The 144179-nt window shown below is 31.2% G+C and overlaps 16 protein-coding genes and 1 pseudogene across 25 annotated transcripts in view; 11 read left to right on the top strand and 6 right to left on the bottom strand.

Moving 5' to 3' along the window:
• The window catches only part of LOC148550063 (uncharacterized), a 2624-nt gene extending 370 nt beyond the window's left edge, over positions 1 to 2254 (top strand). Inside the window, exons 2-3 of the mRNA XM_088495918.1 lie at positions 884 to 1699; positions 1907 to 2254. Coding sequence (XP_088352044.1) covers positions 884 to 1699; positions 1907 to 2254 — 1164 coding nt within the window. The remainder of the gene's footprint in view (positions 1 to 883; positions 1700 to 1906) is intronic.
• Positions 2255 to 6461: 4207 nt separating this feature from the next.
• LOC107611926 (auxin-induced protein 6B) lies at positions 6462 to 6815 on the top strand. Its single transcript, XM_016313794.3, has one exon. The coding sequence runs from the start codon at positions 6462 to 6464 to the stop codon at positions 6813 to 6815; it is 354 nt and encodes a 117-aa protein (XP_016169280.1).
• Positions 6816 to 19954: 13139 nt separating this feature from the next.
• Positions 19955 to 27950, top strand: LOC107613694 (uncharacterized). 2 transcript variants are annotated; one of them, XR_001614146.3, is made up of 11 exons: positions 19955 to 20227; positions 20343 to 20386; positions 21757 to 21945; positions 22570 to 22743; positions 23151 to 23335; positions 24027 to 24122; positions 24802 to 24847; positions 25116 to 25222; positions 25847 to 25948; positions 26034 to 27441; positions 27711 to 27950. XR_001614146.3 is itself a non-coding variant. In XM_016315802.3 (10 exons), exons 2-10 carry the CDS (start codon positions 20368 to 20370, stop codon positions 26955 to 26957), a joined length of 1842 nt encoding a protein of 613 aa, XP_016171288.1. In that variant the 5' UTR covers positions 19955 to 20227; positions 20343 to 20367; the 3' UTR covers positions 26958 to 27950. The 2 variants fall into 2 exon arrangements, 1 of the variants encoding a protein (XP_016171288.1); XM_016315802.3 differs by having other exon boundaries at positions 26034 to 27950.
• Positions 27951 to 30750: 2800 nt separating this feature from the next.
• On the top strand, positions 30751 to 36702 carry RUG1 (Regulator of chromosome condensation (RCC1) family protein). The gene is made up of 14 exons (XM_016315992.3): positions 30751 to 31252; positions 31749 to 31825; positions 31981 to 32059; positions 32245 to 32304; positions 32510 to 32611; positions 32875 to 32968; positions 33731 to 33773; positions 33865 to 33910; positions 34026 to 34072; positions 34170 to 34272; positions 34358 to 34412; positions 34524 to 34627; positions 35775 to 35854; positions 36182 to 36702. Exons 1-14 carry the CDS (start codon positions 31015 to 31017, stop codon positions 36299 to 36301), a joined length of 1248 nt encoding a protein of 415 aa, XP_016171478.1. The 5' UTR covers positions 30751 to 31014; the 3' UTR covers positions 36302 to 36702.
• A 22631-nt stretch (positions 36703 to 59333) lies between these two features.
• LOC107612457 (uncharacterized) lies at positions 59334 to 63065 on the top strand. The gene is made up of 10 exons (XM_016314156.3): positions 59334 to 59819; positions 59906 to 60026; positions 60323 to 60408; positions 60687 to 61089; positions 61168 to 61268; positions 61371 to 61437; positions 61544 to 61771; positions 61896 to 62354; positions 62487 to 62559; positions 62796 to 63065. Exons 1-10 carry the CDS (start codon positions 59395 to 59397, stop codon positions 63035 to 63037), a joined length of 2205 nt encoding a protein of 734 aa, XP_016169642.1. The 5' UTR covers positions 59334 to 59394; the 3' UTR covers positions 63038 to 63065.
• Positions 63066 to 63914: 849 nt separating this feature from the next.
• Positions 63915 to 67895, bottom strand: LOC107612456 (disease resistance protein Roq1). Of its 2 annotated transcripts, XM_088495988.1 has the most exons (5): positions 67275 to 67895; positions 65878 to 66967; positions 65418 to 65708; positions 64282 to 65323; positions 63915 to 64202 (listed from the first exon to the last, which is right to left on the bottom strand). In XM_088495988.1, the coding sequence occupies exons 1-5, from the start codon at positions 67754 to 67756 to the stop codon at positions 64132 to 64134; spliced, it is 2976 nt and encodes a 991-aa protein (XP_088352114.1). In that variant the 5' UTR covers positions 67757 to 67895; the 3' UTR covers positions 63915 to 64131. The 2 variants fall into 2 exon arrangements, with proteins under 2 accessions (XP_088352114.1, XP_088352113.1); XM_088495987.1 differs by having other exon boundaries at positions 63915 to 65323.
• A 1656-nt stretch (positions 67896 to 69551) lies between these two features.
• LOC148550062 (TMV resistance protein N-like) lies at positions 69552 to 73024 on the bottom strand. The gene is made up of 3 exons (XM_088495989.1): positions 72453 to 73024; positions 71688 to 71772; positions 69552 to 71583 (listed from the first exon to the last, which is right to left on the bottom strand). The coding sequence occupies exon 3, from the start codon at positions 71368 to 71370 to the stop codon at positions 70315 to 70317; it is 1056 nt and encodes a 351-aa protein (XP_088352115.1). The 5' UTR covers positions 71371 to 71583; positions 71688 to 71772; positions 72453 to 73024; the 3' UTR covers positions 69552 to 70314.
• Positions 73025 to 73826: 802 nt separating this feature from the next.
• LOC107612453 (TMV resistance protein N) lies at positions 73827 to 79186 on the bottom strand. Of its 2 annotated transcripts, none has more exons than XM_016314147.3 (4): positions 78348 to 79186; positions 75841 to 76936; positions 75381 to 75665; positions 73827 to 75286 (listed from the first exon to the last, which is right to left on the bottom strand). In XM_016314147.3, the coding sequence occupies exons 1-4, from the start codon at positions 79001 to 79003 to the stop codon at positions 74042 to 74044; spliced, it is 3282 nt and encodes a 1093-aa protein (XP_016169633.1). In that variant the 5' UTR covers positions 79004 to 79186; the 3' UTR covers positions 73827 to 74041. The 2 variants fall into 2 exon arrangements, with proteins under 2 accessions (XP_016169633.1, XP_020965775.1); XM_021110116.2 differs by having other exon boundaries at positions 75841 to 76966; positions 78348 to 79153.
• A 1271-nt stretch (positions 79187 to 80457) lies between these two features.
• LOC107612454 (TMV resistance protein N-like) lies at positions 80458 to 85697 on the bottom strand. Its single transcript, XM_016314150.3, has 4 exons — positions 84406 to 85697; positions 83012 to 84104; positions 82604 to 82891; positions 80458 to 82509 (listed from the first exon to the last, which is right to left on the bottom strand). Exons 1-4 carry the CDS (start codon positions 84882 to 84884, stop codon positions 81136 to 81138), a joined length of 3234 nt encoding a protein of 1077 aa, XP_016169636.2. The 5' UTR covers positions 84885 to 85697; the 3' UTR covers positions 80458 to 81135.
• Positions 85698 to 89004: 3307 nt separating this feature from the next.
• On the top strand, positions 89005 to 89980 carry LOC107611744 (uncharacterized). The gene has a single exon (XM_016313638.2). The coding sequence runs from the start codon at positions 89171 to 89173 to the stop codon at positions 89963 to 89965; it is 795 nt and encodes a 264-aa protein (XP_016169124.1). The 5' UTR covers positions 89005 to 89170; the 3' UTR covers positions 89966 to 89980.
• Positions 89981 to 94054: 4074 nt separating this feature from the next.
• On the top strand, positions 94055 to 96710 carry LOC107614079 (uncharacterized). Of its 7 annotated transcripts, none has more exons than XR_015896934.1 (7): positions 94055 to 94391; positions 94528 to 94618; positions 94932 to 95017; positions 95155 to 95219; positions 95515 to 95597; positions 96091 to 96198; positions 96331 to 96710. XR_015896934.1 is itself a non-coding variant. In XM_021110115.2 (7 exons), exons 2-7 carry the CDS (start codon positions 94538 to 94540, stop codon positions 96449 to 96451), a joined length of 600 nt encoding a protein of 199 aa, XP_020965774.1. In that variant the 5' UTR covers positions 94055 to 94391; positions 94528 to 94537; the 3' UTR covers positions 96452 to 96710. The 7 variants fall into 7 exon arrangements, 6 of the variants coding, with proteins under 6 accessions (XP_020965774.1, XP_088353772.1, XP_088353773.1 ...); XM_021110115.2 differs by having other exon boundaries at positions 95155 to 95216; positions 95512 to 95597; positions 96035 to 96198; XM_088497646.1 differs by having other exon boundaries at positions 96035 to 96198.
• A 6527-nt stretch (positions 96711 to 103237) lies between these two features.
• Positions 103238 to 104020, top strand: LOC107611743 (uncharacterized). The gene has a single exon (XM_016313637.2). The coding sequence runs from the start codon at positions 103238 to 103240 to the stop codon at positions 103967 to 103969; it is 732 nt and encodes a 243-aa protein (XP_016169123.2). The 3' UTR covers positions 103970 to 104020.
• A 5580-nt stretch (positions 104021 to 109600) lies between these two features.
• LOC107613934 (uncharacterized) lies at positions 109601 to 110329 on the top strand. The gene has a single exon (XM_016316134.3). The coding sequence runs from the start codon at positions 109601 to 109603 to the stop codon at positions 110327 to 110329; it is 729 nt and encodes a 242-aa protein (XP_016171620.2).
• Positions 110330 to 114612: 4283 nt separating this feature from the next.
• LOC107613933 (uncharacterized) lies at positions 114613 to 115326 on the top strand. Its single transcript, XM_088497650.1, has one exon. The coding sequence runs from the start codon at positions 114613 to 114615 to the stop codon at positions 115324 to 115326; it is 714 nt and encodes a 237-aa protein (XP_088353776.1).
• A 4336-nt stretch (positions 115327 to 119662) lies between these two features.
• LOC148550061 (uncharacterized) lies at positions 119663 to 120382 on the top strand (annotated as a pseudogene).
• Positions 120383 to 121785: 1403 nt separating this feature from the next.
• LOC107611742 (protein FAR1-RELATED SEQUENCE 5-like) lies at positions 121786 to 123836 on the bottom strand. The gene has a single exon (XM_021110113.2). The coding sequence runs from the start codon at positions 123834 to 123836 to the stop codon at positions 121818 to 121820; it is 2019 nt and encodes a 672-aa protein (XP_020965772.1). The 3' UTR covers positions 121786 to 121817.
• Positions 123837 to 126894: 3058 nt separating this feature from the next.
• Positions 126895 to 133508, bottom strand: LOC107612771 (CBS domain-containing protein CBSCBSPB3). The gene is made up of 14 exons (XM_016314509.2): positions 133083 to 133508; positions 132820 to 132988; positions 132077 to 132209; positions 130694 to 130864; positions 129967 to 130045; positions 129749 to 129862; positions 129474 to 129540; positions 129174 to 129279; positions 129031 to 129089; positions 128321 to 128427; positions 128113 to 128243; positions 127875 to 127954; positions 127700 to 127789; positions 126895 to 127610 (listed from the first exon to the last, which is right to left on the bottom strand). The coding sequence occupies exons 1-14, from the start codon at positions 133202 to 133204 to the stop codon at positions 127413 to 127415; spliced, it is 1626 nt and encodes a 541-aa protein (XP_016169995.2). The 5' UTR covers positions 133205 to 133508; the 3' UTR covers positions 126895 to 127412.
• Positions 133509 to 144179: the final 10671 nt, after the last annotated feature.

The raw sequence follows: 144179 nt of genomic DNA, 5'->3' as shown, positions 1-144179 counted from the left end.
CGATTCGTGCTTTGATTAAGGGCACAATTACCATCGGATTATGTTTTTTGTGTGTCCAAAATATAACGTTTTATTAAACAAGATTACTGTTGTATTTATCTGCCGGTAGTTAGCGCACCAAAATTTCTTTCATAGTTCGTGATCAAGTACCTTGCATCTTCATAATTATTTCTCATAGTTACATCACACCAATAAAATTAAGGGCAAAATGCATATATAAGCCAAGTGGAGGCAAATATTGCACATATCTACCAAAACGAAAAACGTTACAAGGATCTACCAGAAGCACATTTTTATATGAATCGATAGAGCCTGATTTGAATTACACAATCTAAGAGTAATTTGAATTAGTCAAATTCAAATTACAAGTAATCCACATAAATCGAATTGGTCCAATTCGAATTATGAATGCATAGAATCTTAGGATAATTCGAATCATATTGATTCAATTTATGCATGCAAAAATGTCTCTAGTAATTCAAAATAACCTGTTTCGATTTACATATATAATTCGAACTTGGCTGATTCGAATTACCAAGAACATCTAATTCAAACTAGGTAAATTCGAATTACTTAGGCCCCAACGTATGTAAATATGATGTGAACGTGAATTTCTCCCATGAGAGTGAAACACAATGGCTAGTAAGGAGAGTTTTTTAGGATCGATTAAGAAAAAAACACGTTCTAGTATTAAGTTTACTGACAAGGATCCCCTCAGTATTTTTTTGAAACCTACAACGAGCTTCCCTGAGTTGCTGAATTCTATAATCCAAAAATTGGGGTTGGAAGGCATGAAACGAATTGAGAAGTTATTTTATCACATTCCGATTTCAGTTCTGCGAGATGATGTGAAATACGATTCGTTTGTCATAGGGAGTGACAGGATTTGGAGGTTCTGTTCCATTGTCGTCGGCAGTTTCCCGAGGTCAGGACACCTGAGCTGTTGACAAAGCTTGTAGATGTGGTCTCTAGCTCAGGTGGTTCGAACCTGAATACCCAAACTCCAGCAAGGGCAGCCTGTTCTAGTTTGAGGCTTGTTGGTGCATCTTCAACCGTGCCTGTGATTTCACCTCAGGCAATGATGGTTGCCTCCCCATCCTTCGCAGCTGATCTCAACCGCAATGGTGACGGAGAAGTTGGTATTATTGATATGGCGTCGGTTTTATTACAGCGTGGGGCACCTAATGGTATAGATGATGCATTGTCGAATGATGATGACGCTGATGATGTGGAGCCGGACATCATTGTCGATGATAGCGGTGATGACATAGCAGCGAGTAATCCAGCAGGGGCTGGCGCAGCGTCCAGATCAGGGACTCAACAGTATCCCTTGCACTTTTTATCTTTAGACTTGGATGCCATGAGACAGGAGGGGGTTCCTGACGAACCTATTGAGGACAAAGAGGAGGCCGTGTTAAGCGTGAAGACCTATAGCATCCGACGCGGGGTACAGTACAAAGTGATGGAGTCCGATTATCGCAAGTACCTTGGGAAGTGTAATGAATTTGGCAACGGGTGCACATGGTTGATTAGGATCAGTCTCCGCCAGCGTAGAGGTATTTGGGAGGTAAAACGGTACAATGGACTTCATAGTTGTCTGGCCACGTCGATCTCAAACGAACACAAGAGTCTTGATTATCATGTGATCTTGGCCTTCATACTGCCAATGGTTAGAGCTTATGCAGCCGTGTGTATCAAGGTACTACTCAGTGCGACAAAGGCACATTTTGGGTTTAGGCCGACTTATAGGAGGGTTTAGTTGGCTAAGCAGAAGGCCGTGGCACAGGTTTTCGGAGATTGGGATGAGTCATACAATGAGTTTCCGCGATGGGTATTGGGTATGTAGATGACGATGCCTAGTAGTGTTGCAGTATTGAGGACGAGTCCTGTGTGAGTGGGTGGGCAGGTGAACCAGTCGCAAGCCTATTTTTATCGGCTGTTTTGGACATTCTCACCGTGTATTGAGGTATTCTGGCATTGCAAGCCGTTGGTCAGTTCCGACGGGACCCACCTGTACGGCAAATACGAGGGTACGTTGCTAGTTGCGATTGCACAAGACGAGAACTTCAATATCCTGCCTATTGCATTTGCACTCGTGGAAGGTGAGAATGCTGAGTCGTGGTTGTTTTTTCTATCCCACCTCCGTCAGCACGTGACTCTGCAGCCGGGTATTCTGGTGATATCAGCTCGGCACAATAGTATCAAGGTGGCACTTGAGGCTCCCGACGGAGGTTGGCTACCACCTGCTGCATAGAAATAGTGAATAGAAATAGTTATGAAATGTCATCGTTAAGTATACAGTGTTGCTAATCTAAGAGAGATTTTAACTATAAGGATTGGTTGAAATACTCACATCTTTAGCCTGTAACAGATCTATCTTGAGCCTCCAACTCGCAACTTGAGGTCCCTTCTCGCTCGCTGTAGGGTTGTGACCTGACCACCTGCAACCCAAACCCAAGTTATCACTAAATGAAGCTAACACCAAATAATAGAATAGAAAAATTGTGAATAGGATAATAGAATAGAATATAATGAAGCTAACACCTAATAATTGTGACAAATAAAGCATTTGAATAGAATAGTACCTCGAGGCCAAAGGCCAGCCGAACGTATTATATTCAGCAGGTCTGAATCCAGGAAACCGCCAGAAGATCCATGACTGAAGCAGCTGTAACGATCCGGCTAACTTTACCACGTGTCTATTCGCCATGAGGCACATGCACCGGTATAACCATGAAAGAGTAGCTGATCCCCAGCTGTACCCACCCATGTCCTCATGCCTGACTACGTATGGCAGCCACCTAATGTGAATACGAGTACCGAACTTATCACCAAATAGCTGAGTCCCTAACAGCACCATGATATAGGCCCGGGCATACCTCCTAACAGTGGGCTCATCGGAACCATCAGGAAGCTCTCCGAATATCTCCTAGAACCAGCTCCACTTCACTGCGAACTTTTGGATGCAGTTCGCAGGAGGCAATACACCCAACAGTTCCTCGAACCACGTCCAAGCTGGGCGACCACCCTCGATGTACGTCTGAAAATTTGTCAGGCAATCACTAACATAATATCCATCGATTGGTAGCCCTAACTAGTATGCCACGTCTTGTAGTGTAATCGTGCACTCCTCAAACGATATATGAAACGTGTGCATCTCCGGACGCCATCGCTCCACGAATGCACTAACCAGCAGCTCATTCAACCTAAACTAACTCTCGTTCAGCCTTGCAAAATGGTATAAACCGGCCATCTGTAAATACGGAACAATCTTCTCATCTAGGCGCATATCCTGCTGCCGTCGCATGCTCGTGATACATCGGTGTGCCTGCATAAAGACTGTATCAGATTGTCTCTCAAATTGGAACATATTTATACAACATCATCAACTAATGCATATTTTAATCCAAATAATACAACTTGTACGCAACCAATTAATGTTACGCATTCAAATACATCATATAAGCATCAAGCTAGGTTTAATAAAAAATAGTATAACGTTAACAAAAAAAATTACTTTAATGACTAAGTTTAATGTTAACGCAAAAGATTGACTCTAAATAAGTTGCACCCCCACTATCTTTACTGCTCAAACTCTTCTACTTATTTGTAATCACTACCCAAATTAAAATTCCTCCATCGAATCTCTATAAACTAATAAATCACTAATACAACAACTCTATCTAACTTAATAACTCTAAATAATGACTAGCGTTATAATAAAAAAAAATAACACATGAAATATTTTCAAAAAAAATGTGCTTACTAACCTCTTCATTGATGACACCAGTTATATAAGCCACTCCATCTAGACAATAAAGCCAGTCCGGATTATCTCTCATCAGCAGAATATTCGAATGTTGAACACTTCGTTTGCAGTTTCAGAATGGTGTTTTCTTCGGGATTTGGTGGGGCAGGGATTTGAATTTGTAGTTCGAATGAGCTGGACTCAAACTATATTTATAGGGCATTCATTGGTAATTCGAATGAGACCAATTCGAATTATCTTGGGCTGCTCCTTGGTGGTAATTCGAATTAGCCCGCTTCGAATTAGTATACTATGGGCAAATCGAAACACGTTGTTTCGAATTACCATGTGCTCAAAATTGGGTGTAATTTGAGTTGGTGCAATTCCAATTAATGAGGTATTCACGTGCATGCATATTTCGATTCAGCCTCATTCGAATTAGTAGTACATTTCGTCTATGCATAATTCAAATTGCCCCCTTCGATTTATAATTTCTCTAATAATTCAAATTACACTGCTTCAAATTAGTATTGGATTTTATAATTTGAATGGATCTCATTCGAATTACATAAAAAAATTTACTCGGTAAATCCTTGTAACGTTTTTTATTTTTGTAGATATTTTTGTAGATATGTGTAATATTGACCTCTAATTGGTTTATATATGCATTTTGTCCTAAAATTAACTTTGTCATTTAATATTTATTTTATTAAAAAATTTAACTTTTTATTTTTTTACGTTACAATCATGATTCATGTCGTTGGTGTTTGCATCATAAATTTGAGAACCGAATCAAATTCATTCGATTCAATCAGATTGATTATTAAATCGGTTTGATTTAAAATATAAAACTAGTTATAAATTAACCTATAAAAATTAGAAAATTTGATAAATTAATTAAAATAATTAAAATAGTTTGATTTCTTTTAATAATTGACCGATTTTAAATAATAAAATAAAATTTTTTTCAAAAGATATATTTTATACATAAATATATTATTTAATATATTCAATTTAATTTTATTGATTAAATATTTAACTTTATTGATTCGTTTTGATGTTCAAAACCTCAGAATGTGTTTATGTCCCCATCTCCCTCCAAGCGTTGTATTTGTATTTGTATTTGTATTTTTTTTTATTTTTTTATTTTTTATTTTTTATTTATTGACCTTAGAAGGTTGGCTTCTTCATTGGATATTACCCTCCCACTCTAAAAAGGGACACCACAAAATGAAAACACAACCACACGTAATTGTCCACACCCCACTTACCCACCACCATTATCATATCATCAACATTGGTCCATCCCTATATTTGATTCCGTAATTCGTACAAACTACATACAAATTAATATATTATTTTATTCTTATATAATTTCTTAATATTACTTTATGAACCAAAATGTAAATCATGTGTTTTGAAAAAATTGTTCCATACACATTGGGCATGCATATAGGTCAAATAATAATGATGGGCATAGGTGCAATCTAGTTAATAAGCTCTCTAAGTAATTAATTAGGGTTTGAGTGTGATCTTGTGTGCATGAAAGGATCCTAATAAACCACCAAAAAGATAAGATGACGGATTAATTCAACTTAATCATATTGATGAGTTTATTGAGTTCTAGAATCCAAAAGAAAAAAATTTATCCTCCAAAATAATCTTATTATTAATTATTACTCTACTCGAATATCATTATTTTTTAAAAAAGATAAATTTACTTTTAATATATTAATAATATAAAATATTTTATACAATTGTATAATTACATTCCTTTTTTTTTTATGACCATTCAGGCATTCATCATATAGTCAATAATAAAAATAGTTATTTTTAAATTATTTTATATTAAAATTAAATTAAAAAATATCCTAAACCACCAAAAAATAAGATAAAAATACTAGGAGTAAATTTGGATTGACTTTGAAAAAAGTATTTAATTTTTTTATTATTTTAAAAAAGATTTTTTTTAACAGAAAAAAATTATTTTATATTTAAATAGACTTTTTAAAAAAAATTTCAAGTATTAAAAACGTCTTTTGCTTCTACTTTTTTTTTTAAAACAAAGTATTGTTAGCTTTAAAAAAATTTATTTTTTTAACAAAAATACTTTTTTTAAGAGACGTATCCAAATAAATTTTAAATTGAATAAAAATATTTTATTTTTTAAAAAAATACATTTTTAACTCAAAAAAACTAATCCAAACTAGCACTAATTTAACTAACTCAAATTACTTTTGGGTTTGGGTTTTAAAATTCGAAAAGAAAATTTTTTATCCTCCAAATAATCTTATTACTCTACTCGAATAATACAGGAAGATTTTCAATTAAAGCTAAGAAAGATATATTTAATTTTGAACCAAAAATAAAATATCTATTTTATATATTTAAATGTTCACTACTATACAAAAAACTATTGGTCAAATAAATTTGAAAATAGTAAGCTTTTTTCCCCCGTTTACAAGACTTAAAATTACATATCTTTCTTTTTCAACGGCCAACTATTGAATCAACCAAACAATATTATTTTAAATTTAAATATGAAATATAAAAGAATTTGTATCTATATCTTATATTCACCAATATCTGCCAATATATGTGTCCCTAGCTAGCTACTATTGAATCCAAATTATGCTATATATATTAAGGTCCTCTCCTATATGCTTTCTCAACTCTCACTTCATTCACCAAAACACCAAACTCAACCATAATCATGCAAGAGGATCAAAATAAGAAGATGAAAGTGAAGAAGGGTTGGCTTGCGGTTCAAGTTGGATTAGAAGATGAAAGTGAAGAAGGTTCAACACCTCAAAGATTTGTCATACCTATTTCATACCTTTACCATCCATTATTTAAGAGACTCCTAGACAAAGCTTATGAGGTTTATGGCTATCATACCGATGGTCCACTCAAGCTACCGTGTTCCGTCGACGACTTCCTTCATCTACGGTGGCGAATCGAGAAAGAATCTAATCATCATGGTGCTGCTAGTCACCATAACAACCATCATAGCCACCATAATCATCATCGCCTTCCTCATGCTTTGTATAATTTTCACTCTTGTTAATTCTAAACATGCTCTAATTTTACATGGGTCTAGCTTTTTTTTTTTGTTACTTTCTTTTAGGTGCTTAATTATTACCATATATTAGGGATATAATATATGGTACTACTTACTAGGAAATTGAGGCCACTCTGTATTTTATTGTGCAGAGGGATACCTTATGATGAGAAATTAATAATACTATATATGCCAGAAACTTTGTGTCTTGTATGTTCTTAATTGGAAGTGTTCAATTCTACATACATCTGATTTAATTTGTTCCCAGTTAACTTTAATTTATCCAATCATATAGAAGAAAATATATTTTTTTCTTCATATATTTAATAAAAAAATAGCTGTAATTTCAGGAGAAAAAAAAGAAGAAAAGAAATTGAGGTACATACTTTTTGCTGTCATTTATATTTTTAAAAAATTTTCAAATGTTGTTGGAATGATGGTGTTTCAATAATTTTAATAATTGATTTTTATCTGAGGTTAGGATTTAAATTAAAAAAAAAAGTATAAACTGCATAAAAATATTTTAAAATGGCTGAAAGAAAATATTAAATTAAGTGTGGAATTTGGAGGTGAAAATTGATCGATATTGAGAGAGCCCATCTCAAGTTGGTGACAGACAAACAAAAACGTCGAAAAATTTCGTAAAATTTAGCCACAAAAATGCAAAACGTTACAAGTAATTATCACCATTATAGAGATTTGCTACTGTTTCTTGTTCGTGGGTATGTTCTTGTTGGTAACTCTCATTTTTTTCATATATGAAACTTCTTAAGAGATTTATTCAGTTCAGCTTAAAGAAATCAAATTAGACTTTAGTGGCAGAGAATATTGTTAAGCAATGATTATTTTTGTGTTTAATTTTTCAATCATTCTCCGTATCTTCAGCATAAGCTAATCATTATATGGCTTGAAAGTTTGAGAGATAATTAGAAGCGACATGGTTCATTCATTATTCATGTTCTAGTGTACATCAAATTCAAGCTACTGTGTCCTTTTTCTGTTCACTTTTGAAAAATGTCCATAAACAATGCTCATATTAAAATTTACCTTTTAAAGATATGGTACGGTTTACTTAATTATATTTATTATATCACAAAGGTAAAGTATCTAGGTAAAAAGAACCGTATGAAAAGTACAATTATATTAGAAATATGAATGGCAGTTTATGATGCAACTTGAATTCTATAATTTCTTTTTGGCCCAATCTATCATATCTTATTAATTATCGCAGCATATTGCAGTTTTAAATGCAAGTTATTTTTTTTTTTTTTTCTTAAAAGGTTAGAGTTTAGATAACAGAAAACTACGCTGTGAAATGCAGGAAGGACACCCGCTTTTGAATTTAAATATGGAAGTAAAGGAAGTATTTGACTCGCTTACGGGGAGGAGGGGTGCTTCACATCGTTGTGGGATCAGAGGAAGCAGAACTCGAATCCTGCGAGTTGTGTCTCTCAAAATGTAAAAAAAAAAAAATTACCCAAAACAAAAAAAGGAGGGTCCCAATTCCACGTTTCAGATTTCAAATTCCATCCGCTGCAAATCGGACCATGCAATTTGTGAATCAAAATTTCATGACCATAGAACTCGCATGATCCGAGTTGTGTACTCTGAATTTTTTCAATTTTTAACATACTCTGAATTTTTTTCAACTTTTTTAAATACAAATCGGTGTGTATTTCCACAATTTTAAAAAACACCAAAAATTACCATGTTAAAGTATATCACTCATTTTTCTTCCATATCAAAATTTTTTAACCAAAGACACCTCCCATGAATTATTATTAAACTATGAAGTACGGTCACTTTGCTGAATTGCTTGTGTCTTTATCGATACTTGTCCGAACTGCTGTATCCAACCGTGTCTTAATAAAAAATAAAAAATTCTTCTTCGGACACGTTTGGACACACCTAAATACCATCACTCACTTGTTAGCGTGTCCAATCTTATTTTTAGCATACATTATTGAAATGAACTTAGATATAATATATATTATTATTTATTAAAACAAAAAAATATTTTAAATACTTGATATAATTAAAATAAAATATTAAAAATAATTAAAAAATTAATTTATATTTTAATACTAATAAATATCAAAATATCATTAAGATTTATCTAAAAAATAATTTATATTTTATATGTATATGTATCCCGTGTCTTATAAAATTTTAAAATTTGTGTGTGGGCGTGTCCCGTATCGTGTCGTATCCCGTGTCCGTGCATCATAATTATTAAGTAACATAATAATCCATTTACAAACATTAAAATAGACATAGAGTTTGTTTGGACGCCATTTTTAAAAAATATCTTTTACAAAAATAGAAGTGATTTTATATTTTGATATTTTGTGTAAAATATATTTTTATTTATTAATTTTGTTTGGATAAAATAAGATAAAAGTAATTTTTTGTTCATTTGTTATGTAAAAACATATATTTAAAAAAAATATCTTTTAAAAAATATATATAAATTATAACTTCTCAAAAAAAGATATTTTTTATTATTTTTCAAGTGTTTTTATTTTTACTATTAAAAATTTGTTAAACACACTAAAAAATATTTAAAAAATATCCTTTTTTCGATTTAATGGTGTCCAAACAAACACATAAAACCCTAAATCTTGAAAAATGCAAGTTATAAGTTACTAGTGCTTTTTTTTTTGTGACTGAAATAAATTAAACAAAGAAAAACAAAACAAACAAAACAAGGAACTGCCTAAATAGAGGGACAGTCCCATTCAAGACTACTCTTAAACTCCTCCCAAGGTGAAAGAAGCTTCACATGCAAAAGTTGTAACTTCATCGTCATCTTTGCCATAGTATCTGCCACCGTATTTGCATCTCTCATAATCAAACGAAAGTCAACCCGCCAATTCCAATGCATGATATCTCTTATTTTGAGCACCAGTGGATCAATAAACCCAAAACCATCTTGAGTAACAAGATTAAATGCTTCTACACAATCCGTCTCACAAATAACATCTCGTTACTAGTGCTTTAATAGATACTAATATACCTATTAATCTATCTTTTTATAAATTAAATATGAATAATAAAAATAAATTTAAAATTAATTAAGACGCTAAGTATTTTACACTAAAGCTAAAAGGTTAGTCTTTCCACTCCCAATGCCCTAAGCTCAAACCCCTAATTTACCAAGTATTAACTAAATTTAAATTTTAATTACGCTAATATATACATAAATATATAGTTACTGAGTTGACGATTAATTTAATATACATAAAGTACTTTTTGTTTAGATTTAATTAAATTTGATCATTCTTTATCATTTAGTTATTATGTTTTTAATATTTTGTTTGGCTAGTAATACTTTTTGTTTTATTTTTTCTTACTAGGATGGGCTACTCATTTTAGAATATTTGTTGTATAATTTCTTTGGACATTGTTGTATCATTGTTAATAAAAGGTATTTTTTATTTATACAGTATTTTTTAATTTGATAGGCCAAAAAATAATTTATGAGGAGTGCTAGGAGGCCAGTAACTTTTGTGATTTGTAGTAATCAAATAGTCATTAATGATGATTTTAATGGTATGAGATTGGTGTGAGATTTCATCCAATAGCTCATTTTTTTTTGCTGGTTACATACTGGTCAAAATTTAATAAAGTTGCTGGCCCTTGGACTTTTTTATAATTTATTGTGGTAAATTAAGTGAAAGGTAATCTATTGTTTGGATTTTACCCATTTTGGGCTCTTTCTAACCCTAACAAGCTTATTATATTTCAATCATGTGAGATTAAATAATGACCTGTCTACTTATTTATCTATCTGTCAAACACACAAAAACTTTACCCCAACACCACTAAATTTGAAGATCACTTATTTATATTATTACCAATTGACCATATGTCTTAGCAACTCGTACAAAATTAATTAATAGAAATCTTGTAAAAGTAAGATATGATTAAACTAATGCTGAATTCTTTAATTTGTATAGTATATATTCACGTATTTAGGTAGGTATGGTGTGACAGTGGATATGTATATAGTGGAAGTGTTTGTTGTGTGTTGAGGTATGATACAAATAAGTGAGAGCCAGCGCATGCACTTATATTGATAATTGCACTGGCTAAACACTTGGTATTTGTTTGTTAATAATGTTTCTACATAACACAACAAGAAGTAATGTCACTTAGACTGCGCTTGTTCATAAGCACGAAATATTAAAAGGTTTAATTATTTTGTTGTTTTCTATAGTTTTGTGAAATTTTTAATTAGGTTCTTATATTTTTTTTTTAATTGGGTCTTCACACTAATTTTTTTTAATTAAGTTCTTCTTAGCAGTAATTGCCTTAATTTTATAGGGACCCAATTAAAAAAAAATTTAGTGCAGGAACCCAAATAAAAAGAAAGAAAAGTGTAGGGACTCAATTAAAAAAAAATTGGTACAAGAACTCAATTAAAAAGAAAAAAAGTACAGAGACCAAATTAAAAATTTCGCGAAACTATAGGGATCAATAGAGTAATTAAACCATATTAAAATCAAGATATCGAAACATAAAATTATATTTAATAGATAAGATATGGATAAAAATATTATATTTAAAATTATTAAATTAGTATATTTTGTATTTATCTTAATAAAAATGATACAAAGATATTAATAAAAGATATAATTTATTTTTTTATCTTTTTATTATTAATATTAATTTTTCAAAAATATAATTTTTATTACTATATATATTTTTAAAATTTTTTAATAGAAAAAATAAGAATAAATTGAATTTTTATGATTTGTTCTAATTTATTACCAAACAAAGTACAAAAATAATTTTTGTATCTTTATTTTTTGTATCTTATTCTCAGTGTCTTGTCGTATCCTATTCTTAGAACCAAATACAACTTTACAATATACATAATTTGGTGACCGAACCAATCGATTCAATCAATTTAATTTAAAAATTGACTTCTAATTTAGTTTGATTCAAGATAAAATTTTTAACAAATTGGTTAAAAATTGAAGATGTCAAAAACTTGATAAATTAATATAATCAATTTTTTTATTATAATTAATTAATTTAAAATAATAAAATAAAAAATAACTTATTTTAAAAAATATATTTTTTATGAATATAGTATTTTATTATATTTATTTTAACTTCAAATAAATCTAAATTGAACTTCAAAATTTTGAAATTTATGGATTTAATGATGGATTTGATTTCATAGTCTTGTTAGTATCTTCTTTAAGGAACATTCCAACTCCTAACCGCAGCAAAACGAATCCCTCTGTTTATGCGAATTGTGATGATATGATCTTCTTCCACTTTCAATCAACACTCTTTCGATCTGTTTCTAGCTGTACGACACTACTATACTTTGATGATGAGGAGATTCTCCATTATTTCGTTACTGTTTAGGATATACTTTCACTTTTTTTCGTACATATATAGTATTCATAATATTTTGTTGTGCGATAAATCTATTATATATTCTAATTTTACAACCAAAATGTGTTGCATGTCATTTTTCTATGAAATCAAATATTTTCTTTTAAAATTAAGGAATTCTCCTTTCTTCTTTACTAATTTTACAACTAAAATGTGCCACATATCACTTCTTCATTGTAATTGAAATTAAATCTTTCTCTCCACAATTAAAGAACACTTATGCTACACATACAAGTCTTTTTGACTTACAAGTCTTACATGTTGGGCCAAACCCAACAAAAGCTACACTCACTCACAAAAGCGTGTTAACACGCGCATCACGTTTTCAAAGTGCTCATTCACCATTATGAACGACTCTTCTGTTTCTTCCTCAATGAAAATCACAACTATTATTTTTTCTTCGTGTTTCTCATCCTCCTCCTCCTCTTCCGTCTTCTTCTCTTTGTTCTTTATGTTTCTCCTCATTTTTCTTTGCGTGTTTCATCTTCGTCGTCGTGTTTCTCCTCCTTCTTCTTTTGATTTTGCAACATTATGTATTTTTTTTTCTTTGTTTGATTTTTTCCTCCAAAAAAGAATTATGAGAATATGAAAGAAGAAGAAGAAGAAACAACATAAAATGAGGAGGAGGAAGACGAAGAGTTATGAATTATGCAGAACTTATCAGAATAACAATACACCCAAATTTACTGCAAATATAGAAATGAGTTATGTTACGTGTACACTAAAATCAACCACCAAAGTCAGCCACCAGTATAAAATACATACTGGAATACAAATATACATTGAAAATAAATTAAATCACGCATGTATTTATACACAATACATTGGTGGATAATTTTAGTGGCTGATTTTAGTGTACAAATAGCATTTTTGTACAGAAAAATATTTCCTCTAAAGCATTTTTTTCTTCTTCTTTTCCTTATTTATTTCTTTCTTTTTGTTAAATAAATGTAAGTTCATCCTCTTTGAAGTAATTTTGCAACATTATGTGTTTCTTCTTCTTCTTTGCTTGATTTATTTATTTTTATTCTTGTTAAGAGAGTAAAATAAAAAGAAACTTGAGAAAGTAAAACAAAAAGGAAAAGATGAATAAGAAAAAAAAGAAGAAGAAGATGGTGATAATGATGAAAAAAAAAAAGAACCAGTAAAAGATGAGGAGGATGAAGAAGAAGAGTTCTGAATTATGCAGAACTTATCAGAATAAAATTACACCCAAAATTCTTTAAAATACACCAAAATATCTTTGTATTACACCCAAATATCTTCGTTTTACACTCAAATTTGCTGCAAATACAGAAATGAGTTATGCTACGTGTACACTAAAATTAGCCACCAAAGTCAGCCACGAGTATAAAATACATACTGGAATACAAATATACATTGAAAATAAATTAAACCATGCATGTATTCATACACAAATACATTTGTGGCTGATTTTAGTGTACAAATAGCATTTTTGTACAGAAAAATATTTTCTCTAATGCTACATTTTTCCTTCTGAATTGAACCACACCTCATCCACTTGATTGGATTCAAAACAATAAAAAGAGGAGAAGACTTGTAAAGACTTGTATGAGAAAAATGCTTGTATGTGGAGAACAAACTACACATCAATACCATAGAGGGGCTGCAAAATACACCCAAAATACACCATATTAAAATAAGCATAAACTATAGAATGCAAATAGAACTATAAAACCATCATAAAAAATAACAAAAATCATATTCATGAATCATCATTAAACAGAAACTAAAACAATTCAACTAAAAGAATAAGACAATTCACCATCAGTGAGATAAAAAATCCTAAACTATAAATGCACCCAAACTTTCCTAAAATACACCCAAATATTTCTGATTTACACCTGAACGTCTGATATAAAATGCAGAAAATTCATCAGAACTAGTACATTAGATTCAATTCAAACAAGGAATAATGAATAACAAATTTTACAGGCAAAGTCTACGTATTATTCAGCTACACGATCATAAACTACTAACTGGATTCAAATTCAGATTCAATTATTAATTGGAATTAAATTATACACCTCAGAAACTTCATTGGATCCAAATTCAAAATCCACTTTACTCTGGTTTAGTTGACAATTTGAAGTTGAATCATCCAATATCTTCAAAACGATTTCAGAACTTGATTTCAGAAACAATAAAAAACGAGAAAATCAAAGAAAGAGAACAGAGAGAGAAACTTACGTAAACGGTGAAGGAGAAGACAGAGAAACGCGCGAAAGAGATCGAAGAGAGAAGGCAAGAAAACGCAGAAGAAATTCGAAAAAGGAAACAAAATCTTTTTGAAAAATGAAGTTATATATTCGCGCGTTGATTGATTGAAAAATCTGTTACGGAAGCGCGTGAAACATACGTACCATAAGAAGCGCGTTTTAGGGATAAGGGATATTGAGAACTTGTAAGACTTGTATAGTGAAAAGGCCTGTATGTGGAGATTAATTGATTAAAGAATTCTTCTTTTCTCTATACTAATTTTATAACCAAAATGTGCCACATGTCACTCCGTCGTTGCAATTGAAATCAAATCTTTCCCTCCAAAATTAAAGAGTTCTCTCCTCCTCCATCTTCCTTTCTCTATCTCTCTCATTCCTTCAACCACTCTATCTATTTTATATATCATTATTAATATTAATATCAATGACTAATTACTAATTTGACAATCAAAATGTATAACATGACATTCTTTAATTGCATTAAAATTAAAATTAAAATATTAAAATTGAAATTAAAATATACCTATATTATGTATCATATATTACGATCTAATTTAATAATTAAATGTGTCACATGACACTCTCTTATTAAAATTGAGCGAAAATATTTTTTTCCAAAATTAATAAACTCCCTTCCTAAATTCTCTCATCTACCTCTCTCCATTTTTCTATTTTTCTCTACCATTTTTACTCTATGTATAATTTATATTTTATATTAGTAATTTGACAAATCAAAATATGTCATCCGATATTTTTTATTATAATTAAAATAAAATTTTTTCTTCCATATTTAGCAAACTCTCACTCTCATTTTTCATCTTTATCTTTCTCTCTCTTTTCTCTCATTCTCTATTTTTTTTTCTATCTTTCTGTTCTACAGAAAATAAAATAATATAATTCAAATAAAATTATTATTATTATTATTATTATTATTATTATATACATATTTTTTAATTTTTATTTAGTTTTAAATTTTCACCGCTTATCTTTTTAATCTATATTTTCATTTCTCTTATTTTAAATATTTATTACATATAATTTGGAGAGAATACTAATATTATAATTAAAACTTAGAATCAAGATTCAATTATTTTAAAAAAATTAGTTTTGAGTTAATTTTATAACTATCCGTATAATTTTTTATACTAATATCTAATTATATTTATATATATATAGAGAAAAAAATATTATTTTTAAATAAATAACAAGTATAAAAATTAATTATTTTTATTTATACAATAGACTTAATACCTAATTAAATATAAAAGTATACACGTTAAATTGTTTCAAATTTTAGATAACGAATGTTAAAATTAATTATTAATAAAAAATTAGACTTTTTCATATAAAAATAATAATAATAAATTTTATTATTTGATTTTTTATCTATAGATACATTGATCTTTTTAGCCAGAGACTTTTGTCAACTTATGATTTTTTTTTGTAAAAGTAGTTTAATTTTATAAATCTTTTGTGTCATGCATAATCTATACTGTCAAAACAAAGTGAACCATAGTTTTAAAAAATGTATATTCCTGTAACGTTATTACGGATAAAAATACTAGTTGATACTAAAAACTAATTTAAATAATAAAAAATTAATAATATTATTTGGGACAAATACACTAATCTCTCTTGAATATTGGTAAAATTCATTCTGACAATGAAAATTGTATTTGTTTAAATTACACTCACCTCATCACATCGTATGCATCTAATTTTTGTCAAAATATTATTTCTCTTCAAACTTTAAACTTATAAAAAAATATAATATAAATAATTATATCTTTAATTTTTTTTAAAATATTTTTTTGAATTTATTTACATTTTTACATAGACTTTTTTTTCTTTATCTTATGTTATTTTTGTTTTCTCTTTTAATATCATAATAATACTTCTTTTTCTCGCATAAACAAATGACTACTAAAATTTCTTTAAACAAAGATAGCATTATAAATAGTTACATTAAAATATCCAACTAAACAAAAATATTATGTATATAAATAAACAATTATCTATTAAATTAGTTATTGCGTATTTGAGTTATATATATGCATGTGGTATTTTATATTTTAATTTATATTTTATATTTTAATATAGGTGTGTTCAAGTTTAAGCTCAAATTCGAAATATATTTTTTGGCTTTAGATTTATTATTTTTTAATCATATTTTAAGTACATACACTAAGAATAAAGTTAGATATGTAAGTAATCATATTTTAGTGTGTTTAAATATATCAAAAAAATATTTTTTTATTAAAATATAATTAAACACAAAAAGACATAAATATCATATGAGTATTAAATGAACGTATAAAAAATATGTCTAATATATAATTAGATAACAAAATGTCTTTATTATATAACCCTAAGGCAATTAGTAAAAAATTTAAAATACCTTTTTTGGTTTTTGACAATTTGTTGAGAACAAAACGTTTATAATTCAAAAATTTTTAATCAATTTTTAATAATTTAAGTAACTAATCCAAACGAACTCTATAAATAGTGATTTGTTGATATATTAAGACGGTTTAAATAAGTTATTTAAATAGTTAAAAATCGATTAAGAATTTTTAATTTGTGAAAAAAGTGCTTTAACTTTTGACTAAATAGTCAAGGGTCGGAAAAATGTATTTACTCTTTTTATAAGATCAAATTGGTTCTTAGTTAAATAAACAGAGACATTATTAGTGGGAGTTATGGGTAGAATTAGATTTTACAAAATTGTTAGGCTAATGTATGGTCCTTAGTGAACTAGTGATTTATTCTTATTATTTAAAAATATTTTCAAGTGTACCGTCATATCGGTGTATCAGTATTTTTTAATCGTTGATTTTAATTATATATTATATATATTTTTTATAATTAAAATCAACTGTTAAAAATTATTGAAATACTGATATGACGACATACTTAAAAATTTTTCTATTATTTATTTGATCAACAGGTAAATTAATATTTTAGTAATGACTCAAAAGTCAAACCTACTACTAGCTATAAAAAACAGAGAGACTCAAACCTACTTTTTTCTTTCCCTCTTTTTGGTCAAATTTTTGGGTCATGGACTTTTTTTTTCTGAATGACTCAAACCTAAGTTTGGTAGTCTAGGTGGTAGAGCCTTTGTAGCCCATAATTTGAGTGGATTAGGCCTAAAGTATATTATACTAATCATATGTTGAAATTTTATTGATGTTCAATGTTTTTAATGTCATTTTTAATTACATAAATAATTTTAGATCATTCTTGTATTAATAATTAATAATAATATTATTTTTCTAAACTCGTTTAAAAAAATAAGTAAATAATATGGTTAACATGCCAGCACATTTTGTATTTAAATATGTTTGATTTTTTTTATTATGACATAATTAGATAAAAAGACATAACGTATGTCAAATATATCATATTCAGACTATATCCACGTATAAAAATACAATCATTCAATAAAATGTTTATGTACTTTATAGAGTAAATTATTTATTTATTATATTCCTGCATAAACTAATTCACAATCTCATCTAATCAGTAAATACTCTCTAATTTTTAAACACATTGATCGAACTCTCAATTATCAACTTCTTGATAATTTAAGTATCCCAATTTACAAAATTTCACCATGATATTAACAATTTTGGATAATAAATTAAGGAGCGCATCAAATTTATTTAAGTGGTCAAATTGTCAAAATATTTTTACCTGTTCATGGAATAACGAAGGAAATTTGTTTTGGAGTTCACTATACTCGATATTTATTTGGATGCAATTAAATTAATAAAAAAATTAATATAAAATATCTTTTTTTAATTTTTTTAGCATATTTAGTAAATTTTTTAATAATAAAATTTAAAATACTGAAAAAATAAAAAAATCTTTTTTAAAAATTATAATTTATATCTTTTTTAAAATATTTTTTTAAAGATATTTTCACATAATAAATAAACAAAAAAATATTTTTATATTAGAGTAAAATGTCGTTTTTATCTCTAATATTTGGGGTAAGTCATAAAGTTGTCCATAATATTTAAATCGTCCTATTTAAGTCTCTAATATTTTAAAATTGGCTCAATATTATCCTGACGTTAGGGATTCATTAACAGAATTGACGGCGGGACAAAATTGAGACAATTTTGAAACGTTTGGAACAGGACGAAAACGTTGAGGACAAAAATAATACATAGAAATAAATTTTAATTTTATCCTTCAATAATATCAATTTTTTACGATACATAATTATTTAATTATTTTTTAATTTTATTCTTAATCACATTATTTTTTCTAAGTGAATTTATTTTTTATTAAGAACAAAATTAAAAAATAAATTAAGTAATTATTTATCGTAAAAAAATTAAAATTATTGAAGAAAAAATTAAAATTTACTAAAAAGTTAAAAACTTTTTTCAATAATTTTAATTTTAATAAATTTTAATATTTTCTTAAATAACTTTAATTTTTTAGCGACAAATAATTATTTAATTTATTTTTTAATTTTACTCTTAATAAAAAATAAATTCACTTAGAAAATAAATAATGTGATTCAAAATAAAATTAAAAAATAATTGAATAGTTAGCTACCATAAAAATTTGGTATTATTGAAGAATAAGATTAGAAATAATTTTTAACTAAATTAAACGTTAAAGAATTTCAATACATTAGAGACAAAAAATACAATTTATACTTTATTATATATGTATCTTTTTTTTGTAAGTTTATGCATTGGTCATTTTACAAATATTTCAATGATGAGTAAAAATCTTTAAAAGTGAAATTATAAAAAAAATAAATTTATTTAGAATGAAAGTAATGTGATTAAGTGTAATTTACTTATATATGATTAAAAAATAATTGAATAATTATGTACCGTAAAAAATTGATATTATTGAAGGATAAAATTAAAATATATTTCTCTGTATCTTTTTATCTTCAATGTTTTCGTTCTATTTAAGTCCCAAACATTTCAAAGTCGTATAAATTTTGTTTCGTCGTCAATTCTGTTAACAGATCCCTATTGCAGGACAACATTGAGCCAATTTTAAAACGTTAGGAACTTAAATATGACGATTTAAACGTTAGGGATAATTTTAGGACTTACCTCAAACGTTGGGGATAAAAAAGATATTTTACTCTTTATATTATTATACTCAAATATAATTGATATATAAAAATATCTTTTTGTATAAGATATCAAAATATAAAATTATTTATATTTTTTTATAAGATCTTTTAAAAAAATAATTAAAAAAAATTTCTTAAAAATTAACAAATCCTGAGAAGGTCAAATCGAGAGATAGTTTTCATTTTTTTTCTCAGGGCCCAACCCAGCCAAGGTGATATACGTTTTTTTGTTTTTAAACACATAGTGTTCCCATGACCAAAAAAACGAATTTTTCTAACCAAAATCAAAAAAGATTTTGTTAACCCTACCAAAAAGATAGATAGAGATTTTGTTTAGAACCTTTATAAAGATAAAAATTTAATTTCTTGCCCCTTCTTTTATGATAAAGAATTATCGTTATTCGTTACCATAAAAAGAAAAGCTGCAAATATTGTAACTGTTAACTGGGAACACAAAAAGGGCAACCTATTTTCACTATTTATGTTCCGCGCGCTTCAAAGAAGAAGAGAAAGAGGCATTGAATGCACACAAAAACAAAATCCCTCCAAATCCAAACACAAAACTTAATCATTTATAATAATTGAATCTCTCTCTCTCTCTCTCTCTCTCTCTCTCTCTCTACACTCGAGTTCGTTTTCTCTCTGCTCGTATCGTAAGTAATTCCTCTTTCGCTCAATTCATCGCAATTTCACTACCTATTTTCCATTTACATGTGTGTTTTTATATGTCACGCTGAAGCAACATTTTTTTTTGTTTTGGTTGAATAGTTTTTGGTTAGGTTTCCAGGGAAGAATGGAATCCGCCGAGCAGGGTAATCACTTCATTTAATTTTTCAAGCTTTTTTTTCCTTTTCTTTTTTCTTATGTCTGTTGAATAAATCAAAATGACCTATATATATTTCTTATGTCTTTTTTCTCTGGGATTTGAATTTAGTGGAAAATCCGTGAATCATTGTGTGTGCTGATGAAATTGACTAAAATTAAAGTGGATTATTAGGGTGTTGTTAGTAATTGGGTCACCGCCACAAAATTTGTGTCCCCTTTAGCTTCACTTTTTAGAAGGACAAAATGTACAGAGAATTTACTGTTTTGTATACATGTTTCCAGCTCCAATTGCATTTTTTATATGTTTCTGTCTTTATATTTGTGTGATGTATCAAGTACCAAACACATCCTTAAGGTGCCTTTTTAGGGTCCTAGAAGGGTATACATTGAGTTTGCCAATAGGTTATAAGGAAGCACACAATTTGGTTAGCTCTGTTTCTAAAAAATTGAACTGTGTGCTCCTTTATCCCACTCTTAGAGGGATTTGAGAGGTTGACACACATTAGGCCTGGGATGCTATGACTTGGGGTGGTGGAATCCTGATGCTGTTGCAAACTAGAGGTGCTGCAGTCAATCAATTATTGGAAATTATGACTTTGAAACATGTGTTTTATTTTGTTTGTTGTGGCTTTATTTGCCATTACAAAATTTAGTTACCTCGAATCAGTAATATTTAAACCTTGTTCTATGCTGTCCACTGTAGTGATTAACTGTCTGTTTCTGTTGAGATTCTATTGACAGTAAACGTAAGAAAATCACTTTCCAAGGAAAATTAAATATAAGCAACAACTCAGACCTCGTGTCATCGGATGCCTGGAGTTGTTGAGGCCAGATCACTTCTGAAATAAACAGGCCTTAAGTCATTAAGATCGAACAGCTCTGGTAAAACCTAAATACCTAATGAAAATTGTTTGAAATCCAAAGACCATAGGCAAGGCCAGTTTGGTATTATAGGCAATAACCAATCCCTGGTAATATGGTACAACCAGTGACCGCTTCTTAAGCATTTTTGGTGGGAGCAAGATGAGCTAAATTTGATGGTTTGGGCTTGGCCATATTTGGTGGCCATTATAAGATCGAAGGAAATTTGTCGCTTTTTTATTTTATGTGAAAATATTAAATCTTTCATTGTTGGTTTCATATTATTATTGGTGATAATTTTGAAAGTTCATCAAGTATGAAGTAAATATTTTCCATTCTATAGTCTTCCAAACAATGTTTTATGAGAAAAAAGGATAAATCCTTCTTAGGGATTCCTATTGTTGTTGTTGATAACGGTGGCAGTGCTGGTGTTCTAAATGGAAATTTACTGCATTAATTTTTGAAGTAGTAACCTGATTCATTGTTACCTTGCCAGACCTTCTAAAGACGGCAAAGAGGCTCGAGTTAGAGAAATTAGCAGCAATCACGTTCTCTCCTGCATCTCTTGCTGGTCTAGAGGAACTCCTTCATGATACCTACATTAAACAGATCCCAGAACCAATTGATTACCACAATAGAGTAGATCTAGTTCGCATATTCAATGTGATGGCTCGGGAAATTTATGGTAACCATTTGTTCATTGCTTCCTTCTTTGACAATTTTTATGGATATTTTGTAGGAGTTTCACAGCATGACTGTATTGCCACATAAATGGATGTAATGCTACTAATTATTTGATCCTTCTTTAATTTAAGTATTAATTCTTTTCACAATTGTGAAATTGAGTACTATTTTATTCTTTTACTCTTTTTATTAAAGAAGCAAGCTAGGAAAAACAAGTAGTTCTTCATATAGACCATTGAATCTAAACCTTCATGATTCTTTTGCCATTTTGATTCATTTTAACTCATTCATTCTTTCTTTGCTTTCTGCTTTTTTATTCTAAGGATATTATTTTGGGAAAGAAGCATCTTTTGCATTTAAATCTAATAGTTTCAATGTTAAGAGATTTGTGAAAACGCCATTTCTTGTATGTCAAACATTTCACAAATTAAATGCTATTATCCGAGACGGATAATCCCCTAATTCCAAAAACAGAAAAAAAATTACCATAATTCAAATTAATATGTCCTTCTTCTAGTTCTTGGTATGCTTTCCTTATTCTTTCTTCTGTTATTTGTTGATTCAATGTTGGTTAGTTTCTAGTCTTTTTATGCCTTCTTTTTATTGTTTGTTCCCTTTCTTTCAGGAAAAGGTAATAGCTCCCCTGTTGTGGAAGAATATGGATCATTTGTGATGGATATATTCAACAAAAAAAGTGATCTGGACTTGTCTATCAATTTCAACAATTCAACTGAAGTTGATCGTCAGAGGAAGATTTCAACCCTTCGAAAATTCAATAAGAAACTATGCTCAATCCAAAGTATATTTCTAATGTTAGCATAATGTCCTTTTTTATTATTTGCATTTGTTAGGAGGAAAGTTCTGCATTCGACATTTCCACAAAATTAAGCTAATTCTGGAATTCTATTCAAATGTTAAAAATGAATTTATAGCTTTCTATATAATTTAGCTTAAAACTAGGTCTGATTTTTTGCACTTTGGCTTGACTTGAATCTGATTCATTAAAGTCTAAATGTAACGAACATTGCATTCATTTTTGCTTAATGAAAATGGTATAAATTGCATGATCTGATATAGTTGAAAATGATTCTCACATCTTGAACTTGATTAGTTCTTTCTTTTTACTAGTTTAAATATGATGAATTTAACATTTAACATCTTTGATGATATTGTTGGAAATATAACTCTCAAACTTTTGTGTTGTAGGAAGAGGGCATATTACCAGTGTACAGCTTATCATGACTGCCAAGGTGCCAATTATTAAACTTATTGATAGGGGTACAGGTATCGAATGTGATTTATCAGTTGAGAATAGGGATGGCATTGCAAAATCCCGTATTATCCATTCAATTTCTGCCATAGATGAAAGATTTCGGAAGCTATGTTTTCTGGTAATTGAACGTATGCCCCTTTTTTTTTGGTTCTTTGGGGGGGGGGGGGTGGGGTTGATAATATCGAAGTGTACCATTGTGATGCATGTTTTATTTTAATATTTAATTATTATTTAATTACGCTACTGGTGTTTACCAAGTTTGATTTAATGTCATTTAAGACTAATTTGAAATGGAAACAATAAAAAGGACAGCCAAGGCAATGGACAAGCATTATGCAGGGTATGGGGGAAGGGCTACACCCAAAGATGTAATTATTATTGAAATGAAAGCAATATGAAGGGAATTACTATTGAAATAAAGAAAGATAAATCACCTAATACCCCTAATTAAATACAGGACTGGATTTGTTTTGAGCACGGTGAATTGACAGTGACGAGATGTCTATGACCATCTGAAAATGGAATACCAGAATTTTATTTTTTCTGCTTTGGAGTTCCAAAGTGAAATGGAAAGACTTAATTGTATAACCAGGTCTTTCGGAAGTTACCATAACTGTCAGTAAACACTTGAATGGCTTTTCTTTCAGTAAAACATGAATTTCACCAACCTTTCTTTGCTGTTGGGCTAGCTTGCACTTCACTAGATTTGCTTTAATTCTGATTTCTGACTGATGAACTTACTGGCCAGTATACTGCTTTTATAACAGTTTTGAAAATGCTTTCATGCTAATGTGATTTTACTATTGTAGGCGAAATCCTGGGCTCAAGCACAGAATATCAACAGTTCTAAGGACCGGACGCTGAATTCTTTATCTATTGTATCACTTGTTGCTTTTCATTTGCAGGTAGTAAACATTTTTAAATATTTTTTTTAAGTACTTATCCATTTTTGAAGCATTACTTTACTTTCTAGTAATAAAGCTGGGATTTGAGTTTGCTTGGAATGTCAATAGAGTCAATACTTTCTTTAATTGATTCATATTTGGTTATTCATTTCCATCCCTTGTGTAGTGATGGATGTATGTCCATTGAAAGATTTTACTTGTAGCTAAGTGTTTTCTTGATTCCTCTCATATTAGTGGCATTTCACTTGATAATTATACCACTATAGGCTGAAGCTCTAGGAAAACCTAACACCCTATAATTGGTGTATTAATTAAAAGCTGATAAACAAAAAGACGTAAATTTGTACCCCCCCCCCCCCCCCCTTCCCTCTTTTCTTTTGCTACTAAACTTCCAATCTTCTAAAAAGAAAAGAAGGGGAAAAAAAGACATTTATAGAAGATAGTAAAGTTGTTCAAACATCAGAATATTCTCTCAAATGTTTTTTAAAAGCACATGTGCAAGTAATATTACAACATAGCTATTCATTTCTGAAGATGTGCTAGATGAACATGGTAGGAACAAGTATTTTGACATTACTTTGTGGCTTTAAATGTTAACAAATGCATAATTTTCTGAGAGGGCCCTAGTGATACATTTTCTGTGTATTTTTTCACATTGTTTCTCTTTATTGCAATGCAGACGTGCAACCCTCCTATACTACCTCCATTCTCTGCGTTACTTAAAGGTACAATTTGTATCAACAGGTTATTTATTTATTTATTTTTGTGTGTGCGCATTGTGTTGCATTTGTTAAACACTAAACAGTGGAACCTATTTGTATAATCAAGTTCTAACTCTAGCTATATAGTATTACAATTCCACCCTAATAAAACAACTATTACCAAAAGACAATAAGAACCCCAAAGCTCCAAGAGTCTTAACATTCCAACACTTTTAGTTTCCTGGATGGACTCTTCTAAACTTTCTTTGACATTTGTACTTGTATGTTTCAGAGGGAGCTGATCCTGAATCTGTTACTAGAGCTGTTAAAAATTATGCCAACTATGGGAAAAAGAATAGTGATTCATTGGCTAAGCTTTTCATTACTCTATTTGTCAAGGTAATGTCTTTCCTCCTATGTATAGAGAATTATATTCACTAATACTTTTTCCCTTCGAAATAATAGTTACTTTCCATGTACCCAAAATAAATGGGCAGCAATGTTGTTTTGTATAATAGAAGGTTAATCAATTCAATACACACTAGTTTGTGATATTTTGAAGCTACTGTTTTCCTCATTTTCCATCAAGTGTGATCTTTAGTTCTTGAAATGACAGTAGAGATCAAATCTTTTGTGACATAATATTTATTAGGACGGTGACTCTTTTATGTTTGTTGCTAGTGTAAAGCAAGGGATATCTTGTAGAAGTCCTCTCATGTGATCACCAACCCCATGCTTTGTTTTCACCATCTTTTGGTGTTAGAAATTAGGATAGAATCATATCATAGCAAAGAGTATCAAATATGATCTCTTAGAATTAGCATTGGTATTTATTGCTATTTTCTTGTTAATATTAGGGTTTAGGGTTTAGGCTTTGTTTCTGTTTGTTTCTTGTTAGTATTAGGGATTTACTATTGAGAATCAAATTAATTTCAAGTGTTCTTTAAAGTATGAAATGTGAAATAGGAAGTTGTTTCAATCTCATGCAATTGTTATGATTTGTTAGTTTCATTCATATTGCAGCTAGCATCAGTTGAACAACTTTGGCAGAATGGTTTATGCATAAGCTTATATGAAGGATCATGGATTTTAAAATCTTGGGGTCGTAAATCATATTCAATAAGTGTAATCCACTTCACTTCTATTTCCCTTTTTTAATTTGAAAATTAGCTTATGATGTTTTTGCTCATGATGCTATTTTGTTCAACAGATTGAGGATTTCACAGATCCTTCTCAAAATTTTTCAAGAGCAGTTGGAGCTGAAGAAGTAAATACGATATATGGATGTATCCATAGATCTCTTAACTTCATTTTGAGGTTTCTGGATGGCCAGATGCAGGGCAAGGAATTGATGCCTCTTTTGTTTGAGAGACATACTGTTTCTACTTTAGGAGTTGAGGGTATTAGGACTATGAATGAGAATGAGAATAGCCTTACAACTCCAGAAGATGCTTTCCCATCCAAAAGGAGGCGCTTAGAGGGAGGGGTGGCACAAAACCAGGTAGTAACTCAAGGTTCTCAGGGAACAGAACCAGGTAGTGGTGGGATGCAGCCTGGTAAAACTGCGTTTGATAATGCATCTGCATCTTTCACACATAGTACTGAGCATCATGGTTATGATCGAAGGTTAGTTCCTTCTCATGTTGATGATTATGGTTCTGTTGCAATATCTCATCAAAACACAGTTGCTCCTGTTGGAAATGGTGTAATTCATTCACCCCTTCCTTCAACAAGTCATAATCCACCCATACAATCTCAAAGTGTAAAATTCCTATCTTCTAGAACATCTGATAAAAATTCAGTTGCTGTGATTGAAGATGGTATAAATTATTCACCTTCTCCTTCAATAAGTCACGATCTACCCATACGATCTGGACGCATTCCCCCAGTAAATTTCCTAGCTTCTTTTGCAACATCTCATCAAAATGACGTTGCTTCAATAGGAAATGGTTTAATTTATTCACAACCTCCTCCAAGAAGTCGTGATCCACCCATACATTCTCAACGTATTCCCTCAGAAAATTTCATAGCTTCTGTTAGAATGTCTCATGAAAAGGTTCATTTACCCCCTCCTTCGACAAGACATAGTCCATACAGAGCCGAGCATACTTTGCACAATCACAGGAGAATTTAGTTTCAACCTTCTCATGGAGGTTGTTTCTTGTACATGTATACCTTGTCAAAATTCAAATTGCATTAGCAAATCACCCAATATAGACAACCAATTGTCTATTCTCTCTCTTCTCCCCATTGGTTCTGTCGAGCTAAAGCCTCCTTGGGTTTTGTTAATCAGAATGGGATTTAATTCCCATTTTCTTAGTTTGTAGTGGAACTTGTATTGCCAAAATAGAATCTTCACCTTCTACTGACAAAAGTTTGGTGTAGTGTTAAGCAAGCAGTATTTTCAGGATGACAAACAACATCCAAACCTTAGAGAAGGCAATTGTTGGGAGCATTTAGTGATGATAATCGAGTCTGATATCACACTGATGTCACAAGAGAAAGAAATTTCCCCTTCAATTGCATAAGGGCTCTCCCTGGTGATATAGCATCTGTTGTGTTATGGGTGAAAATGTCCTGACTTGGAAAACTAAGGATCAGAACCAACCAATAAACAGGTAAGGCATGTTTGGTTTGTGAAAACACTTTCTATTTTTATTATCAGTGTTTCCTATTTTTAAGATTTTGTGAAGGAAAAATAAAAACCAAGTAAAACAATGAAAATCTTGTTTCTTTTTTTTTTCTTTTAATTTTTTCATTCACGAAATCCTAAAAGTGAAAAACACTGAAAATAGAAAAAAAAGCCCCTAATTTTCCTGTAGTTTAACATGTCAAGAACGTAGAATCCACGGGTCAAATATTAAAGGATAACTCATTTTGTGATTAGCTAGTAGCAATATAGAGCAAGGTTGCATGCTGAAATTTTAACTCTGCGAATGATGGAATACTGCAAGTAGTACTATGGTCTGGTCTCTATTTAAAATTAGGCAATTCATTGTAACATGTATAGCCTGTGTTTTTGGCATAACTCTGAATTGAGGGATCCTCTTCCCCTCCCTTTCCTTAAACTATTGGAACCATTTTAATTTTGAAGTTATAAACTGCTGAATGCTGAATTCTAGTTTTTTATTTATTTGTGTTAAATGTTGGATTGATGAATATTTATATACTCTGAAAAATTTTTATGAATTATTTCTCATGTGCCCAATATATGATTGAATGTTTAACAGCAAATAAACTGGGGGACTAGTTTAGCATCAGGTATAGCCTATATGGATGAGATGCTGCTTGTTTCTTGTCATGAGTCACAAGATCATATACGAGCTGTTATATTCATAATAAAAATATACTAATATTATTCTATTTATTTTTTTAATTTTTTATAATATATGTATAAATATATTTATCTTACCTATTTTAAATAATAAGCCATCTGCCGTAGTGGTTTTATCTTCTATTTCACTCTATAGTGTCAACACCTTTCAAGTATGGTTTGCATCTCATTGACTCAATGGGCAGAACTCCAACTCAGTGAGTTATCAGTTATTGTACTAGGAGTAATGTGTCGTTAGATTCGTATCCGTGCAATAATTTATCTTCATACTAGTCCTAGGAGATTCATGACTTCGTGTCTTCCTTTTTTTTAAGCTCTTGCTTGTCCTTTCATTTTGGTGTCAACTCTCAAATCAAAGTTTTGCGAAAGTATTCGGGTCTCTTGTTGTGTTAAAGCTTTTCTCATATATTTGGTTTGTGATTTTGCATGGGAAAATTTTCAAGTATGCCGTCATACCGGTATTTTAGTGATTTTTAACCGTTAATCTTAATTATAAAAAATATATATAATATATATAATTAAGATTAACGATTAAAAATTACTGATACACCGGTATGACGGTACACTTGAAAATCTTCCTTTTGCATGATGTATGTCAATTTTTTTTTCTTTCGCAAAGACAACCCTTCTTGAAACTTCCATTTTCTTAGCCATTTGCATGACGGATCCTATTACCTAATTCCATAGCTTTCTCCTATCCAACTCTCTGATTTGTCAAACTCAAGAATTTGGAATCTTGATTCCTCGGGTTTACTTCTATAGATCTTATTTTCAATTCTTCTCCTTCACAAAAAGATTGAGATAGGGATTTTGTTGGATAAATTCATTTGGAAGTCTAACTCTCCTTCAAAGATTAAAACACTTGTTTAGACTGTTGTTCTTTACAGGATTAATACAAATCACATGCACTAAAAGTGTAGACCTCTCATCACTCTGTCCATGTTTATTATGTAGTTTGAATTCCAAATTGGGAGCTTATCTTTTTCCATATTGCCTTATGGCAAGTTAAGCTTTAAAGTGTTTGCTTTTATGCTTTCAACACCTAAAAACACTTTGGATAGAGGTTAACTGAGAGGAAAGTCATTAAGCAACACTATAAAGCAATATAATTTTCCCATAAACCTCCATAGAATGGATTTTATGTTTACACCTCAAATGATTTATAAAGATGTAAGAAACTAAGAATTATAATTTTGTACAGGCATATGGTTTGGCCAATCTTTAGATAAAATCCTAATTAGGATTCATTTCTTTCTTCCTTTTTTAATATCTAAGCATTATACAAATTATTGATTTTCACTTTATTATCCTTAGATTTTGATATGGCTTCTGTTCTAATTTTCAATATTCTAGTGTCTTTCTCATTTTGACCTCTCTATTCTTGTTTAGAATGATTCATCATGCATCATGAGTTAATATGATGCACCTTTAGGATGCCTGAATGAATGGTTCATGATCTTATCTCCCTCCTATAGTAGCAAGATAGGGCAAATTGCATCTACCTCTTTTTGAGAATGATGAAGCTAAACAGTAAACACATATTCTTTGATTTGTATAACGTAATACATCTCCTAAATTTTGGTAATATAATATCACACGTTATCTTTATATATTGTAAAATACAGCATTTACTTCGCTTAAGTTTAGTGACACTAGACCTCATAGTTTGATGCTCTTTTCATTTGTGGGGTCAACGTAATGCAAGAATGACAAACAAAGGAGTGTTGTATGTAAATATTATTAACGTCAATGATAAACAATGTGATTTATTTATTTAAAAGAGTGAATTCGTTTTTTTTTTTGTGATTTTTTATTTACAAAATAAATATAAACTTTTGAACAATGGTATAATAATTGCTTTGGTGTGAAAATTTTTGTATAAGAACGGATATTTTTCTGTATTCAAATAATAAAATGTCATCAATCTACGAAATTAATTCTTTTGAATCCGCCGTTGATTGCATGAAATATTTTCAAGCAATTTTGAACTGTAAAAAGTTGTTATATTCTAATACCTAATAATTATCTTAGTTCTTAATTTTTTTTTAAGAAAAACATAATAAGCTAAAGAGGATCTTAAGGACATTGGTTAATAAAAATAAAATACAGAAATTTTATCTATTTTAATGCATTAAAAATTACAAAAAAAAATATTCAAATATTTTATTTATGCTTTTTTATTTATTTATGGTTAAAAGTACTTATTAGCATGACTCATACAAACATAGAAATAAAAAGTCAATTGATGTACATTTGTATTATTTGACTTTTATCCTTTGTGTTGAATATATTAATTACAACGATTTTTGAAGTTCATGCACGTTATTTAATTTACCCTGTTTGTTTCAAGGTTAAATATTTGAAGAAATTATATTTTGAAATATCATTTTTGAGTATTATAAAATAAAATTGTTTGTTTAATACTATAATTATTGAATGTTCTTAATAATATATTATAAATATGTTTGTTATTTTGGGAATGATTGCTGAATTTTCAAAAGTACTTTTAATAATAATAATAATAATAATAATAATAATAATAATAATAATAATACACAAGGGTCAAAAAGGTAAAATCAAGAGCTGCTAGTGTAGTGTGCTACAGTGTTCTCTGTTGGGGATGTAGTAGGTGCCATCTAGTACCGTCTTCCACAATTAACGAACCAACCGCCATTACCAGAAAGAAAGTGCAGACGTTGCTGCATCCCCAGCCATAGACTTTCGAAACAACAACCTCTAACCATTCTTTCTTTCACTTCATGATTCTTCTCTTTCATCATCATCATCATCATCATCACCACCACCACCACCACCAATATCCTCTCCTTCTAGAATCTCCTTTTTCTTTTTCTAACCGATGTGGCGCCGAAGCTACTCCCTCACGAAGCACCGTTTGGGGTTAGGGTTTCTACGAAGGTCCTTCTCATCAGAGCGAAGCGGAAAGAGGTTCGCGGCGCTCTGGGGGAACGGCGATTTCGGAAGATTAGGACTCGGCACTTTGGATTCTCAGTGGACTCCAGCTGTCTGCAACGCCTTCCAACACAAAACTCTCAAATCCATCGCTTGTGGCGGTGCTCACACACTCTTCCTAACAGGTCCATTATTTTCATCTGATTCTGTTTTCCGTTTCATTTCTGGATTGCTTCTTTTCAACAGAGGAAATTGAATCATTTACTGTTTAATTTATGAATTGGTAGATGATTTCGGAAATCGTGTTGAATTCAGAAAATACTGTCAAGTGCAATAATCTTCGTATTTGTTAGTTAGATGGAGTTAGTATTAGATTCCATGGTTTTGTATTGTCATAGTGTCAGCTGATATTTGAGGAATAGTTTGCAATTGCGATAATTTTTATGCAAATTCAACTGGATGTCAGCAATTTTAGAACTGCATTAGATTGTTAGAGTGTCTTTATGTTCACGTTGTAATTTTATCAGGAAAAGTATGTGTTCCGAGTTGCTGGTTTGTCTTAGTAACAGTTCTTTTCATGCTACTGGATTGGCTATAATTTGACAGTCTTTTAAATTGGTGATGAGTCTGATGACTGTTGAAGACTCAAAGTAGAGGCTTACAAATTGTGCTCTTTCACAGACGATGGATTCGTGTATGCCACCGGTCTTAATGATTTCGGACAAGTTGGTATATCAGAGGGTAAACAGTACTTGGTGGTATGATCTTTACGCTGCTGTATCTGTATTATATTATCTTAAATCAACTTATAATAGTAGTGATACATTGTTCTGTTGTCAGATTGTTGATGAGAGTATTTTGTTGAGGTGTTCCAATTTTTGAATAGTTCATTTACCTCTTCATGTTTATCTAGGAGCCAGTTCGGGTTTTGGTAGATGAGAAGAAGATTATGCACATTGCTGCTGGTTATAATCACTCGTGTGCAATAACAGGTCTATGCTTATGCATGCTTAGTTAACCACAATAAACATAACCAGCCTTGACATTGATAACTTGTTTTTAAAACTATCATATATTAATTCATCTTTCCTTGTGAGTTATCAAGATTCTTTACCTTACTACATTTGATTTAAAATGTATCTTTTTTTCCTCTTTTCTGTTTTCCTTTCTTTTTTAGCGGATGGAGAACTATATATGTGGGGAAAGAATACAAGTGGACAGCTTGGACTTGGAAAAAGTAAGGACTAAACTTTTCATTAGCTTCGCATAGATGAAGTTTTTCCCCCCTTTTTTCCCTCCATGAACCTGTTTACTGTACAAGTAGCTTTATAAACCTGGATCTGGATTATGATTATAGTGGTAGCTATTAAAGTTAAAGCTAACCAAAAAGGAGGTTGGAAATAGTGACCAGTCTGAATATAATGTTGTTTACTGAGATGCAGAAGCCCCAAACATAGTTCCTCTGCCAACTAAAGTGGAACATTTGGATGGAATCAGCATTAAAATGACAGCGCTGGGATCAGAGCACTCAATGGCTGTTAGTGGTATGCAATAGACAAGATCCAACATATTATATTATATTATTACATTAGGAGTATATTCTAATTCGATCTTCATTGATATCATGCTAGTTAGAGCCATCATATTACCTAATTTTTTTTCAACTGGAAGTATAGCATTATTAGAACTTTTGAGTTTGACCTTAAAGGGTACATCAGCTGTTTCTATTGAGTCCTTGATTGTAAGCATGACTACGGTGTCCTAAATCTTTTTAATGTCCTCTCAATGTTGTTTTTATCCGTGCCAGATGGAGGAGAGGCCTTTAGTTGGGGGATGGGAGGTTCAGGTAGACTTGGTCATGGTCACGAGTCGGGCATTCTGGGATTATTTAAAAGTTACAGGTTTTATTCCTTTTCTTTTACAAAATTTACCAGCAGTAATTGATATTCCTTTTCAGTGTCAGTTTCATGACAAATCTAACAACCATAAAATGTCTAGATGATGATGATATTGGTTATCTATGAAGAGGGGATAGTTTCTGGCTTTTTGCAGTGTTCAAATACTAATCAGTTTGTCGCCTAAATGACCTAAAGCTTACTGTTGAAGTTTGTTGTATATTTATTTGCAACTGAAATTTTATTCCCGGGTATTGACCTGTTTGGATTTTCAGTTATGGTTTTGCATGGATCACATTTGACACCTGGATTTTACATATTTCTTGGTTCTTGTTTATCTTAAGCTATCATTGACCTTTACTTTGCAATTAAATGTACTTGTTGAGTCCATATCCAATTTACTTTTACTTACCCTTGACTTTTCAACTGAAACATCAAAAAATAAGATCAATTTTTTTTTTTAAACAAAAAGGAATGTTATTAGCTTTAGACACTTTTGAGTTTTGAATCTTGTACATAGACAGTACCTCATTTTAATCTTAATTGTACATTCCACACAGAGAAATTTTTGTATAAATTCTGGTCCTCAATAAAATTAACCAAGCAAGCTTGGTGTCTATATATTAATATATCTACATGTAATACTAATATACTCAAGAGAACCTCTATATGCTCTCAGCTGCTTTATATAGGACTCCTTGCAACCGTACCTTGGGTTAATATTTAATTTATGTGGATGTCTATTGATGTACTCTTCAAATCATGCAGTGAGTATACTCCAAGGCTTATAAAGGATCTTGAGGGAATCAAGGTAATTTGTTGAATTCTATGCCGTGTATCTAATTCAAGAGATATCTACTGGAGTCAAACTAAATATTTCATTATTCTTGGTATCTATTTAGGTTAAATATATAGCTGCTGGGTTGCTAAATTCAGCTTGCATTGATGGTAATTAAATATATTTTTTTGACGCCTTTTTTATTTTCTGATTCCCTCCCTTGGTTTTTCTCATGCCGGGAGTTAACCATTGCTTTTTTGCTCTTCCTTCATGGAAATGTTTCAGAAAATGGTTTTGTTTATATATTTGGAGAAAGAGGAATTGATAAATTGGTGAGTTCAATCAGTAACAACTACCAATTATACCTTTTTTGTCTCCCATCATTTTATTATTTGTAATGACTATTATTTCTTCAATCAAAATACTCAGCGCTTGAAGGAGATGAGCAATGCAACAAAACCATCCTTAATTAATGAACTTCCATACTCACAGCAAGTTGCTTGTGGTGGCTATCATACCTGTGTCCTAACAAGTAATTCATCAGTTTCTGAACTTCACCATATGCTTATATGTAATCCATGGATTATTGATTCATCCTATTTTGTGCTTTCCTACAGACTCTGGAGAGCTTTATACTTGGGGTTCGAATGAGAATGGCTGCCTCGGTATTGGGTATACTTCTATGCTTACTACTATTTTTTAATTTTCTACGTTATCATCATTATTTGTCTTCTTTGTGTGCTGCATGCCAAACTTTTGATTGTTTAAATTATTTTTTACTAGTTCCCCTGATGCCATTCATGTACCAGAAAAGGTTCAAGGGCCATTCCTGAGGTCTTCTGTTAGTCAGGTTTCTTGTGGTTGGAAGCACACAGCGGCAATTTCTGGTAGATCCTTTCCTTGAACACCTTTTTTCCTTTTAGGTGGTTTTATTTATTTATTTATTTATTTTTGTGGGGAGGGGGGGGGGGTTGGATGAGAAGAATTACCAAATTACTTCTTGTCAAATTTGCGTAAGCAGGACAATTTTTTTAGTAAAATATGAATTTCAATAAGATAGATAAGATATTTACAAAGGACTAGGAGGATAGGAGGTCCTCGTTAGAAGTGACTAGGAAGAAGTATTGAAGCAATGCAGCAAATCCTGTAACATTTCATTTCTGTAAAGGATACCTTTAAAAAGGTCAAGAGGTTAAAGATAGGTCCTAATCTTATCCCAAAGAGCTGCTCATCCAAAATTCCATGAACTGCCCGAGGCAGGTATGATTAGTAATTTTCCAAAACATGTTGACCCAAAATAGAAGGGGACTATGGTAAGAACAAGCTTATCAGTCGTAGTTAACAGTCTGGTTAGCCTCTATTTAGAAGAAATTGTGTTCATAGGGTTGAGGCAAATGAATAGAATGGTTGTTATCATGCAAGTAAAAAATAATTATGAATGATTTAAAAAATAGAATGGTTATTATCATGCAAGACAAGGGGCCATAGTCATGGCATGACAATGAATGTTAGGGTGGGTATTGTCATACAATGAAAAGAACTGTTTTGGCATCAATCCAGTGCTTCACTATATGAAAGAAGATATAGTACTAATATCCGGGAGTTTACTTCCAGTCCACGTATAGGCAGTCATACTGCTGTTACTCTTGTCAAATCGGCAGTTTGCCATTCAATTTTTTGTGGAATCAATAGTTAATTGTCAGTTTTATGCATCCTGGAGAAAATCATTTTTCTTGTTTCCAGCATGTTTTGTGGCACATTCATTTTGGTTTTAATGGTTAAGAAGTTCTTTCCTGACATGTAAACAGACATATCCTGTATAGTTTTCTGCATAGAGCTGCAGGCTTGATATAGAGATATGATGTGATGCATAATCATACCACTTTTCAGTTGTAGAATTGGGGGATCAATTTTTGATTCGTTGATTTAGTTTATAGTCCTCTCACTTGTAAGCCTTACCTAATGTTTTACTACATTGGTATTGCAGACTATGATTGTATATTTTTTATTATTGAATTTTTCATTGACCTGCAGAAGGAAGACTCTTCACATGGGGTTGGGGAGGTTCATATGGGACTTTCTCTGAAGTAGGACATTCTTCTGCTGGACAATTGGTAAATTCTGCTTCTATTTTTATTTATCAAGGAGAAGGCACGCATCAGAATACCATATTAGGACAAGAGGGAAAGAATAACTTGTTTGAAGTAACAAAATTTGCACAAGCAGTGATGATTCACTTTGTATATGGAATTACACAATAAACGCATATACTGATTTTCACTTAGCTTTCTTCATAATAATTACAAGACGTCACACAATCTTGAGAGGAATATGAGTTTGAATACAATTAGCCAGCGCCACTTTCATAATTTGGTTTATTTGTCCAATTGTACAATTCTTTATATGCATGACAAAAAATAAAGTTTATGCTTTCAACTCAGGGCCAAGGAAGTGATGTGGACTACATAAATCCTGCTAGAGTTTGTTTTGGAGAAGAAGTGAAAGCATTACAAATTTCATGCGGGTTCAACCATACAGGTGCTATACTTGAATATACATAACTTTTTTACTGTTCCAATAATTCATATTTACTGCAATTCATCCAGAAAAGCCAGAATGCTATGATCCATAACCCGGATAGATGTTATGCATTTGTTCATTTGTGTTGCCAATTTGCTATTTATCTTCCATACATCACCGTATCTGCTAAGGTCACATCTTCTACCCCATACAATGGGCTCCAATAGGTTGCAGCATGTCTAAGTGAGGTATATATTATCCATTTGTTGTATAATTTTTATTTTATTTTATTTTTCACTGTAAAAAACGCTCTTGCATATAAGGCAAATAATGCCCTCTTATGTATATGATGTAAACAAAAGTGCGGCATCAAGTAAATTCATTGGAATGATGAATTTTTTTTTTTTTTTTTTTGAAAAGCTTGTCTTTAACTTGTGGGAAATTTAGCTTACTTCAGATATTAGTGCTTATGTCATTTTGTTCTGTTCCCGTGGAGAAAAGTTAGCCAGATGGTTTAAGTAGATCATGGTGATGCAATTATATGAGCCCCTATATATTTTGTTAGTTGTCACCCTAATAAGTCTAGATGCTTTTGTAGCATCATAATTGAAAAGGGTATCTTCCTTTTCTATTTGTTTGTGTTTGAACATTTTAACTATGTGTTTGGTTCTGCAATTCGCAATAATCGTCCATCAAACATGAATGGGAAATTCCAGCAACATGGTACGGCGGTGGAGCTAGTAGTAAATTTTAAATATTAAATTTATGGTTTGGGTAACAAGATGGTGAGAGAAATAAATATGGCATGACAGTAGTCAGAAAATGAAGCAGATTTTGGTCCTGGCCCCTTGCCTTTATAATATGCATTAATGTGAATACCTAACCCCCCTTTTTAAATATACTAGAGTAACATGGTTTTTAGAACACCATAATGGCATTACGGTGGTATTGTATCAGACCAGACTTCAGACCCCTAATATCCTTTTCAGCGAGATTAGGAGTAACTGTCCTTAGAAAAACAAAAATATATTAAAATAAAAATCTGTGATGCAAGTTTTGTTGTGGCAAAGACATGATGAAAACAAAATAAAGAAATAAGTAAAATTCTTTGATGTGGTAAACCAGACACATGCTCAGCTGGAATTTTAAAGCTGTGGTAACTGGTAAGTAAGGGTAGAACATCTTTGGATTCCACCATCTTTCAAATTGCACACATCTTCATATATTATTACAATAAAGTAAGTTGGTAATAAATGTCTGCGCTGATAAGTCAAAACATCGGGACATTGCTTTCCTGTTGAGTTTTATGTCTCGAGAGTTGAGAGTTGAACCTGAGTTGGTGCAACCTCTCTCTCTCTCTCTCTCACAAATTCCGACCGTTATAAATGTTTTTTTTTTTTCAAAATATGTTGTGTCAATCAATAGTGATTTTACTGACAAATTATTATATCAAATATAATTTTTCCTTTAAAAAATAATTTTCTAGTAAATAAGAAGTGCTTTGGTTGATTTATTAGTAGTGATGTTTTGAGTAGAGTATTGATTTGAGTTGAGAAAGGAGTGGGGCCCTCGTGCCCGTATAACAAGTACAACGCAAACAGTGACTAACTCAAGGTGGAGTTAGTAGTGGAGCAGCATGTGCATGAGGATGATGATGAGCATGGGCATGCACGGCACGCACCGGAAGAAATGATGAGTGAACAGTAGTTAGAGTGAAGGTGGAAGGGGCCCGGGAAATGCGGTATGCATGTTTATGTTATCGCCGCAAGTGAAGCACGTTAGCTTAAGCACCATAGTCATGAGCACCATGATGACCCCATAATTGAGAATGAGTGGTCCCCCCACGTGTACCCCCCCCTCCTAACCACGTGCTTCTGTGTCCCCGTACCAATTAGGAGCACCCTACCACTACCATACAATACAATACAATACACTCTGTATTGAGTTGGGTTCTTTTCTTTTTTGTGTATCCAAAATACCTTATTACTATGTCGGCTCATTTTGTGTCACACTCACGCACCCTGCCACATGTGTCAAACCAAGTGTGGGAACTCATTGAAATTAAAAACATTGGGTTTCAAGGTTGTGTGACAAATTATTTACGAGAGAAGTAACCGAGATAAATCTCATAACTCATTCACAAATCACAACTAAGCTTGCTTTTGGATAATCACCATTCATATTTCACATGTGCGTATTAGGACGGTGCTTTGAATATTTAGTATAAATTATAAGGTGTATATTCATGCGTCATTTTAAAATTATTTCTCTTTTATCATTTGAAGTAATTTGACAGATGATTTATTTTCGATAAAATTAGTGTAGATATAGAGCAGGATTAATTTATCCGATTTTTTTCTTTTAATGGTAATGAGGCAAGTTGTTCAATGATTATTTGTCACTTTTAAATCTGAAAATTTTACTATCTTTGTTCCATGTATTTCCTTTTCTTTTACCTTAGTTTTTACTTGCAAAAGTATGAGAAAGAAATTGAAATGAATGAATCCCCGGCCCCTTCATGCATGTATTCATTATTCGTGAAACACATCATTGATGAATTACATGAACAGTGTTTTTTGATCAACGGGAGACGGCCCCTACAATCTAGTATTGTACGACGAGATAGATCAAAGCTACAAATGTTACACAACAAAATATAAGTACTTCGACAGAATGAATTCTTACATACACCACTTGTGCTTCTTGTTTAACTTCAGCTGTTTTTAGCCACCTTAATAATATACAAGATAGTTTGCAAGATATATATATATATATATATATATATATATATATATATATATATATATATATATATATATATATATATATATATATATATATATATAAGTGTGTGTCCAAGTAGAATAGACAACCAATATCATATACGGATACCAATATAAAGAAGTATCATATTTTTCTAATTTTGACAATATATAGACAAAATGATACTTGTATGAAGTTGTTGAGGCTTCATAATTCTCATAAATACTCAGTTACAATATATAAAAAAGAATTTTTATTTCAAGAAATTTGTCGAATATGATCGAATTTACTAATAGAATAACGAAAAAAATTTGCCAATAAATTATTGTTGAATTTAGTGTTGGATCTATTCTGATAATAAAATTTTTGCTGGTAATGGATTAACGTCAGATTTTATAATCTGACAGTAATTACCAATAAAATTAGCGCCATATTTAGTTATAAAGTTAGCAAAAATATGGAGGTAATTGTCGTCGGATAACTTTTGACAGTAACTTTAGCGCCACGTAGGTAACATATTATTCTATTGAATTTATTTTTCGATAAATTCAATAGTAACATATTATTCTATATTTATTTAAAAAAATTATTGACGAATTAGCCGACAGTGAATGTAAATATTTTACTTGTTAGAACCTAAAAGTCAACAACTAATAGTCAAATTCAAATTAGTAAAAATCAAGTAGTATTTTTAATGAAAATAGTTAGATATGTATAACGTGAAATATCAAGTGTACAGAATAAAACTTAGAAATAAAATACTGCCAACAAAGCAAGACAAAATCTTAATCATTATAGATCTTACTAGTCATCGTTGTCGTCGTCTCCCTAGACCTACTGAGGCGGTGATCTATGTGATGATGTCGGTGACTGTCATGGCTTTGTGCACTTCAATAGTGACGCTGCTACTAACGTGTATCTACTTATAATACACCACCATCTGTTGCTGCATTCGTTAAATCTGCTCCAGCTTCTGCCTCAGGAACTCTGCTTATGCATAGCGAGCATCCTTCGCTACCATGCGTGTGAAGATCTTGTTACACCTCCTCATATACAGTGGTGACTTTGGTCTCGAAGACTCTGGATAAAGTTGTGAATTTGTTCCTACAAATCGACGTCTTTGAGATCGACAGGACTGGTGGTGGTTGAGGTGGACGAAACCCTCGCAAAGAACAACTTCGGTCCATAGACACAATTCTTGTATAGCTCTCGCACCACATCGCATTATGATCGATGATGGAAGCAGAGGTGTTTTTGAAAGTCCTGACTACTTAATCAAGCGGCACTTATAATTACATGGACACCAAAATATCCTTGAGACTTAAATAGTTCTATGTTAAAGACATACTTAACAAACTAATCAACTCCATCAAAAAATTCAGGTTACCGTACATTTACAAACAATTACTTAAAATTATTTTACAACAATCAATCTATAATTTAATCAATAACACAACTTATTAGATTCTTTAAAAATTTCGACTAAATTTCTTTTATAATTAGAATCTTCCACCAAATATAATTTTCATTTTTTCACGAACCAATAAATTAAAGGTTTATATGAGTTTTGTGTATTGTTAATGTAAAGGAATTTTACATTAACAACTAATCACGTGTTGTGATGTCAGTAAAAGTGATTAAATCTATCACTTAAAAAGTGAATCTCATTAGATGACTACTTAAAATTCTATTGGTTATAATTATATATGCTAACTATTGTTTTGTCAAGTTGCTAGTGCTAGTTTAGTTAGTTATTTAACTAAGTCTTGTTAAAATACTTGCACTCCAAGTGATCACTGCCAAGTGTGACTTACCATTTTAATTTCCAATTGATGTTAGAAAATCGGTTCTGATCGCTTTCTCTCAAGCTGGCTCTCCTTCTTCACTAGTTTGGTATCAACAATTTCACGTACATGGTAACAAATTAAAGCTCTCATTTTCATTTGGATTCAGTTTGTCTGTGATTTGACACAACAATCCATCAAAATAATAATCATATCATAGCTCCATCATATTCATATTAATGCAATCATCTTTGCTTACATGATTATTTTATTGACTATTAGAGGTTTTGCTTTCAACTATTTATACACTAAAATTAATTATTATATATGGGTGTATAAATATATATATTATTTAATATTTTATATTTAATTTATATTTTATATTAATAACTGATTTTAGTAACTGATTTTAATGTACACGTAACATTAATCCTAATTCAAACACCATGTTCTAGGGATAGGGAGACAAAAGTGGTTGTACTATATATCGGTAGAGTGAGAAATTGAGAATCTAATTATTTTCAAATCAAAATTGTAAGCTCAAACAGAGTAGAAGTTACAAATTAATAGTGATTTTCTTATTTAATTATCATTAGAAGATATTTTTTCATACCATTAACCATGTAACATTACCATCAAATTCGCCTTTTATATTTCAAAATAAGTATTATTGAAGATGTTTTCAATGTACGTAAATGAACATCTTTACTTCGAGTCTATTGAATAAATAAAAACCTGAGACTTCATACCCAAGAAGTTTTTCTAATAATGCTTAAAGTAGCTTTTTCCTCTTTCATTTGCGCTGTCCCATAATTCAAATATCGTCATGCATATATTTTGTGATAATTATATTCATTAGTTTGGACCAACCAAATACAATTTGAAGTTCACTGGAGGTGTAAATTATTGTGAGTTAAAAAGTAGAGAAGCTTTAATATGCCAGGTCAGCAGGTATATATGTATCCGAAAATAATAAGAAGATGCATGAGATGATGAGGATTGAGAGTGTGAGTGTGGACGTGCGGGTAAGTGATAGTACAGGAGAGTTTGAAAGTAGTGTTAGGAAAAAGCTATAAATAATAAGGTAATCATGAAACACTTTTGTCTTCTTCTCTTTCTCTTTCTCTTTCTCTTTGACTACTTCTTCTATAGCAGGTAACACCTCCCTTCTTTCACCGCCAATATCAGGTCATCCATATACAAAATTCCCACCTTTTCAACCCTATACATGTATATACCTACTCTCTCTCTCTATATATATTAATTTTATTTTAATAATATTTAGAGTACCCTAACGAGTTCCTGACAATTATTTCGAAAGAACAACGAGATCCAAAAAAAAAAAACATCCAATCCGACTCCTGATTTTTTTTATGGGACTGATTAACTCCTGTGCCAAAAAAAATAACATTAACTTTTTTCTGGCACAGAGGCCTCGTTGTCCCTTCGAAGTAATGATTAGGGGCTGGGTTGAATTTTTTTTTTATCAAAGACTTCGTTGTCTTTGGAAATAATTGTCAGGAATATTTTAGATTTTTCTCTAATATTTTATATAATAATGTTGAATGGCCCAGTCCTACTCAGCTCCTTTCTAGGGTAAATATTAATTAAATAATGTGTTACTTTGTGTCCCATTTTGCTTTACTAACTTATTTTGTATATTATATTAAACAAAAAGTAATTTTACGATAAATATTATTATTTTTTATTAATATTTAATCCACAATAATTCGTATTTATATTTATAAAAATTTTATACACAAAAAAAAATATTTATTAAATAATAACTAAAAATACTAAAAAATATTGATTTTTTAAAATTTCTCTTTTAAATAAAGTCACCTGTATATATTTTGTAAATAAGAATTACACACACTGGTTCAGTCAAAATTTGTTTTAAAATATATGTATCGAGATTAGGAATTAGGTATAAATGCCGTTTTGCATAAGCTAATATGGGAACTAGGGACATCTGAAAGGGTAACTAAAAATAATAAGCACCATTAACTCTCTCTATTGTGGTGTGAATCAGTGCTAGCTAGCACACTTTATTATTTCTTCTCTCTCTCTCTCTCTTGGGCGTGGCTATATATGTGAGTTAGGGTTTTAAGAGTGTATGTATGTGTTTGTTGTTGAGGGGAATGTTGGCTGGCTCGAGGCTTTTCACAAAATGAAGGTTCTCACTCACTCATCATATTATGGGAGGAGAAGTTGTAGAACTACTAAGGCTTCGGACCAGGCTTCATTCCCCTCAAAAAATCTTCTTCTTATTCATTGTGGTTTGCTTGTTATTACTATTATGCAAAGGTTATCGGTTGAGAGGAATGTTGTCTGGCTCGAGGTCGTATAGGCCGTTATCATTTAGATATTTTCGTGATAACGACCTTAGTGATTCTCGGACCAGGCTTCATTCCCCTCACCCAACATTTTGCTTCTTATATATTTATGAAGAACAACACTAACTCTTCATCTACATTATTATTGTTGGTAAGGATTTTTATTTATTGAATTATGTATAATTGTATGTACATGCTAACTATAGTATTCTTTTTTTTTTTCTTGAAAAAAAAAAGATTATTTCTGGATTTTCAATCTTTGTTCTTTCAGATATATAATACCACAAGACAAGAGAAAGGTAATTACTAATTATTTTATTTTAATATTTTTTATGTGAATAAATAATAATAATATTATGGTAGTTGTCCATTGTTATAGAGATGATATATGTGTGTACTTTTGTTCTTACCTCTTTTCTTTCTGCTGGCATTATATTGTTTCCTTCTATCAACACCCGTGACTGAAGATCAGACTCAACTCTTCTTCATATCTTTTTACCACTTAATTATTCTAGTTTCAAGGTTATTCAACCCTCAAAAAATAATGACTTTTTTATTTAACATTTTACATGGATATTATTATTCAGTTATATTCCTTAAATTATTAGGAAGAGAGAGAGAGAATTTAAATTCAGTTAACTAGTTGAAAAATCATTGATCTCTCCGTACAGATATAGAAGATGTAAATAGGAACATGCAACAACATTATTATTCACCAATTCTCCAACTCCAATAATAACAAGTCTCTCCCTTGTTTTATGGAAATATATATTATTAATTATATTATTATGAAAAGGCCAATTTTATAGTCTCTGTTGATACTTAAATTTTTTTTAACTTATTATTTTTAATAAATTTTAAATTTTTAAAAATTATTAATTTTTAATTTTTTTTAATAAGTTAGACATCATTAGGCATTATAGCAACATATGATAAATACATATAATAATATATGAATTAAAATAAGGTGGCTAATCATGAATCATTTGATTATTATAATTAATTTTCTAGTGGACAAGAAAGCTGAAAGGGTGGGGATATATACAGTGAAAGGGAAAACCTATCAGATGTGAAATTCTCTCTCTCTCTCTCTCTCTCTCTCTCTCTCTCTCTCTCTCTCTCTCTCTCTCTCTCTCTCTCTCTCTCTCTCTCTCTAGGGCTAATTCAAAGGCACCAACATCCCTCTCTCCCTACCCTAACTCTCCTCTAAAGTCCTTTCACATTTTTTTGATTTAACCCTTTTTCAGCCAGCTGAAAATTCATAACAAAAGAAAAATAAAATATCATTTTTTACTTATTATTATTGCATTCACAAAATAGATTAAATTATAAACACAAAATTTAATTATATGTTTTTTTTATAATTACATGTAATTATACAAGGATTATATTTTATTATGAAAATTAAACTTCAAACATAAAAAAAAAAAAGGAAAAATCTCCCAATAATTATTTGGCGGTGAAAATTAAAAAAGGCATCAGTTTTGATGAAAATGGATGGGAAAAGAAATGTACTGGTCCAGGTAAATGAACAGTAGTTTCCAACTTCCAAGTAAATGCTGGAATAATAATAAACTACCACCAAAAAGGGTAAGTGAAATTTCACCCCTTATATTTTTATAGTAATTATTATAATACAAATACATACATTTTCAAATTATTATAATAAAATAATACTAGTATTATTATATATATGTTATACCGTATGATATGATGTGAGATGCTAGTGGTAGCTAGCTCTTTGAAACGTAACTTTTGAATTTATTATGTTTTGTTGTGTAGCGAAAATGCCAGCGCCACATTAACCCTATCATGAGTATTAATTAAACTCATCAACTATATATACGGGAATTTAATTGAAAGAATTGAAGATGATGAAAGAAATTTATAGATACTAGTACTACTACTACACTATTAGTCTATTATAGTATAGAGATAGATATGATTTTATTAATGTTTTTTAATTTAAGAGATATTAATTAATGTTTTTGTGGTGGAACAGTTAACGAGAGAAGCAGTGACAGTGAGAAGAAGGATTCTGTGTGTGACACTGTTCATAGAGAATAGATATACATAATTTCCATTATGATGATGATCCAGATATCTGAATCTGCATACTAAACCTGGAAATTAAAATGGGGGAAGAGAGAAATTATTTGTTACGATGTGTGTGTGTTTTAGTGTAACGAATTTATGAAGCTTTTAAAGTTGTTGAAAATTCAGAAACCATCTTTGGAAAAATGTTTGGATCAACTTCGTCATTGTCATAATGTTGTTACTCTCGTTGCTCTCCTTCCCAATAACTTCAATTTTTTTTTTTTTTGGTTTATTTTGTTATTATTTCTGTACTTATTAAATTGAATTTATGTATCCGTATATTAATAATTATTTCTCTTACTTTAATAATTTTTATCAATTGCTAATGAGTTATAGCTCAAATGGACTCCCCATACTCAATTAAGAGGTCGCGGGTTCCCCGTACTCATCTAAGAGGTTGCGGGTTCGAGTCTTCATATCTTTGATAAAAAAAAATAATTTTTATCAATTATTTTTCATTTTATGACCTTTTTTATCGTTAATTAGTTTCACAAACACTCGTTAATTAGATTTAGTAAAATTTTAAAAAATATTCAGAATAACTTTTCTTATTAATTAACGCAGAGTCCTAATTAGTACAATAGTTAAATAACACAAAGCGTAAGTTTAAAGAATAATTGCCAATAAGTTATAGCTCAAATGGTATTATAGCTCAAATGGTATAATATCTCCATATTTACCTAAAAGATCGCAGGTTCGAGTCTCCTTATGTAAAAAAAAAAAAAAATTTAAAGGATAATTTTATAGTGTTTATAAATTGATGTCTAATTTTTATTTAATTTAATTTTTATAATAAATTTTAAATTAAATATTAATTCTTAATTTTTTTAATAAATTAAATCAGATACTATATTTTAGAAACTATAACAATCATCAAATTTAAATTACAGAATCAGTCATTAATATTTGTATTATGTTAGGTTGTCCGTATTATAGTACAATTTAAATATCGTTAATAGGGTTGTTGTTAATATCTGTGTTAAAGATGTATTAAAATTTATTGAAAAATAAAATTTTATGTATTTTAATATATTAAATATATCAAAACTTGTAAAAACTATTTTATATTTTAAAAATATGTCCCTACATTTAATTAGTCATCAACTTTTGAAGTATGGAAGGTAATTATTGATAAATTCACCATAGATCGAAAGATCAAATTGATATGCAACATTCTATAAATGCATTAATAAAACTAAGAGTTTCTTGAACTTGAATCAATATTCATAAAATCTACCAATATGGTATAATTCACCGGCTATATGGAGGTAAGGAATAAAGATACAATCATGTATGTATTCATATTAGGGATGTTAAAATCCAAATCGATTTAAATTAAACTACTCATCCAATTTAATTTAAGTCGAAAACTGATTAAAACCATACTAATTTAAATTTGATTGGATTTTATTTTTTGCAAATTACTGGATCGGATCGGATTTTGGATCTACTCTTCATCACCGATCCAATTCATATTCAAACCACACAATGTGTTATAATATTATTTTATTATTATGTTTACAATTATACTTATAACATATTCAATTTGTTATATATTTTTATATTTATTATGTATTATTATTATTTAATAAATTTTTTATTTTCAAAATGTGATTTATTTATTTATTTTAATTAACCTATCATTTTATTTCTATTGGTATGTTTTTTTAAAATATTATTAAGACTTGCTATGTCATTGTTGGTTATTTAAAATTTGATGTTGAGACTTGTTATATATATTTAATTCTTTTAATTTACAAAACCGCAACTCCAGTCCAATCCAAATCGTTCGAAATTAGATCGGATCAGATCAGATTTTTTTAGAAAAATCATCAAATTCAAATCGTACCGCAAATAAACATAGTATTCAGATTGGATGAGTTTTTGACTCAAAACCGATCTAAAGCGCACTGCGAACACCCCTCAATCGTATGAATGCATCTTCTATTGTTTCCTAACACTTGTAATACAACAATTTAGCAACTACAGAAAAAATATAAATATCGAATTTATAGCGCATATATATATATATATCAATTATTTATAAAGTTTATTATAATAATTTATAAGATCATAAGACCTTTTAACAAAACTATCAAAACTAAATCAATTACAATGGTATAATACATTTATATTGTTCGCATTATATTCCTAAAACTAATTTGGTATATTTCACTATACACACTATCAATAACAATCATATATGTTTAAACCTAAGTTATAATCTCTTCCAATCATATATATTCTAATAATTTAACTAGAACACTATTTTATCTCATCATGAACATAATTTAACATGGTCTATATATAAATTAAACAATGTAGCGAAATAACAAAAATAAAAACATATTTTACTAACATCTTTGCCTTATATATATGGATCTTTTTACGTGAGCAATAATTATATTTAACCAATATAATTGATCTAGATTATCCATCACGTTTCTACTCTATTTTTTTACTTTTTTTTTTCAAATGATTGTGGACCTCTTCTCCTTTTACTTCTGCTCCAAATTAGGTATAATATATATTTCTCTCCGTTGAATTATAATATATTAGGCATTAGGTTTCTCTCGCTCACACTAAATTGTGACTCCTATTTAGATATTATGTATTTATGTTACCTTCTTCTCATACTAAATCATGATTGTATATAAAGTTTTAGTAGTTACCATGATTTAGTAGGTTGCACCAATTTGATTCTTACTATTAAATTGTGGGATGAGGTGGTTGAATGCTTAGATCCTTTTCACAATTTACATAAACAAACAAAAAATTGATAAATATGTAAGAAGGGTTCATTTATAGTGATTAAAAATAACAATGCGATGGATTTTACTATTATTTAATTCTATTTCGTCTTATCTTATTTTATATAGATTTCGTATTATTACTATTTGAAAGTAATAAAAAATTTACATTTTATCTACTCAAATAAATTTTTAAAATAATTTTTTATTAATTTTAAATATATTATATATATTATACAGCCATCACTTAGAAAAAAAATTGAAAAAAAGTTATTTGATTTGATTAAATTTGAAAGGGTAGAAGCTAATTAAGATATAGGATTAGGAGGTGTAAAAGAAAATAGGAGAGTAGTTGTGTGTAGTAGTACTCATAGTAAATGACGACTATCTGACGGTTTATTGGGAAATGAAAAAAAAAAAAAAGAAAAAGAAAAGGTTTGGGGAATGAAGAAGGGAAGGGCGAAGCTAAGGGGGGAAACACAAAGCTATGCCTTTTTCTGCTGACACTCTCATAATCAATTTATTATCATTTCAACTGTTTTTCTCACTGCCATCTTTCCAGGATACAACTTTTTAACCAACCCCCTAATTCCTACCTTCATATTATTATTTTAACAAATACACATTTTTAATTTTTTAATATAAAACAATTATTTTAATTCTCTTAATTAATGTTCAAAATTCAATATATTCATGCTTTTACTTCTCCAAACAAGTCCTTTCTTTTTTTAGGAACTTGTTTCTAAAAAAATATACTGTACGCTAGGGGTACACAGACTCGGTCTGGCTCGGTCCCGAATACTTTAGGGAATAATTTGGTGTGATTTTATTGAGTTTAGGGTCGAGTAAGGGTCTCAAAAATAGACTCGGTCATTATTTCGGGTCGTGTTCGGGCCATAGCTCGAGTCACCCAAAATCGACCCGGTGACCCGATCATCATACACAATTAATATTTTGTGTTATTAGTGATAGATCATAACTATTTTTATGTGGAATTTAAGTATTGTAAATCTTAATATTTTGTGTTATTAGTCATTATAAGACTATAAGTTAATGTTTTATGTTTAGAATGCATAAGACTTTAGACTAATGCATAATATTGTGTTATTTGTATTGATTTAAATATTTGGTATTATTAGACAATATTAGTATTGATTGTGGTTATGCTTTAATTTTGAAGAAGGGTTGGTTCTTGTTATATTTTTTAAAGTGAATTTTACCATGTTAAATAATTGTTAGAGTCTTGAAAATTTGGATATTTTTACATGCTAACTTATAAGAAGGTATCAACGTAATGTAATGTTAATGACCCGATTTTCACCCGGTTTTTACCCGGTATAATTGTGGTCCGAAAGTATATTGGTTTCATTGGATCTAGGGCCGGGTTCAGGTCTAACAAATAGACCCGATGTATATTTTAGATCGAGTCTGGGTCACATCAAACCCAACTTCACCCATCCCATGTGCACCCCTACTGTACGCTTCTTACTTTTAAATATTTTAAATTTATTTATACTTTTAGGTACACTGAAAAATCAATATAGTTAATCATATATTTTGTGTCTAAGTACACTAATTAATTTTTTTAACCCAACAGAAAAATGGAAGCAGTTAATTTGAAATAGTAGGAGTAATACTAATATTTCTAAAAATTTTACTCTTAATAACTAACCATGACCTTAAATATAAATATAACTCCTAATATATTGATTAGAGTGCTTTTTTCCCATTAATTTATGTGTTGTTTGATTCTTATAGATAATAAGGAAAAGAGTATTAGTTATTAGTAGTTATTCTCAATTTTATCTTTACTTTAATTTATCAACGCAACATGTTATAATTAGTTTAATTCCAATTAAAATAATACAACTTATTCTGTAGTTGTTTAATTTGATCAATTTCCTAATATTAGTTGTGTATTATATTACTGCATAATTATATATGGGTAATTTAACCAATCTAATCAAGCTATAAACAATTTTAGATAATTTAGTCCTAAAGGATGACACTAAGCGAACAAAATGAGTATTTAATTAGTACTACCTCAATTGATAAACAAGTGTCATTTTCTTTTTATATTTAGATATAATTTAAGTTAAATTATATTAAAGAATGACACATATTTTAGATGGTAAAAGAGCTATTTTGATAGATAACACCATGTAGTCAAAATAACTCGTCAAACATTTAAACATTAAAAAAAATTAATTATCCAATTCATTTTTAGAAAATTCCTGAACACTTTATTAATCTTTTAAAATTTAAAATATACAAAATAATCTTTAATATTTATTTTTGTTAGATAATACAATTTTATTCGATTAAAAGATGATTGTATTATCACTAAGAATAAACGTTAAGAATTATTTTATATAGTTTAAAATTTATAAAAAACTAAAATAGTTGATATTAAAATTTTTAAGGATTGTTTTAGAAAATTATTAAAATAAAAATTAGTTTAATTTAACCACGTCATGTGTTTGCTTGTAAAATTTAAAGGATTTAGCTAATATGTATTTTAAAAATACATAATAAATTTATTATTAATAAAAAATTTTAAATATTTTTATTTACTAAATATAAAATAAATATATTAAAAATTTAAATTTTTTATATTTTTAATAAAAAATTTTTAATTTATAAACTTTACATGTAATTTTAGAGCACAAATTAGTTAAATGCAATTTTTTTTTTACCAAAGATAAGAGACTCGAATCCACAACTTTTTAATTGAGTATGGAGAGATTATGCCATTTAACCAACTAAATGCAAATTTAAAATATATACATATATACTTTAAATAAAAAAGATGTCATTAATTAGCTAGTCTTGTCATCAACACCATTAACCATGATTTGAATGACAATATTTGACCTAAATTCTGATAGGCTTGTAGGTGAAAACCAGATGCCGCAATTGCTCCTCTGATTTGTGGCCTGTAAAATTTAATTATTTATTGTAGTCAATAATCCAATCACTGAAATTCAAGAAAGTTGAAAACATGCTTCAGCTTTATTAATTGCTCTTTGAATGAATAAATATTCCTCTACATGAATGAACAGAAAATTACAGTCAATTTGAAAAAAAAAAAAAAAAAAAAAAAAAGAGAAAAAGTTTTTGAAGTCAAGCTTTTCACTTATCATATTTCCAATGTATTAAATAATATACAAATATTTTTATTTTAAAACATCGGTTAATAAAGTAAGAAAAAAACAAAATTATTAACAATTCAAATTTTCAATTAAATATTTCTAATATACTGAATATATATTAAAATTTTGAAAAAAAAAATTACTATTCTTATCTAGTTAGCAAATTAAATGCCTTATATTAGCTAAAAATCCCTTCTTCAAAAATATAAAAAAAAAAATCATGGCTCATATAATACAAATTTACAATAAATATATTAGAAATTTAAAACTTTTATATTTGAATTTTAAAATGAAAAGCTTCTATTGAACCAGGCCGTACCATAATTTGATGATGCAAATGTAGAATTGTGATGTGTTTTATATAAATAGCAATATATATTGTACTGTATCTACTGCTGCAATCTTCTCATCACCATGTTATGATGTTAAATAAATCATTTTGATTAGAAATGTGTCTGTGTTTTGGGTCTTTGAAGGAGACATATAAGAAGATTCTCATACCAACACATATTAGATTAGATGTATGAGACATCAAATAATAATAATAATAATAATAATAATTAAAAAATAAAATAAAAAATTTGCTTTATGGGAAAATGGCATGCATGAGAAGTGAGGTTACTTGAGATGCAAGCACATATGAATTGTGTCTGTCTTCTCAACTCAGTTATCATTCATTTGTACGCATTCAAGAAGTGATGTTTCCCCTTTAATTTCTATGCATCCCTATCCAATCAATCTATTCTCCCATTTTTCCTTTTTTTTTTTCCTTTTTAATTTCCCTTTTTCAAAGCAATTATATATATGTGCCTACCTATATACTAACTAAATGTCTAGAATCAATTTACACTTTTTTTTTTATTTTATTTTAAATAATAAATCGAACCCTAGATTTAAAAAATCGAAGAATCAGATTTTCATAGTAAATTAGAGGATTCGATTTATTAATTTTGTGGTGAGATGAATTTTTTTTGGCTTTTAAACACATCGGGAATCTGACTTGTCGATTTGTGATGAGATGATTTTTTTTCACTTTCAAACAAATCGGAGGGTCTTCTAATTTATATGTTTAAAATGTTTTTCAACATTAAAATATAAATTTGACTTTTAAATTTGTAATTTTAAAAAAAATTAAAAATTACAAATCTAACTTTTAGATTTATGACAAAAAAAAAATCACAAATCTAAGAGTCAGATTTGTGACAAATTTATAACATCCACAAAAAAAAAAAAAAACATACTAACTCTCCACATTATTAAATAAGACTGCCAAAATTTCAATAATAAAAATAAAATTATTTATTCAATTTTTATAAAAGAAATATTAGAGAAGTTTGGTGCATAAATTTCTTTTTAAAACAATTTTTTATGATATATAATCTATAAAAATATATATTTATACTATTTTAAAGACTTGAACATAAAACGTTTTAGTTAGAATTTAGATGTTTATCATCTTAACTAATGTCATATTTTTATTAGGATACATCTAATACATGGCACATGCCATATATTAATATTAATATTAATACAATTTTTTAAAATTTTTACTTCAATAAATACATAACAAACAAATTCACATTTAACTTTTGTTATTACTTTTATTTTTATAATATTTTTTAATCGGCAACCTTAACATATGCCTTGAATCTTATTTATTATTGTTATACATACCTAGTTTATAAAAAGGTTAATTAATACACTACAAATAGTCCCACTTATTGTCTAACGTTCATTAATATGATTCATATATATGCAACACAAATAGATACAACAAATTAACTCACAACATTGTCTTGAATAATCCCACGGATAATGTTGGAGGCATACAAAAGATTTTGAAGGCATTGTGTGTTGTTAGTATTGTACCATAATCTATAAAGGCCTAAACATATGTGAGTTGCCGCACCCCAAATATATGTTAATTGCATAGGTCTAAAACAGATGCAACATCTTCGTTCTTTACCTCTTTTGGTTTTGTATATCTTCACTTCCTATGAGAATCTATAAGACATCTTGGTGGGTTTTTTTTTTTTTTTTTTAAATCATCATGAGATCAAAACCTGTCAATTAGTGACTTGCATGTATGGTGGATCTTGAAATTATGATTGATTGGTGATTGAACTTATATAGTTGAAGCAAAAGGTGAGAAGTTAACGGAGGAAAGAAACTGTATGTACACTTTTTTAGGATAATTTTATAAATTTATATTGATTATTGAAAGAAATGAAATCATTCTCGTAATAATTATTTTTAAAGTTTTGCTTCAATAGTAGTATTATTTAAATAATTTAATTTTGATGCACTAATATAAAATAATTTTACATGTACATCTAATTATTATATAATGTCATAGTAGCAAAAATAACTATTTTTCGTATTGACTACGTGAATGGTCATAAAAAGAACATATGTAATTGTGTATTGGTGTAAAATATTTTATACTATTAGTGCATTAAAATTAAAATTTTATTTAAATGATAAAGTTTTCCATTCCAACTTTCAGGTAATAATTAATACAACCCTAATCAATAATATGGGTTATTTTCATTTGTTTTATTTTAGTGTTTAATCACAAAATATTAGCATACTTTTGTTTAAAGATAATTCAGTATCCTATAGAATAGTAATGTAGACAACAAAAAAAAGTTAGACACCAAACAAAATAGAATAGTAATGTAAAAGACTATTGTAATAACGAATAATGTGCATAGGATTTTGGGTAGGATAATTGGAGAATTTGTGACAGAATTGTTAGTAATTATAGGAATTCTATTTTTGTTGGAGTGGAGGAGTTCTATTTATACATATGTTTTTGGTAACACTATTATTTGTATAATATTATTTCAGGACAGGGTTTTGGTCCAATTTTTGTTTTGGACCTTGGTCCGATATTTATCTTAATTCTTATTACTATCAATTGGGCCATTTGGGCTATAGGCTCATGTTTTTTTACAACTTTCTAAATATTTTATTTAACATTACACTAATTAGTATTCGACCAAAAATCAACAGTGAGAAATTTTTTAGAAAGACAAATTAAACTTAATTAGAGAAATGTGTAAAATATTTCACATTATTAATGTATCAAACTTAAACTTATATAGAAAATGAGAACTTTTTTTTTTTTGTTATAAATGAAAACATGTTTTTTTTTTCCACGGTATCCCCCAGCCTGGCAGCTGCCGCGGTATTGAGTTCTATTTAAGGGTTTGTCGTTGACTAATGGGTTGTTACATGCATAAAGCGGGATTCGAACCTTCAACATTTACTTAAACGGACTAATGAGCTAATTATTAGACCAACCCAACTTTGATGGACCCAATTGTTGGGCTTTTAGCATATGGAAGAAAGGCAATAGAGTTTGCAATAAGAAAGATCCCAACCATGACAAAAAAAAACTTTAATTTAAAAGTTTATGCAAGTGCATCTAGATTCGAGACTCGGTTAGGCTAAGTAGTGAATGAAATCCTTAAGAGCATCTCCAACATGAACAAATGAAGAATCCGTTTATTGTTTGTCTGACAAAAGATGAAGACCAATCATTGGTTTGTTTTTATTTTGATCAATGATATTCTAACATGTGACAATTAAGTTTAAAAAAAATTTAAATAATATGATATTGATATAATAACTAACATCTAACCTTGCATAATATGTTAACCATACATATATTTAACTTTACGTATATAGTTAAATATTATAATTATTTATAAATTAAATATGATTTAAGTATTTAATATAGTTATTTAAAAAATTATATTAAATAATTAAATTATATTTAATTTATTAATAATTATAATAATTAATTATTTAAATCATAATTAATATAAGTAATTAAATTAATATTGAATATTAATTATATTATTATATTAAATTAGCCATTATAAAACTAGCCGTTGCAAAATTAGTCGTTGGAAACTAGCTGTTACTATGTTACCGTTATTATTAACAAATTAATTATGTTTTTCTTTGTATTAAGTAATTTTACAAATTAATGTAATCTTGAATTATATATTGTGTATTATTGTTATATATGAATTTATTTAATATTAATATCTTTTAATAGTGAATTATTTTTAAATTTATAAATTTAAATTATATTATTGAAAAAAATTAATTACATTAATTTTAAGTATTTTAATTAATTAATTAAGTGGGACTACAATAGGGACTAAAGTTAGTTCTTCCTAATAGAGAAGAGAGAGATATTTTGAGTTTCTATTTAATGTTTATAACGGAAAAGTTGATGTGGAGTTACTTTTTATGATAGGTGGGCCAAAAACAAAAACTGAGATGAGTTCCCTACTAGGGATGGTCTAAGTATCTTGCGTATAACATTGGTGTGAGTGAGTTTATAATATCTAAAATTAGAGGTTGTCTAATATATTTGACTAAGGAAAAAAACTTATGCTAATGGAAGTATAGTTGTATTTGTAGAAAATCTTAGGTTAAATGTTGAATCAATGAACATTGATGTTTGCTGTGTACTAATGCATTTTGAATCATACATGATTATGTAAGGAAGAAGCATTGAGCAAATTAATATAGCATGTAATGTTTAGTAGCTTAATCTTTCTGAATGCAATTTATTTCGTTATATTTTTTAACATTATAGTTTTTTTATTATTAAAGTTCACAAGAATTGTTTTTTTTAAGCTTGTAATAAAAATCAAATACTTAAAAGTTAAAACTCATAAAGCTTGACTGCTTGTCTCGCCAAAGCATGCCTTTAAACAGAGACGGAGCTAGAAGAAATATTTGAGGGAGGCAAAATATATTTACACAATAAAATAAGATTAAAATAAAATTTTAAGAGGGACTAAACTAAAATTCATATATAATTTACATGTAAAAAATTAAAATTAGGGGGACGATTACCCCCCCTTTTTTGTATGTAGCTTCGCTCCTGCCTTTAAAAATGAAAAATAACAAAAATATATTCATTGGATTCTGGTCTAATTTTGAGTGTAAAAAGAGAATAATAACTAAAAAAAAAAAGAGAAAATAAACTCTTATTTTTATCAAAAAATGTTAAGGACGTCTATAACATTATTTAAAAAATATAATTAACGTTGGTGTTAAATTAGTGTTAAATTTTTTTTATTTGCATAAAAAATTATTCCAAATTCACAAATTCGTATGGTTTTAATGATGTTTAAGGTGGTGATGGCAGAAGATTTGGAAAAAGAAAACAATAGTAGTTTTCACTTTTGACTATGTTGTTTTAGAAAATAAAGATAGAAGGATGGATTGAGAGCTTTAAAAGTTGATGACATCAAATAATATGAATTTATCTATTCTGTATTTTAAAGATATATGTTAAGATTAATTTTTTTATTATTAAAAATAAAAAAATAAATTTTTAATATATTTATTTTATATTAATTAAATAAAAATTTAATTTTTTTATTAATAATAAATTTATTATATATTTTTAGGACACATATTAACTAAACTTAATAAATATAAATATTTTAAAATTTTAGATAATTTTTTAATAGAAGAATGGATAAATGTACACATAAAAAGATCACACCATGGACAAAATTAAGTATGAATCATTTAATGAATCAAGTATATACATAAATTCTATGTTTTGTTGGTCACATCTATCATTCTGTTAATGAAAATGTGCCTCTGTTAGTAGAACTGTACATGTATCATGTTTTCTTCTATCCTAACACTATACCGGAAATGATGTGGTTTTTTAGTGATTAGATGGATATTTGTAGGCTGTCAAACAGGTTAGTCCGGTCCATTTAGATCTGGTCCGTTAAACCCGTGAATTAAATGGGCTGGCCTGTTTAAATCCGTTTTATTTGTGCGTCAGAATTTTCTAGTCTAAACTGTTTATGGTCAGTCTAATAAGTTAAACGGGCCAATCCATTTATCATTTGATTTTATTTTTTGAAAAATATTTTGACAAATAATACTATTTTTAGGTCAAAAATATTTTAAAATATTTTTTTTAGTTGATGGGTCAGATTTTGGGTTGAATCAAGAGAAATATCAGCTAAAAATGCTGTTTTTTTGAAAAAAATGTAAAAAAAATAAACGGGCCACCCGTTTAGCCCATGGGCTAGCCTGTTTAACCCGTTATTTTGTTCGGATTAATCGGGCTCAACTCATTTAGCTCGAAATTTAAACGGGTTTAATTTTAGACAAAACCCGCCCATTTAAATGAATAAACGGATTGATCTGATAGATTTAACCATTTTAACTACCTTAGATATTTGATTAATATTTTAAAATTAAAATTAAATTTTTTTTTTTTTATTTTCATCCTCTATCCTTCATTCCATAACCAGAAATTGAGGGAAATTATGGAACCCCAACAAAGAAAAAATAACTACAATTCAATAGAAGAAGAGACTCATACTTTTTAGTTGTACCAGTATTTTCTTATCTGCTCCTTTTCTAAATTGCGCAAAGAGTTGAACATAAATGTGAGAATTTTGTACGTGCTAATAAAATTGGAGATAGTGAAAGAAATATAGGAGTTTTGTAAAAGAATAAAAAAAGTTCATGAAAGAATTCATGTCCCAAAAAATAGAATTTATTGTTAATACACCAAAGAATGATAAAAATATATGCGAACAAATTGCTATCCATAATAATTAAATTAATGAAGAACTAAAGTGCATTACAAAAATAATACAACATATTTGCTTAGGATTGAGAATTCATGCCTAGTTATTACTTATGGTAATTGTTTAAAAATAAAGTTTAGAGTAAGACTATTCTTTTTTATTAGGGTTTTACAATTTCTTCAAAATCTGGTCATGGAAAGAGGAAGAGAGGATGAAAATAAAAGGCTTTTAGTCTCAATTTTAATTTAAATATATTAATTAAATATTCACTTAATTACTAAATACTCATATTATTCATTATATAGTATTAAGATGGAAGAAAATGTAACATTTGTACAATTTTATTACGACAAAAATATTTTTATTAATAGAATGACACTTTTTATTTTTAATATGGAGGAAAGTGTGGGATGATACAACGTTATGGAAAATAGAAGTGCTTTCCCTGCATGTGGTGTTGGGGGCTGAAATCGGATAGAGGGATTTAGAGCAAGAAATTCAGACAGTCCGATTAGAGGGTATCTACAAAAAAAAATATTTTTTTAATAAAATTTGGAGGGTCCATTTTGATTTAAAAAAAAAAATTCTAAAAACGAAGGGTCCGTTTTCATTTTAAGATAAAATTAAAAAAACAAAAATTATAAACGGAAGGTATGATTTGATTTAAAAAAAAAAAAAAACTAATCGGACGGTTTGATTTGTGGTCAACGAATTTTCTAACAAAAAATTTAGACGGTCCGATTTTTCTCTATCCCACACCTGTGTCTAACACCTATATACATCATAATCAAACACAACTCACACACTCCTGCAATATAAAAAAAAATGACCCACAGAATGATAGACGTGACTAATAGAGTGTAAAATTCATGTATACACTTAACTCATTAAATAATTTATGTGTAATTTTTGTCCATTGTATAATTTTTCATGTGTACATTTATCTATTTTTTTAATAGAGTTAATAAAATTTTATTATTCGATACTTTAATATAAAATGTTCACACACCTACATGCGAACTTTTTCTTTTTAATATTGTATTATTAGAGGTGAAATCCTTCATCATGAATTAAACTGTGTGTTGAACACAACTATGGCCATTTACAAAACGTCAATGACGTTTTGTGTTTCTTCAATTAAAATAATATTTTTCTAACAAAACGTCAGTAATGTTTTGTGTTTTAATAATTAAAATAATATTTTTTATTACAAAACGTTAGTGACGTTTTGTTCTTTGATGATTAAAAAAAAAATTTTATTGCAAAACGTCAGTGACGTTTTGTACTACTACCACAACCCTGTAGAACACCAAAATCATCAAATATTTTTGCATTTCACATTAAAATTATCCATATATAAAAATTTTAGCCCCTACATGCTACATGCTAGATTGCTAGAAAGCAATTAGCAATGGACTAAAAAATATGATAAAATGACGAAAGTAGCCATGGCAGCATGTATGCTGTTAGAAGTTACAACCACAGGTTCATGAAAGCCACTTCTTTTGATAACTCGTGGCTACAATTCTTCAATGCAACTAGTAACTGTTAATGCTGCCATGTAATAATGATATTAAATAAATAAAAAACAAAAAAACAAAACAAAACAATCTCCAAACTCAGTGTCTCACAGAAACCACACTCTCCTGTTCTGTTCTGATGTTCAGCTCTTACAGTGCTTCTTCAAGCACCAACCTTGCTCCTCACTTCCTTCCCAAATCACCATTAACAAAGAACACTAGAAACATAATTAGAACCCTCTTCACTGGTCACTCGAATTCTAAAGCCACTGTTTCACTTTTCTCATCTGTTATTCATGGAAGGGGACCACAGTGGAGAATACCCAGTTGCCATTTCAACGGTTATGGTGGCAACAATGGCAAAGATGGAAACTTTGGGGAAGAAGATGAAAAGGGTCGTAATGGAGAGCGTGAGTGTGAGGTTCAGTGTGAGGTGCACGTGGTTTCATGGAGGGAACGCACAATAAAAGCTGAAATCTTTGTCAATGCTGACACTGAATCCCTTTGGAATGTTCTCACTGATTATGAGCATCTTGCTGATTTCATACCCAACCTTGTCTGCAGGTAATGTTAATTTCAACTTTCAAGCATGCATATTGAATCCCTTTTTCTTATTCATTATGTGTTGACTTTGTTGGTGATGTTTTTAGTGGGAGAATTCCATGTCCATATCCTGGGAGGATATGGTTAGAGCAAAGGGGGTTCCAAAGAGCAATGTATTGGCATATTGAAGCACGTGTTGTCTTGGATCTTCAAGAATTTATCCGTTCAGTAAGAATCTGTTACCAATTCTTGTTATTAATTAGTTATTTGATTCAATTCAGCTCACATCATATACTATAGCAAGTACTCTCTCTGTCACTGTTCAATTATTGTATCCAAATACATTGTAGTGAGTTCTTGGGTTGGAGTGGACTTGAATAATTTTCACTATGATCCATGTCACAAGAACATATGGTTTTCATTTGCAGTGGACATGAATCACATATTTGATTTGATAGATTAGTTGTCAATAGCGAACTTTCTGTTAGATTATTAATACTGTAGTGATTTCTATGATGCTTTAGGCATGGGATCGAGAACTTCACTTTTCCATGGTTGATGGAGACTTTAAGAAGTTTGATGGCAAATGGTCTGTAAAATCTGGAACAAGGTAAAAATTGTTTCTCAATGTCAATAATCCTTCTTGTTCTAATTCTTTGCCATGAACTAATGGTACTCTTGTCTCATGTAAGTGCATGCACATACATAGTGTATTATGTGTATTTATCTCATTTCATTTTGCCAATGTAGTTCCTTTGAAATATATAATGTTTCGACTTTCAAGTTTCGAGTATTTTCCTCTTTTGTATTGATCAAAATGCAATGAAGTATCCTTGTACATATTGAACTTTCTTATGTAATAGAGAGTGGTATTTCTGGTTTATGCAGGTCATCAACTTCTATTCTATCTTATGAAGTTAGTGTGATACCAAGATTCAATTCCCCAGCTATTTTATTGGAAAGGATTATCAGATCTGATCTTCCTGTGAACCTTCGAGCTTTGGCTTACAGAGCTGAAAGGGATTTTATGCAGAGTCAGAAGCTTTCACTGCCAGAAACTTCTATGGCTATTAATGGTTCATTCATAAAAAAGATAAATGGTACTTTGCGTGAAGGTGATAGGTTGTCACCGGCAAACAACAAAGAAGTATTTACCAGCGCAATTTCTCCTTCCTCGCCTGTCTCTTCCAATGAGGTGGCCGGAAACTGGGGCATATTTGGAAAAGTTTGCAGGCTCGATAGGCCTAGAATGGTGGACGAAGTTCATCTCCGCAGATTCGATGGCCTTCTGGTAACCAATCTTTATATAAAGTTATTATAAAACAATGACTTGTGCTTCAAGTAACTAATAAAGTGTTTTGATGTGAAGGAAAATGGAGGTGTCCATCGCTGTGTTATTGCCAGCATTACGGTTAAAGCTCCTGTTTGTGAAGTATGGAATGTTCTGACTGCCTATGAGAAACTACCTGAGTAAGTCATCTATTCTTTTTCATGTACCAAAAACCACACATTGAAAATTTTCTAGATGAATTGCTATACTCGATCAAATTGATTCAATGTAATTTGTTGCAGGATCATTCCAAATTTAGGAATCAGTAAGATTTTATCGCGAGATAACAATAAAATCCGCATTCTTCAGGTATGGAATCATGTTTAGCCTTCTCTTAAACAAGTTTAGGCATGAATTATGTTTTGTTTAAACACTACAGGATTGATGTAACTTAAATAGTTTAATTGACATGCAGGAAGGGTGTAAAGGCCTTCTTTATATGGTGCTTCATGCTCGAGTCATATTAGATTTGTGTGAAAATTCAGAGCAAGAGATAAGTTTTGAACAGGTTGAAGGGGATTTTGATTCGTTCCAAGGAAAATGGATTTTTGAACAACTAGGAAATCATCACACATTGCTGAAGTATTCTGTGGAGATAAAAATGCACAAAGATACTTTCCTTTCGGAGGCTATCATGGAGGAGGTTTGTCTATTAGATGGTTCAACCATACTGTCAAAAATTGATCTCCAAGCAACAAAAATATATTGATATAGTAATTGTTTTAATTGCTGAAAACTTTTTGGTTCGTTTGCTTATTTCATTTCAGGTCATTTTTGAAGATCTACCATCCAATTTGTCAGCAATAAGAGACTATGTTGAGAATAGAAATGGATTGAAAACTTCAGAAGCTAGTGGGAAGAATACAAATTCAGGGAAACAAATTGCTTCGTCTGGTTTTGAAAAGGACGAAGACAATGATTCGGTCGTGGAAACTCCTAATTGCAATGTTCAAAGTTCATGTCAGCAAAGGCCGAAAGTTCCAGGCTTACAAAGGGATATGGAAATACTAAAATCCGAACTCCTAAAGTTCATTGCAGCACATGGAGAAGAAGGGCTAATGCCGATGAGGAAGCAACTTCGTTTACACGGAAGAGTTGATATCGAGAAGGCTATCACTCGCATGGGTGGATTTAGAAAGATTGCAACCATCATGAATCTTTCCTTGGCTTACAAACAACGAAAACCAAAGGGTTACTGGGACAATCTCGAAAATCTGCAGGACGAGGTGGGTTGCAAAATCTTCATTTCCTTCTTTCTTTACTCTATAAGTCCCTAAAAGATGTTTTAGTAGTCATTGATTCATATGCATTACATTATTGTTTTTGCATCTTAGAATGAAACTCATTTTTTCATGCAGATAAGTAGATTTCAAAGGAGTTGGGGAATGGATCCTTCATTTATGCCAAGCAGAAAGTCATTTGAACGTGCAGGTAGGTTTGAGATATCCTGCTCTCAACTTCAATTTCGTTGCTTACAATAAACTATAGATTTACATGCATGCCTTCAACTCTAATGAGGAAGAAAAACATGTGGAAATATCACATAAACTCATCATGTGTTGATTTTCACTATTGATATTGAGTATGGGATCCACAAAATCATCATATCAAAGGTGAAAATCCACACAACCCTGAAAAATGAGTGTTATTTATGGAATTTGCTGCAGGCCGGTACGATATTGCTCGTGCACTGGAAAAATGGGGTGGACTTCACGAGGTTTCTCGGCTTCTGTCCCTGAAGGTGAGACAACATCGAATCCGACAGGACGATAGCCTTGTTGAGAAGGGTAAGAGAGTTGATAATGTAGATGATGGTGATTTGGAAACACCATCTAAACCATGTATTTATCAAGATACACATAAGTGGCTTACAAAACTAAGACAGTTGGACATAAATTGGTTTGAATAACATGATGAGATAGTATTGGTTTATAGTTTCATGGTTCTATATTATTACACTATTTAACCTTTATACTTTTCTTAGAGTAAGTAATATTATAAACTCACACTTTTGCTTGCAATTTTGAGCACTAAATGTGAGGGTTTGCTCCTTTGTTTTTGTTTCTTTTACATGTTCTTTTTGTCAAACTTGACCTTAAGGAAGAAGTTGTAAATAATGGAGGATCCTTGTGTTTTCTATTTGCACGAGACTTACAAACTTCAATATTCTTGTGTATATAATGAAATACAAATAACCATTCTAAGTATATATTAAAATTAGTCACTAATATAAAATACATGTTGAAATATAAAATACATATTGAAAACGAGTTAAATAACATATGTATTTATATACAAATATATAATGGTTAACTCTGATATACACCTAACATTTTTGTTCAAAGTTGGTAGAAATTAAATATCATTTTTCGTTTTTTTATATTACTACTATTCTCATGTTTTAAAAAGGAGGAACGATTTTTGCATAGAAAGTGCGTTTTCCTTTGAAAATAAAGCGCATAGAAATTGATAAGGTAAATTTAGACTGCATGTAAGATTTAGATTATTTTTGTAAATAATTAAACAAAAAAGTGAATTGGTTCTTTGCTGGAAAGTACTGATGTAGGTGTGTAATGGAATAATAAATTAATGTATTGCCAATGACTACAATATATTGTCTTACGTGATATTTAATTACACATCACAACTTAGAAAAGAAAATGATCTTTCGTAGAAACTAGTAGTAAAACTACTTCAACAAGATGCTTTAATCCTTAAACCAAAGTGTGCATTGAAAGTGTAACTGAAATGGACATGGATATAGTAAATCGTATAGTAAGGAGAAGTAAACGGTAAAAGGTACTACTAATTTATTTAACACCATGAAACTCAATTTAAACATTTTTCCAAAAACATTTAAAACCATTACACATGAACATAATAAACACAGCCTTCAAAAGTTCAGATCAAAAGTTGCTTTTCTTTTTGATGTTCCGGTTCCAATTTTCTTCAAATCTTGGATGTCTTGCTTGCACACCCACCGAGCCCCAGAATTCTCTACTTTCATTTGAACGTAACTAGGCAATACCAGTTCAAAGCGATAGTCTTGGCAAAATTGGTCAACAAAATAGTCACTGGTCAAGCAAAGGATGAAATGCTGAGAATTTTCAGTTTCACGCGCCCAAATTAAATTCTTTTGAATGAATTCCTTACCGTTGCAAATCACCGACGAATCTTGCGCAAAATTAGGACGACTCTTCGTTGGGCATAATCGGAAACAGAGAGCAAGTGGCATGGTTTCATTATGTGGCAATGTGACTGATACTCCATTACCCTCTTCTTGATGGACAAACCACAATGGAATTTCCTCCCCTATGGTCAACCCAAATATCTTTATTTGGTTCTGTGCAACCCACATTTGCAAGATCCCATCAGAATCATGGTTAGTTGATGCTGCAAAGCCACAACACACCTTTGATATCACATTCCAATGCTTTATATCCAGTGATGTAGAATGTCGTGCATTTAGCTCTCTTATACTTGATGGAAGCTCTGGTAAAACCTTCAGATTAGGGCAGCGGTCTAGATTCAGACGTCTAAGCTTGGGGAGTTCATGGATATTTATTGGAACCCTTACAAAATTGTTTTCTGATAAGTCCAAATCCATCAAGGACACTAAATTGGCAAAATTGTAAGACCATGACTCTTGAAATGTGAGAAAACACCCCGATAATTTCAGAGTGTCCAATGAGGTCAGACTAGATAGAGAATGCAAAGACTGAAGGACATTTGGGCAGCCAGAAAGATTCAAAAGGGTGAGGGATTTTAACTTTTGAATGCTGTCTGGAAGGCAAGTAAGCCTTTCGCAACCGTTTAAGTGCAACTTCTTTAGGCCAACTAAACAACCAACCGTTGTGGGTAGTTCTTCTATGGCTGTTTTCGACAAAGAAAGAACTAATAAATGTTTCATGCATTCTCCAAATTCTGGAAGTTTCCTCATACTTGTGCAGAAATCAAGATCTAGTTCCTTGAGGGAACTCATCTCCAATTTACTCCCAAGAGTTTCAAGACTTGAGCAACCATATAAAATAAGTTTAACAAGGCTCTTGTGGCGTGTGAGATACGAGGGAAAATCATTCAGTTCTTTACAAAATTGAACGTCAAGTATTTCAAGATTGGGAGCTTCAGAAAGATCTGGAATTCGTTTCAGCCGAAAGCAATCAGACAGATATAAGTACTTCAGCTTTTTCAGAAACTGAACAAAAGAAACAAACATCACACCATTACTATCCTTGCAAACAATAATCAATGCAGTAAAATTTAATAGAGCTCTGGACCAAAATGTATACCTTTTTTCCATGCCATAAGTGTACAATGCAGTCGCTATCAGACACATTAATTTGAACAAGCTCATAGTATGGATCCATAAAGGGCAGAGTTTCCATTGGACAATCTATCCAACTCAAAACTCTCAATGAACGAGGAATATAGCTAAGAATTGGAGCCATCACGCCATCTAAACTGAGGAGCTTTAGGTGACATACATTTAAAAAAGTTAAATCTCTCCAACGCACTGTATATTGTTCTTCATATAACTCAATATTCCCGTCTACAACAATGCTCTGAATTGCCTCAGTTCCCTAAACAACAAATCAACGAGAAGTCATTCAATTATACTAATTGTTATATTTTTCAAGAGAGGGGGCGAGAGAGAATTTTTTTTTAATTGCGAAAATACAATATTAGACGCATTATCAAATTCTTTTTTTAATTTTGTAGTCTTATAACTGTGAAAAAGTTTGCATTTACCTTGTTTTGAAGAACAATATCGATATCCTCGTAACTTTGCAACCTGCTGCGCTTGCTAGGATCATTTGGAGATTCCTGAATTACAATATGTTTGCCCATTTCTTCAACCAAATCATGCATCTTCAACCTACCTTCCTCATTTATAGTGAGTAGAGATCTATCAATCAAAGTCGCGATACCAATTTCAAGATGATAACCACGCCCTTTTAACATAGCTATTACATTACCTTGTAACCATCCTATGAAAAAATAAGCAATGTCTAAAAAAATATCCTTGTCCATGGAATCTAAACCATCATAACTTATTTTCAACGTATCAAAAATATCGACATTTGGAAAGCTCTCTAATTTTCTAAGAGCACTTTGCCAATCTTGAATGGGTCTACCATAAAGGTGGGAACCCAAAACCTCAAGTGCCAATGGAAGACCAGCACAATATTTGACCACCTGTTTGGACAAATCCAAATACTCTTCTCCAGACTTTTGTTGTTTAAAAGCCTTCAAATGAAAGAGATCAAAGGCTTCACTTTCCCCTAACCCTTCAACATTGTAAATTTTATGTGCATCATGTATCTTTAGAAGATGCATGTCTCTAGTTGTGATAATTATTCTGCTTCCAGGACCAAACCAGTCTTGTTCCTCGGCCAAATTCTTCAACTGTTTTTCTTCATTTATATCATCAAGAACAAGAAGAACCTTTTTGTGACACAAAGAAGCCCGAATTATTCTCCTCCCATCATACTCATCATCAAAATTACAGGAGCTTCCATTGATATGGCCAACAAAATTTTTTTGTGCTTGAACAATACCATTTTTAACACATGTTTCTCTTACATTTGCAAGAAAATAAGTAACTTCAAATTTACTTTGGATGTCTTCATATACGATTCTAGCAATAGTTGTCTTACCTATGCCGCCCATCCCACATATGCCTATATAACGAACATCATTCAGCCCAATACCAATGTGACTAATCACTTGTTTCACTCTTGAATCAATCCCTACAAGCTTGTTCATGGAAGATGGCAAGTTTGGGATCAATTTTTTATGTATACTCTGAGAAATGTTTTCCACCAATGTTGCCTCATTCCTATTAAGAGAAACATGTTTCTTTGTAAGTCTGGCAAGGCATAAAAGAAAATTAAAGCAACAAATTTGGTGCAAAAGAAGAGAAAGTTTATTTTCTTTCCAATTTGTTTTTATGTTTTCTTAACCACATACTAGAAACTTGAGGATCACCCCAATCTAATTACTTACAAGTAGTCTAGATATATAATATAAATATTCTCGGATTGTCTAAAATTTCTCACTACGATAATCTTAGGGGTGCTGTAATAATTCAGTTAACATAATTTGCAGCAACAACAAAAGAAGTCAATGATTATTAGTGAGCTTACTGATTTTTGGAGGTCCAACCAGAGAAACCGGCAACTTGTGTTAACGCATGTCTCCATGTTCTAACCTTGTCACTTTCTAGTCCGAATCTGTGTTCATGTTTCCTGAAAGCTTCTCCGAAGGTTCCTTTCTGGTGCCTCACATCAGAAGGTTCCACACCGTAGAACACCACCTCGATGTGTTGATCCAAGTTATCCTTGCATTCAAGAATCTTTTGGAGCTCGTCCAAGCACCAAGGGGAGGAAGCGTAGTTGGGTGAGAGAACAATGATTGCAAACATAGAGTGTTCAATTGCTGTGAGAAGTTCATGTGAAATAACATCACCTTTGCGAAGGTTGTTGTCATCAATGAAGGTAGTGATTCCCTTCCTTGTGAGGGCGGCATAGAGATGGCTAGTGAATCCAGAACGAGTATCTTCACCCCTGAAGCTGAGAAACACATCATACTTGCATGATCTTGACGAAGAAGAAGAGGTGGAAGCCATAGATGGGTATTATGAGTAAAGAAAAAGATAACAACTTGAAGGGTATGTGTTTGGGTGAAGAGGGGGAAATAGTAGAAGCAGCTTAGGTAGCATTACAGGACACACAGGTAGCTTATTCATTGTGGCTTCAACGCGGAAATGGAAGCTGCTTGGAAAGCCTCTATAATTATACGAGTATACGACAAAGGAGGTTGACTTGACTTTGTTAAGGTTATATAATTCTTGTTTGGTCTTTTGTAACATGTATTTTATAGAGAAATTCTTAGGGGATACTATTTTTTGTCTTAAATTTGAATCGCAAGAGTAAAGAGAAATGTCATAGAGTGATCATAATTTATTATATTTTGATTATTATTATTTAAAAATATGTAATAAAATATATTATTAAATTATTATATTAAAAAAATTAAACTAAAAAAATTGAATTGATGACTAATTGATGACAAAAAATAATAAATTCTGATAGTCTCTTAATATTTCTTTTACAATAAATTATCAAATCAGTTCGGGATGATTGAAAATTTAAAATTCTAAATCGATCCAAATTAAATCGTTTATTTAATCTAATCTAAACTAAAAATTACATTAATTTAGTTTTGATTAGATTCTACTCTTGGCAAACGGCATGAATTAGATAGAAGTTCGAATTTACTTCTCACAATCAATCCAATTCAATCCAAACGACACAATGTGTTATAATATTATTATTTTATTATTATATTTAAAATTTTACTTATAATATATTTAATTTATTATATATTTTATGAGTTTAAAATGAGATTTATTTATTTTAACAAATCTATAATTTTATTTTTATTGTTATGTTGTTGGTTTTTTAAGATATTTTTAAATCTTGTTATGTCATAGTTGGTTATTTAAAATTTGAAATTAAGACATGTTATGTATATTTAATTTTTTTAATTTACAAAACTGTAAATTCAATCTAATATAAACTGCTTGAAATTGGATCAGATTCTCTACAAAAAAAAAAAAAAATCATCCACTCCATACTGCACTACTGCACCACAAGTAAAATTTGTGTTTTTATCAGATAAGTTTTTGACTCAAAATCGATTCAGACCACACTACAAATACCCTTAAAATCAATACCTACAAAATTTTGAAATTGACAAAAATAAACTTATATTAACTAATTATGCCTTTGTTAATGAAAAATGCTTACATGGCTAACAAAATAAATGAGAAATGATATGAAAAACTCTGCTGATAATTTTCACTATAATCCATGTCATAAGAATATATAGTTTTCATTTGTAGTGGACATGAATCACATATTTGATTTGATAGATTAGTTGTCAATAGTGAACTTTCTGTTATATGATTAATACTGTTTGTTTCTATAATGCATAATTATTGACTCGTGCAGTAATTATTGTTTTTGCATCTTCGATCATAATGAAACTCATCATTTGAAAATATCACATAAACTCATCATTTGAAAATATCAATTAAAGGAGAGCATCAGTAGATATTTGTCCTGAATTAAAATATAACCAAACGCTTCACTAGTTCTGTTTTTGTTCAAGTAATAACTTTCCTTGATGAGTTCAGTTTGCTCAAAAGTTGCGTTTCAATTTGCTGCTTCAGAATCTCTCTTACATAAATCTGACTAGTTATGCTTGCTGAATTTCACTCCATGCTGCAGCAAAGAAAGTTAAAAAAAACAATTCCCTATAACCTCATTGCAACAAATTACACCATGAAACTCAATTTAAACATTTTTCCAGAAAACATTCAAAACCAAAAATAGTCGAAAATCCATCACACACAAACATAAACAGCCTTCAAATGCTCATATTACAGAAACGCTCCTACATGGCAACCTAGTTCATTTAATAATTTTAAATTTTGTACTTTTCATGTCTACAATTAAAAACATACAATTTAGCACACAGATGCACACTTGCAAAAGCACATAACAATAACATGAACTCACCTATATCAAAACCCAACTCTATGTTTCTTCATGCTCAAACTTTAACCAAAGCCAAGAGAGAACTGAGTACCTGAATTTTGAGGACAAACTGAAGTCAGTTGAACTTAACATGAAAGTGGCGAAAAGGACAGCTTCAGTACACAATTGTCCATACAAAATAAATGCCCAGATTTCATGTGCACAAGATCCTCGCCGCATTTGTGACACCCCTAAAGAATCACTCTTATCAGCTTCAAATAGATCCAAGCCCTTCACTTAGTTCTCTTTTTTAACTATTGGATGTATGCAATGAGCTCTTTTCAAAAGCTTCAGATTTGGAGAACCATTTAGCTCAACAGTTTTAAGCTTAGCAATGAAACATGTAACAGAGCTAAGAGTTTGAAGAAAAAGTGTTGTGGGAATGCAAAGGGAAGAGAGGTAATAGTTCAGGACAAACAGGGTACACATAGAACCCTTTCTCCGCAATGGCAGCATACTCTTCCTCTTCCTCCTCCAGCGGAGACACATAGGAAGAAGGGGAAATCATGAGCATCTTTTTCCTACAAGCAGAAGGAGAAGAAGGTGGGGTGATGTTCATGTTCGGATCAAAAGTTGCTTTTCTTTATGATGTTTCGGTTCCACTTTTCTTCAAATCTTGAATGTCTGGCTTGCACACCCAACGAACCCCAAAACTCTCTACTTTCATTTCAAAATAACTAGGAAGTACCAGTTCGAAGCGATAGTCTTGGCAGAATTGGTCAACAAAATAGTCACTGGTCAAGCAAAGGATGAAATGCTGAGAATGATTAGTTTCACGCATCACAGTTAAATCCTTTTTGATGAATTTCTCACCGTTGCAAATCACCGACAACATTCGAGTAAGTTTTAGAAAGTTATGACTATTCATTGGGCATAATCGGAAACAGAGAGCAAGTGCCAAAGTTTCATTACGTGGCAATGTGACTGATACTCCATTACCCTGTTCCTGATGGACAAACCACAATGGAATTTCCTCCCCTGTGGTCAACCCTATTTGCTTCTGTGCAACCCACATTTGCAAGATCCCATCAGAATCATGGTTAGCTGACGCTGCAAAGCCACAACACACCTTTGATATCACATTCGAATGCCATGTATCCAGTGATTCAGAATCTTGTGCATATAACTCTCTTAAGCTTGACGGAAGCTCTGGTAAAACCTTTAGATGAGGGCAGTAGTCTAGATTCAGATGTCTAAGCCTGGGGAGTTCATGGATATTTATTGGAACCCTTACAAAATTGTTCTGTGATAAATGCAAATCCGTCAAAGACACTAAGTTGGTAAGATTGTAAGACCATGACTCTTGAGATGTGACAAAACATCTCGATAATCTCAGTGTGCTCAATGATGTCAGAGCAGATAGAGAATGCAAAGATTGAAGTACATTTGGGCAGAAAGAAAGATCCAAAATTGTAAGGGATTTTAACTTTTGAATGCTGTCTGGAAGGCAAGTAAGCCTTTGGCAATGCTGTAAGTACAACTTCTTTAGGCCAACTAAACAGCTAACAGTTGTGGGTAGTTCTTCTATGGCTGTGCCCGCCAAAGAAAGAACTGATAAATTTTTCATGCATTCTCCAAAATTTGGAGGTTTCCTCATACTTGTGCAGCAAGTAAGATCAAGTTCCTTAAGGGAACTCATCTCCAATTTACTCCCAAGAGTTTCAAGACTTGAGCAACGATATAAAACAAGTTTAACAAGGCTCTTGTGGCGTGTGAGATACGAGGGGAAATCATTCAGTTCATAACAACCTTCAGCGTTGAGTATTTCAAGATTGGGAGCTTCAAAAAGATCTGGAATTTGTTTCAGCCGACGGCAACGACGCAGACATAAGTACTTCAGCTTTTCCAGAAACTGAACAAAATAAAAGTTAGAAAGAATGCTTAATGGATATGATATTAGATGCAAACGTAATTAATGCAGTAAAATTTAATAGAGCTCAGCACGAAAAGGTTCACCTTTTTTCCATGCCATACTTGTACAATGCTGTAGGATTACACCCATAATTTATACATCATCTTTTTTGCTAACTACCCAATTTCCCTGAATCAAAATTGGAAAGTAAGAAAACAAGCACTAATTGTGAATCAAAGTTCCTATTCTAATAGCATTGGTTTTGCAATAGAAGTTAAACGGATTAAGTATACTACTGAATTATATATACATACCTCATGAAGTGATATTATTTTTCTCCCATGCTCAATTTTCCATTTAATAGAAATATAATTGAATATTAGATACTAAAGAATAGTTAATTAAACATACATAATAATACTACTGTCGAAAGATTATTATTAAAAATATTAATTAAAATATATAGGAGTCTAATGCATCATCACTTGTGGAATCATATTAAAAGTTTAAAACATGTTAGGCATATATCAAAATCAGCCACTAGTATAAAATATATATTAAAATATAAAATACACCAAATAACATATGTATTTATACACAAATACATGATGACTGATTTTAGTGTATGCATAGCATTTTTATTAAAAAAAAAAGTTGGCAGAGATGAAACATCATTTTGTGAAAGTGATAGGTTGCCACCGACGAACAACAAAGAAGTATTCACCAGCTCAATTTCTCCTTCCTTGCTTGTATCATTCGCAATCAGTAAGATTTTATCACGAGATAACAATAAAGTCTGCATTCTACATGTATGGAACCATGATTAGCAATCATTAAGATTTTAGCCATATCTAGAACAAGTTAGGCACCTAAAGTTCATTGCAGCACATGGAGAAGAAGGGCTTATGCCGATGAGGAAGCATCTTCGTTTACACGGAAGAGAAGAATATCACTCGCATGGCTGGATTCACAAAGATTGCAACCATCATGAATCTTTCCTTGCCTTACAAACAACCAAAACAAAAGGGTTACTGGGACAATCATGAAAAAAAATCTCACATAAACTCATCATGTGTTGATTTTCACTATTGATATTGAGTATGGGATCCACAAAAATATCATATTAAAGGTGAAAATTGACACAACCCTGAAAAATGAGTGTTATTTATGGAATTTGCTGCAGGTCAGTATGATATTGCTCGTGCGCTGGAAAAATGGGGTGGACTTCACGAGGTTTCTCGGCTTCTGTCCGTGAAGGTGAGACAACATCGAAGCCGACAGGACGACAGCCTTGTTGAGAAGGGTAAGAGAGTTGATAATGCAGAGTCACCACCTAATGTAGATGATGGTGATATGCAAACACCATCTAAACCATGTATATATCAAGATACACATAAGTGGCTTACAAAACTAAGACAGTTGGACATAAATTGGTTTGAATAACATGATCACACAGTATTGCTTTATTTATAGTTCCATGGTTCTACATTGTTACAGTATTTAACCCTTTATACTTTTCGGAGAGTAAGTAATTAGTAAACTCACACTTTTGCTTGCAATTTTGAGCGCTAAATGTGAGGGTTTGCTCCTTTGTTTTTGTGTTCTTTTACATGTTTTTTTTTTTTTTTGTCAAAATTGACTCTAAGGAAGAAGTTGTAAATAATGGAGGATCCTTATGTTTTTTATTTGCACGAGACTTAAGAATTTTAATATTCTTGTATATAATAAAATAACCATTCTAGGTGTATATTAAAATTAGTCATTAATATAAAATACATGTTGAAATATAAAATATATATTAAACACAAATTAAATAACATATTAATTTATATACAAATATATAATAGTTAACTTTGATATATAACTAATATTTTTGTTAAAAAAAAAGTTGGTAGAAATTAAATATCATTTTTTGTTTTTTCTATTACTACTATTCATGTTTTGAAAAGCAGGAAAGATTTTGCATAAAAAGTGCATTTTTCATTGCAAATAAAGTGCGTAGAAATTGATAAGATAAATTTAGGCTGCATGTAAGATTTTAGATCATTTTTGTAAATAATTAAAACAAAAAAGTGAATTGGTTCTTTCCTAGAAAGTACTGATGTAGGTGTGTAATGGAATAATAAATTAATGTATTGCCAATGACTATAATATATTGTCTTACGTGATATTTAAACATCACAACTTAGAAAAGAAAATGATCTTTTGCAGAAACTAATAGCGAAACTACTTCAACAAGATACTTCAATCCTTAAACCAAAGTGTGCATTGAAAGTGTAATTGAAATGAACATGGATATAGTAAATCCTGTGGTAAGGAGAAGTAAACTTTAAAGATACTTTTTTGACACCATGAAACTCAATTTAAACATTGAAAACCAAAAACGTGGAAAATCCATTACACATAAACATAATAAACACAGCCTTCAAAAGTTCAGATCAAAAGTTGCTTTTCTTTTTTATGTTTGGGTTCCACTTTTCTTCAAATCTTGGATGTCTTGCTTGTACACCCACCGAGCCCCAGAACTCTCCACTTTCATTTCAAGGTACAAAGGCAATACCAGTTGAAAGCGATAGGGTTGGCAAAATTGGTCAACAAAATAGTCACTGCTCAAGCAAAGGATGAAATGCTGAGAATTTTTAGTTTCACGCGCTGCAGTTAAATGCTTTTTAATGAATTCCTTACCGTTGCACATCACCGACAATTTTGCCCCAAGATTAGGACGAGTCTCCGTTGGGCATAATCGGAAACAGAGAGCAAGTGCCATGGTTTCATTATGTGGCAATGTGATTGATACTCCATTACCCAGTTCCTTATGGACAAACCACAATGGAATTTTCTCCTCTTCATTCTGTGCGAGCCACATTTGCAAGAGCCCATCAGAATGATGGTTAGCTGATGCTGCAAAGCCACAACACACCTTTGATATCACATTCAAATGCCATGTATCCAGTGATGCAGAATCTCGTGCATTTAGCTCTCTTATACTTGACGGAAGCTCTGGTAAAACCTTCAGATTAGGGCAGCGGTCTAGATATAGACATCTAAGCCTGGGGAGTTCATGGATATTTATTGGAACCCTTACAAACTTGTTCTTTGATAAATACAAATTCGTCAAAGACACTAAGTTGCCAAGATTGTAAGACCACGACTCTTGAGATGTGACAAAACACCCCGATAATATCAGGGTATCCAATGAGGTCAGACCAGATAGAGAATGCAAAGATTGAAGGACATTTAGGCAGCCAGAAAGATTAAAAAATATGAGGGATTTTAACTTTTGAATGCTGTCTGGAAGGCAAGCAAGCCTTTCACAACATCTTAAGTGCAACTCCTTTAGGCCAACTAAACAGCCAACCGTTGTGGGTAGTTCTTCGATGGCTGTATACGACAAAGAAAGAACTGATAAATGTTTCATGCATTCTCCAAATTCTGCAAGTTTCCTCATACTTGTGCAGTCATCAAGACGTAATTCCTTGAGGGAACTCATCTCCAATTTACTCCCAAGAGTTTCAAGACTTGAGGAATTACGTAAACTAAGTTTAACAAGGCTCTTGTGAAGTGTGAGATACGAGGGAAAATCACCCAGTTCATAACAATCTTCAACGTCAAGTATTTCAAGATTGGGAGCTTCAGAAAGATCTGGAATTTGTTTCAGCCGATATAAGTACTTCAGAGATAAGTACTTCAGCTTTTCCAGAAACTGAACAAAAGAAAGAAACATCACACCATTACTATCCTTGCAAACGTCAATCAACGCAGTAAAATTTAATAGAGCTCTGCACGAAAAGGTTCACCTTTTTTCCATGCCATACTTGTATAATGCTGGAGCTATCAGACAGATTAATTTCAACTAGCTCAAAGCCTTGATCCATAAAGGGCAGAGTTTCCATTGGACAACGTCTCCAGCGCAAAACTCTCAATGAACAAGGAATATATCTAAGAATTGGAGCTTCCACGCCATCTAAAATGAGGAGCTTTAGCTGACATATATCTGAAAAAGTTAAATCTCTCCAATGTACTAAACCTGGTTTTCCATAGCAATCCCATTCGTGTAAAATGATGCTACTTGCTTCAGTTCCCTACATAACAAATCAAGGAGAAGTCATTTACTTGTACTTAATTGATATGTTTCTCAGAAAAAGAATAAAAATAAAAAGAGAATTTTTTTTAATTGCGAAGATAGAATATTAGATACATTATCAAATTCATATTTTAATTTTATAGTCTTATAATTGTGAAAAAGTTTCCACTTACCTTGTTTTGAGTAAGAACAAGATTGATGTCCTCGTAACCCCGCAACCTGCTACGCTTGCTAGGATCATTTTGAGATTCCTGAATTACAATATGTTTCCCCATTTCTTCAACCAAATCATGCATCTCCAACCTACCTTCCTCATCTATAGTGAGTAGAGATCTATCAATCAAAGTAGCGATACCAATTTCAAGATGATAACCGCGCCCTTTTAATATATCTATTACATAATCTTTGGAACGTCCTTTGAAAAAATAAGCAATGTCTAAAAAAATATCCTTGTTCATGGAATCTAAACCATCATAACTTATTTTCAATGTATAAAAAATATCAACATTTGGAAAGCTCTCTAATTTTCCAAGAGCACTTTGCCAATCTTTAATGGGTCTACCACAAAGGTGGGAACCCAATACCTCAAGTGCCAATGGAAGACCACCACAATATTTGACCGCCTGTTTGGATAAATCCAAATACTCTTCTGCAGGGGTTTGTTGTTTAAAAGCCTTCAAATGAAAGAGATCAAAGGATTCACTTTCCCCTAACACTTCAACATTGTAAATTTCATATGCATCATGTATCTTTAGAAGATGCATGTCTCTAGTTGTGATAATTATTCTGCTTCCAGGACCAAACCAGTCTTGCTCCTCGGCCAAATTCTTCAACTGTTTTTCTTCATTTATATCATCAAGAACAAGAAGAATCTTTTTGTGACACAAAGAAGCCCGGATTATTCTCCTCCCATCATGCTCATTTTTACAATTACTCGAGCTTCCATTGATATGGTCAACAAGTTCTTTTTGTGCTTGAACAATACCATTTTTCTCACATGTCTCTCTTACATTTGCAAGAAAATAAGTAACTTCAAATTTACTTTGGATGTCTTCATATACCATTCTAGCAATAGTTGTCTTACCTATGCCGCCCATCCCACATATGCCTATATATCGAACATCATTCTGCCCAATACCAAGGTGACGACTAATCACTTGTTCCACTCTTGAATCAATCCCTACAAGCTTGTTCATGGAAGATGGCAAGTTTGGGATCAATTTTTCATGTATACTCTGAGAAATGTTTTCCACCAATGTTGCCTCATTCCTATTAAGAGATACATGTTTCTTTGTAAATCTGGCAACACATAAAAGAAAACTAAAGCAACAAATTTTGTACAAAACAGAGGAAGTTTACTTTCTTTCCAATTTCTTTTTATGTTTTCTTAACCACAAACTAGAAACTTGAGGATCACCCCAATCTAATTACTTACGAGTAGTGCACATATATTCTCGTATTATCTAAAATTTCTCTAAGCTCTAGAGTGTTTTAATTTTTAATCTCAGGTTATGGATCCAGAAAAATTTAGAAGTAGGAGTAAAAATAATATGAAAAAATAATAAAAATATTAATATTAATATATTAAGTTAATATTAAAAGTGGTCCTTAAATATGCAATTGAGTCTCAATGTCGTTCCTAAACTTAAAATTGTTCTTAAAATTGCTCCACATTTGTCTCTGAACTTAGCAACGGTTGTTCTTGAGATACTTTCTAATGACTTAAGGATGACATGGTTAGACGGAGACCAACGTTGCCGTTTCATTTTTGGCACCCAAATAGAATATAACGAAGTCGTTTAGGGTATTTTGAGGGATTTTAACATGTTTGAGGTTAGAAACCCCTCAAAATATCCTAAACAACGTCATTTATATTCTATTTGGGAACAAAAAATGTAACAGCGACGTTTTACCAATCCAGTGTGGCTTCCGTCCAACTACGTCGTCATTTTGTCACCGAAAAGTATATCAGAGAGAGATGACTGTTCTTAAGTTCAGAGACAAATTTGAGGCAATTTTAAGTTCAATGACGATATCGAAGCTCGACTGCAAATATAGAACCACTTTAAAAATTAACTCTAATATATTTAAATATTTAAATTTTGAAATATGTTAGTCAAATTTCTAATAAATGAATGTAATTAACACATGTAAAAGTATATTAATTTAAAAATATTTTTATTTTAATATTTTGATAATATTGCACGAGTAATACATTTATTATTAATATTAGTATCTAGTCAAGTATTTAATATCCGTCAAATTATATTTTTATTGGTTATTTCTTATATGATACAAAAAAAAATTATAATTCAAATAGCTAAAAAATCTATAAAGAGTGTAACTCAAATGAATTAATTTAGAATTTTCACTATTTTTTTTATATTTAAATTTTTATTAAAATTATGTGAGAAGACAAAATTTGTGAAAAAAAAATAATAATTCAAACTTATTATATTTGAGAAGTTAAACTTGACTTTAGATAATTAGACTATTATTAGTAATTATTATTATTATTTTAAATTTATATAATATATATTTATTTTGCTTTTTTTAAAATTTAATTGGGGCAATTGCCCACAAGTTTATATGGATCCGTCCTTGTTAGGGTGTTCTAATAATTTAGTTAACATAATTTGTAGCAATAACAGATGAAATCAATGATTATTAGTGAGCTTACTGATCTTTGGAGGTCCAACCAGAGTAATCGGCAACTTGTGTTAAGGCATGTCTCCATGTTCTAACTTTGTCACTTTTTTGTCCGAATCTGTGTTCATGTTTTCTGAAAGCTTCTCCGAATGTTCCATTCTGGTGCCTCACATCAGAAGGCTCCACACCGTAGAACACTGCTTCGATGTGTTGCCCCAATTTATGTTTGCATTCAAGAATCTTTTGGAGGTCGTCCAAGCACCAAGTGGAGGAAGCATAGTTTGGTGAGAGAACAATGATTGCAAACATAGACTCTTCAATTGCTGTGAGAAGTTCATGTGAAATAACATCACCTTTGCGAAGGTTGTTGTCATCAATGTAGGTAGTGATTCCGTTCCTTGTGAGAGCGGCATAGAGATGGCTAATGAATGCAGAGCGAGTGTCTTCACCCCTGAAATTCAGAAACACATGATACTTGCATGATCTTGATCTTGATGAAGAAGAAGAGGTGGATGCCTCTCGGGAAAAAACGAGGTTCGGACAAGAACTTGTCTGACAATCGAAATACCAAATTAATTTTCTCACAATCTTGGCAATTAAATAGGGAACAGCAAAAATAGTCCAAACCATAAATCCAATGCCAGAAATTAAAAATATATCAGACACCAAAGAAGAGGTTGAAGTCATGTATATAGAAGAGTATTATTAGTAACGAACTAAGATCCCTACTTGAAGGGTTTGTGTTTGGGTTTAGAGGAGGAAATAGTAGAAGCAGCTTAGGTAGCTTTACAGGGCACACTGGATGAAAAGAACGGGGGAGAAAGGGGACTCATATTAATTGTGGCTTGAACGCGGAAATGGAAGCTGCTTGGAAAGCCTCTTAATAATACGACTATACGACAAAGGAGGTTGACTTGACTTTGTTAAGGTTATATAATTCTTGTTTGGTCTTTTGTAACATGTATTTTATAGAGAAATTCTTAGGGGATACTATTTTTTTGTCTTAAATTTGAATCACAAGAGTAAAGAGAAATGTGTAGAGTGATCATAATTTATTATTTTTTGACTATTATTATTTAAAAATATGTAATAAAATATATTATTAGATTATCAAACTAAAAAAATTAGATTAAAAAATTAAATTAATAACTAATTAATGACAAAAAATAATAAATCCTGATAGCTTTATAATATTTTTCTTAGAATAAATTATCAAATTAGGGGAACTTGTTCTTTATTGAAAAATATTGATGTAGGTATGTATTGGAATAATAAATTAATATATTGCCAATATTGTTTTACCTAATATTTAAACAAGTTACACTTTTAATACACATTTTGGTTTAAAAATTTAAGTATTTTGTTAAAGTTGTTTAGCTACTAGTTTCTGCGAAAGATCATCTTCTTTAAAGATATAACTAATTTAGTTAACAGATCCAATTGAAGCTATCATACTATTAAATTTGAAATGAAATTCATTATAAAAAATATTACGTGTATATCAAAATTCAAAACTCAGACATCAATGTTATTTATGTATAAATATATTTATAATTTAATTTATTTTTAATATATATTTTAATTTCAAAGTATATACTACACTACTAACTGATTTTAACGTACACCTAACACAATTGATTTTTTATATACTTATATGTACTCCTTGGATTTTAAGTTAATTATTCACTTCCAAATGTTTGTTTGGATTAAAAAATGATTAGAATATATATTGGACTTACCAAAATTAAGAATTAATCTACTCAAATCAATTAAAGGAGAGCTTCAGAAGATAATTATCCTTCCAAAACAAATGACCAGAATTAAAATATATCCAAGCCTTCACTAGTTCTGTTTTTGCTCAAGTAATAACTTTTCTTTTATGAGTTCAGTTTGCTCAAAAGTTGATTTTCCATTTGCTGCTTCAGATCCTCTCTGACTTGTTATGCTTGCCAAATCTCACTCCATGCTGCAGCAACAAAAGTTAAGAAAACAATTCCCTGTAATTTCATTGCAACAAATTACACCATGAGACACAATTTAAACATTTTTTCAAAAACATTCAAAACCAAGAACCTCGAACATCCATCACATGAACATAAACACAGCCTTCAAATGCTCATCTTACAAAAAATGCTCCTACATGGCAACCCAATTCATTTTATCTTTTTTCAATTTTATACTTCTTATGTCCACAATTACAAACATACAATTTAGCACACAAATACCCACATAACACAAACTCACCTCTCTCAAAAATTCAAAATACAACTCATGTATTTTTTTTCCCAAAGAATAAAAGGAAAAGAATTAGAAACAAAATCCAATAACCACATCATATAAACTCAACTACTCTTGTGGGTGAATCATTTCTTCATGCTCAAACTTCAACCAAAGCCAAGAGAGAACTGACAACCTGAATTTTGTGGACAAACTGAAGCCAGTTGAGCTAAACATGAAAGTGGTGTAAAGAACCGCTTCAATAGACAAATTCTCCATACAAAAACAATGCCCAGATTTGATGCACACAAGATCCTCTTTGCATTCATGACACCCCCTAAAGAACCACTCTGATCAGCTTCAAATATATCCAAGTCCTTCACTTGTTATGTTTTTTACTGTTGGATGCATGCAATGAGCTCTTTTCAAAAGCTTCAGATTTGGAGAACCATATAGCTCGAGTTTTAGACTTAGCAATGATACATGTAATATAGGTTTATAGAAAAACCTCTGTCAAGAGCTATAAGGACTAAGAAGAAGAAGTGTTATGGGAATGCAAAGGGAACAGGGTACACAAAGATCCCTTTCTCCGCAGTGGTAGCTTACTCTTCCTCTTCCTCCTCCAGCGGAGACACAGACGAAGGGGTAACCATGAGCAACTTTTTCCTACAAGGAGAAGAAGGTGGGGTGATGTTCATGTTCATGTTCAGATCAAAAGTTGCTTTTCTTTTTGATGTTTCAGTCCCACTTTTCTTCAAATCCTGGATGTCTTGCTTGCACACCCACCGAACCCCAGAACTGTGTACTTTCATTTCAACGTTATTAGGAAATACCAGTTCAAAGCGATAGTCTTGGCAAAATTGGTCAACAAAATAGTCACTGCTCAAGCAAAGGATGAAATGCTGAGAATTTTTAGTTTCACGCAACACAGTTAAATGCTTTGTAATGAATTCCTTACCGTTGCAAATCACCGGTAAATTTACCACATAATTACGACTACTTCTCCTTGGGCATAATTGGAAACAGAGAGCAAGTGCCATGGTTTCATTATGTGGCAATGTGACTGATACTCCATTACCCTCTTCTTGATGGACAAACCACAATGGAATTTCCTCCCCTTCATTCTGTGCGACCCACATTTGCAAGAGCCCATCAGAATCATGGATAGCTGATGCTGCAAAGCCACAACACAACTTTGATATAACATTCGAATGCCCTGCATCCAGTGATGCAGAATCTCGTGCATTTAACACTCTTATACTTGATGGAAGCTCTGGTAAAACCTTCAGACTAGGACAGTAGTCTAGATTCAGATGTCTAAGCCTGGGGAGTTCATGGATATTTATTGGAACCCTTACAAAATTGTTATGTGATAATTCCAAATCCCTCAAAGACACTAAGTTGCCAAGATTGTAAGACCACGACTCTTGAGATGTGACAAAACACCCCGATAATATCAGAGTATCCAATGAGGTTAGACTAGACAGAGAATGCAAAGATTGAAGGACATTTGGACAGTAAAAAAGATTAAAAAATGTGAGGGATTTTAACACTTGAATGCTGTCTGGAAGGCAAGTAAGCCTTTGGCAATGCTGTAAGCGCAAATCCTTTAGGCCAACTAAACAGCTAACCGTTGTGGGTAGTTCTTCTATGGCTGTTCCCCACAAATAAAGAACTGATAAATGTTTCATGCATTCTCCAAATTCTGGTGGTTTTCTCATACTTGTACAGAAACCAAGATCTAGTTCCTTAAGGGAATTCATCTCCAATTTACTCGCAAGAGTTTCAAGACTTGAGCAACGATATAAAATAAGTTTAACAAGGCTCTTGTGGCGTGTGAGATACGAGGGAAAATCATTCAGTTCATCACAACATTGAACGTCAAGTATTTCAAGATTAGGAGCTTCAGAAAGATCTGGAATTTGTTTCAGCCGATATAAGCACTTCAGATATAAGTACTTCAGCTTTTCAAGAAACTGAACAAAACAAAGAAACATCACACCATTACTATCCTTGCAAACAATAATCAATGCAGTAAAATTTAATAGAGCTCTGCACGAAAAGGTTCACCTTTTTTCCATGCCATACTTGTACAATGCTGGAGCTATCAGACAGATTAATTTCAACTAGCTCATAGCCTTGATCCATAAAGGGGAGAGTTTCCATTGGACAACATCTCCAGCGCAAAACTCTCAATGTAGAAGGAATATAGCTAAGAATTGGAGCTTCCACGCCATCTAAAATGAGGAGCTTTAGCTGACATATATCTGAAAAAGTTAAATCTCTCCAACGCATTATGTCTTGTTCTTGATAGAAATCCTGATCGCGTAAAACGATACTACGAGTTGCTTCAGTTCCCTACACAACAAATCAAGGAGAAGTCATTTAATTATACTTAATTGATAGAATAATAGATGCATTATCAAATTCATATTTTAATTTTATAGTCTTATAATTGTGAAAAAAGATTCCACTCACCTTGTTTTGAGTAAGAACAAGATTGATATCCTCGTAACCCCGCAACCTGCTACGCTTGCTAGGATCATTTGGAGATTCCTGAATTACAATATGTTTGCCCATTTCTTCAACCAAATCATGCATCTCCAACCTACCTTTCTCATTCATAGTGAGTAGAGATCTATCGATCAAAGTAGCAATGCCAATTTCAACATAACAACCACACCTTTCTAATATTTTTATTACACCATCTTTGGAACGTCCTTTGAAAAAATAAGCAATATCTAAAAAAATATCCTTGTCCATGGTATCTAAACCATCATAACTTATTTTCAACGTATCAAAAATGTCGACATGTGGAAAGCTCTTTAACTTTCCAAGAGCACTATGCCAATCTTTAACGGGTCTACCACAAAGGTGGGAACCCAACACCTCAAGTGCCAATGGAAGACCAGCACAATATTGGACCGCCTGTTTGGACAAATCCAAATACTCTTCTGCAAGCTTTTGTTGTTTAAAAGCTTTCAAACCAAAGAGATCAAAGGCTTCACTTTCTCCTAACCCTTCAACATTGTAAATTTCATATGCATCATGTATCTTTAGCAGATGCATGTCTCTAGTTGTGATAATTATTCTGCTTCCAGGACCAAACCAGTCTTGCTCTTCGGACAAATTCTTCAACTGTTTTTCTTCATTTATATCATCAAGAACAAGAAGAACCTTTTTGCGACACAAAGCCGCCTGAATTATTCTCCTCCCATCATACTCATTATTAAAATTACTCGAACTTCCATTGATATGGTCAACAAGCTCTTTTTGTGCTTGAACAATACCATTTTTCTCACATGTCTCTCTTACACTGGCATGAAAATAAGAAACTTCAAATTCACTTTGGATAGCTTCATATACTATTCTAGCAATAGTTGTCTTGCCTATGCCGCCCATCCCACATATGCCTATGTAACGAACATCACTAAGCCCGATACCAATGTGACTAATCACTTGCTCCACTCTTGAATCAATCCCTACAAGCTTGTTCATGGAAGATGGCAAGTTTGGGATCAATTTTTTATGTATACTCTGAGAAATGTTTTCCACCAATGTTGCCTCATTCCTATTAAGAGAAACATGTTTCTTTGTAAGTCTGGCAAGGCATAAAAGAAAACTAAAGCAACAAAAACAGCAGAGGAAGTTTATTTTATGTCCAATTTCTTTTTATGTTTTCTTAACCACATACTAGAAGCTTGAGGATCACCCCAATCCAATTACTTACAAGTAGTGTACATATATATATACATATATTTTCGTATTGTCTAAAATTTCTCACTACTATAATTTTAGAGGTGTTCTAATAATTCAGTTAACATAATTTGCAGCAATAACAAAATGAAGCAAATAATTATTAGTGAACTTACTGATTTTTGGAGGTCCAACCAGAGTAACAGGCAACTTGTGTTAACGCATCTCTCCATCTTCTAACCTTGTCACTTTCTTGTCCGAATCTGTGTTCATGTTTCCTGAAAGCTTCTCCGAAGGTTCCTTTCTGGTGCCTGACATCAGAAGGCTCCACACCGTAGAACACCGCTTCGACGTGTTGCCCCAACTTATGCTTGCATTCAAGGATCTTTTGGAGCTCGTCCAAGCACCAAGTGGAGGAATCGTAATTTGGTGAGAGAACAATGATTGCAAACATGGAGTCTTCAATTGCTGTGAGAAGTTCATGTGAAATAACATCACCTTTGCGAAGGTTGGTGTCATCAATGAAGGTAGTGATTCCCTTCCTTGTGAGTGCGGCATAGAGATGGCTAGTGAATCCAGGGCGAGTATCTTCACCCCTGAAACTGAGAAACACATGATACTTGCAAGACCTTTTAGAAGTAGAAGTGGATGCCATATATATATGTTGAACTTCAAAAGCAGCAGCGTGGAATTGGATTGTGATTTGTATCTGCACTCTGCAGCATCTATAGAAGACTATTATTAGTAAAGAACTAAGATCACTTCTTCACGGGTTTGTGTTTGTGTGGTTAGGGGGAAATAGTAGAAGCAGTTTCGTGGTTTTATAGGACACAAAGGATGAAAAGAAGGGTAGGAGAAAGGGGATTATTATTCATTACAAGCCAGAGAATCCTCTCCCTTCCATTTCCATGGTGATGATAGTTTCTTCTTCCTCCAGGTCAACCACTTGAAGCAACTACTTTAATACTTTTTGTCAACACAAAGTTTGTCTAATAAGCACTTAACAAGTTTCAGAAAGAAAGATTCCTATATGAGTTTTGTGTTGTCACATTAACACTCCTTCTCCAAAAACCAAGTGAAGGAATAGTATGTTTCAAAACTTTGTGACATTACTTCACACACTCAATCTTTGAACTTTGTCAAACTAGCGATTTCCCTTTTAAAAAAACAAAGAAGGGAGAAAAAAGAAAAAAGAAAAAGAATTGATCAGGTTTAGTTCAGGAATTTTTACAAACACCCTTCAAGCATAACAACTAACATACAAGTTACAACACAAGAACAGGTCTAAGTGAAACTTCACTCAACTTGGCATACAATAATATAAAAAAAACTTTGTTCGAACTCAGAATCTAGTAGTTACTTTGGTCAATGACAGGCATTACTGTAAATAAAAATGCTCTCACTACAGTGAAAAAATTACTCCAAAAGATTCTGTTTCATTCATTTGTCTCTTCTATCAGTTCTATGCAATGAAACCAGAAAAAATGAAAAAATAAAAAACTTGCGGCGGTTAATGTGAGTGAGTCAACGGTTTAGAAGCCGCGTGGAAAATGGGACTTCAATGGGCAGGATTAAAAGTGAGAAAAGATTTTAGCTTTTGAGTGAAGCAAAGAGAACAGTTGCATTAGTTTAATGACAATTTGATAATACTAATTAATTAACAAAAATTAATGACTGAGGTGGGTGCTATTGGGTGATGGGAGAATGAGAGTGACATTGAAGAACTTCATTGCTTGAATTTTTATAATAAGGAAGCTGTTGAGATGCCGCTTTCATTGTGAAGCTCGCTTCCACGTAATCTCTTCTTTTGAATATCAAGGTTTTTTCTTCTTTTAATTTCATACTTTAATTTTAATTGACTGTAATTCAGTCAAATCGATTCATTTGAATAATTCTTTGAGAAATGCTACGTGAGAGACCTTAGAAAAATGATTTGTGTAACTCATGATGATGTATCCACTATCCAATATTCTTGAACAATTTACATTCTTTTGTTATTTGCTTTCATAAGTAAAAATAAGCTTTTTATTTAGTTCAAGAGGAATGTATGTTATTATTATTACATTACACCCATAATTTATAGATCATCTTTTTTCCTAACTACCCAATTTCCCTAAATCAAAATTGGAAAGTAAGAAAACAAGCACTAATTGTGAATCAAAGTTCCTATTCTAACAGCATTTAGAAATTAAGCGGATTAAGTATACTACTGAATTATATACATGAGCAATGCTAGGGGGCGAGCAACTTTTGTGATTGGTAGCCATCAAATAGCCATCAATGATGATCTAATGGTGTGAGATTAGTGTGAGATTTCATCCAATGACTCACCTTTCTCTGCTGGTTACATGCTGGCCAAAATTCAACAAAACTGCTGCCCCCTAGACTTTTCCTTACATACATACCTCATGAAGTGGTATTATTTATCTTGTGGAGAAGGGTAAGAGAGTTGATAATGCAGAGTCAGCATCAAATGTAGATGATGGTGATCTGGAAACACCATCTAAACCATGTATATATCAAGATACACATAAGTGGCTTACAAAACTAAGACAATTGGACATAAATTGGTTTGAATAACATGATGAGAGAGTAGTGGTTTATTTATAGTTCCATGGTTCTACATTATTACAGTATTTAACCCTGTACACTTTTCTGAGAGTAAGTAATCAGTAAACTCGCACTTTTGCTTGCAATTTTGAGCACTAAGTGTGAGGGTTTGCTCTTTTGTTTTTGTTACTTTTACATGTTCTTTTTTGTCGAAATTGACCTTAAGGAAATTGTAAATGATGGAACTACTTCAACAAGATGCTTCAATTTGTAAAACAAAGTGTGTATTGAAAGTGTAACTGAAATTGACATGGATATAGTAAATCCTGTAGTAAGGAGAAGTAAACTTTAAAGGTACTACTAATTTATTTAACACCATGAAACTCAATTTAAACATCTTTCCAAAAACATTCAAAACCAAAAACGTGGAAAATCCATCATACATGAACATAAACACAGCCTTCAAACGCCATATTACAGAAATGCACATGGCAACCCGGTTCATTTTATCTTTATTTTTTCAATTTCATACTTTTCATGTCCACAATGACAAACATACAATTTAGCACAAAGATGCACACTCGCATACCCACATAACAAGAACTCACCTCTATCAAACCTCTGTCAAGAGCTATAAGGACTAAGAAGAAGAAGAAGCGTTGTGGGAATAAAAAGGGAAGAGAGGTAATAATAATTCAGGTGGGTCAGAGCCTCTTGCTTTAGGACAAACAGGGTACACACAGAACCCTTTGTCTAACCGTTGTGGGTAGAGTTCTTCTATGGCTGTATATGACAAAGAAAGAACTTATAAATGTTTCATGCATTCTCCAAATTCTGGAAGTTTCCTCATTCTTGTGCAGTCACCAAGATCTAGTTCCTTGAGGGAACTCATCCCCAATTTACTCGCAAGAGTTTCAAGACTTAGGCAACGAAATAAATTAAGTTTAACAAGGCTCTGTGGCGTGTGAGATACGAGGGAAAATCATTCAGTTCATCACAATATTCAACGTGAAGTATTTCAAGATTGGGAACTTCAGAAAGATCTGGAATTTGTTTCAGCCGAGGGCACTTAGACAGATATAAGTACTTCAGCTTTTGCAGAAACTGAACAAAATAAAGAAACATCACACCATTAACATCCTTGCAAACGTTAATCAATGCAGTAAAATCTAATAGAGCACGAAAAGGTTCAGCTTTTTTCCATGCCATACTTGTATAATGCTGGAGCTATAAGATAGATCAATTTCAACAAGCTCATAGTATTGATCCATGAAGGCCGGCAGAGTTTCCATTGGACAACCTATCCAACGCAAAACTCTCAACGAACGAAGAATCTATCTATCTATTTATAATATATAAAAGCTGGTACCAATTTTCTTCACAATGAATTTAAACCTTCTCTTTTTGCTAATGATGTCAAGTCAGCAATTCTAATGATTTGGCAAAAGATGATAATCAACCAATCAGCATTTAATAAAATATTTTAAAAAAATTAAGACAAAAAACTCTTATCTATTATTTAATTGAAACATCAAGTACTAATTAAATATAATAAACATACATTAAAAAGTGTCATAATAATAATAATTATAAAAAATTTCAGTTACAAATATTCAAATTCTACAACTTATATATATTAAAACTTTTATTACTTTTCATTTCTTAATCTTTCATACTAATTAAAACTTTTATTACTTTTCATTTCTTAATCTTTCATACTAATTGTCAAAAAGTTTTTAAAAAATAATATAACATTTTTATATATTTTTCATTCTCATTTATTCATTTTTTAATTATTTACAAACAAAAAAACGTATAAAAAGATAAAGTGTAACAATTAATATAAATCAAAAAATGAAAAAAAATACAATTTTGTGTAACTTTAATATAAATAATCTATGTCTTTTTCAAAAATAAATAAGTTCAAAATCTTAAAATAATATATTTTGTAAAATATTTTTAATATAATATTTATTAAAATACACTATATAATATAAATAATTTATCTCTCCACGCATGTCTTACTCTAATATAACTAAGAATTGGAGTTGTCACGTCATCTAAAATGAGGAACTTTAGCTGACATATATTTGATAAGATAATGACTGCTGGTCCTACAATTTCTAATTAATATTAGAATTCAAATACTTCACTTATGTTAACTGGATAAGATAAGATAAAACAAGATAAGATAAGATAAGATAATTATTATAAGCTATATAAAGGAAGCCAGAAACCCCACAGATACTCACTCATTCCTCGTACTTTATACCTTTCGGATTCATTCTGACTTAGAGGTCGAAGCATCTTTGCAGTTATCTCCATCTTGCCGCTCCAAGAAGACGATCCCACAACCGTTGCAAGTCCCTGATCCGACAACCACTAACAACAATGGTTCTCGAGATCAGCATTGAACCCAGCATGATCACCCAAGTCGAGGCTTACGACCCCACTTACCGCCATTATTCTTACACCGTTCATGCCAACGACCAACGCATCCTCTGCATCAACACCACCTCTTCCCAAACGCTCTCCAAGTGGCTCACCAACCTCCTCAAGTCCACTCCCAAAAACACCCCGGTCATCGTCGGCGTAACCGCAGAGCACCAATTTACCAAGTACACCAAGCGCGGCGTCAAGGACCACGGCTACGACTTCATCTCCCTCTGTGTTGGCTCTCACTGCCTCCTCTACCCTCTTCCCGGACAAGCTGACTCTTACAAAGCGAAGCAAAACCCTAGGCCCCTCTGCGACTTCTTCGCCAACCCTAGGGTTATCGCGGTGGGAATGGAGATCGAAAAGGTGAAGGCAAAGCTGGAGAAGCACCACGGGATCGAGCTGAAGAAGGCGTTGGACCTTAGGGCGATGGCAGAGGAAGGGATGAAGGAGGTAGGTCAGAAGGTGGATCTGTGGCGGTACAATCTTGACAAGTTGGCGAAGACGGTGCTGGGGAAGCACTTTGACGTGGAGAGGCCGGAAGAGAACCTGGACTGGTACGATGAAGACACCTCGTGCTGTTATTACAATGTGTATACGGATGAGAAGACAATGTTCATCACCATTGATACTTATCTTTGCCACCTCATTGGTTTCGAGCTGCATGGTATGATCCATGGACATAAAGCTGGTAAGAGCCAAGATTCTTGCAAGTCCAAGAAGAAGGTTAACAAGAAGAAGAACTCATGAGGTGCCTTTGATTTCTAAGATGCATGCATAGTTTGATTAGACTTTAGAGTAGTATATGACAGTGATTCGATCCTTGTTAATGATAGTAACTTTAAATCTTTCAATTCTTATCTGGATTTGGATATAAATTTTCATTATTTTATATGATTTAACGATATAGTGGCTTCAGTGGCGTTAATCATTTTTTTTTTCAGTTCTAATAATACAATGCTTAATGAACAATTCCACTTTAATTTTAGCATAATTAAAAAAGGAGTTACATATATAAAATTGTTTAAAATATTTTTTGGAAAAGTTTAGGAGGCAGCAGTTTTGTTGAATTTTGGCCAGCATGTAGCCAGCAGAGAAAGGTGAGTCATTGAATGAAAACTCACATCAATCTCACACTATTAGATCATCATTGATGATTATTTGATGGCTACCAATCACAAAAATTGTTGGCCCCCTAGCATTGCTCATATTTTTTTTAAAAGACGATCTTTTATTTTAATTAATCAAAATGCAACATAAATAAATATTAGGGCAAATCACCCAAATAAAATATTTGGATTCCAAAATTACGAAAATATAATTTTTATAATTTGGATACAAAAATACAATTTTTTACAAAATTATATAAATCACTGAAAAAATTTCACAATTTTTAAATACACATAAATAGTTGGAGGGTCTATTGTTGTTTATGTTCAGGTTGCATTTGACCAGAATAAAAAATGAACATAAACAGTAAAAGGCTCTAGCGGTTTTATGGTTGCACTGACCTGCACTTTACATACGAATCTAAAGTGAACAGTGTGATGTTTAAAATTTAAATATAAAAAAAAATATTAAAAAAGAGAATTTAAATTTATGTATTTAAATTTAGTATTTTTTTGTTATAATTTTTTAGTATTCTTTTTTTATTTAATTATATCTTTCTAATGGAATATATATTATAAAAATTAACAATAGTAAATAAAATATATACTAATTTAAGAACACATAGTAAAAAATATACAAAATTAAATAAAAAATAAGGTTTTATAAAAAAATATATATTAATAAAAACAATTAAAAAATTTATATGAACACGAATAATAAATATTCTATTAAAAAATACAGTAATATACATCAATAGACATAAAAAAAACCTCTAAACAAAAATATCCATACTATTAACCAGAAAAATAAATTATTGGATTCCCCTAAATCAATATCAAAATTATTGAATTTCCCTAAATCAAATTTTGAAACGTAAATATTCTCTTTTTACTATTATATAAATCGTTCCAGGGGCATGAGGATTATATAATACGTTAACCATGCTATCCAGAAACGATTTATGTATGAATGACCGGGGAGAATAAGGAGTAAATCGTTGCAGGCCATACAGGGTTATAGGTAACGCATAAATCGTCCCACCCTACAAAAATTCACGTCAGTTTGAGCTAAAACACAAAGGCTTGGCACGATTAACGTGTTAAAGCAAATCCTCTCAAGCCTGTCACGATTTATGTATAATAGGGTACTTTTATTTATAATATTTTAATTTAAATTATATCTATTTAAATTTTAACTTAAAAAATAAAAATATACTTTTTATAATTTTAATTATTAATTTATTAATAAGATTAAATTAAATTAAAAAAAAGAATACTAACAAATTATAATAAAAAGAGTACTAAATTTTAATATATAAATTTTTTTTCTTTAAAAAATATCAAAAGGTGTTAAAAAATATTAATTTTGCATAATATAAATTTATGTTGCTTTAACTAAAATAAATTTAAGTTTTTATGAAATTTTTAGTATTCATTGTTTATATAATTTTTTTTAATCATTTTTATATATACATATTTTTTATAGAACTTTTTTTGTCATTTTTTTATTTGGCTTTTGTATAAATTTTAATTATTTATTTATACTTTTAATTATTAATTCTATTAAAAAAATAAAATTAAATAAAAAAACTACTAACAAATTATAATAAAAAAAAAGTACTAAATTTTAATACATAAATTTAAATTTTTTTTTAAATATCAAAGGGTGTTAAAAAATATAATTTTACATAATATAAATTTATGTGTTTTTGAGTAACATAAATTTAAGTTTTATAAAATTTTTAGTATTTATTATTCATGTATTTTTTTAATAATTTTTATCGATGTATATTTTTATAGAATTTTTCCATCATTTTTTAATATATAAATTATAAAAAATATGCATCGATAAAAATTATTAAAAAAAATTACATGAGCAATCTATAAAAAATATGCATCAATAAAAGTTATTAAAAAAATTACATGAATAACAAATACTAAAAATTTTATAAAAACTTAAATTTATGTTACTCAAAAACACATAAATTTATATTATGCAAAATTATATTTTTTAACATATTTAGACTTTTTAAAAAAAAACTTAAATTTATATATTAAAATTTAGTACTTTTTTCATTATAATTTGTCGGTATTCTTTTTTTTATTTAACTTAGTTTTTAATGGAATTAATAATTAAAATTATAAAAAAATAATTAAAATTTATACAAAGTCAAATAAAAAAATGACAAAAAAAGTTTTATAAAAATTATGCATCAATAAAAATGATTAAAAAAAATCATATGGACAAGAAATACTAAAAATTTTATAAAAACTTAAATTTATGTTACTCAAAACAACATAAATTTATATTATTCAAAATTATATTTTTTAACACCTTTTGATATTTTTTAAAGAAAAAAAAATTAAATTTATATATTAAAATTTAGTATTCTTTTTATTATAATTTGTTAGTATTCTTTTTTTTTTTAATTTAATTTAATCTTATTAATAAAATTAATAATTGAAATTATAAAAAGTATATTTTTATTTTTTAAGTTAAAATTTAAATAGATATAATTTAAATTAAAATATTATAAATAAAAGTACCCTATTATACATAAATCGTGACAGGCTTGAGAGGATTTGCTTTAACATCAAGCCTTTGTGTTTTAGCTCAAACTGACGTGAATCTTTGTAGGGTGGGACGATTTATGCGTTACCTATAACCCTGTATGCACTGCAACGATTTACTCCTTATTCTCCCAGGTCATTCATACATAAATCGTTCCTGGGTTGTATGGTTAACGTATTATATAATCCTCATGCCCCTGGAACGATTTATATAATAGTAGAAAGAGAAAATTTACGTTTCAAAATTTGATTTAGGGGAATCCAATAATTTTGGTATTAGTTTATTTTATTTAAGTAAAAAACCCTATTATTTTTGAAACGGACAAAAATAACTTTAAAACACATAGAATAGAAGACAAAGTAACTCTCAAAAAATTAATAATTTTGACAAAAATAATAAATATTGATTGAACATGTTTAAAAAAAATACTTAAGTAATTAATAAAGTAGATAATATGATAAATTTCACTAATAATTTAATCACTTATCATTCTTAATTATGCTAAATTGTCACAAGTTGAAAAAAAAAATTAAATAAATTTACTAAAAATTAAAAATTATGCTAGCAACTAAAATCAGTTATCGATATAAAATATATAACGAAATATAAATATACATTAAAAATAAATTAAATAATATATATTTATATATAAATATATTAGTAATTAATTTTAGTATATAAATAATATTTAAAAAATTAAAATACTCAAATATATTAATCATTAGTATGTTGTTAATTTCTTGACATATAGCAAATAAAATGATTGTATACTTTAAATACTGTTCAAATCAAAATATAATATATTTTTTGAAATATTAGTATTTAGATTAGACTTCTCTACTATAACAAAATTATAAAATGATAAATTGATTACCTTTAAATCAATAATTTTAGGATTTTATTTTTAAGAATACAAAAGTGAAAATAATGTACATACAATAAGAAATTGTATATATCTCTTCAATTTAGAAGAGAAACAGGCATATACTACTATATTTTTTATGATGAGAACAATTTTAATTACTATTAATGTAAAATAATTTACATCGTCAAGAGAAATAACAAAAAGACGCAGATCCAAATTTTTTTTGTAGCAAAAAAAATTATTTCAATAGCTTATCTAAATACTTTCTATAATTATTTGTAGAAAAGGGAAAACGGTGAGTGGTTAGTAGTTACAACGGCAAAACGAATCGTTTTGTATTTTCAGAGTGAGAAGTAGCGAAGCGAACAAAACAGAGTCTACACTGTATACTGTATGAAGTTTCCACCACCACCATCGCCATCTTCTTCTTCCACCATCACCTTGAAATTAGGGTTTTGCAGAGCTTAATTCTTCACTAACAATGCATTCGAGATCTAATATTTCGATTTTCTGAAATTCCAATTTTTCACTCATCACAATATCGCAATTGCTCCACTGCACTTTCGCCAACTGCCGAAATTGACCGAATTGGGCGATAACTTAATCCTTGATTGCTTCCCATTCTTATTTGTAGGTTTGATTTTTGATTTCGCGGTCTATTTGAGCTTAGATCTCGTCCAAACTTATGATTTTTTTTATTGCTCTGTTTCTGATTTTGATTATAATATCGTCGTGTAATGCTTTTGAGTTCTTGCCATTCTTGCAGGGATTGTATAATGGCAACCACTGCTTGTTTCATCATTGTTAGCAGAAATGATATTCCTATTTATGAAGCTGAAGTTGGAGTAGCTGCTAAAGTATGATTCTTTCCTCTCCTTTTTTTTATGCTAAAGTTTAAGAATGTATTTATTTATTTTTATGGTTAGAATCTAGATATTTGTCATTCAGACTATAGAAGTGGTTATTCATATGATTCAAGAGGTTCATTGATGGTTGAAAATGTTATGGAGGAGTTTAATTTACATAATAATTTGTTTTAATGAATTAATGTACAGGCTTATTTGAATAATTGAATCTCTTGCATTACTTGGTTTGTGTCATTTTGGAAAGAAGGGAATATCGTTCTTCCAAAATATTCATCGTTTGTGATCCTGTGTTACTCTATGACAGAGAGAGGATGCTGCTCAGCTGCATCAGTTTATCCTGCATGCTGCTCTCGATATTGTTCAGGACCTAGCGTGGACTACTAGCGCTATGTGAGTTACAAGTTGATACAGAATTCCATTTTAAATAAGAAAATTTGATCTTATGATTATCCTTTTTTGGTTGTGCACTGCTTTTATTTGTAATGTTCTTTTACTCAGCAGCTTATTTCTTAACATTCTTGATATAGGTACTTGAAATCGGTAGACAGGTTTAATGATCTGGTGGTCTCAGTATATGTCACAGCTGGTCATATCCTTTATTGAGAAGTATTTTATATTTGAGATAAAAACTATATTGCTCCTCTGATAACAAAAAAATTGTTGTTCTTTTATTTTCATATGATGAAGTACTGAGGAATTTAACTTTTAGAACTAACCATTTTCCTAGTGTGTATAGCTATACATTCTCTCTACCCTGAACTCCCTTGCCTAGGGGAACAAAATGGAAGAGCCAATGCACAATAGTGAAGAACTTTATAAACTTAATTGCACAAACTCTTTAAAGAATTTATGTTTTCTCTAATATTTTCCTTGACGCATCATACATACCCGTTTTATGTTGCTTCATGACTCTCGTAATGATGATGGCATTAAGAGCTTCTTTCAAGAGGTGCACGAACTTTACATAAAGGTAATCTACTTTTTCTTGTCACACTAGGCTATACCTTAATTCATAAAATCTTTCCTTGTTTTATTTGTTAATTAGTTTGATAATGTCAAAATCCTCTCAGTCATGTTCTTATTCTGTGAAAATTGCATCTCTCGAAATGTGAACATGAAACAGTTTTTGTTCTTGTTATGAATAAAAGAGTAAAAGTTACATTTGTATTAAATTGGTGAAACTCAACATAAATCATTGCAGATTTTTTCACAATAAAAGAATAAACTTATTGTTGCCATTTTTCTTTCTGGATTTATTGATGTTTTTTCCAATCAGTGTTTCAATATTTCATTGCAATAGACCCTATACTCTTATTTCCTTTACATACTTTGTAAATTACTTTGCATTAAAAGAGTGGATTTTCATAGATGTTTGCCAAATTTCATTTCTACCTTTCTCTAGTACAGGTGCTTTGTGCAGGAATCAGCATCCTGATAAATAAGTTTAGTTGTTTGGTTTTCAGCCAGAGAAATTATTCTTATACCCATTGTTCCTGGGATACTAAGTCGACGCACTCCCCTTCAACATTGGATTGGATGTGGATGTTGCTGTGGTGTCTAAGGAAGAATGGGTACTGATAACACAGCTGAACTTGGAAGTTGCTATCCTTTTGATTCAATGTTGAAGATGAATATGCTGATATTTGATATTTTTTCCCCTCGAAACTAAACTCGTCATATTTTATGGATTATCGAAATTGCAGACACTTCTTAATCCCCTGTACTTGCCTGGCTCCCGGATCACATCATCACATTTTGACACGAAAGTCCGAGCTCTTGCCCGAAAATATTTGTAGAGTCCACCAGCTAGCTCATAAGCATTGAGTCTGGATCTGACCCCTACCTTGTTCAATTCTCTTTGTTATCCCCTACAAGATTTGGCACAAAGGTTACATTTGGTGTTTGCCTGAAATGTTTGTGTACACAAGTCATTAGCGAAGATGGCTATGTTTGTTGACAAAAGCTGTTGGATTGCTAGTGCTACCATTTGTAATACATACTAATCAATCTTGTACTTTATGATCGAATATTTGTTTTTAAGTGGTAAAGTATTATATTTTGTTACATTGATTTCAAAATTATTGTCTATTTTAGATGAATATTAAGTTGTTTTTTAATTATGTTTCAAATTAAACTTTTTTTTCTTCTTTCTCCTCCTCTGATGCTTGGTTTTTTCTCCCCTTGTTTCTCTTTTTTTTTTTTTCCTGTTACATAGCTGTTTTTTTTTTTTTGGGATTTTTCTTCTTTGTCAGTTTCTTTCTTTCTTTCCTTCCTCTCTTCTTTTTCTTTCTTATATTTTTCATCTCCTTTTTTTTTCTCAACATGTTCTTCTTCTTTCTTCATTTTTTCCTAACTTTATCTTAATTATCTCATTTTCTCCCTAAAATTATAAAAAAGTAAAGGTTAACTTTAAAATTAAATTTACAAATTATTTACATGTATTACCAATTAAAAATTATCTAGTATGAATAATTTTGAACTATTTTTAACTTATTGTATAAATAACATTTCAATTAAATAATTAAACGTAACTGTAAATTGAATTGAGCTAATCCAATATAGATTAATCTTTTCTAATGTAAAAAAAAAATAAAGTAAAATAATAAATATCTAATTATCTTTAAATCAAAATAATAAAACTCACATTATAAAAATTATAAACTCGATAGTTATTTAAGACTCAATTCTTCTCATGTTATCAAATTTTTTTTTTAGGAAATCTTTTTCCATCACATATATTCCAAATCTAAAAGTTAAATTTTAATAAAGATTTTTAGAAGGTCAGCTAATTTTGACAAATAATTAATTAGTGTTAAGATATAATTATTTATATATTTTTATTTATTAATTTAAATTTTTTAAAAAATAATTTTATAATATAATATTAAAATTTTGATGACTTAAAGATCTAAAGTTTAATCTTTATTGATTTCAAAAAAAATTCAGCATAAAGCATTAGAATTATTTATAACCATTTATATATTCCATCGAATCCGGTATCAAATTTTTTATTCTCTATTCGTTTTTGGCTTTTTGCACACATAATTTGTGTATACAGATGACGAAATATTATACACCTGAATAATTATATTCCGCATTCTTTACATCTTCATATTAAAACAAATTACATACTAATTAACGAAGCGTTTAATTAAGAAAATAATTTTTCAGAATAACAGTACAATAAAAATGAACCGTCAATCAATAATAATAACAATAAATGGTATATATATATATATATTTCCATGCCCAAGATTCTTGCAAGGAAATTAGAATTATTAGTTAGTTTAATGGTAAATAATAAAACTTAATATGTCAAAAACATTTTTTATTAGAGAAAATTCCACTCCCCTTCTCTACGAGATGTTAAAATGACACTCCCCTCCCCTCTATTTTATAAATATACATTTTCCTCCCTTCTAACTTTTAAAAAACCTTCTCTTTAATCCATTTTAAACTTGTTGTGTTAACTAATGTTAACTTTATCTATTTTTTTAAAAAAAAATATTTTTCAAAAAAATACCCATTAGCAAAAATTTTATTTTTTATCATTAAATTTTGCTTACCAAAATATCCTTTAATAAATTATTCTTTTATTGATAAAATTATATTTTAAAAAAATTTAATAATTATATTATTTTTTTTCTAAAATAGCTTTCAATAATTTTTTAATTATTAAATTATAATTTTACCAAAATTTTCGTTAATAATTTTTTTATATTTTACTATTAATTTTTTGATATCTATATATATTATTTTAACATTAAATAAAAAATTTTAGTAAGATTATTTTTTAGTATTAATATATATTAATTGTTATACATATTAACAGTGATAAGATTTTTTTATTTAATGTTAAATTAATATATATTGATATTAAAAAATTAATAGTAAATATAAAAATAATTATTAACAAAAATTTTAGTAAAATCACAATTTAATAATTAAAAAATTATTGAAAGGAAAAAAATAATTTAAGTATTAATTATTTTAAAAATATTTTAGTAAAAATACAATTTAATCAATAAAAGAATAATTTATTAAATGATATTTTAGTAAGCAAATTTAATGATAAAAAATAAAATTTTTGTTAATGGATATTTTTTCAAAAAATAATTTATTTTTTCTTAAAAAATAGATAAAATTAACATTATTTAACACAAAACATTTAAAATAGATTAAAGAGGAAGTTTTTTAAAAGTTAGAAGGAAGGAGAATATACATTTATAAAATAGAGGGAAGGAGAATGTCATTTTAGTATCTCGCAGTAGAGGAGAGTAGAATTTTCTCTTTTTATTAAATATACCTCACATATTAATAAAAAATAAAATTTTTGCACAAATACATGCGCTAATTAGAGTATACATAAACATGGCAAATGAGAAAGGGGACGTTAGCATGTCAAACTACAAGACCTCCATAGTTGCCAAACGTGCGCTACTAGTCAACTCTATTGTTTATCTCTAATTAGTACTATCATCATAACAAGAGGATTAACAAAAGACTCTAGGGCTGCATCTAATTAAGTCATCAATAATAAATTGTGAAAGAGTAGAAAATGGATATATATATATATATATATAGAGGATTACTAGGGCCAGCAATTTTTGTGATTTGTAGCCATCAAATAGTCATCAAGATGGTTTTAATAATGTGAGATTGGTATAAAATTTCATCCAATGGCTCACTCTTCTTTGTTGGTTACGTATTGGCTAGAATTTAACAAAGTTGCTGACCTCCTAGACTTTTCTATATATATATATATATATATATATATATATATTTGCTAATCATGTTTTAGTTTTTACAAAATTATTATGTATACATTAAAATTAATTATACATGTGTGTTGTTTATGTTAGAAGGAGAAGAGATTAGAGAAAATGATGTGTTTGCTATATATCTAATTATCTACTATATATACACCATTAATATACAATATAATGTACAATCTGTTTATAGGTGTTAAATAAATAAAAATATATCAAAAAGATAATTGTCTAATGAATTCAAAATTTAAATACATATACAAATATCAATTTAACTAATATTTGAATATTATTCAAATAAATTTATATATATTTAATGTATATTTTATATTTTATATTTTAATATGTATAATTTCAAATGGTTGATTCAGTGAACGATTTTAAGCTTGTGTATTTATATAGTTATAGTTTTTAATATATTTATTTTTTAAGAGAAATTGATAGAGAAAACTTCAAAACTCAATAGGTATCCGTAGTTGTTTCTCTTATAAAAAGATTTAAATAAGTGTTGCCTGCCCTCACTAATAAAATCCACAATGAAATAATATGATAAGAGTGGTAGTATATCATAATTTAAGGTGCTTTTGTTTCGGAGTATTTTTTTAAAAATTAAAAATTAGTTTCTATATATTTGTTTAAATTTTGTGCACTGTTTTTATCTCTGCTAATTGAGAAGATCTTTTTTGAGTAATATTATACATTTAAATTTTTTTATAAACTAAGTTTAACAAAATTAAATAATAAAATTTAGAATAATATTAGTCATATTAATTTTTGTTATGTTAGACCAATTTAATTAGACTTTGTTAATAAAAAGATTTAGATGTATAGCATTATTTTTTTTTTTCGTTATTATATCTTTGCTTAAAAAAAGTCGTTGAGATTTACAATTAAAAATGATAATTTTAAAATTGAAAATAAATATAAATAGTCGATCACCTTATTAGAACATGTTCCTAACCACATAATTATATAAGAAGTAATAACAGCTATAACATTAAGCATATAACTTAAAAAACTATGCCCACCATATATAAGAATGTTGATCAGTTTTTATTATTAAATGCTACATATGATAAAGTATAGCAAGTATATATTAACTAGTAATGAAAACAAAGTCCTATTTTGTAGAATGTGCAATGAACTAATAAAATAGGAAGAATATCAAAAAGTAAATGTATTAGGAAGTGGTTAATGAGTTATAGTTCAAATGGCATAGTCTACTAAAAATATTAACTAGATTCATTTTGTTTTTTTTCTTTCATTTTTTTCTCTTTCTTATCTTTTTTTTTTATAAAAATATATTTTTAATTTTATATTGAATAAAAAGAGTTTATTTTCCCTAATTAAGTGGGTAAATTAATAAAATACTATCAGAACATTAGTAATTAGAGCCAATCAAATGAACGACAAACAAAATTGAAGTAAAAACACATATGTATATGTTATCGTCTTTTTATAATTTTACTAGAATGTCAAGTTAGATTTTAATCAAAAATATTATTTGTAAATTAAAATTAGTCACCAAATAAATAGAGAAAGTTTAGGGATCAATATTTTTATTAAAATTTAGCTAGTACTTAATCATAAAAAGAAAAGTGAATAATTTTATATTATTGGATAAAATCTCACACCATTAAAAACACTAATGATAACTAATTGATAGTTACAAATTACAAAACTTACTAGCTCCCTAACACTCCTCAATTAACTATTATATATACATATATAATTTAATTTATTTTTAATATATATTTTATATTTTAATATTTATTCTATTTTAATAGCTAATTTTAGTATATATATATATATATATATATATATATATATATATATATATATATATATATATATATATAGATGAACTTAATTTAAAATAATTTATATAAATAAATTATTTAAAGATTAAATTTACACAAATACAATTTTTTGAAATAATTTACACTCATATTCTAAATAGTTTACCTGATTGAAGAATTACACGTTATTCGCGATAGACTGTAATAAATTACGTGTAAATCTTAAATCGTAGTAAGGTGGATTGCTCCTTATCTCCTCATCACTATCCACAATCATATCGACAGGTTCTTCATTCGAATCATCCTCTCACAATATATTTTCAACTCGATCCGGTTCACCGTCAACTACAAAATCAAGAATCATGCGAGGAGAACTAGTCATCCTAACTACAAAAGATGGAGATGCAACCAACGGACAAGCCGATGCAACTACGGGCATCAAACGATCAACTAGAAGCATCCCAACACAGTCGATTGAGGATTTAGAGCTGATGTCCCAGAAATGTCGACACCATCCTTCAACTTCGCATACAACTCGTGTATTCTCACTTTCGAAAAACTTTTCCGATAATAAAACAGAACATGCAGATCTTCGTCGGACGCTATCACAAACGTATTATACTTGTTCACACTATTTGACACAAGTGTAATAGGGATTCTGTAAAATAACTTTTTCACCTACTTGATCCATACACCCCGAACTTCTGCAGTATAATGATTTTTAATTAGATCTGACAAGATATTCGATGACTGGATAAAGACACTCAGGAATTTTCTATCAGTAAACTTTACACCCTCTCTTTTGCTTTTTTAAATTTTTCCAGAACAATGCATTAAAACTAAGAAACTCTCCTCATTAGACATTGTGAATTTGATACTCTACTTTACAATTATCTTCAACTGATATAGATAATGAATTCACATGTTCATAATCCGCTATAGATTACAGCAGATTATGCTTCACCACTCCTTCATAAATTGTGACAGGGTATAGTGATTTATTCCTTATGTTTTAGTGATAATTCGTGATAAAGTATAATAGATTATGCTTGTGTGTGTTTTAAACGTAATCTGTAATAGCCTGTAACGGATTACGTGTAATTCTTAAATCGTGATAGGATATCGCAGTTTACATAAAGTTCATTTAAAACATTAATGTAACCTATTTTAAAAAATTGTATTTGCATAAATTCTTAACCAAAATGATTTATTTATGTAAATTGTCTTTTAATTTATACGTTGAACTGGCTTGTAAATTTAAAGGTATTTAACACATAAAATCACTTTGCTTTAAAATGTTTATAGACATAAACCTAGATGATGAAAGGGTCGGAGTAAATATAAAAATTAATGAAGAATTAGAGAAACATTTACATAGGGCTATAGAAAATATTTCAGTTATAGTTTTCTACCATATGTCATCATGGTTTATATTTTGTTATCACATTGACAAGGATTTATGATTATTTTTTTAGGCAGTTTAAACATTATTCACCGACAAAAATGTGAGCACAAAAGCAAATATATGACACTAATAACGCGTTTTTACTTTTTATAATAATCCAGAAATATATATTGCTAAATATGGATGAAAGAACAAATAAATCAAAGTATAAAGAAATTAAAAAGACATGTTAGAGCAAGTTAGTGATTGACTTTGATAAGCTGTTTCACACTTTGGAGTTTGGAGTGCCCGAAGAGAAATAATAACACTCTTGAATCTTGATACATATGCTACATACTAAGTACTAATTAATAAAACTGATTCTTCAAGACGTGCGTATGCCATCACCAACCCTCTCTAATAACCTTGACTCTGGAAAATGTGAACTACTTTCTTTTATGGAAGCCACATCAAGTTGATGAAAACTAATAAGAAGGCAGTGTATTAATGAATTAACAAATAATTGTTATAAGTCAACAAGGTATTGGATGCTTGCACTATATAAAGGATTGCAATCCTCACTATGCCAAGCAACAAAAATAAACCCTAAATATAATAGTCTTGTAGTAAGGGAAAGAGGACTAGTTAGGGTTTAATTATGGGAACCTCAATGACATGGAGGCACTTGCCTCCACTTATTTATGCATTAGCATTTTGCTTAATTGCTATCAATGTTGCTGCTGATGATGATCAGAGTCCTTATTATGGAGGCCACAACTCTCCCTACCACCCAGCTCCACAGGCGGCGCCACCCACACATGAACATGAACATGAACCTCACCCACCCTATCTCTATAAATCTCCTCCTCCTCCATCTTCATATATTTACAAGTCTCCACCACCTCCTCCATATTATTATAAGTCTCCTCCTCCACCTTCTCCTTCTCCACCACCTCCATATATCAACAAATCTCCTCCTCCTCCCTCTCCCTCTCCACCCCCACCATCACCTTCACCACCTCCACCATATATTTACAAGTCTCCTCCTCCACCATCACCTTCACCACCACCTCCATATTTCTACAAGTCTCCTCCACCACCATCCCCATCACCACCACCTCCTTATATCTATAAATCACCACCACCACCATCTCCATCACCACCACCACCATATGTCTACAAGTCTCCACCTCCTCCATCACCTTCACCACCTCCTCCATATATTTACAAGTCACCACCTCCACCTTCTCCGTCACCTCCTCCACCATATATTTACAAGTCTCCACCGCCACCTTCACCTTCACCTCCTCCTCCTTACATTTACAACTCTTCACCGCCTCCACCAAAGCAAGGCTATCTCTACACTTCACCTCCACCTCCTAAGTATTAAGCTTGTATGCATTAAAAGTGCTTTAATTTGAATTCTTTTAATAATACTATGTTCAACATTATTGTGGTTATAACAGGTTCTACGCCATATATATAAGGCAAGTAGAACCTAGTTATTATATATCAATGTATCCTTGTATTTCAATTGATTATCATATTTTCTTGAGAGCCTAATGCAATGTGACTAGAATTCTGTTTCATTCTTTGCATATGATCATAAGATCTCAGTTAAGTTCACGAACTTGTGAAACCAAAGTTTAGTTTGACAACAATATTATGATAATTAATAACCTAAGGATAAATTAAAAAAATGCAAATTTATTTTACTTTATATTTTTACAAACAATGCAAGCAGCAAAAGCTGAATCCCTCTAGTTTGGGTGGGGCGAGTTCGAAAGAGAAAATAAAATGAACGTTGAAGACACTTGCGCCCGCTATCATGGCAAATATTTATTTGAAAAAAAAAAAAAAAAAAAGTCAAACATGCATAATGTGAAAAAGCTTACAAGATAATAATTTTTACTTGTTAATGATACAAGATAATGTGAAAAAGCTTTATCTGGTAAAGCGATAATCATCATGTTACAAATACTGTTTTTGAATATATAATAAATTCAGAAAATTCTGCGAAATTAACTAATAGTTAGCTCGCAAACACCTTACGTAATACTGGCTATATCCTTATAAAATAAAGGGTAAATTATCCCTGTGATATATACAGTAATTATTGATAAATTATCTTTTCATCAGAACTCCAAAATTTACGTTATCTTCTCTTTTTTTTTATATTTCTTTTGAAATTTGATAACAATGTCATTTTCATTATCTCCACCAAATACACCTCTTCCCTAATTTAAAAAAAAAAACTAATACATTGGTGGGAGCATATTAAACTATTATATTGTCATAAAAATATTAAATTATTATTCAGATAACAATAAGACAAAATAGAATAAATATTTTAATATTTACATTCGTCTCAAATATTAATTAATTATTTTATTATTTATGCCATTAATTACCTATAAGAATTTTATTCATGGTGCAAATTCATATCCGTCATATAAATTCATACCCTCTTGCTTCTCTCCAAACGTAATATCTTTTAATACGAAAAAAATCTTAAAAAGAAGAGAGCTGAAAAATTGATGGTTGTGTTTCGTTGAAATTGGAGATTAAAAATGTAAGAACAAGTTCAAAATCCTAACTTAATTGATTGGAAATGGTGATTTGATTTGAAAGGAATTAGAATTTTAAAATTGGAGAAGAAGAAGTGTATTTGGTAGGGATGATGAAAATGACATTATTATCAAGTATCAAGAGAAACATAACGTCAATTGAAAAGAAAAGAGAAAATAAGTGAATCTAATAAAAAGATAATTATCAATAATCACTGTATATATCACAAGGGTAATTTACCCTTTATTTTAGAGAGGGTATAGTAGAATTCACCAATAATTTTATATCAAAGAGATATTCAAGTTAAATTCCACTATTTTTTTTAATTTTCTATTGAATAAAAAGAGTTGATTTTCCCTAATTAAGTGGGTAAATTAATAAAATACTATCTGAAGAACATTAGTAATTAGAGCCAATCAAATGAACGAAAAACAAAATTGAAGTAAAAACACATATATGTATATATGTTATTGTCTTTTTATAATTCTACTAGAATGTCAACTTAAATTTTAATAAAAAATGCTATTTACATATTAAAATTAATCATCAAAATTAATTATTATATATATATATATATATATATATATATATATAATTAATTTATTTTTAATATTTATTTTATTTTAATAATTAATTTTAGTATATATATTTATTAAGATTGAATTTAATTTAAGATAATTTACATAAATAAATCATTTGAAGATTAAATTTACTCAAATATAATTTTTTAAAATAGGTTATATTCATGTCCTGAATGAATTTTATGTAAACCGCGACACCCTATCACGATTTAAAAATTATACGTAATTCACTATAGGTTATCGCGAATTACGTTCAAAACACACACAAGCATAATCCGTTGTACCCTATTACGAATTATGACTAAAATGCAAGCCATAAATCACTGCACCATATCGCAGTTCACTGCACCCTATCGCAGTTTATAAAAAAATGATGAAGTATAATCTGCTAAAAGCTGTCGCGATTTACGTGTTGTAACATTATAAAATTGTAATATATAGTCAACAACAGATTCTTTATTCGCTTGTGCGAGAAAAGTTTGGATTGAGAGAAAATTGCGAGAGAATTTTGAGATACCATATTCTAGTGAGACCATGATTGAAGAAAATCACTTGTACCAGCTGAATGATGTTGCTCATGGAAACATCAATGAAGAGGTTAATTTTTTTTTTTAACGATAAGAGTTGTCGTTGTATTAATAGATTACTTATAACTGTTTAAATATATAAATCTTTTATATTTGTCTTACTTAATATTTTTGTCGTTTTTGTATATTTAAAAGATTGGATAGATAACACGTATTTATGTATTTATTTTTTTTATTAGGATATTTTTATAAATAATTTATGGGTTAGGCTTTTATGTTTTAAAATTTTTATATTTTTTTCTCACCTAACATATATGCAGTTTTTGTATATTTAAAAGATCAGATAGATAACACGTATTTGTGTATCTGATTAGAATTTTTTTATAAATATTTTATGATTTAGGCTTGCATGTTTTAAAATTTTTATATTTTTAATTCTCACGTAACATTTATGTAGTTTTTGTATATTTAAAAGATTAGATAAAAAACACGCATTTGTATATTTAATTTGAAATCTAATTAGAATATTTTTTTAAATAATTTATGGTTTAGGCTTATATGTTTCAGAATTTTATTAGTGCGTAGTTATTTTTTTCATATAATGCATCCAGTTAGCTGTATTTATAGCGTTAGAAGACAATAGAATATGTCTTTGCATGACGAGATCATACCTTATATAAAAAGGGCTGGTTTGTATCCGTTGCTAAGCTGAACACTCATTGGTTCTGGGTGGATGAGCCTATAGTGAACACATTCGTTGAGAGATGGCGTCTTGATACGCACACCTTCCATATGCTGTTCGGAGAGTACACCATCACGCTGCAAGATGTGGCATATTAGTTGGGGTTTTTCGTTGATGAGAAGACTATTAGTGGGTGCCTTACTGACTTCGAATAGTTTATTGAGGATGGCAGACCAGCGTGGGAATAGTTTCAACCTTTCAGGCATTATTCGGCGATTGAGGTGCCGTTGCTAAAAAAAGTCAAGCAGATGACAATCCACTTCACATGGTTCCATGAGAAGTTTAGGGTGCTCCCAGTCGATGCAAGTGAAGATACGGCGTGTATATACGTCCGTGCTTACATTAATTATGATGCCACTATCCCCTCATGGTGGACTGCACACTAAGCATCCAACGGAGCAACTCGTCGTAGGATTCTTCCCAATCTTCATAGATCTTATCTATGTGCTATTGTCTTCTCCTTTACTAGCCAAACCTTTTTGTAAGTAGGTCTGAAACTATAGGTTGTTTCTGTAGCTTGTTGCAACACCTTTATTGTAACCGTAGCATCGGCTCTAACCAACAAAAAGATTCTTGCACAAATGAAGTGATAATCAAGTTGCTGGTAATAGCTTGAAATCGATGTAGTTAAGTAAGTGTGAGGTCCGTTGTACCTTCTCACCTCCCAGGTACCCTTTTATTGCCGAAGTGTAATTCGAAATCAAGTGCAACATTTACCAAACTCCTTACATTTTTCATGGTACTTAAGATTATTTGAATTGTACTCAACTCCTTAATGGATAGTACAACTCTTTAAATTCAACATAGCTTCCTCTTTATTCTAAAGTGGTTCTATCAATCTTTGACCCAAAAGTAGCATCTATATCCAGCTGTTGTCCTAAAGCTTCCAAGTTCAAGGTCGAAAAATGTGGAAGATGTTGTTGTTTGCCGAAACTTGATGGGTTATGCTGTGTAGGTGGATTGCTTCTTGTATCATCATCACTGTTTGCAACTATGTTGATAGGCTCTTCGTCCGAATCATCTTCTCGCATTGTATTTTCAACTCGATCCGGTTGACCATCAACTACAGAATAATGAATCATGTGAGAAGAATTAGCCATTCCAATTGCAAAAGATGGAGATGCAACCAACAAATAAGCCAGTACAATCACAGGCATCGAACTAGAAACACCCCCAACGCAATCGATTGAGGATTCAGAGCTAATGTCCTAGAACTATCGACACCATCCTCTAACGTCGCATACAACTCGTGTGTTTTCACTTTTGGAAAATTTTTTTCTTTGATAATGAAACAGAATCTACAGATCTTCGTCGGACGCTATCACAAAAGTATCATACTTCACAGTGTTTGACACAATTAGTACAATAGGGATCTTGTAAAATAACTTCTTCATCTATTTGGTCCCACACACCCCAAATTTCTGCAATATACTGATTTTTAGATCTAACAAGATATTCTATAACCGGATAAAGACACTCAAAGTTCTTTATTAGTAAACTTCACACCCTCTTTTTTTCGTTTTTGAATTTTTTAAGATCAATGCATTAGAGCTAAGAAACTCTCCTCACTAGACATTATGAATTTGACACTCTACTTCACAATTACCTTCAACTGATATATATAATGTATCCACCTGTTCATAATTCGCTATAGATTACAGTAGATTATGCTTCACCATTCCTTCATAAATCGCGACAAAGGTGTAGCGGTTTATGCCTTGCATTTTAGTCATAATTCGCAATAAAATACAATAGATTATGCTTGTGTATGTTTTAAACGTAATCTGTGATAACTTGTAGCATATTATGTATAATTCTCAAACTGTGGTAGGTGTTGTAGTTTACATAAAATTTATTTAAAATATGAATGTAACTTGTGTTAAAAAAATTGTTTTGTGTAAATTTTTACCCCAAATAATTTATTTATGTAAATTCATCTTTAGTTCTACTTTATTACCATATATCATCATGGTTTATATATTGTTAGCACATTGACAAGGATTTATGATTATTTTTTGAGGCAGTTTAAACATTATTGACCGACAAAAATGTGAGCACAAAAGCAAATATATGACACTAATAACGCGTTTTTATTTTTTATAATCCAGAAATATATTGCTAAATATGGATGAAAGAACAAATAAATCAAAGTATAAAGAAATTAAAAAGACAATAGTGATTGACTTTGATAAGCTGTTTCACACTTTAGAGTTTGGAGTGCCGCTAAAGAGAAATAATAACACTCTTGAATCTTGATACATATGCTACATACTAAGTACTAATTAATAAAACTGATTCTTCAAGACGTGCGTATGCCATCACCAACCCTCTCTAATAACCTTGACTCTGGAAAATGTGAACTACTTTCTTTTATGGAAGCCACATCAAGTTGATGAAAACTAATAAGAAGGCAGTGTATTAATGAATTAACAAATAATTGTTATAAGTCAACAAGGTATTGGATGCTTGCATTGCACTATATAAAGGGTTGCAATCCTCACTATATGCCAAGCAACAAAAATAAACCCTAAATATAATAGTTTTGTAGTAAGGGAAACAGGACTAATAAATTAGGGTTTAACACTTAATAAGAGTTAGTTGTTATGGGAACCTCAATGGCATGGAGGCACTTGCCTCCGCTAATTTATGCATTAGCATTTTGCTTAATTACTATCAATGTTGCTGCTGATGATGATCAGAGTCCTTATTATGGAGGCCACAACTCTCCCTACCACCCAGCTCCACAGGCGGCGCCACCCGCACACGAACATGAACATGAACCTCACCCACCCTATATATATAAATCTCCGCCTCCTCCATCTTCATACATTTACAAGTCTCCACCACCACCTTCTCCATCGCCACCTCCTCCATATTATTATAAGTCTCCTCCTCCACCTTCTCCTTCTCCACCACCTCCATATATCAACAAATCTCCTCCTCCTCCCTCTCCCTCTCCATCTCCTCCCTATTATTTTAAGTCTCCACCCCCACCATCACCTTCACCACCTCCACCATATATTTACAAGTCTCCTCCACCACCATCCCCATCACCACCACCTCCCTATATCTATAAATCACCACCACCACCATCTCCATCACCACCACCACCATATGTCTACAAGTCTCCACCTCCTCCATCACCTTCACCACCTCCTCCATATTTTTACAAATCACCACCTCCACCTTCTCCGTCACCTCCTCCACCATATATTTACAAGTCTCCACCGCCACCTTCACCTTCACCTCCTCCTCCTTACATTTACAACTCTTCACCGCCTCCACCAAAGCAAGCCTATCTCTACACTTCACCTCCACCTCCTAAGTATTAAGCTTGCATGCATTAAAAGTGCTTTAATTTGAATTCTTTTAATAATACTATGTTCAACATTATTGTGATTATAACAGGTTCTACGCCATATATATAAGGCAACTAGAACCTAGTTATTATATATCAATGTATCCTTATATTTCAATTGATTATCATATTTTCATGAAATCCTAACGCCATGTGATTAGAATTCTGTTTCATTCTTTGCATATGATCATAAGATCTAATTAAGTGAAGTTCACGAACTTGTGAAACAAAAGTTTAGTTTGATAACAATATTATGATAGTAACCTAAGGATAAATTAAAAAGATGCAAATTTATTTTACTTTATAATTTTACAAACAATGCAAGCAGCAAAAACTGAGTACTTCTAGTTTGGGTGGGGCGAGTTCGAAAGAGAAAATAAAATGAACGTTGAAGACACTTGCGCGCTATCATCGCAAATATTTATTTGAAAAGAGAAAGCGTACCGCACTTTATTAAAATTTGGCCAACACTTAATCAACAACAAAAAATGAGTAATCTCACATTAATAAATAAAATTTTACACTATTAAAAATATCAATAATAACTAATTAATAATTACAAATTATAAAATTTACTGTCTCTAACACTTCTTATTTAAAAAAATAAAAAAGTCAAACATATAATGTCAATAAAAAAATCTAAGGTGAACACTTTTATTAAAATTTGACTAATATTTAACTATAAAAAAATAAATAATTCTAAACCATTAAATATCATCTCACATTAAAAATATTGATAATGATTAACTAATAATTATATATTACAAATTCTACTGCTTCCTAATCCTCCTCGTGCTTACAAGATAATAATTTTTACTTGTTAATGATACAAGATAATGTGAAAAAGCTTTATCTGGTAAAGTGATAATCATCATGTTATAAATACTGTTTCTGAATATATAATAAATTCAGAAAATTCTGCGAAATTAACTAAAAGTTTCTGTCCAAAATAAAAAAAAAAAAAAAAATAATAGTTAGCTCGCAAACACCTTACAATCTTACATAATACTACCTATATCCTTATACAATAATTTTATATCAAGGAGGTATTCAAGTCAAATTCCACTATTTTATCCATCTATATTTATAATTGATGTTTCAATAAGCTATTAACCGGAGAAACAAAACGGGCCTCCAACATATATATATATAGTTAGCAAATAGTTGAGTTATTGTTATTTCCTCTTTTTAGAGAAATGATGTTAATATTATTCTTTATTCATGTTTTTTTTAATAGCTTTTTTAACACCTTTTAAATGGAACCATATACTTATTAAAAATATAATTATTTATCTTATCTTTTTTTTATCAATTTAAATTTTTAAAAAGAATAATTTTATGATATAATATTAAAGTTATATTACCAAAAAATTTAAAACTCGATTCTTGTTGAATCCAAACAAAAAATATAAGACTAACAAAAAGAAAGGCCTATATATATATTAAACAAATTTAAAATAGACTCTTATTTAAAAGTGTGTATTAGAAATATAATCATTTATGTTACTATTTTTTATCAGTTTAAATTTTTAGGAGGAATAATTCCATGACAACGCTCTATCCATACTATAAGAAATTACTGTAATAGCAACTGACGCTAATAGGAATTGATTTAGTGACCGATATAAGATTTCTAGGACCAAAAAAAAGTTAATGGCTAAATTTCATTCAACAACTAATTTTAACGACTTACAAAATCGATTACTAATAGCAACCTGACAACCAATAAGTCTTTCTTATGACCAGAACAAAAGTTAATCGCTAAAATCGATCGCTCTTTTTTAACTTAGCGACCAAATTAATAACCAAAACAAAAATTTAGTCTTTAAAACTGTGGATCACAAAATCAATTGTTATTTATTAATTCAATTCTTTAATTAATTATATCCTTTATTTTAATAATTTATTATTATTTAAATAAATTATATAAATATCCACTTTTACTATACCAATTATTTAAAAATTAAAAAAATATTTATTTTTTATTTTTTATTTCTTTTAGTGCACCACCATTTCTAAAATTGAGTGAAGCACGTAAACACATCCAAAATTCAGAAAAAAAAAATGTAATATCTTATTTTATTATTAGTTGAGTTTTTTCATTGTGTATTTAAACACATCCAAAATTTCTAAGCTAATGAACACTTATAAGAACAATAATACTCTCATATTAAATTTTTGAAAAATTAGAAATGGCTCGGCAAAAACACAAACACATCTAATATTAACATAAATAATATGAACACATCTAAAATTAGATTATTACACATCTAAATTACACTAAATTTTAAATCCGAGATCAACAGAATAGTAAAAATTAGGATTTAGCACATTTAAATTACATTCATATTACAAAACTCTCAATCATACATAGTTGTGCAAACAGAATTATCATAGTCAGAAAAGGATCGCGACGGTGGAGGAGACCAGGACGGAAGAGGCGGGGTAGTTGTGGGTCGCACTACAACAATATAGACTATTTTTAAGGATTATTATGTGTCAAAAAAAATTAAAATTCGTCAAAAAAATAAATTTTGACACTATTTTAACTATAAAAATATGTTAATAAAAGTTTTGTCAAAAATAGTATTTTTAACATATAAGTAATTGTAAAAAAAATTTAAATCTTATTTTCATAAATATTGGCCATAAAAAATAATTTGTTAGAAAAATTTGAGAATATATTTTTTGTGATACTTATTAACCGTCAAAAATACTATTTATTTTGACACTTATTGACCATAAAAAATTCTCAACAAAAATTTTTTAACAAAGAATGAGATGAGATCTTGAAACTGAAAAATAAACTGAGATTTTGAAGATGAAAAATGAGTAGTATGATCCCAAACTGAGAGCAGTGTGATGCCAAAATTGACAAAGCTCAACGAAAAAAAGGAATAATTGAGTATGCTGAAAACAAATAAGTGTCAAAATTGAGGAATAATTTTCTACAATCAAATTATAAATCAAAAAAACATAGAAAATTTGACATTTGTGATATTTGTCAAAAATATATATTAATTTTTACACTTAACTATGACTGTTAAAAAAAATCATGTTAAAATAGCTCCATTTTCTTGTAGTGATATTACAAAACTATTAATCATACATAGTTGTGCAAACAGAATTATCATAGTCAAAAAAGGATCGCGACGGTAGAGGAGACCGGGACGGAAGAGGCACGTGGGATAATTGTGGGTTGCCGATAGAACTGCACGTCACCGATGGAGAAATTCTTTGCAGGGGGAGCTTGTCACCGGGGGGGGGTGTGCACGGCCCTGGAGAAGACGATCGCGGCGAGGCTGCAGTTCTAGAGACGCTGCAGTTCTAGGTTTTAAGTTTTAAAAGAAGAAATATTTTCTTTGATTAGTGTGGAGGAGAGATGACTAATTAAAATCTGTGTTTAAAAGAATATTTAGGATTTTATTTAGGAAGTGTTAATATTGAGAAGATTTAAGTTTAAAATTTTGAATTTTAATTTGATTATTCTATTTTTTAAATTTGTTTTTAAATTAAAAAAATAATAATAAATCTATTTGGATATATTATTTTAGTTTTTTTAAATTTATTAAAAAATACTGAATAAATATAATATTTAAAAGATATTTAGTTGCACCTATGGTATAACACTAATAACGCGTTTTTATAATCCAGAAATATATATTGCTAAATATGAATCAAAGAACAAATAAATCAAAGTATAGAGTAATTAAAAAGACATATTAGTCATTGACTTTGATAAGCAGCTGTTTCATACTTTGGAGTGCCCGAAGAGATCAGAAATAATACTACTCTTGAATAATCTAGATACATATGCTACTAATTAATTTGAGAAATTAAATGTATGTTTACTCCGATCCTCCATATGATTCGCCGGTGCTTTAAGTATATAGTACAATTTGATCAAATCTGAAAAATTGGTTCTTGAGAGTTGAGACGTGCGTATGCTATCACCAACCCTCTCTAATAAGTAATAACCTTGACTTTGTTATTTCCAATATATCCACCATTTGTGGAAAATTTGAACTTTCAACTTTGTTTTATGGAAGCCACATCAAAAAAGAAACCTAATAAGAAGAAGGCATTAACAAATAATTGTTATAAGTCAACAAGGTATTGGATGCTTGCACTATATAAAGGGTTACAATCCTCACTAACTATGCCAAGCAACAAAAATAAACCCTAAATATATAGTCTTGTATTAAGGAAAAAAGAACTAAATAGGGTTTAACACTACTTAACATGGGAACCTCATCAATGAAATGGAGGCACTTGCCTCCACTCATTTATGCATTAGCATTTTGCTTTATTGCTATCAATGTTGCTTCTGATGATGACACTCCTTATTATGGAGGCCGCAACTCTCCCTACCACCCACCTCCACAGGCGGCGCCACCCACACATGAACATGAACATGAACCTCACCCACCCTATCTCTATAAGTCTCCTCCTCCTCCATCTTCATACATTTACAAATCTCCACCACCACCTTCTCCGTCGCCGCCTCCTCCATATTATTATAAGTCTCCTCCTCCACCTTCTCCTTCTCCACCACCTCCATATATCAACAAATCTCCTCCTCCTCCCTCTCCCTCTCCACCTCCTCCCTATTATTTTAAGTCTCCACCCCCACCATCACCTTCACCACCTCCACCATATATTTATAAGTCTCCTCCACCACCATCCCCATCACCACCACCTCCTTATATCTATAAATCACCACCACCTCCATCTCCATCACCACCACCACCATATGTCTACAAGTCTCCACCACCTCCATCACCGTCACCACCTCCTCCATATATTTACAAGTCACCACCTCCACCTTCTCCATCACCTCCTCCACCATATATTTACAAGTCTCCACCGCCACCTTCACCTTCACCTCCTCCTCCTTACATTTACAACTTTTCACCGCCTCCACCAAAGCAAGGCTATCTCTACACTTCACCTCCGCCTCCCAAGTATTAAGCTTGCATTAAAAGTGCTTTAATTTGAATTCTTTTAATAATACTATGTTCAACATTATTGTGGTTATAACAGGTTCTACGCCATATATATAAGGCAAGTAGAACCTAGTTATTATATATCAATGTATCCTTATATTTCAATTGATTATCATATTTTCATGAGATCCTAAGGCAATGTGACTAGAATTCTGTTTCATTCTTTGCATATGATCATAAGATCTCAGTGAAGTTCACGAACTTGTGAAACCAAAGTTTAGTTTGATAACAATATTATGATAATTAATAACCTAAGGATAAATTAAAAAAATGCAAATTTATTTTACTTTATATTTTTACAAACAATGCAAGCAGCAAAAACTGAGTACTTCTAGTTTGGGTGGGGCGAGTTCCAAAGAGAAAATAAAATGAACGTTGAAGACACTTGCGCGCGCTATCATGGCAAATATTTATGAGGAGTGATAGGGGCAGCAATTTTTAGTATTTGTACCCATCAAATAGCCATCAATGATAATTTTAATGGTGTGAGATTGGTGTGAGATTTCATTCAATGGCTCTTTTTTCCTTGCTGGTTACATGTGCCAGAATTTGGAAAAGTTGCTGCCCCTAGACTTTTCCAATATTTATTTGAAAAGAGAAAGTGGAGGAGTCCCGCACTTTATTAAAATTTGGCCAACACTTAATCAGTAAAAAAAATGAGTAATCTTATACTAATAAATGAAATCTCACACCATTAAAAATACCAATAATAATTAATTAATAATTACAAATCATAAAATTTACTGTCCCTAACATTTTTTATTTAAAAAAATAAAAAAGTCAAACATATAATGTCAATAAAAAAAATTTAAAGTCAACATTTTTATTAAAATTTGAGTAATATTTAATCATAAAAAAATAAATTATTCTATATCATTAAATATTATCTCACATTAAAAATATTGATAATGACTAACTAATAACTATATATTACAAATTCTGCTGCTTCTTAATCCTCCTCGTGCTTACAAGATAATAATTTTTACTTGTTAATGATACAAGATAATGTGAAAAAGCTTTATCTGGTAAAGTGATAATCATCATGTTATAAATACTGTTTCTGAATATATAATAAATTCAGAAAATTCTGCGAAATTAACTAATAGTTTCTGTCAAAAAAAAAAAAAAAAACTAATAGTTAGCTCGCAAACACCTTACATAATACTAGCTATATCCTTATACAATAATTTTATATCAAGGAGGTATTCAAGTCAAATTCCACTATTTTATCCATCTATATTTATAATTGATGTTTCAATAAAGCTATTAACCGGAGAAACAAAACGGGCCTCCAACATATATATATAACAAATTAAATAGTTAGCAAATAGTTGAGTTATTGTTATTTCCTCATTTTAGAGAAATGATGTTAATATTATTCTTTATTCATGTTTTTTTAATAGCTTTTTTAACACCTTTTAAATGGAACCATATATTTATTAAAAATATAATTATTTATCTTATTTTTTTATTAATTTAAATTTTTAAAAAGAGTAATTTTATGATATAATTTAAAGTTATATGACCAAAAAATTTAAAATTCTGATTCTTGTTGAATCCAAAAAAAAAAAATATAAGACTAACAAAAAGAAAGGCCTATATATATATATATATCAAACAAATTTAAAATAGATACTTATTTAAAAATATGTATTAAAAATATAACCATTTATATTGTTACTTTTTATTAGTTTAAGTTTTTAGGAGGAATAATTTCATGACAACGCTCTATCCATACTACAAGAAATTATTATAATAGCAACTTTAAAATTAGTAACTAATAGAAATTGATTTAGTGACCGATATAAGATTTTTAGGACAAAAAAAAAAAATTGGTGGCTAAATTTCATTCGGCGACTAATTTTAACGACTTACAAAATCGATCACTAATAGCAACCAATTTGGTAACCAATAGGTCTTTCTTATGACCAGAACAAAAATTAATCGCTAAAATCAATCACTATTTTTTAATTTAGCGACCGAATTAATAACCAAAACAAAAATTTAGTCTTTAAAACTGTGGATCACAAAATCAATTGTTATTTATTAATTCAATTCTTTAATTAATTATATCCTTTATTTTAAGAATTTAGTATTATTTAAATAAATTATATAAATATCCACTTTTACTATACTGATTATTTAAAAAATAAAAAAATATTTATTTTTTATTTTTTATTTTTTATTTTTTTAGTACACCACCATTATCACATCACACGTACGGATTGCTCTCAAACTCTTTCTCTTTCAACTAGGGGTGGCAAGCGGGGAAGTCCGCCCCGCCCCGTCAGAAGCCCGCCCCGCCCCGCCTAGTGAGGCGGTCCCATAATCCTAGCCCGCCCCGCCTAACGGCGGGCTGGCGGGCCGGCGGGCTAAGCCCGCTAAATAACCTCTTTTTTTTAATTTTAACTATTAAATAATATATATAAAGGCATAAAAAAATCTCTCCTATTTTTTACTTTTAACTATTATAATTTCTAAAAGTATAAACAAATTATAATTTTTATATTCACAAACATTAAAGTCTTTGTAATTATAAATATCTAATAAATATAATTATAAACCAAGTTTTCATCCAAAACATAATTATAAATATTGTTTCAAAGCAAAATAAACATAATCCAAAACATAATTATAAATATTGTCTCTAAAATAAAATAAATATAATCCAAAATACTCAATTTTCATCTTCATTGTCTTGTAAGTTGGGTTGGGGGAAGTTGGGTTTTGGTAAAAAAAAATTGTAAAAATACCCCTTGCTAAAAAATTCTAAGCCCGGTGGGGAAGCCCGCCCCGCCCCGCCAAAGCCCGCGGTTTAAGCGGCGCGGGTTAGGCGGGCTTTTACTATTTGGCGGTCCCAATTTTTCAGTCCAGCCCGTCTTTTTTTGCGGTTATGCGGGCCGGCCCAACGGATTTAGGCCCGTTTGCCACCCCTACTTTCAACACATTTATGCATCATAAGGTTAAATATAAAGTTTTGATCGAAAACACAAACACACCCAATATTAACATGAATAATATGAACACATCTAAAATTAGATTATTACATATCCAAATTACACTAAATTTTAAATTCGAGATCAACAGAATAGTAAAAATTAGGATTTAGCATATCCAAATTATATTTATATTACAAAACTCCCAATCATACATAGTTGTGCAAACAGAATTATCATAGTCAGAAAAGGATCGCGACGGTGGAGGAGACCGGGACGGAGGAGGCGTGCGGGGTAGTTGTGGGTCGCTGATGGAACTGCGCGTCGCCGATGGAGAAATTCTTCGCAGGAGGAGCTCATCGCGGGGGGAGGGGGGTGCACGGCACTAGAGAAGACGAACGCGACGAGGATGGAAGGTGCTGTATTTCTAGGTTTTTAGTTTTAAAGGAAGAAATGTTTTCTTTGATTACTGCAGAGGAGAGATGACTAATTAAAATCTGTGTTTAAAAGAATATTTAGGATTTTATTTAGAATATGTTAATGTTGAGAAGATTTAAATATAAAATTTTGAATTTTAATTTGATTATTCTGTTTTTTTAATTTTGTTTTTTAATTAAAAAATAATAATAAATCTATTTGGACATATTTGTTTTAATTTTTTTAAATTAATATTAAAAAATACTGATAAATTATAATATTTAAAAGATATCTAGTTGCACCTATGTTATAACACTAATAACGCGTTTTTATAATCCAGAAATATATATTGCTAAATATGGATCAAAGAACAAATATATCAAAGTATAGAGAAATTAAAAAGACATATTAGTCATTGACTTTGATAAGCAGCTGTTTCATTCTTTGGAGTGCCCGAAGAGATCAGAAATAATACTACTCTTGAATAATCTAGATACATATGCAACTAATTAATTTGAGAAATTAAATGTATGTTTACTCCTCCATATGATTCGGTGCTTTAAGTATATAGTACAATTTGATCAAATCTGAAAAACTGGTTCTTGAGAGTTGAGACGTGCGTATGCTATCACCAACCCTCTCTAATAAGTAATAACCTTGACTTTGTTATTTCCAATATATCCACCATTTGTGGAAAATTTGAACTTTCAACTTTGTTTTATGGAAGCCACATCAAAAAGAAACCTAATAGGAAGAAGGCAGTGTATTAATGAAATTAACAAATAATTGTTATAAGTCAACAAGGTATTGGATGCTTGCACTATATAAAGGGTTACAATCCTCACTTGCTATGCCAAGCAACAAAAATAAACCCTAAATACATAGTCTTGTATTAAGGGAAAAAGAACTAAATAGGGTTTAACACTACTTAACATGGGAACCTCATCAATGAAATGGAGGCACTTGCCTCCACTCATTTATGCATTAGCATTTTGCTTTATTGCTATCAATGTTGCTTCTGATGATGACACTCCTTATTATGGAGGCCGCAACTCTCCCTACCACCCACCTCCACAGGCGGCGCCACCCGCACATGAACCTCACCCACCCTATATATATAAGTCTCCTCCTCCTCCATCTTCATATATTTACAAGTCTCCACCACCTCCTCCATATTATTATAAGTCTCCTCCTCCACCTTCTCCTTCTCCACCACCTCCATATATCAACAAATCTCCTCCTCCTCCCTATCCCTCTCCACCTCCTCCCTATTATTTTAAGTCTCCACCCCCACCATCACCTTCACCACCTCCACCATATATTTACAAGTCTCCACCTCCTCCATCACCTTCACCACCACCTCCATATTTCTACAAGTCTCCTCCACCACCATCCCCATCACCACCACCTCCCTATATCTATAAATCACCACCACCTCCATCTCCATCACCACCACCACCATATGTCTACAAGTCTCCACCTCCTCCATCACCTTCACCACATCCTCCGTATTTTTACAAGTCACCGCCGCCTCCACCATATATTTAAAAGTCTCCACCGCCACCTTCACCTTCACCTTCACCTCCTCCTCCTTACATTTACAACTCTTCACCGCCTCCACCAAAGCAAGCCGATCTCTACACTTCACCTCCACCTCCTAAGTATTAAGCTTGCATTAAAAATGCTTTAATTTGAGTTCTTTTAATAATATTATGTTCAACATTATTGTGGTTTCTACGCCATATAATAAGGCAAGTAGAACCTAGTCATTATATATGAATGTATCCTTATATTTCAATTGATTATCATATTTTCATCATGAAATCCTAACGCAGTGTGATTAGAATTCTGTTTCATTCTTTGCATATGATCATAAGATCTAAGTGAAGTTCATGAACTTGTGAAACCAAAATTGAGTTTGATAACAACATTATGATAATAACCTAAGGATAAATTAAAAAAAAAATGCAAATTTATTTTTACTTTATATTATTACAAACAATGCAAGCAGCAAATTAAAAATGGATCCTTATCTAGTTTGGTTGGCACGCGCTTCGAAAGAGAAATATTTACCTACTATTTAATATAAGGGAAAATACGAGAATACAATGTATACAATGAAGGTTTAGGGAATATTAGAGATAATAATAAATATCTTTCCAAAAGTTTAAACTAGTTTTGGGATTCACTAAGAATCGAACTCTTAACTTTTCGGATTTAGTACCCTAACACTATATTATAACACCATTCATCTCAAAAGCTTTAACTAATAGAAAAAGATAACACTAATGATTATATCTCTAACGGAAAGTATGAGAAACCAATGAAATATTTATACCACGGACGTTTAGGGAGTATTATTATAAGATAATAATTTTTACTTGTTAATGATCAAATATTTACTTTATGAAAAAGCCTCATCTATTGATAATCATCATATTACAAATACCGTTTTTGAAGATATAATAAATCGAGAAAATTCTGCGAAATTAACTAATAGTTAGCTCGCAAACACCTTACATAATAGTATATTATCCTTATAAAATAAATTTATATCAAGGAGACATTCAAGTTAAATTCCACCTTTTTATCCATCTATATTTATATAACTGAAGTTTCAGTAAAGTTATTAACTGAAGAAACAAAACGGGCCTCTAACATATATATAAAACAAATTATATAGTTGAGTTTATTGTTTTTTTTTTTTTCAATATATCTCGTTTAATTCTAGAGAAATGATGTCAATATTATTCTTTATCTATGTTCTTTTTTCCGTCTTTTTTAATTTACACCTTTTAAAACAGGTCACATCCTTATTTTAACAAAAAAAAAAAAATACCATAAGGCCCATAATAAAAGCTCTATGTAAAAATTTATATATCAAGCAAATTAAAATAAACTTATTTAAAAAAATGTATTAGAAATATCACTATTTGGAGAGCGCACCACAAAGAGTAGAAAAGGATCTGGATGCCACCATGCAAAAGTTCACACATATTTGCCAAGAAAATAAAAAACTACTAGTCTAGCAGACAAATAACACCATAGAAAGCTTTAATACATAGCCGAAATTGTCTTCAAAGATGTCAAAATGCAAATAAAACTACAAGTCAGAAATATGTGACAGAAAAAGAAAAGAAAACAAGAAAAAAATCATATCGATTACTCGTACATACTCAAAGTATGGATAGTTAATGTAATCCGATAATCCACTTTGTTCAATTTTCCAATCTGATGATGAAGAAGTATCCTTGTTATCTTGCACATCAAGAACACTATTTTCCTGTCTATCCAATTCACCCTTCAGCTTCACAAAGCAGCTGGACACAATCTTAAAGGCCTCCTCTGACTGTGTTCCCAAGTAAAGCATTGGGGAAGAGGAACACACCACCCTACCATAACTCATCATTCCGGCGACAACATCAACAGACACCGGAGGCAAGTAATTCCTCCAAAATTGGGCTGTTGACTTTGCTGATTTTGTCCATCTTTGGTGCATGAGATTATGAGGTACGTCTTTGAATCCCTCAGATTTCAATACATGAAAGATATGACTGCAAGGGAATCCAAATGTCTCAAACTTCAAGCATGAGCATTCAATAGTTAGACCACAAGGATTGAACATAACTTCATATGCTAAGTCCTCATGATCAATTTTCGCCAATTTATATTTGCGGCAGGGTGGATCATCATAATCTATTTCTAAAGCAACCAGATGCATCTCCATCTGCATCTCTGAAAGAAACCTTTGATAAGACTCTCTTGTAAATATATCAAAAGCCTGTTTCTCCATTTTCACAAGAGAGGTTGAGGGAGCGAATTTTGAATATTTAGAATCATAATCAGCCTTCCCCTCGTTGATCCGGATTTTCATAACAACACTGTCATACAGACTGAGAACTTGATTGAGTTTTAGTTCATGTAGTGAAAGCCTGCTCAGATTTCCATCAAGAACTTGGCATACTTTTGTGCTTCGCAGTCCGGCCCAGAAATGTCCCCTCAAATAAGTCTCTGCCCACTCATGACGTTTCCTATACATCTCCAGTATCCATGGATTTTCAGATAATTTGTAATTATCAACCATTGCCTTCCATTTCAGCTCAAAATCATTCAGCGAAAGAAAATCCAGCATCAACGCTTTGAAATCAGCTAGAAAGGATGGATTATCAACAATAGAAGAAGCAATTTTCTCAAGATGCCATGTACATAGGCGATGGCGTGATTCTGGCAACACAGACTTAATAGCTTCACCTAAAGCTTTGTTACCATCAGTCACAATAGATAATGGCATGCAACCCTGCATTAGATCAAGAAATTTTTGAAACATCCATGTGTATGCCTCAACAGTTTCTTCGCCGAGGATTGCGCATCCAAGTATAGTTGTTTGATGATGATGGTTGAGACTAAACAATATGACAAAGTGCAGATCACTTGAATTAGTCCTATAAACTGCAACCACGTCCCCAAAGCATGAACAATCCAACTGAGCCATAGAGTCTGCAAAGAAAATCCGAGCTAAACTAGCATTGACATAGTTTACTTCATAGAAAAGCCGAGGCTCTGAATCCTTCTTCTCTGTTAAATAAGAAATTGCAGCTTCTGCATCCTCAATTGTGATATAAGATCTGTAGGAAGTGCTTGAATCCTTTAGACTTGTTAAATAATCTTCTACTTCAATAGGTTGATAAATTTGGGGGAATAATTTGAATCCCAACTCGTGTGTATGCTCGGCCACAAACTCCCTTACCAACCACCTGCGACTAGCATAGCCCAAGCTAACGCAGAACGCAGCAGGACAATCGGCTCGAATTGAGTGCTTAGCCTTTTCTAGATTCTTCTTCTTCTTACAACAACCTCCTCTGTTACAAACCCATCTTCTCATGATGACTTGACCGCCCACGCCCCGAAAACTGCCTTGCTTTTGAACCTCAAACCCTGTGGCCGCAGCATACAACCTGTAGAATGATTTCGCAGCCGCTAACGATTTGAACCGCATTGCCTTCACATTATCAACTGTCCACAATTTCTTTGCTCTTTGATTTTCCGGATCGTTAATAGAGAAACTAGTACCGTTAACTCTTGGATTTGGACCGCTCTCGCTTCTTCCCTTCCCTTCTTCCATTATCGCTGTTCGATGAAAACAGAAAAATTCAGAAAACTAAAAAAAAAAAGAAACAAAACGATGTATCATTCTTTGTAACTTATTACTGAAAATCCATAGCCCTAATAACCGACCTACAAGTAGAAAATCGTATCAAAAGGAATTACTGAGAATATGAAGAAAAAACGAGAAATCAATTCCATTAGTAGCAGAGAGGAGTAGAGAAGGTACCTAGTGAGTGAGTGAATAAAACGAAAGAAAGCGTGAGTGGCGCCAAATCTCGCTTCTTCTCAACGTTACTAACTAATTACACGTCCCACTCGCTCTCTCCGGATCAACATACTTATAACCCGAGAATTTTGTGAAATATTTTAATATTTAATTTGATTATTAAATTTAATCTCTATCTTTATCTTTATCTAGTCACCAAAAAAAAATCTTTATCTTTTATCTTTATATCTTTATCTCTATAATCTCTATCTCTATAATAATACAAATAGGAAGCTCATAATAATAATAATAATAATAATAAAAAAGTAATATAAATGGGGAGCTCATATGTTGACATGGCGCTCATACGTTGAATTTGAGGATTTATTTACTTAGGTGTCGTCACTAAAAATTTTTAGAATTATAAATTATTATTTACTTAGATTGTTACTTTTAAATTTTAAATTATTTGCTTAGGTTGTTTTATTTAAGTTGTTATTTTTTAAATTTTAGATTGTTTTACTTAAGTAATTATTTTTAAAATTTTAAATTATTTGTTTACATTATTATTTTTTAAATTTTAAGTTATTTATATATTACTCTTTTAAATCATAAATTATTATTTACTTAAGTTTTTAATTTTTTAATTATTTGTTCATAAATTAAAATTTAAAAAAAATAATTTAAATTTATTAAACTAAATAAAGATATTATTTAATTATTTAAATTTTGCTAAGATAATTTTTTTTATAAATTAAGTAACAACTTTTATTGCATAAGATCTCTATTATGTTTAATACATCTCAGTTATAGTTAAGAAGGCACTTTTTTTTAAAATCTGTTAATTTTTTTCATTTGAACTTAAAACTTTAAAAATTTGTGTTTCCTAGGATTTGTATTTTAAATATATTTATATATTTATTTTATCTGTTAACTAATTTATTAACTATATTTTTATATTTGAAATAAAATGTAAAACATAGAGTACAACATCATATGTGAATTGCTTTTCTAATGAGGTTAGTAAAATATTAAGTTGTCGATAAATTTTTATTAGCCATATAATATAAAGTTTAGTGTAAAATTGACATGTTATTATTTTTTTGATGAACATCGGGACAAAAACGCCGAAAGAAAACAAGAAAACTAAATAGAGACTACTCTAGGGAGAGTAGTACCTATAAAATCAGCATGAAAAACTAAGGAAATACAAGAAGGCAAATTGAAAAAGATATGATAGTCGGACGAAAGACTATGACCAAAGTGAGCCAACCTATCCACACAAGTATTTGTTTCTCGAAATTGATGATGAATATTCCAACTAGTAAGCCTGTTGCATCTGTTTCTGATAGCCAAGACTAATGATCTAGTAGCATGTAGGGGTGGCAAGCGGGGAAGCCCGCCCCATTCCGCCCCGCTCCGCCTAGTAAAGCGGTCCCAGAATTCCAACCCGCCTCGCCTAACGGCGGGTTGGCGGGCTAAACCCGCCAAATATTTTTTTTTTTACTTTTAATTATTAAATAATATATATAAAGGCATAAAAAAATCTCTTATATTTTTTTACTTTTAACTATTATAATTTCTAAAAGTATAAACAAATTATAATTTTTATATTCACAAACATTAAAGTCTTTGTAATTATAAATATTGTTCCCAAAGCAAAATAAACATAATTCAAAACATAATTATAAATATTGTCTCTAAAACAAAATAAACATAATCCAAAACACTCAATTTTCATTTTCTCTCTTGTAAGTTGGGTTGGGAGAAGTTGGGTTTTGACAAAAAAAAATTGTAAAAATACCCCTTGCCAAAAAAATACTAAGCCCGGCGGGGAAGCCCGCCCCGCCCCGCCAAAGCTAAAGCCCACTAAAACCCGCGGTTTAAGCGGTGCGGGTTAGACGGGCTTTTGTTATTTGCCGGTTCCAATTTTCCAGCCCGACCCATCTTTTGGCGGGTTACGCGGGCCGGCCCGACAGGTTTAGGCCCGTTTGCCACTCCTAGTAGCATGTAAGTCAATTCCCCCGTGGAGGCAAAATTTCACTGCAACAACCGAATCCACTTTAATAATCAGATGAGAGCAACCAATATTCAAAGCTAATTCCCCAAAGCTCCGCTTTCGTCACTGTTCCGCCGTCCAAATTAGCATTAAAACAAGCTATCAATCTTCTATCAGAGTCCTTAGGATCCCATCACAAGCTGCTCTTCCTCCATTTAACACATAGCCATCCAAGTTTTATATATGTTCTTATTTTTTCAGGTCTCTTTCCTTAAAACTGAGAGATATTTTTAATATCTAATTTGAGTTAATTTTATTTTTAATAATTTGAATAAATTTTAGTTTTTATCGTCACTTTTTAAATAGAGTTTTAAAATACTATTATTATTCTAAATAAACTTAAATTCTATTCCTATTGTTAAAATTCATCTTTATAGCAATTGCAGTTACATTATTCTTATTTAAAGTTTTTAGCTTGAGCCTTATTGGTATTTTACTATTTTTAGAAAGAGAAATATTAAAAAATTATCAAAATTTATTATTTTTTACTTACTTGTTCATCAAAATAATTATTTTAGTCTAATTTTTTTAGTTTTAATTTAATAATTCAATAATATATTTTATTCTATATTTTAAAATATTAATAATTAACTCATAGTCAAAAACAATAAATTTTGATGACCCTCTTACATTCTTCTTTTTAGAATTGTGTCATAAAAATAAATAAAAAAATTAAGACCTCATTTGATATAGTTTTTTGGACAGAAGCACTTCATTTGATAAATAAAAAAGATTTATTTATACTTAGTGTGTGCAAGCTACTTTTTTTTAAGATCTACCATTGCATATTCTATAACTGGAGAAAAAAAATGAACGAAAAACTCTGCCTACATTACATGGTAATACACCGATCACAAAACTTGGAGGATAATTATAATCCTCAATGATGTTAGTTCACATATTTCAGGAATTGCAAGTGTTGAATACTATGACATTTGAGTATTCATGCCACGGTTTTATCTTTACATATTTTCACTTGCAAGCAGAAGTGGTAACAGGTAACTAACAATTACATTGGAGTCAGAAATAGAAAAGTGTTCCATGTAACGTATTACGTGTTAAACGTCGTGCCGTCTCACATCCCATCTACGAGAAATGAGTCGACACAATGTCTGACACTTAATACGTACACGTAACATATCTCTTAAAAATATATGCAAAACCAAACAACCCTCACAAGACATTGGCTAAAACAACTACAAAATATAGTAAAGGAGAACTTTCACATCACCTTGCTGCAATGAATGAAGATTTAAGTGACAATAAAGCTAAGGAGTTTATACAGTATGATTTTTACTGCCTGTTGTGTTTTCCAACTGGTGAAGAAATCACTGATTTGAGCGCTTCAAGTAAGCCACCACGCCAATGCTCGTTAGAACAACAGCACCTGCAAAAATACTCGAGCGAATGGACAACATGCCGCCTTCTGTTTTCCGTCTCGTAGCTGTGGTTGTGGTCATGGCTATTGCAGACTGTGGTGTCACGGGTTTAGCTGAATCTGTAAACTCCAAATCCAACTTCAAGGCCTGAAATATAAAGATGCTTAAATGCATACACCAAATAAGAATTAAACCATGGAAACCGAGACAATAGCTTGTAAAAGCATAATCTTCACCTTCAGTCCTGCAGATCGAGCATAGCTGACAGCAGAAACGAGATCACTATCGTTTGCAATAACAATTTTATCACCTTCATCGTCATCATACTAGAAGGAAAGAAAAAACAAGCAACATAATAAATACATGAGCTTACAATCAAAAGGAAGAGACCTGAACTAGAAGAAGACATACCAAAATTACGGGGCGTGATCTGTCATTATTACTGACCCTTTCCATGATAGCAGATACAAGCTCATCTAGATTTTCCGCTCCTACAGAAAAGGGAGAGGTGATACAAAGTTTTTCCAAGAATAAAAGAATAGGTAGGAAAGAAAAATTACAACATTAACGTTTATCCACAAGAAGCTGAAGGCTAATTTTCGATAAGACAAATGATGTACTAGCAATGCTTTTCCAAGATGTCACTCACCACAGGTGACTCGATGCACTCGACCATTAGGATCCTCAAATTTAAAAGTAAATGAATTTCCATGACCTACAGTTTGGTATGTAGACTTTGCAGTATCTGCTCCATCTGAATTCATTATCCCGGAAACTTCACTGCGACCAAACATAAATGCTTGTTAAATGGCCAAAAAAAATTGTATACTGAAGTAAAATAGCTACAACCAAAGTACCTCTGAGTGTCATAATCATCTGGTGGCTCTAGCGCTAAAGCTGAGTCCCAAAATTTTTGCATAATTGAGTTTGCCATATCATTTACAGTTCCAGAGCTACTTTCAACCTACAAATTACATATAAATAGCTTAGTAACAAGACACCACAATCTGCATGATAATAGCAAATTTAGATACAAAGGTGTATACAAAGCTTAATAAACAATATTCACTGTATGTCAGGTAAGTACATAGCCAACAGTTCCAAAAAGAATTATCAAGAAAATATGCAAGAAGAATAATGAAAAGCTAACTTGCAGCAATATTCTGATCGTTCGGGGAAGGGTAACAGCTAACATTCAGCAATAGTCCAAATATAGATGGAAACAATCATATACATGAATACCATTGCATCTAGAAGGCACAAATACTTTATCAATACTTCAATTCCTTCAATCAAATTCAATGACTACGGAAAACACAGTTGGATAATATATGTAGACAACTTTTATCATTTAATTAGGAACAAAAAAAGAAAGACAAAATTTGAAGAATTTAAGACAAACTCCAGAATAATCCTTTCAGCGGGAAAAATTATAAGATATGCCATCCAAGTAGAGGGTAGAAAAAATTTTCTTCAAAAGTTAAAAGCTAAGGAGTTAAAATTGATGCTTGATAACAGAGTAGTCCATTATTCAACATTTTACGAGTATTTAAAACATAAAATTTACCAGAGAAATTGCAGCAGTTGTTATTTGCAAAACATCCAAACAAGCAGCAATGTTGCCGTCTGCAAAAAACAAATAATACTCGATGCCAAAAAAAAGGAAAAAGAGTAGAGAGATTATGTATGCATTTGAAAAAGCAAATTTACCTTTGTCCACCACTGGAAGATGTAAGAACTTCCCATCATGCATCATATGGAGTGCATCAAGAATTGTTGTCTCTAATGATGCATGTTCAGGGTTTGAAGTCATTACCTAATAAAAAATAAGTGACAAAGGGAATAATGAAGAAGAAAAGCAAATCAGCTCCTAATACCGAGCAATGTGTACCCATCAGCTTGAGGAAATAGTATCTCAGAATAAACCACTTTTATTATATATATATATATATATATATTTTGACAGAACTTTCAGTATAGTTACTTTAAACCCAAAGAAAACAGAACAACCTTTTCTACTGGAGTGGTGTCAGGAGCAAGATTTTGAGCCACAACACGCATAAGGATGTCCTTGGAACTGTATGTGATATTTACAGAACAATATATTATGAAAAGATAAGATATAGATCATTATGCAAAAAGCTAAATACCTAAATACAAAGAAGTCAAAAATCCAGTTCTAATATATGGAAGGACAATAAAGCTACTATTATGCAAAAAAAAAAATCTAAATCCATTTCTTGTATCTCATTCAAGGAGAACAAATCCTTAAAAAAGGATCTTACGTAAGTATCCCTTGAAGCTTGGTTTCATTTGCAATCACAGCTGAATTGACACGCAACTCCCGCATCTTTTTTGCAGCTACTTGGACAGGATCTGATGATGATACAATAGCAACCCTGGAAACACAATGCTACAGAATGTTGTAAGACTATTATATGTGAGCAAATCAACGTTTTTTAGAAATCTGTAAAAGCACAAAGAACAATGATGCGGAGATTACTTTGAATTTTCACCAACTATAGTTGACAAGGAAGGCTTAAACATGCGCTCCCTCAATGTTTCTATGAAAGCACTTGCAGCTGAAAAAATGATGATAATTGAAACAGAAAGTTACCATTATTATAGAAAAAGAGATAGAAAGAGAACATTCAACGCTTTTGAAATCACTACAGGAAGCGTAAAATTGAGATTAGGAAGTAGAACTAACAAAGAAAAAATCAAATTTCAAAAACCATGATAAGTGATAACCAATGAAACAAATTTTGAGGCAGGAAAAAAATTTTTATATAAATATAATCAATGGTTAAAGTTGATGATTGAATTGTAAATGTTCAAAATATATTTTACTTGGAAAAAAATAGTGGGGAATGAGGAAGTACATCTTGAGAGAGATAACTTGCTAAACATAAATAGAAAAGAAAACAGCAAACAGTTCGAAATAATCAAATCATCTAACTAGTAAACCAGAAAGATAAATTCCATATTCAAAAAAAAAAAAATCAACAGTACAACTACGAATTCAACTGTGGCAGTTCTCCTATAAACATTAAGGGAAGTGGAGAAGGGAAGGCTTGTAGTGTAAATTTTATACTACAAGTCCTCCATTTTCTTCCTCCTCCAACTCCAAACTCACCAAAAAAAACCCAAGGGAATACATTGCAGCAAGCAAAATGAATCGAAGAATTCATATACAACTAGTATTAAAAGATGTATGTATAGTTACCAACCAGATCCATTACTACCCCTTTGCAACTCCACCCCCTCAACTGCAGCTGCAATGGCACTCCCTTGCTGAGCTGCCTTCTCCATCCTAGATATGGCATCGTATAGACATTTGGTGATATCCAGCATGGCAATGACTTCACCATTTTCCACAACAGGCAAGTGCCTGAATTTACCTATTCAGTTTGAGAAATCAATTTATATCTCCCTCAACAGATTGCTTTGCATGTCATGACTCCAGCAAACAAGATGTGAGAAACTAATGAAATCCTTACTCATATACTACATGATTATCAAAATCAAGGGTACACAAATAGTAAGAAAACATACTGAGATCCACGATACGACTTACGAGGAGCAGGAAGGACTAGACCACATGACTTTAGGACAGAAATTTGATTAATTTAAGTGACAGCAAGAATTGCCAAATGGAAAAAATAGTTAATCAATTTTTCAATCCATGTCTGCAAATTTTATGAAATGTTATCAGTTTGAAGGCAATAAGCTATCATCCAATTCAATGACTTAGATATGCCACTGCAATGGATCATCACGTCTTACCTATTTACTATTGCTCCTACTAGACACTTCAGACATGGCTCCTAAAAGATGTAACAAAGAAAACAACTATGCTCACATTTAAAAAGCATACCCTCTTACCAACCAAACATCTGAAACAACTTCTTTTGACCAAGCAACACTACACTAGCAAATGGAACCGGACTGACTCTGGAATATGTTAATAAGTAATAACAAATACATTATATCTAGTTGTCTACAGTCATTGTCAAAGCTAACATATGAAACCCTTTTCTTGTGTACAATTATTGTCAAATAGCAACCAAAATATAGATGCAAATAATAGTGCAAAGGATAATAGATACTAGATACTAGATAGTCATTCTCATTCATATAGTTCATATCCTAGGGTGTATATTTTTTGTACTCCCATGTCAGAAATATCACACTTAATGAACAACCAAATTCCAAAACCATAAAGATTGATTATATCCTCAGTAAACAGTAACAAAATTTATACTTAGTTCTTACTTCTGAGACAAAATCAAATGGCCATAAGAGTCTTGTACCTCAAAGTGTTCCATAAAAGGTAGAGACTTAATTACAATTGATAATATACGATTACCATGATGAATCTAAAGGTCTATAAGAAACTAATTCATTCTAGGAACAGCAAAAAGTCAAAACCACCACAAAGATTATCCTAGTTTTGGAAACTTAAATATGGCTTTGAATGTCAGCAGCTAAGCCAGTAACAGAAATTGTGGTAGGCATCAGTAGCATTTTCTAATTTCTAGCAACTTCCTCTGGAACTTTAAACCATTGTCTAATGCCCAATACTAAGGATAAAGAAACTATAAGACACTAACCTTGGACCATCTTCTGAAGAGCTTCGATGGCGAGTGTATCAGAAGTGACAAATATAGGAGTGCGTGTCATAACTTTGGAGACCGGTGTTTGCTCTGGCACCAGCCCCTCCGCAATAACTCTACTAGCCACATCCTATCCACAGCATAAACAAGCTTTGCAAATCACATACAAAAAATAATATAAGAAAAAAAACTTAACTTTGTCAATCTAATATATATGGAGAAAAGCATTGGAGCAACTATTGAGTTGTCTCCGACGTCAAAGGTTCAAACTGTGGTGTGGTATCAACCATTGATGCAATTATCAGGTTAAGCTGTCACATTACACCCTTTGTTTACATAAGATGCTTGTGTGGCAGGCTGCTTTAATACATATATATATATATATAAGCTTTCACTCAGCCACTCGATACCTTAAAAAGCCTTACAAATAAATAAGTTGGAAACATGTTTGGGGTGGGTAGAATTGTTTTTTCACTATGCATGTCCAGTTACATTGCCAGAACTGATTTAGTCTTTAAATTCAATCTTCCGAGAAGTGATTTATTTATTTATTTATATAACTTTACCTTGTGTCCGATCACTTTTAAAGGAACTACCCTATTAATTCAAATCAAAATCAATTAATTCTACATAAATTCAAACCTACAAAAGCAGAACCAATCACACATAACTATAACTTCATTATCTTTGGATTCTACCTTCTAGAATTGATTTGGTAAGAAGTAAAACTAACTCCAAACCTTGTCAGTGAGAATTCCGGAGAGGAGAGCATTGGAATCAGTGAGCAAGACGGCGTTAACGCGGCGGGCTGCCATTCTCCGGCAGGCGTCGTAGACAGTTGTCCCATCGGGAATCGTCAGCGCCTTCGACAACCGCAACTTCTTAACCGTCCTTTCTCCACCATCCCCCCTATTATCATAAATAAATAATTGAATTAAAAACGTTTCCAAATAAAAATAATAATAATGCGAAAACGATATATGATGGAACAGTATCGACGTACGGTTGCGGCGGAGGTGGAGACGGAGGTTTGGAGGAGGTTCCGCCGTTCTCGGATTTTCTGGAGGCGGTGGAGGAGGAGCGTCTGCTCTTCCTGGATTGAGTTTGAGAAACTTGACCACTCATTTTTTTTTTTTTTTTGTCTGAGTGTATGAATTATGAAATTGAATTTGTGAAGATGGTATGATATGATATGATATAATATAATAAATTATAATGAAAATGAAAATGAAGATGAGAATAAAAAGAGTATTATTGTAACCCACATATCTGTGTGGCGTGTTCGTTGATGTCAAAATCAAAAAGAGACAGAGAGAGGGTTATGTTATTGGTGATGTTAAGAAAGATAGGGTTCCATTTATCAGTTTTCTTTCTTTGTCTCTTCAGATACCTCAAATTATTATTGCTTCCTTGTTTTTTCCCACTCCTCAAAGGTTCAAATTATTTTCATTTTCTTATATTTAAAAGAAGATTAATATATTTGTTTAGTTAATGGTTTTCAATTTTTATTACCTGTGCTGTTATGGAGAGAATCTAAAATTATACTTACAATAATTAATTAATTAATTAGTAGTGAGCATATTTTTTTAATAATAACAAAAAAGAGAGATATCGGAGGCTGTCTGTGTAAGTCCACGCTACGGTCGGATGAGCTGGTGGCCACGCTTAAATGTTTTTATTATTATTTTTTATTTGTTTATTTGGCAAATTGCTTTGTCTTTTTAAAACTTTTTCCGTGTGTTAAATGTGAAGTATTAAGAATGAATATGCCAATCTTTTTGCTAAGCGTAATAGTAACGATCCAAAAACAAAAGAATTTTGATTTGTTTATATTGCAAAAAGTAACCAACCCAAACGGCACACGAGGTCTATTATTGGACTCAATGTCCAAGTATTCCCAAAAGTAATCGTCTCTGAAACTGATTCAACGGATGTATTTATTGCATATCAAAGAGAACCAAAATCAGAAATAAGGAATGATGCAGATTTGGCATTGCGCATTCAAAAATTACTTAGCAGAGAAATGAGAGGTACATTTCACCTTGGTGCTTGGAGAAGCGAATGTCGTAGAACTTGAATGAGTATATAGAGTAGCTAGAGGCTAAAATTTTTATATATGGATAATTTTAATGTGAAATACAAAAATATTTGATGATTTTAGTGTTTTACAATGTTGTGATAGTAGCACAAAATGTCACTGACGTTTTGTAATAAAAAAAATTATTTTAATTATTAAAACACAAAACATCACTGACATTTTGTTAGAAAAATATTATTTTAATTGAAAAAACACAAAACGTCATTGACGTTTTGTAAATGACCATAATTGTATTTAACACACAGTTTGGTTCATAATGAAGGATTTCACCTCTAGTAATACAATATTAAAAAAAAAAAAGTTCGTAGTTAGAACCTCCCAACAACATTGCAATGCTCTTCTTAAAAATTTTGATGCTACGTTAGTTTTAGAAATCTCTTTAACTCCTTGTATCTCTTTTTTTTTTCTTTTGTCTTTTTTTCTTTTATTTTTCAGTCACCAAAAATATGTGCCAAATAATGCAGTTTAGAGGTAAAAAAAAATATATTAGCGTAAAAAATAATTTAGACTATACGAGTATATTTAATAAAATAATGTGTCTACTAATTTATCTGTCATAAATTAATGTGAATAATAATAATAATAATAATAATAATAATAATAATAATAAATAATGTATTACAGTTAGAGGGAAAAACAAAATGAGCTCAGCTCTCGTTTTAAACTTTTGATACATATATCTTGTTTGGGGGTTATTTTTAATTATTTCTTACATAGAAAGCATTTTATCAACTAAACGAATTTTAACTATCTACTTTATTCTTATGTCACAGAGAACAGTTTGGGCCAGCAATTTTAATTTATATTAATCAACATTTTTAGTCAAGAGTCTAACATTTTTAGTTAATAGTTTAGTACTATATTTTTGGACAATATATTTAAATATTATTGACTATTTAGTATTTACTAGTTAAAGTCAATAAATTATGCTAACTATATATATAGCATTTTTGATATGTTTAAAAGAACAATTAAAACTTAAAAGAATAAAATATTAACCAATTTAAATTAATTAGAATAATTATCTCACTTATCTATTTAAACAAGTATTAGAAATTTAAATCTTATTTTATGTATACTTTATTTAGAGGATATTAACATTTGCCATAATCTTACTAAGTTTGGTTAATCCAATCTCATTCACTTTAATGCAATGTGATTTGATTTCAATTCAATTCAACATTGTTCAATTGGATTTGGTTGAGCTAGTTAGACTTAGACTAATCGGATTAGTTTTGTTTGGATTGGTTTGACTTGTTTTAATTTGATTTGATTTAGTTCTATTATGTTTCATTTAAAATTCGGTATGATCTAGTCTAAATTAATTTGTTCAACTTAATTTTGTTTTATTTTAGTTCAGTGCAAGCCTCTGAAATTTATTTACTTTGATGCTTAATTCAATTCAAAAAGCGTATTTTTTTTATTATTTTATAATTTTTTGTTTTTTTGTTTATTAAATATTGATACAATTTGTGAATATCAAATATAAAAATATAGTCTATGGCAATAAAATACCACAAAAATTATTACACCACTCAATAAAAATAAAAAATAAATATCATGAATTCAACCAATTTAAATAATTAAACTCACTCGTCTATTTAAATAAATATGAAAAGTTTGAATTTAATTTTATATATAATAATTTATTAAAAAATTTAAATAACATTTAGATTTGTAATAGATTAATTTTTTACTTTGTCATACTAAGAGATATGGTAGGTGTTCCGAGAGTTACCTGAAACGTTGATTTGGACCTGAACGTGAGGTCCAGGTCCCTTGTGATGGCAGCGTCCGACCTCTTTGGTGTCGTAGTGCCGCCTGTCCGAGTTCCTCGTGACGAGGTGGGGGTGGTACCTGCAAGAGACTCCGATACTTAAGTTAGCAGGGATTTTAAGCAGGTTTTTAGTATAGTAGAACGTGAATTATACCTGGGGGTGCCATTGTATTTATAGTAGAGTAGATAACTACCTTTGTTAGAGTAGTTCCATCTTTATTGATGGATAATCGTTCCCTTTATCTTGGGAGTTTGTTAGGATCTATTTTTCACGAAAGATAGAGATAGTTGAAGAGATTTGGGAAGGCAGTTATTTAGATAAGCATAAGCTACCCTTTTGAAGTGTGACCGACCTCTTTAAGGAGGTCGAGTATGCGGTAAAGACCACCCTTTTAGGTGCCCCTTTTAGCTAGCTTTTGTATTTTGGGCCAGGGTATAAACAGTGCCCCTGCTTGAGTCCTGATCCTTTTATAGGTCGGGCTCAAGCATTTTGTGACTTCTACTTTTGAAATGGAGTTTATGTTTTTGTAGTTGAACACAGTTTGCTCAACTTTTAGGTCTTAGCAACTTTGTTAAATTTTGAGTTATTAGTTTTCTTTTCATAGTTCTGACTTCGAGTAGTCGGCCTTTATTAAGCAATGCTCATAACTCTTTAGTGTAGTTCCTTTTGCGGTGGTAATGCCTATTGTACTTTAATTTTTGAGTTTTTGTTTGTCGGTTTTCTTTCGCAGGTCCGACTTCGAGTAGGCCTTCGTTAAGTTACTTTTGCAACTCTATTTTTGTTCCGACCTGTTTTTAGGTCGCTTCGTACGAGTTACTTATATAACTTCTTACATTAACTTGTACCTTGTCGCTTTATCTTGTCGGCCATGTTAGTTCAGACAATGATTTTTGCGGTTTGTCGAGCTTAAGTTTAATGCGTTCGAGACAGGACACTTAAAAAGAAAAACCAGGAACCTTTTATTGAAATAAAAAATTCCTTTATAGGATTTTGATAAGGGCTGGGGTACCCTTATTCCTTGTACTGGTGTCTCATTAAAAAATCCTTTTTATTTGGAAAAAAGAGTGCACCTAGGTACAAGGTTTCTAGCTGTAGTATCTCTTCAGGTTGTAAGCGTGCCAAGACCTCGGGAGCTCCCGCCCTTGGCAGTCGGACACCTTATAGGAACCTTTACTTAGGACCTCTATTATCTTGTAAGGTCCTTTCCAGTTTGCAGCAAGCTTTCTTTCACCCGACTTTTGCGTCCCGATGTCGTTCCAGATCAGGACGAGGTCGTCGGTGGTGAAGCTTCTCCTGGTCACCTTTTTGTTGTATCTTAGAGTCATCCTTTGCTTCAGAGCTTCTTCCTTAATCCAAGCTCTTTTCCGGACTTCATGTAAGAGGTCGAGCTCTTCTCATTGAGCTTGGGTGTTGGTCTTTTCATCGAAAAACAAGACTCTAGGGGATTCTTCAGCTAGTTCTATGAGAATTACTACTTCCATTTCATATACAAAGTCGGAAGGGTGACTCTCCCGTTGTGGAATGTGGAGTGGTCCGATAGGCCCACAAGACTTGAAGAAGCTCGTCAGCCCAAGCTCCTTTTCTGTCTTGCAATCGGCGCTTTAACCCGGCCAATATGACTTTGTTGGCAGCTTCAACTTTTCCATTGGCTTGGGGTGCTCTACGAATGTGAACTGGTGTTTAATTTTCAAGTCAGACACCAGACTTCTAAAGGTCGAGTCGGTAAATTGCGTTCCATTATCGTGGTGATGGAGTGAGGGACTACAAACCTTGTGATAATGTTCTTATACAAGAATTTCTGACTTCTTTGAGTGGTGATGGCTGCTAAGGGCTCTGCCTTGATCCATTTAGTAAAATAATCGACCCCTACGATGAGGTACTTGACTTGCTCTGGTGCTTGGGAAAATGGTCTGAGCAGGTCCAGTCCCCATTTAACAAATGGCCATGGTGAGGTGACACTGATAAGCTCTTCAGGGAACGCCACATGGAAATTGGCATGTTTCTGGCAAGGTGGGCACGTTTTGACGAACTCGGCTGCCTCTTTTTGTATGGTCGGCCAGAAGAAGCCAGCTCGAATCACTTTCTTGACTAGCGACCGAGCTCCTAGATGATTTTTACATATGCCACTGTGTACGTCCTCCAAGACATCCTTTGTGCTGGAGGTCGGGAAACATTTTAAGAGGGGTGTTAAGATCCCTCTTTTGTATAAGATATTGTGGACCAGGGTGTAGTTTTGTGCCTCCTTTATAAGCCTTTTGGCCTCCTTTTCATTTTTGGGGAGCAGGTTGAATTTGAGGTAGTTGACTATGGGAGCCATCCATCATAGGTGTTGATTGCGTATGGTCAACACGTCTTCTTCCTTTGATATGGATGGTTTTTGTAGGGTTTTCTAAATGAGGCTTCTATTATTGCTCCCTGCCTTGGTGCTGGCTAGTTTTGATAGGGCATCAGCTCGGACATTATTTTCCCGAGTTATATATGGGACATCACTTTCAGAAAAGTGTGTCAACTGTCATCGTGTTTCATTCAGGTACTTTTTCATAGTGGAGTCCCTAGGTTGGTAGGTGCCATTAATTTGTAAAGTTACTATTTGCGAATCACTTAACACTACTACCTTTTCTGCCTCCACTTCTTTAGCCATTTTCAACCCAGCTAGTAGAGCTTCATATTTTGCTTGATTATTAGAAGCAGGAAATTCGAACTTTAGGGACAGTTCTATCCGAGTTCCTTGGTCGCTTTCTAGGATAACACCAGCGCCGCTTCCAGATTTATTTGATGATCCATCCACGTACAGGCTCCACGTGGTGGGGTTACCATAACTTTCAGTGTATTCAACGATGAAGTCGACGGGGTATTATGATTTGATGGTTGTCCGAGTTTTGTATCTTAAGTCGAACTCGGCTAGCTCTACCGCCCATTGCAGGATCTTCCCTGCTAAGTTCATTTTTTGTAGGATTTTTTTCGTTGATTGATTGGTACGAACTTTAATGGTATGGGCATGGAAATAGGGTTGTAGCCTTCGAGATGTAAGAACAAGAGCATAAGCAAACTTTTCTATTTTTTGATAATTCAACTCTGTTCCTTACAGGGCTGTGCTGATGAAGTAGATAAGTTGCTGTCCCCTTTCGTCTTCTCGAACCAGAGCTGAGGCTATAGCCCAACTTTTCATTGACAAGTATAGTACGAGTTCTTCTCCCTTTTCAGGTCGGGTAAGGATGTGTGGTTTCTCCAAGAAGGCCTTGAAGCCTTGGAAAGCCTGTTCGCATTCCAGGGTCTACTCAAATTACTTTCCTTTCCTCAGAATTGAGTAGAGTGGGAGGGATTTGAGGGCTGATCCTGACATGAACCTGGATAGAGCGGCCAACCTTCCATTTAATTGTTGGACTTCCTTAATACATGTCGGACTCTTCATGTTGAGTATGGCCTGACATTTGTCAGGATTAGCTTCTATGCCTCTTTGAGTCAACATGAACCCCAGAAACTTCCCAACTTATATTGTGAAGGTGCATTTTGAGGGATTTATTCTCATCTTATGCTTCTTTATAGTGGAGAAGACTTCTGAAAGGTCAGACCAGAGTGTTCTGTCCTCTTTGGTCTTAACGAGCATATCATCCACATATACCTCCATGATTTTTCCCATGTGAGGGGAAAACACCTTATTCATCATTCTTTGATAAGTAGCTTTTGCATTCTTTAATCCAAAAGGCATTACTATGTAGCAATAGTTTGCCTTTGGAGTTATGAACGAGGTCTTTTCCTGATCCGGCTTGTACGTTGGGATTTGATTGTACCCCGAGTAGGCATCCATGAAGGATAGATATTTGTAACCTGACGCTGAGTCGACTAAAGCATCAATGCTAGGGAGCGGATAAGGGTCTTTAGGGCAGGCTTTGTTGAGGTCGGTATAATCGACACACATTCTCTATTTTACGTTTTGCTTTTTTACCGACACGACATTGGCCAGCCAAAGCGGATATTTGACCTCCCTTATGATTCCTATTTCTAGAAAAGCTTGCACTTGTTCTTCTACGGCTTGCGTTCGCTTTGGTATGAGCTTCCTATGCTTTTGCTGGACAGGTTGGGAACCTGGGTATACATCAAGCTTATGGCACATCAAGTTAGGATCTATACCGGACATGTCGGAGGTTTTCCAGACAAAGAGATCGGAGTTTTTCCTCAATAATACCACGAGCTGTTTCTTCAGGCTTTCCTCCAGGTTTGCCTCAATGCTCGTCGTCTTGTCGGGGTGGTCTCCGATTTGTATCTCTTCTATTTTGCCTTTTGGTTGGGGTCGTAGTTGTTCTCAAACTCGGACTCCACCTAACTCAATTGTGTTGACTTCTTTGCCTTCTGAGCTGCCTTTCAAATTGAGGCTCTCATTATAACATTTTCTTGCTAGCCTTTGATCTCCTTTAATGGTGACGACCCCTTCAGGTGTGGGAAACTTCATGCAAAGATGTGGGGTGGAAACGACGGCTGCAAGTCGGTTAAGGGTTGTCCGACCTATTAGGGCATTGTATGCTGAATTTTCGTTGACCACAATGAAGTCGATACTCAGTGTCCTTGACGTGGCTCCTTTTCCGAAGGTGGTGTACAATGAGATGTAGCCTAGAGGTCGGATCGGAATATCTCCTAATGCAAAGAGGCTATCCGAGTATGCCCTTAGATCCTTTTCCTCTAACCCGAGCTTATCAAAGGCGGGTTAAAACAGGATATCCACTGAGCTGCCTTGATCCACCAAAGTCTGGTGAAGGTTAGCGTTGGCTAAGATCATAGTTATTACCATTGGGACATCATGTCCGGGTACTATACCCTAAGCATCTTCTTTAGTGAAGGAGATGGTGGGTAGGTCGGTAATCGATCGTCCTGCCCGACTTGATATACTTCCTTAAGGTGTCTTTTCTGCAAGGATTTTGATACTCATCCCCCCACGAATCCTCCATTGATCATATGTATATGTCGTTCAAGGGTGTGAGGAGGGCGCTCTGGTCGTCCTTCTGCTTCATCCCTTCTTCTTTTCCTTGGGTCGTCCGACCTGTCTTCTAGGTATCTATCAAGTCGGCCTTTCCTGGCTAACTTTTCAATGACGTTTTTGATATCGTAGCATTCATTGTTGAAATATCCGTATAGTTTGTGGTACTCGCAATATTTTGTTTGACTTCCAGCTTTCTTGTGTTTAATCAGACGATGAGGTGGAAGCTTCTCTGTGTCGCATATCTCTCTGTAGACATCGACCAGGAAAACCCTTTAAGGGGTGTAGTTGTGATACTTTCGAGGTTTTTCTACATTTTGTTCTTCTTTTTTATTGGGTTCCCTTTCTTTGTCCTGATTTTGATGATAGGGCGAGTCGGTTTGCGGGGGAGGTTCCCTAAGTTGGGAGTTTTCTTCCATGTTGATGTATTTTTCCGTCTTTTCTTGTACTTCATTCAGAGATGAAGGATGTCGCTTAGATATGGACTGGGAGAATGGCCCTTCTTTTAAACCATTGACCAAACTTATTATTGCCGCTTCAGTTGGTAGGCTTTGGATCTCTAAGCAAGCCTTGTTGAATCTTTTCATTTACTCGCAGGAGGTCGGGGACGACCTCTTGCTTTACTCCTAGCAGGCTCGGAGCGTGTTTTGTCTTGTCTTTCTGAATGGAAAATCTGGTCAGAAATTTTCTGGCCAAGTCGTCAAAACTAGTGACCAACCTGGGGGACATGCCATCAAACCATTTCAGGGCAGCCTTCATTAAAGTAGTTGGGAAGGCTTTGCAACAAGTTGTGTCAGAAGCATCAGCCAAGTACATCCTGCTTCTGAATTTACTGAGGTGGTGGCTAGGGTCGAACGTTCCGTCATAGAGGTCCATGTCGGGTGATTTGAAGTTCCTGAGAACTTTGGCCTTCATGATCTCCTTTATGAACGGATCTTGTCCTCCCAAGGGACTTTCTGACCTAGTAGTCCAACTTCGAAAGTCGGCTTCCATCTTCTAGAGCTTTTCTTCTAGCTCCTTATGTCTTCTTACTTCTCTTCTTAGTTCCTGCTCGGCCTCTCGTTGTTGCTCGGCCTTGCGTTCGAGCTGTCTTAAGCGATCTTGCTGTCCATGGACCATGGTCAATATCTCTGTCACGTGAGGATGGTTCTCGTCCCCGAGGTGGTGTACTTCAAAATGGATCCTCTTAAGGTGAGGGTTTCCTGAAGGCCCTTCTCCATGAGGTCCTTCCATAAATTATGGTGGAGGGGGAAGCACGACGGCGTGATCTTCTGACTGAGCTTCTTGCTCAGGTTCAGATACGGCGTGGCCGTCCTCTGGTTGGTTGTCCACCATGGTCGTGGGATGACTTCCAGGTCCCCGACAACGGTGCCAATGTTCCGAGGGTTACCTGAAACATTGATTTGGGCCTGAACATGAGGTCCATGTCCCTTGTAATGGCAACGTCCGACCCCTTTGGTGTCGTGGTGCCGCCTGTCCGAGTTCCTCGTGATGAGGTGGGGGGTGGTACCTGTAAGAGACTCCGATGCTTAAGTTAGCAAGGGTTTTAAGTAGGTTTTTAGTAGAGTAGAACGTGAATTATACATGGGGGGTGCCAGTATATTTATAGTAGAGTAGATAACCACTTTGCTGGAATAGTTCCATCTTTATTGATGGATAATCGTTCTCTTCGTTCCCTTTATTTTGAGAGTTTGTTAAGATCTATTTTTCAGGAAAGATAGAGATAGTTGGAGAGATTTAGGGAGGCAGTTATTTAGATAAACATAAGCTGTCCCTTTGAATTGTGCCCGACCTCTTTAAGAAGGTCGGGTATGCAGTAGAGACTACCCTCTTAGGTGGGCCATTTATTCATATTGGACCTGGTTTTTGTGTTTTGGACCAGAGTATGAATAGTAGGAAACTAAAATAAACATAAATTCCATTCAATATACACAATCTGAGAAATTTGAGGACTCAATAGACAATAATCAATATACGTAATGCATACAACTTTTTTTTTCTAAAATTAGGAGTGATATTCAAATTTGGGATATTTAAGTGAGGATAAGAGCACCTCCAACAGACCAAAAATTGAAGCCCTCTTTTTGACAGATACAGAGATCAACTATTGGAGGAGAAGAAACAAAAGTTCTTACATACTATTCAAGAGGAGAGAGGTACGAGTGAGTACCTCTGAACATGGACTTTCTCCTTCCAATAATAACTTAACATGTGGCAAATTATTATAAAAATAAATATTTATATTAATCATAATTAATTAAATAATTTAATTATCTATTGAAAAAATTAAATAACTTAATCATGTTTAATGTATTAATAATTATAATAATTAATCATATTAAATAGTTATATTTTTACTTAATTAATAATGTATATTAATTATTTAAATAATAATTAATATAAATAATTATATTAAATATTATTTATATTGTTATATTAAATTATAATTAATTAATTTTTTTTACATAAAAAAAATAAATTTAATTTTTATACCTTACAAAATAATTTAACTATATTTTTTATATTAAGTAATTTTATAAATTAGCGTAATCTCGAATTATATATTGTATATTATTTTTATATAAATTTTTTTAAATATTAATATTTTTAACAGTGAATTATTTTTGAATTTATAAATTTAAAAAATATTATTATAAAAAATAGTAATTATATTAAATTTTATTACTTTAATTAATTAATTAAGTGGAACCACAATAGAGACTAAAGTTAGTTCCTCCTAATAAAAAAAAGAAAAATTTTTTGAGTTTTTAGGCTACGTTTAGTAGTGTATACCAAGAGACAAAGACACTAAAACATAAATTTAGAGGACAAAGATACAAAATATATATGTACATGTTTTATGTTTGGCAAAGTAAATATACAAGACACAGAAAACACTAAAACTTCCATAATACCCTCATCGTTTACCTTCACCACCACCACCTAAATTTTTCATCTATCACCACTTATTTTTCTCATCTTTCACCATTCATGATAAAAAATAAATAATTCAAATAATAAAAAATTTTAATAATTTCAACAACAAATTCATCCATTAATAACAGTAAAAATTCTACTTAATAATCAATTCAACAACTCTTAAATTAAAAAAAAAAAGAAAAAACTGAAACAAATATGACAGAAGAGTGTGCAAAGAGTAAGCAGAAGAGAGGTGGCAATGGCAAACTCAAAGAGACAAAGGGAGAGAGGCGGCAGTGGTGGACTCGAAGACAATGAAGGGAGAGAGGTAGC

Source organism: Arachis ipaensis, chromosome B8 (genome assembly GCF_059453495.1).
Source record: "Arachis ipaensis isolate K30076 ecotype BB chromosome B8, ASM5945349v1, whole genome shotgun sequence".
NCBI lineage: Eukaryota > Viridiplantae > Streptophyta > Magnoliopsida > Fabales > Fabaceae > Arachis > Arachis ipaensis.
The sequence above is the reverse complement of the archived record's forward strand: the minus strand, read 5'-3'. Positions and strand labels throughout refer to the sequence as shown.

Excerpts from the sequence above, each read along its gene's own strand:
- LOC107613934 (XM_016316134.3), top strand. The coding sequence starts at position 109,601 with ATGGGAACCTCAATGGCATGGAGGCACTTGCCTCCGCTAATTTATGCA.
- LOC107612457 (XM_016314156.3), top strand. The coding sequence starts at position 59,395 with ATGTTCAGCTCTTACAGTGCTTCTTCAAGCACCAACCTTGCTCCTCAC. Across the intron at positions 60,027-60,322 it reads TTCAAGAATTTATCCGTTCA|GCATGGGATCGAGAACTTCA; the intron begins GTAAGAATCTGT and ends ATGATGCTTTAG. Across the intron at positions 61,090-61,167 it reads GCAGATTCGATGGCCTTCTG|GAAAATGGAGGTGTCCATCG; the intron begins GTAACCAATCTT and ends TTTGATGTGAAG.
- LOC107612454 (XM_016314150.3), bottom strand. The coding sequence starts at position 84,884 with ATGGCATCCACTTCTACTTCTAAAAGGTCTTGCAAGTATCATGTGTTT. Across the intron at positions 82,892-83,011 it reads TTGTTCTTACTCAAAACAAG|GGAACTGAAGCAACTCGTAG; the intron begins GTGAGTGGAATC and ends TTTGTTGTGTAG. Across the intron at positions 82,510-82,603 it reads AAGTATGGCATGGAAAAAAG|TTTCTTGAAAAGCTGAAGTA; the intron begins GTGAACCTTTTC and ends TGTTTTGTTCAG.
- LOC107612453 (XM_021110116.2), bottom strand. The coding sequence starts at position 79,003 with ATGACTTCAACCTCTTCTTTGGTGTCTGATATATTTTTAATTTCTGGC. Across the intron at positions 75,666-75,840 it reads TTGTTCTTACTCAAAACAAG|GGAACTGAAGCAAGTAGCAT; the intron begins GTAAGTGGAAAC and ends TTTGTTATGTAG. Across the intron at positions 75,287-75,380 it reads AAGTATGGCATGGAAAAAAG|TTTCTGGAAAAGCTGAAGTA; the intron begins GTGAACCTTTTC and ends TCTTTTGTTCAG.
- LOC107613933 (XM_088497650.1), top strand. The coding sequence starts at position 114,613 with ATGAAATGGAGGCACTTGCCTCCACTCATTTATGCATTAGCATTTTGC.
- RUG1 (XM_016315992.3), top strand. The coding sequence starts at position 31,015 with ATGTGGCGCCGAAGCTACTCCCTCACGAAGCACCGTTTGGGGTTAGGG. Across the intron at positions 32,305-32,509 it reads ACAGCTTGGACTTGGAAAAA|AAGCCCCAAACATAGTTCCT; the intron begins GTAAGGACTAAA and ends ACTGAGATGCAG. Across the intron at positions 35,855-36,181 it reads ATTCTTCTGCTGGACAATTG|GGCCAAGGAAGTGATGTGGA; the intron begins GTAAATTCTGCT and ends CTTTCAACTCAG.
- LOC107612771 (XM_016314509.2), bottom strand. The coding sequence starts at position 133,204 with ATGAGTGGTCAAGTTTCTCAAACTCAATCCAGGAAGAGCAGACGCTCC. Across the intron at positions 127,955-128,112 it reads AGTGCATCGAGTCACCTGTG|GAGCGGAAAATCTAGATGAG; the intron begins GTGAGTGACATC and ends CCTTTTCTGTAG. Across the intron at positions 127,611-127,699 it reads CTCGATCTGCAGGACTGAAG|GCCTTGAAGTTGGATTTGGA; the intron begins GTGAAGATTATG and ends TTTATATTTCAG.
- LOC107612456 (XM_088495987.1), bottom strand. The coding sequence starts at position 67,756 with ATGGCTTCCACCTCTTCTTCTTCGTCAAGATCATGCAAGTATGATGTG. Across the intron at positions 66,968-67,274 it reads GGTTGGACCTCCAAAAATCA|GAATGAGGCAACATTGGTGG; the intron begins GTAAGCTCACTA and ends TTCTCTTAATAG. Across the intron at positions 65,324-65,417 it reads ACTTATGGCATGGAAAAAAG|TTTCTGAAAAAGCTGAAGTA; the intron begins GTATACATTTTG and ends TCTTTTGTTCAG.
- LOC107613694 (XM_016315802.3), top strand. Across the intron at positions 21,946-22,569 it reads GATGGCTCGGGAAATTTATG|GAAAAGGTAATAGCTCCCCT; the intron begins GTAACCATTTGT and ends CCTTTCTTTCAG. Across the intron at positions 25,949-26,033 it reads GTAAATCATATTCAATAAGT|ATTGAGGATTTCACAGATCC; the intron begins GTAATCCACTTC and ends TTTGTTCAACAG.
- LOC107611744 (XM_016313638.2), top strand. The coding sequence starts at position 89,171 with ATGGTTCTCGAGATCAGCATTGAACCCAGCATGATCACCCAAGTCGAG.
- LOC107614079 (XM_021110115.2), top strand. The coding sequence starts at position 94,538 with ATGGCAACCACTGCTTGTTTCATCATTGTTAGCAGAAATGATATTCCT. Across the intron at positions 95,598-96,034 it reads TGCACGAACTTTACATAAAG|GTGCTTTGTGCAGGAATCAG; the intron begins GTAATCTACTTT and ends TCTCTAGTACAG. Across the intron at positions 96,199-96,330 it reads TGGTGTCTAAGGAAGAATGG|ACACTTCTTAATCCCCTGTA; the intron begins GTACTGATAACA and ends TCGAAATTGCAG.
- LOC148550062 (XM_088495989.1), bottom strand. The coding sequence starts at position 71,370 with ATGAGTTCCCTTAAGGAACTTGATCTTACTTGCTGCACAAGTATGAGG.
- LOC107611926 (XM_016313794.3), top strand. The coding sequence starts at position 6,462 with ATGCAAGAGGATCAAAATAAGAAGATGAAAGTGAAGAAGGGTTGGCTT.
- LOC107611742 (XM_021110113.2), bottom strand. The coding sequence starts at position 123,836 with ATGGAAGAAGGGAAGGGAAGAAGCGAGAGCGGTCCAAATCCAAGAGTT.
- LOC107611743 (XM_016313637.2), top strand. The coding sequence starts at position 103,238 with ATGGGAACCTCAATGACATGGAGGCACTTGCCTCCACTTATTTATGCA.